Below are 144,179 nucleotides of genomic sequence, written 5' to 3'. Positions count from 1 at the left end.
GGAGATAACTGCTAAAAACCGCTCGCAGCGCCTTGCACACGCACGCTTCTCGCTTCCTGTGCGAGAGTCCCGCTCGCTCTCAGAGCGACGATCTGTAGGCTCCAACAGGATGCCGAAAACCACAGGCCCCTCCCTGCTTCTGAGCATCTGTTTCTTTTTTTCACACTTCCAGACAGCTCTGCGATCTGATTGGGTGTTACGTCCATTGAAACCTGAATTCTCGATAATCCCCCACCATTTCTCTCTTCCTATCTCTCTCTCTCTCTCTCTCGTTCTCTCACTACAAGAACAGAGGTAAACCACCACTTTCAAAATGACAGCTTAGTAACTGGTTACTTATTTTGAATTCCAACTAAAATGGCCCTTTCTGTCAACAGAGACAATTTTCCACGTTTTTTTATATGGCTTATTTAGACTGAACCATCTGTTTGATTAAAACAAAATGTCAAATTTTTAAATAAAAATCTTTGTTGAACTTTAACTGTAAGTTTGAATAAAAACAGTCGGCATAACTTTACTTAGCAGCAGAAAGCAGAAAAAAACACGTTTGTGATTAGCAGAGGCTAGAATGAGCTGTGGGTGTTAAAATGCTGGATGAAGGTAAGGATAAGGGCAGATTAGGGGCGACATAGCTCAGGCGGTAAGACCGATTGTCTGGCAGTCGGAGGGTTGCCGGTTCAAACCCCACCCTGGGCATGTCAAAGTGTCCTTGAGCAAGACACCTAATCCCTAATCCCTAACTGCTCTGGCGAATGAGAGGCATCAATTGTAAAGCGCTTTGGATAAAAGCGCTATATAAATGCAGTCCATTTACCATTTCAGTGGTTAAACATTAGTGGTAAATGTACATCACATTATGTTGGTCTTCACTGTAACTGGCGAGTGAATCTTGTTATCAGCTTTATATGTCTGAGGTTTCCTGTAACCAAATATCCCCTGTGGTATACAGTTCTGTTTTAGTTACATAATATTAAGTTAGTTGAGCAAGTATGTTATGTACAGGAAAATATTTCAGATTTGATTAAACAGGGGTTTGGTGTCCAGGCGGACTATGAAAGATGTGAGACGATTGTTTCATGTCAATGGTAAAAGATGTAATTAATATCTTTCTTTCTCTCTCACACGCACACACACACACACACACACACACACATACGCATTCTCACCACACTGAGAGAATACAGCTCAGACTGCTGTTCACTGCTCTATAGCTCAGACTGCTGTTCACTGCTGTTCACTGCTCTACAGCTCAGGCTGCTGTTCACTGCTGTTCACTGCTCTACAGCTCAGACTGCTGCTCATTGCTGTTCACTGCTGTTCACTGCTCTACAGCTCAGGCTGCTGTTCACTGCTGTTCACTGCTCTACAGCTCAGGCTGCTGTTCACTGCTGTTCACTGCTCTACAGCTCAGACTGCTGCTCATTGCTCTACAGCTCAGACTGCTGCTCACTGCTCTACAACTCAGACTGCTGTTCACTGCTCTACAGCTCAGACTTCTGCTCATTGCTGTTCACTGCTCTACAGCTCAGACTGCTGCTCACTGCTCTACAGCTCAGACTGCTGTTCACTGCTGTTCACTGCTCTACAGCTCAGACTGCTGCTCACTGCTCTACAGCTCAGACTGCTGTTCACTGCTGTTCACTGCTCTACAGCTCAGACTGCTGCTCACTGCTCTACAGCTCAGGGTGCTGTTCACTGCTCTACAGATCAGGGTGCTGTTCTCTGCTCTACAGCTCAGGGTGCTGTTCACTGCTGTTCACTGCTCTACAGCTCAGACTGCTGTTCACTGCTCCACAGCTCAGGGTGCTGTTCATTGCTCTACAGCTAAGACTGCTGTTCACTGCTCTACAGCTCAGACTGCTGTTCACTGCTCTACAGCTCAGGGTGCTGTTCACTGCTCCACAGCTCAGGGTGCTGTTCACTGCTCTACAGCTCAGGGTGCTGGTCACTGCTGTTCATTGCTCTACAGCTCAGACTACTGTTCACTGCTCTACAGCTCAGACTGCTGTTCATTGCTCTACAGCTCAGACTGCTGTTCACTGCTCCACAGCCCAGACTGCTGTTTACTGCTGTTCACCGCTCTACAGCTCAGGCTGCTGTTCACTGCTGTTCACTGCTCTACAGCTCAGACTGCTGTTCACTGCTGTTCACTGCTCTACAGCTCAGACTGCTGTTCACTGCTGTTCACTGCTCTACAGCTCAGACTGCTGTTCACTGCTGTTCACTGCTGTTCACTGCTCTACAGCTCAGACTGCTGTTCACTGCTCTACAGCTCAGACTGCTGTTCACTGCTCTACAGCTCAGACTGCTGCTCACTGCTCTACAGCTCAGGCTGCTGTTCACTGCTCTACAGCTCAGGGTGCTGTTCACTGCTCTACAGCTCAGACTGCTGTTCACTGCTGTTGAATGTTCTACCGCTCAGGCTGTTGTTCACTGTTCTATAGCTCAGACTGCTGTTCACTGTTCTATAGCTCAGACTGCTATGAGCTCATGAGCTGATGAGCTCAGGGAATAGCTGTCACTTTCATAACCCAGGGTCCTGTCTAACAGAGACAGAACACACCCAGTACTGCATATAAGCAGCGGTCCATGGCTGGCTGCTTCCTGCGTTAGCCTTGAGCAGCAGCCCACGCTAACGGCTGTCACTGCAGAACCGCATCTCCGTGACAGAGCGTGGGAGACCACGCTTTTACAGGTTCCATTGTTCCCGTGGCAACTGACACACTGATTATGGTACTGTGTGGCTTGCACGTAAACAGCTTCACAATGAAATTAGATATTAACACCGCTGCCCAAACTTAATTTTAAATGAACAGGACTTGTCTGCACCAAATGCAATGCATTTAGGCCCTAGGTAATGCACTTAATAATTACAGTTATAGGTATAGGTGGTTTCTGGCTATTTAATGTTGAACTGCTCACTCTACACATTGGAGGCAATTGTAGTTAGGAGACACGTGACAGTTGCTAGGCAGTACGGTGCTCATGTTAACTTTCTCAGAATTGTAGCAAGGATGCATGATGTTGTGGTCATTAACAATGTTGTAGCAGTGCTATATGCTTTTTTTTTTTTTAAACAACCGACACCACAACTTTTCAGCAATGTTAAATGAAAGTCCAGATCACATGTACATTCTTTCCCCAAAGGAAAACATTTTAAAGATGTGCTTGCAACCAAAGTCTAAAAAAAAATACTTCTAAAAGTGGATTTTGGCTGGTGGTTAGTTATCAGCTATATACCGATGAGGGAAAATGAGTCAGCAGTATTCAGCTGAGATGAACTGTGCGTACGGCATATGCTGATGGCATAACTTCCTGGATCCAGGGTGGGAGGAGCTTACCGTCCACAGCTTGTCTGAAGACTGCAGCAGTGAGGAGGCGTGGCGTTGGAGGAGAGCCAGCTTCTGTTTCAGACACTCCTCCCTACGGAGGGCCTCCTACAGGGGAGGCGCAGCACATACAGGACTCGTAAATACACCTACAAACACACCCACCCTGACCAACCTGCACCTATAACCACACCCACCCTGACCAACCTGCACCCATAACCACACCCACCCTGACCAACCTGCACCCATAACCACACCCACCCTGACCAACCTGCACCTATAACCACACCCAGCCCATACAACATGAACCAGAACACACTTGTCTGGGGTCTACACTCAGCACAGAGATCAGTGGACAGACTCCACACACTGATGAGTAATTTCATTTGTCTCAAAGGAACACATTGCAGCTCTTCTCTTTTGTTCATTCCAAAGTTCTAACCCAAATATTCTTGATTCCTTTATTAGTGATAGTTCGGACACAGTGAAATCACACTCCATGATAGCTTCACAGTACTTTAGTGATTCATCAGTCAACACAGTTATGTACACTTAGTACATAAGTGGAAATGATCACACAGTCAGATTTACAATACATTTGTGGGGAAACATGCACAAAAATCTGATTTTCTTCTCAATGGCGAAGTAATATGTTGCAGTCTCAGTAAAATTCTCCTTAGCAAATGATAATACAATTAGTACAATGACAAGTTTTTGTCAACATAGACAGTGAATGTGGAGCAAATTAACATTTGTATCCAAACTGTAAAATTCTTACCTTTGACCTCTTGGCAATTACAAATCAAAGGTGCCATCCACTATTCCTGACCTCTGACTTATGACCCTATGACTCACTGAATGACTAACTGTGCCATTACTGTCCAATATTGACAAACAATATCCTCAGCATCCATAGACAGTTTAGTCTGAGATTCAGGCTGCAAAAATTCTAATTCGATGACGCACATACCTGTAGGTAGTCAGCCAGTTTTTGAAGATCCTGAATTGAGAGAGAGACACAGCAGAGAGACAGAGAGAAAGAGAGAGAGAGCAGAGAGACAGAGAGGGGGAGAGAGTGTCATCTATGCACCGGTCTGTCCATCAGTATGTTCTCAGACCCCATCGACACACAGCAGGATGGGGTCTGGAAATTTCTCTGTCTCTTAGATCCCTGCAAGTGTGTTACAGCAAAGTGTTCTGCTTCACCACCAAGGGCACAACTCATTATTGGACATAAATCTAGCAGAAACTAATTTCAGTTTCTGCTGACGCTCCCTTAAAGTTGAATTTAAGGGCCAAGAACTGGCAACAGAGTGTGTAATACTATTCAGCTCCCTATGAGGAAGGATTCAAATACAACGGTAAAGTTTATCAATCTGTAGCAGAAAAAAAATTACCAAGGGAAACGCTCATTTACATGCAGCTTTATGTAGCACAGTACATTCCATATTTTCTCTGCTTAAGACAGATTATTATGCAAACTCAATATAAAAGAATAAATTGGACATTTTTGATAAATGAATGACTCATAATTAGACGAAAGATGTAGATAAGGGGATGCTTACCGATTCCTTAAGCGTTATAAGACCCGACCTGTAAGACAAATGTGGCACGTTTCACAGTGGGAAGAAAAATCAAGAGAACTCTTGGTAGCAGTACTAAATTAAACAATCCTTATACCCCTGAGGGAACAGTGTCTCTTATATTAGTTGCATATTTAGTTCCATAGACTACTCTTGATATACATGCTAATATGGTAAATCACAGTGTAACTTGAAATTTTTGGCACTAAACAAGAACCTGTTCATTCCAAACCAAGCTTTTTAAATATCTACTGCACAGCAAACATTGGATTTGAGCGTGCATGTTGGACTACAGCCTTAAACATAGTATAATAAGGCCTATCTAACGCAAAATAAAAGCTAATGATTTCTTCAGTTAAGATGTAGTTTGAACAGAACTCAGCTGCGCTTACTGTGGTGAAAAGCTCATTACAGTTGTCGGCAGTTTAACCCTTTGAAGAGTAGGATTTTTGGAATGTTCTTCTAGAATTCAAAGTCAATGTTCTAGAACTCCACTGCTTTCAGTTACCAGCAGTGATTGTTACATCAGCATCGGAATGTTCAGTTAAGAACATTCTAATCTCACATATGTGACCTCACACCTTGATGGGTTAATGAAGCAGACTTACTGGGTTTGTGCACTTGTATCTTGTGTGTGCCGACTGCTGGACGTCTGGACTCCTGACACAGAACAGAACAATCAAAGACCATCTTGTAAACACATGTGGACTTGCTCACAGTTTTTACTCTGAATAAGAGCAAAACCGCCTTCCATTGCATGATACCATACATTATATATCCACATTTAACTCTCCAGCGGCCCTCCACCAGGACACCAAACCCACAGCCATGAACTTACAAGCCCACCTTCCTAACCATTATGCTACACCGAAACTCATGCTCAGAAAACGTTTAATACATTTTGTAGTGCTAATTACACATGGCGTATCACGTGTTGGCACTAATTATGGGTTATTAAACATTGCAATGGCACTGAAATGGAATTTTACGCTAAAATATGAGCAGGAAAATGTGAATGCCGATTGAGATTTTTGGCTCTCTCTTATTACCTCACTCCCGTCCTTCATTTTGCTGATCTGATGGGACTGCGTATTGACTAGGTGAGGTTTCTGAAATATTGTTTTTACATATCCAATGTCCTGAAGATGAGGATGTGGTTTCACACTTCCAGAGACAGGCTCTGTGTTCCCTTATTTTAAAATTTAAGAGAATTCTTACTTTTAAATTAATTTGAGAAACTATTACAGGAGACAAATTGCATAAACATTAAAGGACGGAAAAATACACCCATCACTACTGTAACTCAGCAAGCAAAAACACCAATTCTGTACCACCCCAGAGAAATTTGACTCCTTAATGCTGTTCTTCATTTCAGTCAAGAACATAATTAATTAATTAAAGTATTTCCTCACCATTATTATTACCATTCACAGATAACTACTCACAGTGGGTGTTTTCCTACCTCTATCTCTCTTCTGTAGGTCCACGGTCTCCAGCAGCAGAGGGAAGGTGAGTGGGGTGGGGTTACTGGACAGTGGGGCGGGGTTAGGAGCTCGCTGTCTTCCAGTCCACTTCTCACTCCTTTGGGATGCAACTGGAGTCACCCACTGAGGTAGGGTCCATAAAAAAGCAAAAGCAATGAAAATTGGCCTTTTGTGTGACATGAGCGCCATGCAGGCAGATGAAATATTGGATATACAATGTAATGGGGGAAAAAAAACTTTAAAACCAATAGATGAGAAGTAAACTAGGGATTAATAAATACTGATTGACCATAATAAAACTTTAAAAGACAATTCTTTATAATACAGGTTGTAGCTTATGTTATCTCATCATTTTAGTTGGGTCATTTAAAAAATGCTGTTTGGTGTTTATTTCGTTGTGCAGATGACTGAATTTTGGGGTTATTCATATTTTTCATTGTAGACTAGCATATTGGCAGAAAATGTAGGCTACGGGTATAGCCGAAGGTTTTTGGGCCCAGTGTAGGCCTAGTATATTAATGATGAAGGTGTAGAAGTACCGTGCTGGTCTGTTCAACGGAACGGACGTCAGGCCAGAAGATTCCCAGGTCTTGTGCCGTTACAATGGAGCGTCTGTTTAACGGAGGTGGCCGGTGCAGGTGTGTCCGCAGCGATACTTTGGGCTCCGTGCTTTTCACCCCCTCGGATACTAGCGGAGTCTCCGTGTCATCAATTCTACGCCTCTTTAGAAACTCCAGGTGTCTTTTCTTCTGTAGTTCAGTCTTTTGCCTCTCTGCCTCGTTCTGTCGCCCAGGGCTACGGCAATAGGTCGAGTTGTTGCGATTTCTGAGGCACTCGTGCTTGGCCACGCGTTGATCTACCTTCTGGTCGTAATCAGCTGCTAGTAGCTGTCGCCTTCTGGTGGCACTGATGGTTGCCATTCGTGATCACAGGCGCGATCTGGAGATTTTGCTTTCATACAGAAGTGAGCTTCTTTAAAAAGTGTTCCTGAAATTGAGAATATATACATTTAAAACAATAACATGCGCACAAAAATAGGTTTTGATTATTAAAATACAGCTACCTTTAATTTCATGATAACGACATTTAGCCAAGCCATTAACAAGACACAAGTCTATCGATAGAGCAACTTGGAAGTTCAAGTAACTGAGTTTGAAGAACGTTTGCGATTCAAACATTTTACGATTTTCTCTACACGACGACAATTGGTCTGGCTTTGGTGAAAGCCCAGTACTAGCCATAGAATAGGGGAGAGCGGGGCAATCTAACGCAGGGTAAAATGTATGGTAACACGAACTTTTTAGGTAGATGCATTAAGTTTAAACGACGTATTTCAGGTTAAACTCGCAGAATTATCATCTCTTTGGCTCCAACGAACGGCGGGAGAGTTTAATAAACATTTCGGGAGGTATTGCCAAAGTCTGTTTTGGCTAGACTACGCAAGTGAATTTTTCGCTAAGTGTTTTTCGGCTATTCTACTGTGTGTGTAACGTCAAGGAATCCAAATGTAATCGTAAAGTAAACAGTTACCAACATCGCATAGTTTTTAGCATAGGCTACTAGCGTGCTGGTATTGTTAGCCCGCCAAAAACTGCAGACACGCCCACTGCGCGGTTAAACCGAACGGGGTTGTGAGCCTGTTGCCAGTGGACTACGAGGTAACCAATTGATTGGATTTGTTCAACTCAGATTTTATCTTCGTATATTTATATAACTTATATAACTTTAACTTTAGGCAACGTGGTGACGTGATATGGACTGATACAGCTGTTTAGATCGAACAGACATTGGACTGGAACCGAAGAATAATGTACAGTCTTGTGATAGATTGTCACCGATACAGGTAGGCCACGAAAAACATAAATGTCTGTTTATTAAGTCAAAAAATAAATTAAAGACTGTTTGTGTCATACAGTATGAAATTGTATTGAATTACCTTGCTTTGTGTTAACTTTTTGAGAACTTTTGCCAAATGACTGGTCAATTAAAACTTGATATGTGCAAGGTTTGGTGTAAAGAAAAAAAACTAGTCAATAAGATGAGGCCCAAATTTGACTGTAAAGGTGAAACCCAACAACAAGAAAACGTACCCTCAATTGTGAAGATTAAAACTGTACTAATCTACTTTGGTTTGACATCTGAGAAGAGGGATTTGAACACACACATCCAGAAGAAACTGGGAGCTGAACACAGCACCGTAGACCAGCCTGACAGCATGGCAAAAGCTGCGTTGATAAAGAGATCATAGACTTTTTGTCAAATTATAGCCAATTGAAAACTTGACGTGCAACTTTTGCTGTTAAATTATGCTATTTGTGCCAAATGTAGGCAACAACACATACCTTCAGTTTTAAATGGGAAAACAGTTTTGGCTGTATGTGGAAAATTTAGCCAACAATATGAATCCCTTCTTTGATGTAACAGTGAAAGCCAACAGGAAACCCACCTTTGATTATAAAGACGAAAGGCTGTATTTGGCCAACATCATGAAAACCCACCACAGATTGTTAGCAAAATTACAGGTCATTGGAAACTTGCCACTGTGCAGAATTTGGCATTAAAAAACCACTTGTAGGCTATTTTCCAAATATACCCAACAACATGAAGCCCACATTTGATTGTAAAGGTGAAAACCAACAAGCCAAGCCAAAACCTCCTGTACCTTTGACTGTAAAAGTGAAAACCGTTTTGGCTCAATGTGGTAAATGTAGCTAACAATAGAAAACCCACCATTGATTTCTATGTTGAGATAATAGCCAAGAATATGAAGCCCACTGTCGAATATGACCATGAAAGCAGAACATGAAGTGCACCTTCTTGGTTTGCCTGGGACCTGAATGCAGCACCTTAGACCGCTCGGCCATCCTGAAAATGCCTCTAAGCTAGCATACGTAGGTAGATCAGTCACCCTTATCTTAATTACAGGTCTCTGAAAACTCGATATGTGCAACATTTGGCATTACAAAACCACTTGTTGGCTATATGTTCTGAGTATTTCCAACAACATGAAGCCCGTCTTGGCTCATAAAGTTGAAAGTCAACAAGAATCCTACTGTGCCTTCAGTTGTAAAAGTGAGAACAGTTTTGGCTCTATCAAACCTGACTTCATCAAACCTTACTTCAACATAAAGGCAAAAGCTGAATTCAGTTGCGACGACAGGTGAAAACATGAAACCCACCATTGATTGCGAGATGTGGAGATTATAGCCAAGAACATTGTAGTGTGGTTTTACAGAAGTGTGTCCCTTATTAGAACCCCAAAGGAAAACAGATTGTACTGAGCTGACCGGGAGTTGGTAGGGTTTGTTAAAAAGTGGGATGGCAGTTACTAAACATTGGTATTGGTGTCTTTGATGGTGTACAGTGGGCACGGACTAAAGATCTTGGAAAACCATTCAAAAGTTAACAGGTCAACACCCAGCTGTACGGCTAATAGTACAGGCATTATACAACATGACCCCACACAAATTGCAACAGAAACTCTTTCAACTGTTCTAGTCTCATAAATATGTCATTTATAACATATCAAAAGTCCTAAGAAATCCAAGTGGTGGAAAATATTGAAAAATACTGAAATCGGTGATGCCACAATTTCCCATTGCCGCCCATGTTAAAAAATTGATTTATGCATGTCTGATGTCCACACAAAGAGTTCAGTACTGTCCACAATCAACCAGAAACTGAAATTGTACAGAAATTGTAGTTTTTGTATTATTACCCCAAGCTTCCATAAGTGGGTCAAAAATGACCCGCATGCATTTCCTATGGAATCTCATAGAAACCTTTGATTCTTATCAACTGTAACTGTCAGGTATAAATTTACTGTGGACCACACATCCAATATCAGTAGTGTCACCACTCAGGAAGATCATTTTACACAGCCAGATCTGCTCATGTAAGTATTATCTTAATTAATTTTTTACCTCAGAACACTGGCGAGCAGAACAAGGACATGACAGATGCAAGACAAGCACGTGACGTGAAGGACACACTGGATGGCTGGAAAAGAAAGGAGTAAAAGCAAGGTGTGGAGTTATTTTGATTTCACACACTTAAAGATGGTGTTAATATAAATATTTAATTTAATATCATCTTTTACATTTTTTTATCTAAAAAGTTTTATTTGTTTGCTTATAAATTAAATGTTCTTAAATATAGAAACATTAATAAAATATAATTTTTTCAAATTGATTTGAAAATGTTGCACTTTTTGACAAAATATCGGTCAAAACATCGGTAACCGGTGGGCTAGGACTCTCCAAAATCGGGATCGGCATCGGACCCAAAAATCTGGCATCGGTCGGGCTCTAATTTTAAGTGATATGTAAATAATTTTGTTTTAAATTTATGTTAATCAGTGGCAACATGTATATGGATTAGTGCCAATTTATGTTGCAAGTATACTAATATAGTGATGTTCCTTTAAAATATTATTTTAGGAAGCAAAAAAGTGGTACCAGGGTATGGTTAAGAAACACCTTTGAAAAATACTTTCCACTACTTGGATCTCTTAGGACTTTTTTATGTTATAGAGGAGACTTTTATGAGTAATAAACATTTGTCAGATTTTCTGTTGCAATTTGTGCGAGGTTCACCCCTTTTTTCTCACAAAATGCCTGTACTATAAGGTTAACCTGGTTTGATGGGCTTACAGATATTGGACAAGCAGGATCAATGTTACTCGTTTGTTATGATTGTGTCTTTATTTGATGATTTTGGGTTTTCCTTTGATCCTTGGGTATAAAGGGGGAATGGTTCAGACAGACTTGTCAACACTGCCTCCTGCACGCCATTTGCATATAGCCTTTCCACTACACACAGTTTTTTTTATTATGCACCATTATTATATTGCCATTATTAATCACACTGTACAATAAACTGCATTCACTTTAACCTGGCATTCCTCTTTGACTCTTACCGCTGCACACCTAGCAGTTTTAAGGTCCTAACATACACATAGAACTCAGGATATCTGCAACCCGTAGTCACTCGCCTATACACTAGTGTATCCAAGCAAGATAGATCGCGGTCTGTATAGAGCCACACTACTAGTGCATAATTTGCAGTCTCCCTCTATGTATAACTGCAAGCACAGAGGAAAGGTTTGAACATTATTTTGGAGTCAGATAACCGAGAGATCAGTAAGTGAATCCTGTTCCAGTGGCAGGGGGTAATTCTACCCGTGTTCCTTCACCAGTTAGATACTTCCACTGTTTAGTGTGTTACAACATGAAGCCCACTGTGAAAATTGTCAGAAGTGGGATTCGAACCCACGCCTCCAGAGGAGACTGCGACCTGAACGCAGCGCCTTAGACCGCTCGGCCATCCTGACAGCACAACAAATTTTTTCTATGTAGCTCGGAAAATTTTAGGCAGTCAGTCAAGTTTAGCAGAATTACAAGTCACTGGAAACTCTACAAGTGCAAAGCTGGCATTAAAACACCACTCGAAGGCTATATATTTTCAGAATATTGCCAACAACATGAAGCCCACATTGAATTGTAAAGGAGAAAGCCAACAAGAAAACCTACTGTATCTTCGATTGTAAAAATGTACCACAGAGTTTTGGCTCTATGTGGTAAATATAGCAAATAACAAGCAAGTCCATATGATTGTCATATGTTCCGATTATAACTAAGAAATCCCAAATCTGTGACCGTGAAAGTAGAACAACAGGAAGTAGATATTCAGAGTTCGAAAACTGTCAGAAGTGGGATTCGAACCCACGCCTCCAGAGGAGACTGCGACCTGAACGCAGCGCCTTAGACCGCTCGGCCATCCTGACAACATGTAAAATTCTGTGTACGTAGGGAGATTAGAGAATTTTGACATGGCATGTACTCAAAATGAAAAGCCAAAACATGGCAAAATGAGTAGTGGCAATAAGTGTCAATAATCATGTGAAAAATGTAGCATTTTAGTGAGTCAAGATGAAATTAAAAGCATATTGAACATGCAAATATAAAAGCTGAATCGACTACTTTTTATTGGCCCACTCTAGGAATCCTCAACAGCCCACCATCCATTACCCGCGGGGTAAGCCTGGTTTAAATAGAATTGTGGATCCGTTTTTTCCATGTTAGTTACAGCTTTCCAATTACAAAATTTGGAAAGAAAGTAAAATATTTACAATTGTCTGTCCTACGTCAAGTAAAATCATATTATCTGTCTGATAGAGAAATAAATATCTTATTTTTGCTATATTTCTAAAATCACCTTAGAAATATATCACAAATAAGATATTTTTTTGTAAAATGAGCTTGGTTCAGTTTGACTCCAGATTCATTTCAGAGTCAAGAACTGACCCTAGATTTGTACACCTCAGGTTTCAGGCTTGGGCATGGCATCATGGGTCGTCATAGACTTTAATAAGATCCCAATTCATTCACCCGTTCCCCCAACCCAGGATTCTAGGAATTGCATTTGACACCCCTGTTGTAAATTTACCACACATCTACGAGGTATATGTCTTCGTATCGGCGCTACTCATATCCTGTTAAACACAGCAGACAAGCAGGCTCTTACGCCGCTACAGGCAACTCCCCTTACCGTAGAAGGGAATGGAGACTCGTCCCCCAAAAATGGGGGATGCCTTGTCCTGCACTCAGTGAAAAAGGTGACCCTGCCATCAGGACATCTTATAGCCAGTTCAAGAATTAGTTACTATAAATTTTAGGATTCAAGAATTGGTTGTTTTTTGTTGTGTGTTTAATACTTATATTCTGCACAGAGCAGTCTTAAGATAATGTGTGTGTTTGTAATGTTTAGAAGTATAAAATGCTAAGTAGGCACACAAGTGTTCAAACTCAAATGGCACAACACTAGCAGTTTAAATTGTTTAAATAAGCAACTCTTATCTGAAAAAACTAGAAAAATTCAAACTAATCATTCAAACATCCTACCGTCTGACTTAGTAGCAAAAAGCCAAACATCTTGTATCTTTTTTGCAAAATGAAAGTTACCTTCTCTCAGACTGGGTTCACTGCTGTCTTCGGCCTTTGTGGGTAAACAGGCTGTGAAAATTAGACGGTGAAAAAATATCCATAGAGCATGCCCGGCTTTGTCGTTAATTGGCGGGTTCTGTTGAAACTGTAGCTTCAACGGCAGCCTCTACACTCCTTGCTGCGTCTACAGGAAATGGAAGAAACCACACTATTTATGTGTGTGTGTGTATGTTCCTCTATCTCAGCTACCACCCTGCTTGCAAACTGTGTCACACACAGATGGACACTCAGATTAGAAGCAGCCTCTTCCCTGGCACTACTACGCTAGTCTTTGGAGATGTGCAGTGAAGGAATGTGGGCATTTGTTTTTGTGTCTTCAACAAGGTGGTGATTCAAACGAAAAAGAGGCAGCTGACGGCAGTCATACATGAGCCTGATTCCTCTGTAGGCTACTCTAACAGACACAAGACGTTTACATATTGAGCTCCCTTAAAGCTGTGTGACAAGCAGACATGTATAAAGTATTTTAACCGATCCGTACATTTCTTACTCCGTTTTTATCAGTAGTGTAGTTATGACTTATAGGAGCATAATAGTGGTTTCCTAATTTCTTACATGGCAATTAACCCTTTCCCGGCAGCAAAGATAGAACAGATCTTCAAGTTGTGTCTGATATTCCTAAATTATGCCTAGGTGGTGTTTCCAGATTATGCCAATACGCAGTGTTAGGGGTTCAGCAGAACGATGACGCTTATTCAATTATAGATTTGTTTATAAACTTACTCCAGTTATTAAAACGATATACTTTTCTCCATATTTGCAAGTGTGACATCCAGAAATATCACCCAAACATACATCCTTCCATCATCTATCTCAATGCTGGCACCCAGTCTATAAAATTAGAACTATTATAAAAACATAATTGAAATATTTCTATATGTACAGCATCTGAATCCATACGAGTGTAGTATCAGCAGGTTGGTTACTACACAAGGTACGCAAAGGCCTTGCAGTCTCTACTATGATTCAATGATCTGTGAACTTTACACTACCTTCGTCCAAAAACGTTAAAAATCTACGGATGTGGGAACCATCCGAGTTGAACTGAGAGTCATGAATAAACATGAGCGACAATGACGCAGGTTTAACGAAATCTCGCGATATTTCTTCGCCATACTTGTCTCTCTTTGGAGAAGGGCACGGAGAGGCCGAAAACTGGTGCACAGACAGTGGCCATTCATTGCATTGGATGCACATTTTAAGACATGCTGTCTAGGTTGGTGCTCGTTTCAGGTAATCAGAATTGAAGGTTTTTGTAGTCGGTTGATTTTTGTTAATTATGAGTCAAGTAGCTTGCTGGCTTTCAAACAACAAAGGTGGATAAGCACTAAGTTAGCTAGCACTAACCTTACCTACCTCTCTATTCTGGAGCTAAAGCTAGCGTTTCTGGAGCAATGTGAAGTTGAAGGGTAAAGGCCTTGTATAGGAGCTTAGTTGCTAGCTAGCATCAGCTTGCAGAACGACTTTGGAAATACACTGCCGTTCGATACCTGGATATAATATATATTAATTTGATTTAACATCAGTTAACTTGGCCTGCTGACCAAGAGTCATTGATATGTCACTGCTGATGTTAACTGCCTAGCTAGCTAGCTGCCCCAGTCAGATTAGCGCAAGGTGAGATAGACTACGTTTTCAATGATTTAAAGTAGTTAGTCAGTCGTGGCAGAATAGAATAAAAATCTAGACGTAAAATGCATGCTACGATCAAGATTAATTCGCAACTAATTTAGTAATTCGTTAATTATTCTCAATCATTTGTAAACCGCTAACTAGCCATATAGCGAGCTAACAGTGCTAGTAGCTAGCTTATGTAATAACACGTTAACTAGACGGCTAACAACTTTGCAAGCACTGTAATGACATGGGCGAAGTATGAGTTTCCGACCTAAATGGCAATTTGTCTTTGGCTTTGGTTAGACAGCTGGCAAATGGTGTGTTTTGTGGACTGGTGCATGTATCAGCACAGTGTCTACATTCTGAGCCGTATTTATCACCCATAACAAATCATTGAACTCTCAGAATGAGCTATGCTTTAAGGTCCAGAACCACATCCCTCCACCACGTTCAGGGCTGTTCTGTTTTACACCTGGCCTTGTCTGCTCATTTTAGTAATATTGATATGAATCATCATAAGGACAAGGAGATCATTTCGTTAATTTTGTCTCTACCATTACTTCCAGGGTCTGCCCTGAAAAGCAGTGGGCCACTCGGGGCAGGGTATGTAAGCATTTCAATGTTTACCTGAATACGCTGCATTGGGCCAGGGTACTACATTACTTATGCCATATGGAGTAACGGGCCCTAAGATCTACATATTCTACATTATTTTGGCCTTGTGGTACTTCCTCTGCATTGTTGGTTATAATTTTTATATGTGTTTGTGTTTAACCCCCCCCCCCCCCCCCCGTGCATTCCCAGCCTGGTGCAGGCGTCTCGCACCCTCCACACGTCCCCACAGAGTCTGGCCCCTGTGCCCCCACTACCTGAAAAAGGCGGCAAAACTCGCCATGGCATCATCCCAGAGGAGTTTTTCCAGCTTCTGTACCCCAAGACTGGAGTCACAGGTCAGTGGCAGAAGTATTACCTCTCACGTGCTCGGCATTTCTGTCTTGGCTCCGCCCCTGCATCACACTTCACTTTTCTTAGCCCCGCCCCCCCCACCCTACTTCTGTCATACTATCTTTACCATTTTTTTTACCCATCTCTCTCCTCCTCTTTTTTCTCCTCTCATTTCTTCTTTCTATCCCTCCTCTCCATTCCCTTGCTCACTCCTCTCTTCCTGTGTCTCACCCAGCGTCCCTTCCTTCCTATTAGCAGTAAGTTGATCAAACCACAGGTTTTACTAATTAAGTCTGCTGAGTTAGCCACTGTTTTAGGTTAGCGTTTGTGTTAGATTTTTATTTTTGCTTTTTTGAGATTCGTCAATGATTGATGGTCTGTAATGGTGGTGAAAACCACGACTACAGATTTTGTGAAGACTAAAATCTCATTTTGAGTCTGGAACATATATATCAAAATCCTCGTAATAAAATCAATTTTGTTTGAAGTTACTGTACTTGGCAGTTTAAAAGAAAGCTCAAAGGTTTTGGATCAGAAGGCGCTTTAACCGTTGACCGTGTGTCTCGGCGTCGCCAGCACGTTCTGATGGTGTTTGGCGTGTTCTGATGGCGTTTGGCGTGTTCTGATGGTGTTTGGTCTGTTCTGATGGCGTTTGGCGTGTACTGATGGCGTTTGGCGTGTTCTGATGGTGTTTGGTGTGTTCTGATGGCGTTTGGCGTGTTCTGATGGTGTTTGGTGTGTTCTGATGGTGTTTGGTGTGTTCTGATGGCGTTTGGCGTGTACTGATGGCGTTTGGTGTGTTCTGATGGTGTTTGGTGTGTTCTGATGGTGTTTGGTGTGTTCTGATGGTGTTTGGTGTGTTCTGATGGTGTTTGGCGTGCTCTGATGGTGTTTGGTGTGTTCTGATGGCGTTTGGCGTGCTCTGATGGTGTTTGGTGTGCTCTGATGGTGTTTGGTGTTTCTGATGGGTTTGGCGTGCTCTGATGGTGTTTGGTGTGCTCTGATGGTGTTTGGTGTTTGGCGTGTTCTGATGGCGTTTGACGTGTTCTGATGGTGTTTGGTGTGCTCTGATGTGTTTGTGTTATGGTGTTTGGCGTGTTCTGATGGTGTTTGGCGTGGTTGTTGTGTTTCTGATGGTGTTTGGCGTGCTCTGATGGTGTTTGGTGTGTTCTGATGGTGTTTGGTGTTTGGCGTGCTCTGATGGTGTTTGGTGTGCTCTGATGGTGTTTGGTGTTTGGCGTGTCTCTTCCAGGCCCCTACATGCTGGGCACGGGCCTGCTCCTCTACATGCTCTCCAAGGAGATCTACGTCATCAACCACGAGACTTTCGCTGCCGCGTCCATCGGAATCGTGCTTGTCTACGGCGTCAAGAAGTTCGGACCCTCCGTGGCGGCCTTCGCCGACAAACTGAACGAGGTGAGCCGGTCTGCTTCCCAAAGTGCTAACGGGAAGCGTGAGAGCAAAGCGGGGCCCCCTGCTGGTTTGGAGGTACACAGCATTGATCAGTGAAATTATGACTAAAGCAACATGCTGTAGCCTCCTCATGTCTAATTACCTGCAGGAGGTGTGTGTACATGGTACATGCATATACATTCGTGTGTGTATGACCTGCAGGAGATGTGTGTACGTGGTACATGCATATACATGCGTATGTGTATGACCTGCATGAGGTGTGTGTGCGCATGGTTCATGCATATACATGCGTATGTGTGTGACCTGCGGGAGGCGTGTGTACATGGTACATGCATATACATGCGTGTGTGTGACCTGCAGGAGGTGTGTGTGCGCATGGTACATGCATATACATGCGTATGTGTCTGTGTGTGCCTGTGATATTGTGTATTGAATGAGTGTTTGTCCTTCTACTGGAGGTATGTGTGCGTGTTGTACATGTGTATTGAGGAGTGTGTGTGTGGTATGTGCACTGAGGTGTTTTTGTGTGGTATGAGTATTGAGTGTGTGTGTGGTATGTGTATTGAGGAGCGTTTGTGTGGTGTGTGTGTGAGGTGTGTATTAAGGAGTGTGTGTGTGGTGTGTGTATTGAGGAGTGTGTGTGTTGTGGAGTGTGTGTGTGGTGTGTGTATTAAGGAGTGTGTGTGTGGTGTGTGTATTAAGGAATGTGTGTGTGGTGTGTGTATTAAGGAATGTGTGTGTGGTGTGTGTATTGTGGAGTGTGTGTGTGGTGTGTGTATTGAGGAGTGTGTGTGTGGTGTGTGTATTGAGGAGTGTGTGTGTGGTGTGTGTTGTGGAGTGTGTGTGTGGTGTGTGTATTAAGGAATGTGTGTGTGGTGTGTGTATTAAGGAATGTGTGTGTGGTGTGTGTATTGAGGAGCGTGTGTGTGGTGTGTGTATTGAGGAGTGTGTGTGTGGTGTGTGTATTGAGGAGTGTGTGTGTGGTGTGTGTATTGAGGAGTGTGTGTGTGTGTGTGTATTAGGTGTGTGTGTGGTGTGTTTGGATGTGTGTGTGTGGTGTTGTGTGTATTAAGGATGTGTGTGTGGTGTGTGTATTGAGGAGTGTGTGTGTGGTGTGTGTATTGAGGAGTGTGTGTGTGGTGTGTGTATTGAGGAGCGTGTGTGTGGTGTGTGTATTGAGGAGTGTGTGTGTGGTGTGTGTATTGAGGAGTGTGTGTGTGGTGTGTGTTGTGGAGTGTGTGTGTGGTGTGTGTATTAAGGAATGTGTGTGTGGTGTGTGTATTGAGGAGGGTGTGTTTTCTGACTGGCATGTTTGTCGCCTCCTGCAGGAGAAAGTGGCCAAGGCTCAGGAGGTGAAGGATCTGGCGATGTCCAGCCTGGCTGAGGCCATCGAGGACGAGAAGAAGGAGCAGTGGAGAGTGGAAGGGCGTGGCATGCTGTTCGATGCCAAGAGGGTGAGAGTCGGCCGTACGGCTTCTTGGGGAGTGGTCTGCGGTGATCCTTCCGTAGGCTGCACCGTGCTCCGCCCTAATCCCATATGGTAGAAATGGGGCCAGAGTTCCTCTCTACCAGAACGCTCAACTGCCTCGTTCTTTCATAACGCTTTTTCCCTTTAGCTCTCCCAGTTTGTAATTCCCATTTATGTGCGGCGCTTGCGTTAATGTATGATTCTGTGTTTTTTTAATGCAGATAAAACGCTGCATTCTGCTGCGTTCTTTTAGGGATTGTAACAGGCAGTGACCTGGACTTGAACCACAACAACCTAATTAGTCATTTCTTTGAGCCAATCGGCTTTCGGAGTCTGACATTTGTGAGCTTCAGTCACGAAGACTGCTCAATTGGCTAGTGTTTCGGTAGGAACAGTGACTAAAGTGACATCTGCATTTAGATCTATGGGAAAGACATCAGTAAATAGGGTTGGAAACGTTCGATGACCATGATGCTTGTGCATTACTGCGATATGTAAGGAAACGGAAGAGCAACTCTTCCTCAGGTGACTGAGAATGTCCATGCGGGACATGATCAGACTGTCGGGAAGAACCGTCCATTGACAACTACATAGAGAGGCATATTATAGTAGGGTTGCAGTGTATTAACCCCTCATTACAAAGACAGATGCACATTTGAGAGTTAAGTGGTGCAAAAACTATAGGCACTGGACTACAGAGATGTGGAAAAAAGTGATATATTCAGATAAGTCATCCTACACCATATTATTGACAAGTGGGTAAGTGCATGTGTGGCCCATACCAAGAGAACGGTACTGGTCTGAATGCTTGACCCCTGCAGTGAGGGGGTCCGATAGCTGTGTTATGCTGTGGGGGGCATTTTCCTGGCATGGTTTGGGTCCACTTATCCTAAGAGGGAAGGGTCACTGCAGTTCAATACAAAGTTATCCTGAGTTATAGCCTTTATGCTATGATGAAACATTTCAATCCTGATGGGGGTGGTCTCTTCCAGGATGACAATGCCCCCATCCACAGGGCACGAGGGGCCACTGAATGGTTTGATGAGTATGAAAATGATGTGAATCACATGCTATGGCCTTTTGCAATCACCAGATTGCAACCCAGTGGAACACCAGTGGGAGATTTTAGACAGCGCTCGTCACCACCATCATAAAAACACCAAATGAGGGAATGTACTGTGGAAGAATGGTGTTCCATCCCTCTAGCAGAGTTCCAGAGACTTGTAGAATCGATGCCAAGGTGCATTGAAGCTGTTCTGGCAGCTCATGGCGCCCCAACACCTTACTAAGACACTTTATGTTGGTCTTTCCTTTAATTTGTCACCCGTCTGTACATTTGTTGTGTTATTATTGTGAGTTGGCATATTATAGCAAAAATAGTTATCAGAACGCGAGAGATTTGGTTTAAAACGCAGATTTTGAAATGTCCTGCGTTCCACAGACGCGGCATTTCATGGGCCAGCACGACCCCTGGCGTTCTGTCGATTTGGGAGAGCGCATACAAGCACATGCTCATCTGCAGTTAGCGATTATCAGCCCTGCTTAATTACACACCGGCAGTCCACTCCTCAGGCTGTCACTGCCCTGAGTCAGAGGAAGACGCTTCGCGTGCAGCTGAACTGGCAGACTGCAAGTGCCTGACCTGACCAGCAGAGGCCGCTGTTGCACGATGAGTCGCTGGCATCCCAGCTGAGTGAAACCCTCCCTTCCCTGGATGACCTGCCAGTTGTGCATTGCCTGCAGGGCCGCTGGCCACAGTTGGCTCTAGAAGGGTCCAGATTGGGAACCCAACCCTGGGCCCTGTCCAGATGCTTTAACAGTACCTTAAAAGGAAGAGTCACCCATCAACCTCCATTTTGTGTCTTTACTAAACCAGCTTCAACACTTCCCTAATTTCTTTGAATGTTATTGCACATCTGCTGTAAGGTTAACCTGGTCAGGCTCATTGTTCCCCAGCGTTGCTCTGGCTGACCCTGACCCTGACCCCTCCCGCAGAACAATGTGCAGATGCTGCTGGAGACCAATCACAGGGAGCGGCAGCACATGGTGACCAATGAAGTGAAGAAGAGGCTGGACTACCAGATCGCCCTGCAGAATCTGCACCGCCGCCTGCAGCAGGAGCACCTGGTCAACTGGGTGGAGAAGAGTGTCATCGGCAGCATCACTCCTCAGCAGGTGAGCACAGTATGGGGGCGGAGCTAGGTCCAGTAGACCCCGCCCAGCCCAGGCTAGACCCCGCCTCGCAGGACTGTACCAAGCTCATATAACAGGCCTGTGAATGGTATTGCGGGACACCAATTAAGGTTAATTAAAGGCATGTTTATCTGCAGACAGTCACAGAGAATTGTTACAGTTGTTGAAACTGGACAATCTTTTATTGAAATCAAATTTGCTACTTATCCACTGTAAGAGAGCGCCTATTTTACGGAAGTTATGAGCAGAGTAAATTCTATAGCAATCTCTTGGTTTTAGTCATATTACTATTCACTGAATTAAAATATATATTTTAAATGATCTGTAACTGCTGTAGTGGGTTTACAACCTGGGCATGATCCAGAGTTTCCAGCAGGAATTCATGCAAAAATGACCACAGTTGCAAAATGGCTGTTGTTTGGCAGCTAAACAGTCAGTACCACCAAGCTTTCCCCCTTCTTTCCAACTTTCATTTCAACAATGATGGAACCGTTGTACTAAAGCTGTTTGTTCTTGCCAATCTTTTTTTAGAAAAACAGCGTAACTGTTTGTAGCTGAGCCGCAGTTGCAAGGTCTTCTGTAAATTCTCACATTGAAATCTCTGTTGACTGAGTGACAGCATGTATCGTTAGCAGGCAAGCTAAGGTTTACCTCTATTAAAAGGGAAATGGTATAAATTCTAATTAAAACAATTAAATTGTGAAATTTCTTTGCCTTAAAATAAGAAGGACGTTTTTAATGTCGTTTTTTTGCTCTTTATTTTAAAGAAGGCATCGGTCCAGGCACCATTTTAGGCCCAGGTACTGTTTTGGAAGTATCGTTTTAGCATCGGTATTGGCCAAATCTAAAGGATACACATCTCTGGACTCGCACTGTTAATACAGGACTGAGGCTGCACTGCTCCCAGATGAGTGTGAGAACACTTTTAGCCTGACCCTCCTGCTACTTCCTGTCTCTTCTCCCCTTTCCCTCTCGAAACTGCCACGTTTTTCTCATTCTGAACCTGTACAGTGGTGCTGTGGCCACTAGAGGGGGCTAGCGTAATTTAATGGGCAAGCTGGTGAGTATTCATATCAAGATGGAACCATTTAAGATTAATCACCTTTGCCAAAATTTAATTTGGAAAAAACCCAAACATTTTATCTTCTTTGAAGCCTCAGACTCCCATTAGTTATACTGCATAGTAAAGTCATGTGCAGTTGTTTATGTTGTAGGGCTACGGGATATATACCTTGAAATAGATTACTGGGTGAATGTGTTTCTAATGTTTGATGAGAATATGAATCATTCAGAAGTATTGTTATTATTGCTGTGATTCATTGTCCACAGTACACCGTGAGTTCTGAATGAAACTCCCTCCTTTGAATATGTGGTTGAGATTGCTTTTGATAACCGTTTGCCCCATGAGGCTACAGGGATTACTGTGTGTTGAAGGGCGATTTTAAATTCGGCTCTTGTGATTCCCTTAATTTTCACTGCTATGTGTTTGTCCCGTTACTTTGCCAGTCTAAAGTCCAGTTCATATTTCATAACATTACACACCCTTATCCACAGCATCCAACATTAGTGAAATATCAGGGGTGATTCTCTCAAGCCTGGCACTGCATATAGTGCAATTTAAGATGATGGAGACAATAACGATCTTTCCCATTATACCAGATATGATCTAAATGTATTGTAAATGTTTAATTGTTTTAGTATGCAAAATGTATTGTGTGGTTCGCCTTTATTGATTTATTGACTTCTGCAAAAAATTTTAAAATCCTACAATTAATAATTTGAATCCTGAATCTAAATTCAGATGCCTAGCTAACAAATATTTGAATAGTTCGGGCCAGCCCTAGACCAGACTGCTGAGTTTTTCAAGAAAATCAGAGAACTCTACAGGGTATTGGCTACACGGTCCACTGGAAAACAACACGTCTGATTGGCTGATGCTTGTTTGGTCTTGACTGGCCTTAAAGAGCCCAGTGACTGAGGCCTGTCTGCCTGCTTGTGTCTTCCAGGAGAAGGAGAGCATTGCCAAGTGCATCACGGACCTGAAGCTGCTGGCCAAATCCACCCAGGCCAAGGCCACTGTCTGACAGACCACAGTCTTCTGCGAAGACCCTCCCAAACCACACCCCCTTTCATTAGAAATAAACCCTTTTCTCTTAAACATGGGCTGACTTTGTCTCGTGATGTGAATGTTTTTGCCTGAAATCAAATAAAGTTTTGGTTTTGACTCCGTTTTAGGACTTTTCACAGGTATCAGTGAAATTTCTTTGGTTTCTGTGAGCCTGATGCTGTTTGAAGTGATTAATCTGGTAAAATTATTTCACTTAATTAGTCAGATTTTCAGGGTTTTAAAAAGTTTTTAAAAAATGAAAATTGAACTGTAAACTAGCAAATAAACGAGAGAATAACGGAATGCAACTGTTATTCCAGAGCAGCAGATCACAAAAATAAATGTTAAAGGTTGCTCACGAAACTAAAAAGCATGTTTAGGAGTGTTTGTATTTGGGGGGTCATTCCAGTTCAAAAAATCCAGAACCGTGTGTTCCCATGGTTACACCCATTTACTGGCATGACTGTAACATGACGATAAATACTGATGTGCAATCAGGTTTATTACTGTCGTAAATGGCTTGACTTGGCACTGGGAGTGGTAGGTGGCGTACAGTCATGATAAAAATATTAACTCCTTTGCACTTAAAATAACTTGAGTTAACTAAGTTACTCTAAAATGACTAGTTTGTATTTGGTCTCCTCTATTTATTTCACTATTAATATGACAGAACATTAGTATATTTTCAATTCAGAACTTATAACCTTTACTATCCCCCCAAAAATGGCATGACAAAATTATTGACTCCCTAGACTTCATATTTGGTGGCACAGCCTTTGGAAAAAAATAACTGCCAACTTCCTATAGCCATGAACGAGCTTCCTACACCTCTACTGGCAGTTTGGACCGCTTTTATTGTGCAAGCTGCTCCAGTTCTCCTAGATTTAAAGGGTGCCTTCCTTCTCCTAACTGCTGCTTTCAAATCACTTCACACATGTTCAATGGGATTTCGCCTTGAACTCATTGCTGGCCACTTCAGAACAGTCCACCATCTTCTGTGGCCCATTCCCAGGTGCTGTTGTGGTAAGTGTGTTTCAGGCCATTGTGTCTCTCTGACACTGCGCTCAACACTGCGCTCCCACAGGCCTTGGCAGTCTCCTGATTTCATGATGCCATGCGCAGATTCAAGGCTCCCGTTGCCGGAGGCAGCAAATCGACCCCAAAACATCACCGAACCTCCTCCATGTTTGAATTTAGAGATGGTGTTCTTTTCTTTGAAGGCTTCATTTTGTTTGGGCTCATCTGTCCACAGGACGTTCTCTCGGAGGATTTTGGGCTTTGGGCAGTTGGGCTTTCACATGTCTCTCTCTCAGCAGTGGGGTCCTCCTGGGTCCCCGACCATAGAGCCCCCTTTCATTGATCTGAAACTTGTGCCTTGTCTCTGAAGGCCACCTTGAATCTGTCAGTTGATCAAGGTTCTTTCTGCACCATTCAAACAACTTTTCTCTTGTAGCTACGCACAGGGAGGTTGGCCACAGTGCCGTGAGCCTCAGACTTTTCGATAGCATGGCGTGCGGTGGACACAGGTCTCTGGAGATGGACTTGTAGCCTTGAGATTGTAGCAAAGCAAGGACAATCCTGTGTCTGACAAATCTCTGCTTTTCCTTCTATTCTCCATGTTCAGTATGGTACACACAAGGACAGAAAACAGCAGAATGAGAATCAACTTTTCTCTATTTAAACCAGTTGAATGAGTTACCTTTATATTGCAGGCACCTGCAACTCACCACTGGTTAATTACAAACTAAAGGAGAATATACTTGGATTCAACACTCAACTTCTGAAAGGTGCCAATAATACTGCTCAAGTCCATTTTAGGATTTCTGTGTGGAATAAGATAACTTTTTTGATTTGTTCCACTGCAAATCAAAGAAATACATTTGTGAATACCAAAGCATTATTATAATTTCAACAATTTTCTGTATGAAATGGTGCATTATTTGGAAAAAAAAAGTGCCACAATGACTGTGGCTGTGCTGATCATAAACACTGGCCGTGAAATGTAATTTGGGAGCTTGACATGACACCTGCAATTCACAGACCTTTGGCCAACAGCCACGCCCACAGCCCAAAGACAGGCCTGCCCATTCGATTCGTCCAGGGAAAATCCTTCCATTTGATTGGTCTCCCTGCGATAAGGAAAGGCCTGCAGTGCGCAGCATCTCTCCAGGGGCTGGCACTTTCACCTATTTTATGCCACTTCAGGAAGTGGACTTTGACTCTGGGATATACTGGCAGAAAGTCTTGGATATCGGCCCTTTTTTCACCAAGAGTCGCCCTGGAATATGAAAGCCATCGAGGCGAAGACGATCTGAAGACAGGAGTGAGAAACGATTAACAGGTAAGGATGAGGCTGGAGTTACACATCTATCATTTACAATAGCTTATTTATCTTTGTGTTTGCGTTACATCTACATTTTCATTAAGGGGCTTGGTAATCTCAGCTATGTGATTGGAGTAAATCAGTCTTAAACTGTCTTCATCCTGCTGTATAGCTTTCGTTTTTACACCTTTTAAGGTTATTTCTAAAAGTGTAATGATCCTGAAGGTAATTCTGAACTTCTAATTTGTTACTTATTTGATTCATCAACACTTCAGATCTTGTGTCCATACTCTGCGAAGTCACAAGTTTGATGTTTTATCAGTCTCAGTAATGACAATTAAAAATTAAACCACACTGATTGGCCATACGTAACCACAATAAGCACAAATGACTGGTTTTCGTTATACAAGGTGTGCCCAACAGGGATGGAAATGTGTTTTGCTGCCAGATAAATACTGTACCTCCTGAGCAAATTTGTCTATAAACTGCAGTCAAATTGCTGGAGGTATTGGTATAAACCACACAGAAAAGAGGCTAGCAACTGGTATTGTATTTAACTTCTACATGCAAATACAGACATGTACCATAGTTTGCATACCGCTCGTGCCTGGCGGTAATCACAGTGGTATTTTCCTAAATCTGTTGAATGTTGTTCTTGATCTTTCTGGACGGGGGCCCAGCCCGTTTGTTCGTCCAGGTGGTGTGAACAGATTTCCGGGCCCACCCTCCGTGTACACATGGTCAGCTTTTTGAGGCGTTATCCCTTTCGAATTTGTATTTGTATGAAAGCAGACAAGAGCTGGAAGCCTGTTAACCAGACAGCTGCATCCGTGTTTAGACACAGGCGACTGTATCTAAACAAAGGCGCTGATTAAAATGACGTACATCTAGCAGACCGGAGAACCAACTCAAAATGTCTTCCCCGTTCACAATTTATAAACGTGACCACTTACAAATAACCATTTATACTGCTTTCAATGCTAATTTATCTGCAGTTAAGACCGCCAGCTTGGAGAAGAATGCTGGTGAGATATATTTTAGTTTATGTAGCTCTGCTTTCATATTACACTTTGAAACTGATAATCATCAGAAGCTACTGAGTTATCAGTGAAAGGTCAGTGTTTTGAGTGGCAGGTCAGGAGGGGTCTCAGAGCCTGTTACTGAGGGCAAGGACAAAGCGAGGTCATCACTGATGGGATGGATACGGAATAACTATTTAAATGATCACCCTGAGGTCGCATGAGTCATTTATGAGGACTCATAAGCGATCGGTGATCAGAATTATGGTTTTGTTCTTACTGTTCCCTTTTAAACGAATAGAGCATAACTATTTTAGACAATTTACTGTCATCTTTTACGCTTTAGTTAGGTTAACATTAAGTCACCGTTAACATGAGGCTTCCTGATGACAGTAGCACATTACAGTTGACCTTTGTAAATATTTGAACAGAACGTGGTCTTTAACCAGGGACTCTCCACTTCAAAGAAATGAATGTTAAGGAAAGCTGCACATTGTAGCCCTGAACAAAACACAGCTCTACATCTAATAAAAATACATCTTTCAGGTAATATCAAAAACAACATTAAGTCACAAACTAAATTGCACGTCTAATTACAGCACTTTTCCTGCTGTACATGTTGACCATAACTAGTGCGAGTTTGAAAAAACTGACTGTTCATTTCAGGCATTCCAGGTGATGATAGATACATTAGTGAGGTAACTGGTGAATGGGCATGCTTTTAATAGAATGGAAGGAACATTATAATTTCTGAAAAGTGAGGAAATTGCCTTTTGCCGCAATTAATTGAACTGGATGAGCTTTTTTTAATATGCATGAATGTAAATTTCCCTGACACGGTTTGAATTGCAGGACACAGTTTTCATACACAGTTTTTATTTTGTCGTTGCGGTTAGTTGCTTTACCCAATTTTGTCACAACAGTCGCATGAATATTTATTCAGTTTCTCATTTTGAATCATTAGTGCATGTTTAATTTCAAGGGAAGCCTTGATTTTTCTATCAAATATGTCTGGGGAGATATGGAAAGACACCGTTAAGGCAGTTGTGTTTGCCTGCACAATATCAAATTCATACGCCACAGTATCTAATTTAAATATTAATATTTGCTCAGGCCATTTTTAATTTAAAGAACGTGTCAGAGACTTTTGTGGTCTACACATTGTAAATATTAATCAGACTTTCTTAGCTAAATAGTAATTGTGTTAATTTCCACACACGTACATGCACAAACACCCACTCTCTCTCTCTCTCTCTCTCTCTCGCTCTCGCCCTCACAAAAGCACTCAGATAAACCCATTTCTGTGTAGCATTTCGTAATATTCCATGGTTTACATTGGCCTTTTATGAGAACATTAATAATCCAAGATAAGAGGGTCAAGTGAGTGCACGACTGATAGCCTAAGCAAAGGAGGGCATGGCCGATTCCCAGAGGACCGCCCTTCTGTGATATGACACGGTGACTGAGGGTGTTGTGTAAAATATTGGCTCCTGATTGGCTGTGCGTACTGTTACAGATCTGTGACTCCGCCCCCGCAGGATGTACGGGATCAGCAGGCCATTCAGCTATGACACCCCCGACTATGGAGGCTCTCTGCAGTCATAGTAAGCCCGGCCGTAGCCACCACTGAGGTCACCGAGGTCAGGTCCTCGGCCTTTTATCTCACACGTCCATTTCCTAAGCCCGTGTTTAATTTCATTCTTTGTGTGCGTGCGTGTGGTGTGTGTTTGTGTGTGTGCGTGCGTGTGGTGTGTGTTTGTGTGTGTGCGTGCGTGTGGTGTGTGCGTTTTAGCGGCCTCTCACGTGAGCTGCCCTCCTCACAGAGATCCAGCATGTCCAGACCCAGCGGCAAGTCCATATACAGTAAGAAAAGCGCTGCTCTCAAACACAACACACACAGTCAGAGAACCTGTTTCTCAAATGGCGCTGTATAACAACAAATAACACAAACGATGATTGATTGGTGGGCTGGTAGGCTGTCTGAGTGCTTCATTCATTCATGGTTACTGAAGTATCATTTCTCCATTAAGTTCAGATGAAGGAGATCAGGCAACCAATTTAATCCATTGATTGTTTGGTGGTTGGTTAGTTGAGTTGACCGTTGGATTTTTTGGTTGATTGAAATACTGATTGCTCAACCGTTTGATTGATTGTGATGCCATTACTCCATTAAGTGCAGAGGAAGGAGTACTCCGAGTCCATAAACCGGCAACCAGATAACTTTCAGTACAGAGTTGAGGTGAGTGACTATGTGTCCCTGCACCCACCATAACCCCTTCCTGTAATGTTGCCATTTCCTGGTTAATAGAAACCGACAGCACACCAGTGTTCCTCTATTCATTCCATCTTTGACTTTGAGCATTCTGTAACAATAGCTACACAGTTTGACTAACTGAAGTCTATACTGTTTTACTGAATTTATGTACAGTACCCCCTACTTCAGAAATATGATTTACATGCCACTTTCAGCATAATAGTGCCTGTTTAAAATTATTTATTTTATCAATTGTCCTTTTTGCACATCAGTAATATTGCGGCTGCCTTGTTGTCAGTGCCTGTATGTCAGTAATGCAGATATTGTGCTGCTGTCAATGCTGTATGTCAGCGATGCAGAGGCTGTGCTGCTGTCAGTGCTGTATGTCAGTGATGCAGAGGCTGTGCTGCTGTACGTGCTGCCGTCAGTAATGCAAATGTTGTACTGCTGTCACTGCTGTATGTCAGCAAATCAGAGGCTGTGCTGCCGTCAGTGCTGTATGTCAGTCATGCAGAGGTTGTGCTGCTGTCAGTGCTGTATGTCAGTGATGCAGAGGCTGTGCTGCTGTCAGTGCTATATATCAGTGATGCAGAGGCTGTGCTGCTGGCAGTGCTGCTGTCAGTGCTGTATGTCAGTAATGCAGGTGTTGTGCTGCTGTCAGTGTTGTATGTCAGCAAATCAGTGGCTGTGCTGCTGTCAGTGCTGTATGGCAGTGATGCAGAGGTTGTGCTGCTGTTAGTGCTGTATGTCAGTGATGCAGAGGCTGTGCTGCTGTCAGTGCCTGTATGTCAGTGCTGTATGTCAATAATGCAAAGGCTGTACTGCTGTCAGTGCTGCTGTCAGTGATGCAGAGGTTGTGCTGTTGTCAGTGCTGTATGTCAGCAAATCAGACACTGTAATGCTGTCAGTGCTGCTGTCAGTGATGCAGAGGTTGTGCTGTTGTCAGTGCTGTGTGTCAGCAAATCAGACGCTGTAATGCTGTCAGTGCTGTATGTCAGTGATGCAGAGGTTGTGCTAATGTCAGTGCTGCTGTCAGTGATACAGAGGTTGTGCTGCTGTCAGTGCTGTATGTCAGTGGTACAGAGGCTGTGCTGCTGTCAGTACTGTATGTCAGTAATGCAAAGGCTGTGCTGCTGTCAGTGCTGTATGTTAGTGATGCAGAGGCTGTGCTGCTGTCAGTGCTGTATGTCAGTGATGCAGAGGCTGTGCTGTTGTCAGTGCTGTATGTCAGTGATGCAGAGGCTGTGCTGCTGTCAGTGCTGTATGTCAGTGATTCAAAGGTTGTGCTGTTGTCAGTTCCTGTATGTCAGTGATACAAAGGTTGTGCTGTTGTCAGTGCTGTATGTCAGTAATGCAAAGGCTGTGCTGCTGTCAGTGCTGTATGTCAATAATGCAGCTGCTGTGCTGCTGTCAGTGCTGTATGTCAGCAAATCAGAGGCTGTGCTGCTGTCAGTGCTGTATGTCAGTAATTCAGATGCTGTGCTGCTGTCAGTGCTGTATGTCAGTGATGCAGGGGCTGTGCTGTTGTCAGTGCCTGTATGTCAGTGATACAGAGACTGTGCTGCTGTCAGTGCTGTATGTCAGTGATGCAGAGATTGTGCTGCTGTCAGTGCTGTATGTCAGTGATGCAGAGGTTGTGCTGCTGTCAGTGCTGTATATCAGTGATGCAGAGGCTGTGCTGTTGTCCGTGATGCAGAGTCTAGGCTGCTGTCAGTACTGTATGTCAGTGATGCAGAGGCTGGGATGCTGTCAGTGCTGCTGTCAGTGATACAGAGTCTGTGATGCAGTTAGTGTTGTATGTCAGTGATGCAGAGGTTGTTCAGCTGTCAGTGCTGTATGTCAGTAATAGAGGCTGTGCTGCTGTCAGTTTTGTATGTCAGTGATGGAGACTGTGCTGCTACAAGTGCTGTATGTCAGTGACCATGATGTTTTGCTGTTATGTCTGTATGTCTGATTTCCTGGCTCCCCCCAGCACCTGTTCACCTGTGAGATGGACGGGCAGGAGGTGCGGTCTCTGGATGACTGCATCGCCAGGCTCAAGGTGCTAGACTCAAAGGGACGAGTGTGGGGGCAGGAGATGATCCTGGAGGTGCGGGGGGGCAACCTGCAGCTGACCGACATCGAGACGAAGGTGGGCACGTGCTCAGGGGGTCAGGGGGTCATGGGTCATGGCCTCAGGGGTCATGGCCTCATTCTGGGAGAGAGGCAGATCTGCTACAGTTTCACTCTGGGGAATCCTGCGGTCTGATTGGTTATGTTCATAGGGTTGTTTTGAGACAGTTATGGGATAGTGGCAGTTATGTGTACAGGAAAAGTGAACATGATGTCTTTGGATATAAGTAGGCTACCTGACTGGGCTGAAAATGTAGACAAGAGCCTCTTTTTGAACTATAAACACATTTTTAGAACAAGCAATGGCTACGCAATGTTGTGGTTTTGACTTGTGAGTGTCAATCTTTTTCTTTTCCCCTAAGAATTTCCCATATATTTCAGCACAGACTCAAGTATCATTAATTTGTATCAAACTAAAAGTAAACTAGCCATCTGAGCAAGTAGAGCTGGTTAGTTACGGTTTGACACTAATGCATGGATTTGCCACTTACCTGCACCTCTCTCTTGCTATCTCTCATTCGTTTTCTTTCTTTCTTTTATCACTTTCTGTATCTTCATTCCTTCCTCCTATCTCTCTGCTCCGCTCCACCCTTTCTCCCTTCGCCTCATTTGCTCCCTTCATTCCTCCATCCTCCCTCGTTTTTCCCTCCTACGCCCCCCCACCTGCTCCCCCATATTTTTGGGGTACAGGGAGAACTGGAGTCTCTGGCTCTGGGCAACATCACACAGATCAAGGCCATCCTGGACAGCTGTGCGTACAACTCCCTCCTGACGATCACCGTGAAGCAGTGGAGAGGGCCGGAGAGCAAAGTCTACATGTTCCAGTGTGAGGAAGTCGGGGTGAGGAAGCTTTTAACTGACTCAAAGTCCATCTGAGCACCGCCGTCAGCATCGTCAGCACTAAAGAGCGACCTTTCACCCTGATTCCCTCTCAAGGAAGACTCGGGAATCAGTGGCAGAAATGATTCATGGGTGAACCCATAGGCAGAGCTGTTAGAAATTTATGGGCGTGATCAGACCTGGATTAAATATGCATATGAAATGCTTTTCTCTCTTTAGATAATAAAGAGATGAAATAGGGTAGTTATCAATTTTTTTTTTAATTGTGGCTATTTATTTACTATTAAAAACCCACAATCAAATGAAAAATGTCCCATTTATTTACAGGACTTTTTCCTGTAAATTGTTTTTATCCGGAACGCACTGTGAATACTTGGAAGTTCTAATAATAACGAATACAATTTCAAGAGGAGCATACACAATATTAAAATACATTTTTGCAGCCATCATCTTGAAGAATGGCCGGGCTTGTTGAACTTGTGATGGACTTCGGCGTTCTGTGTAATTCACAGGCAGAGAACATCAAAAACGACCTGGAGAAAGCAGCGCAGTATCCAAGAGAAGATGTGGGTGATCCTTACTGGAAAGACCATAACATCAGGTAGGGTCCCCATAGGGGAAACCAGTACAACATCAGGTAGGGTCCCCATATGGGAAACCAGTACAACATCAGGTAGGGTCCCCATAGAAGAAACCAGAACATCATCAGGTAGAGTCCCCATAGGGGAAACCAGCACAACATCAGGTAGGGTCCCCATAGAAGAAACCAGAACAGCATCAGGTAGAGTTCAATACAGGAGACCAGTATATAATGCAGAGTTTTACATAGACCAGTAGAACACCAGGTACAGGCTCATAAAGAACATACCTGTAATACTTCCTAGACTGTAGTGAAATGAAAAAGCAATAAGACTCCCTCACACGGGAGACAGGTACTTACACCTGTACCATCATATACCATATTTTTTCCTAAAAAAATAATTTCCACAAAAAGCACTGAAAAAGTACTCTCGGAGGACATACAAAAAGAAAGTTTTTTTTATCATTGTTACTATTATTAAATATGCAGTTATTCTGAAGTATTCCCTTAAAATATACTGGTTTTGTCCGAAAAAATAATTAAACATCAATGCAAATTAAGTGTGCCTTTTGAATAAAATACAGATTGTGATAGACTGTGATCCTACATACTCATAAATAGATAGAAGGATCCTTATATTGCACAGAGGAGATTGCAATAATCACACAGAGCTGGGGACTGAGCATGTCACATATGGACTTTCTATTGGGTAATCAAACTGCAGCTGATCTTGTGACTCAGGAGGGTGTGGGTTGAAACCACAGCCAAAAATGCTCACTCCCAAGTGATCATAGCAACCTTCGATTACCACTAAGGTCAACATATGAAAATGCAAGTGGCTGATTAGGCAATAAATTTTGTCTGTGTTACGCCAAAGTCACATGACATTTTTCCATCTAAGTCTACTTTGGCAATCTAGTTGAACTATTAATGCCGCAATATGATGAATTGTGGCCGGCAGTGTAGTATAATGGGTAAGGAGCTGGTCTTGAAACCTAAAGCTCATCCTGGGTAGGACACTGCCATTGTACCCTTGAGCAAGGTACTTAACCTGCATTGCTTCAGTATATATCCAGCTGTATAAATGGATGTATTTATTTTTAGTTGTGCATTAGTTCCGTTTAGCTCCAATTGCCCACATGCTCTAAAAATCATTCCCAGTATTTCTACCCCACAGAGACAATCTGGAAAACATCATCGGTCAGCATGTTCCCGGAGGTTTCCAGAAACCCAGGCCTCCTGACATGCAGCCTGACCAATTTGGACCCCCTCCCAATTATCCCCCGCCACAGTGGAACAACCCAGAATATGGTGGGTCAATGGACGTGACTCCAGGACAATCAAGAAAGAGTGGAGAAGAGTCCAGCCTAGTAGAGTCCCTGTTCATATTAAACATGTTACAAATGGCTCTTAAAGTATTGGTTCTATCTAATGGAATTGTCCATAAGGCCTTATCTAGTAGAAGTGTCTAGTGGAATTTGTGCATTTGTTCCTGGAATAGAAAATGGGACACTTGGAATGACCACAAGTGGTAGTATGTTCAGGCTTTTGGACTTGTTTGTTGTGTTGGTTTGAACCCCAGGTGAGATGATAATGGGTGAAAATATCTTTGGAAACAAATGTGATTTACTGGGATAATCACACAGAAAGTACACTTAGTGGAACTAAAAATGTTAACAGAGAGTTGCTGTTGTACCTTAAAAACCATAACTGCTTCAGTAAAATATGTTTATAGAAAATGCCTAAAAATGTAGACCAGTGGTGGCCAACCCTGTTCCTGGAGATCTATCATCCTGTAGGTTTTTTTTTGCCACACCTGACTCTACTAATTAACAGCTCAATGAATGAGGTGTGCTTTGTTAGGGTTGTAGTGAAAACCTACAGGACGGTAGATCTCCAGGAACAGGGTTGGTTGCAGCTGATGCAGGCTAATGGATAGGCCATCTCGTGGATGTGGATTTATGATAATCATTGAAGGACATCTAATTTGTCTCTCTGTGTGTACCCTAGATCAGCGGGGTAGCCCCCCTCCCCTGTACATCCCCAGAGAGGAGCCAAGCTACCTCGCAGTGATGCCCTCGTCCTGGCAAGATGACCCCCCCAGGCAGGAAGGCCCCCCTAAACCCCAGTACACCAACACCCAGAGGAACGTGGTCAGTGTCTTGGCCAGAGCAGGCCAAAGTTCCTTACACCCCACCCACTAAAATGCACTAAACCCTCAAACCCCACCCAAAGAACACCTCATCCCAACACACTGTCAGCAACACACCCTCAAACCCCACCCAAAGAACACCTCACCCCCACACACTGCCAGCAACACACCCTCAAACCTCACCCCAAGAACACCTCACTACAACTCTGGAGGATGAGGCTCCTGGTTTCTTTGTATGTTTATGGTACAGAGAATCAGAGTGTAATGTAATCAGGGCACCAGCCCAACAAAAGGAGAAAACTGACATTGCATAAGGAGGACAGAACTTCCCCAACCTTGCACATCCTTCTGCAATAGGCCATATGGTCACATTGATCATCATCTTAATCATCTGTCATCATAATATGCAACACGGAAGGTCTGAGATGGGTGCCTTAACTATAATCAACAATGTTTAACTCACTGAGATGAAAGAGTTAAAGAGAGAAAGTGCAAGGACTACAGATTTCATTTCTCACAAAGCAATTACATCTGCAGAAATTTGGTTAAATGCTTTAATAAAATGGCTATTTCTATACTCATGTGCTCAATACACATGACTGTACCAGCTATTTACACTCTCTCTGGCGTGCAACCCCGCAGGAGATCCTGAACCACATTCTGAGCGACACAGAGCTCTTTGTGGAGAAAGTCACAGCAGCAATGCCCAAAGAAAATTCAAAGAAGAAGAGCAAAAAGAAAAACAAGGACCAAGGTCGTATTTTAGAGGTTCTAATAGTTTTTTTAAAACACGGAACACCAGAGCAGTCTGGTGTGTTAATTGGCAAGAAAAAGGCTGTGTTCTTGCCTCTCACTAATTAATTATTTGATTATCTGCTGGCTAATTGCCTGTAAGTATACCATGTGGCCAACCTTGGTTGCAACGCATAAGCCTAAATATTGTCTTTCCCTTTTTGTTCTGGTTTTTACAGTATTTTTTTAATTATTTTTTTTATACATGTATACTTCTACCAATTACAGTTAAAGCTTGGATGTATAATCTAAATGTGAATTATCTATATACCTATCTAATTTCATATATATGAAAATAATATATATAAATAATTCACATAGCTCGAATATATATATATATATATATATATATATATATATATATATATATATATTATATATGTAATATGTGTGTGTATATATGAAATTAGATAGGTATATAGATAATTTACATTTAGATTAATATGATGAGCAGCCACTCATTTCACATGCTTCGGCACAAGCTTGTCTGTGAAGAACTTTACCATGCAAGCATGATTGGGCATTCCAAATTGGGGAGGAAAAGTGGTTAAAATGTGAAGAAGAGTAAAGTGTGAAAACTAATTTAGCGCATCGGCTTCCTCTTTACAGGTAATGCAAGTATGCTGCCTCCAGAAGAATTTGTCGATTGCCTGAAGAAGATTAAGTATGGATTCAATCTTCTGGTATGTTCCACTGCCATCATGGAGCTCTGGCATAGGTTCATGGGGACAGCAGTCGTTACACTGTCATGCATCCAACCCCCCTAATTCTGTCAAAACCACTCCTTCCATCTAACAAAGATGATCTCTGCCAGCTTGTTGGGTGTTCTCATAATCCCAATCCCAATCCCAAACCCAATTCCAATCCCAAATGAGAAGTTGAGGGTGGTGACTCTTTAGAACCTGTCCTTTTTTTAGCATATTACATTAGCTATTTTCAAACATGCTTGCAAAGTGGTCCTAAAAAAGGTTAAACAACGCAGAACAGCGTTTCCCAACATGCACCCCCCTCCCTGTGCGTAGCATCACTCACTGCCCTGACTCGCTTGAAAATATAGGCCTAAAATGTATCCATTTAGGTGCATGTATATCAGTCCAATGTCAGACATAAAGCAGACAGACAGCAGTTATGTTACTGTTAGTGGTTTTCCAGAACATTCCCTGTGTAGAGAATATGCACAGTGGCCTCTGTGACTCAGGATTCTCACTAATCTCCCTCCCTTGCTCCTGCCAGGCCAAACTGAACGGTATCCTCAACAACCCCAGTGCCCCAGACTTTGTACATATCCTCTTCTCCGTCCTGGAATTTGTAAGTTTGCGGCCATTTTGCAAGGCCTGTACGACCAATCACATCCGCTCTACTGCACTTCATTTTGTGTCATCCTTAAATTTTCCACAATTTCCTCATAAAATGAAATGAGTTACACTCGGAGTCCTGATAGCATCGTAAACACGATTCAGATATCGGAGCGAGCCTACCGTACATCAAAAAAACGTAGTGAATCTTTGCAGGAAGGCGTGTTCTGAAAGAAACAAAGACAGAGAATACGTTTCCAGACATCAAGCACAGCACACGTCGTTCTAAATGCACAGATCGGTAGCTGAATGGTTAAACAACGCCAAGGGTAGCTCTCCTTAAGCTCTGTACACAAGGCCTGCATTCAAAGATGAAGTGGACGTGGTGTTCCACAACACAATAGGCCCTTTCAAAAATGAAGTAAAAGCAAGTACACACCGCGATCCACCGTAACAAAACAGACAAAGCACAAGCGACAGACACAGGCACACATAGGCAGGCAGACACACGATGACCAAGAGGTTAATGTGCAATACTGTCTTATCCAAATGGGAAGGAAATAACGACCCATTATGGACGTTTCACTCACCAAGCTTTCCGTTCAGTTAGCATAGCTCAGTCCATGCTATAGACTGATGTTGTCCATGTGTTAATTCCATTACCGTCCATAGAACAACTTAATGACTCAAACATATGAACACACTAAAACAAATGAACAAATTAACTAAATAAATCATCTTTTTAAAGACACTGGTCACACCCCCATCCCCACCAGCAGCCAGCAAGGGGGTACTGTGACAGATGCAGCAGTTTTATAAAACAAGAACAACTCAGAGAATAATTCCAGGATTAAATTACGTCATACTCTACATTAATTTAGTAGTTTATAAGAATTTTTAAATACAGTTGAAGAACGTTTCTTCATTGGTCCGTGGTACAAAAGAAAAAAGAGAAATGAACAGAAACACAGAAACATCCTTATGGATGAAGCCCTTAGTGGGGGTCTGGAGAAATCGCACATTTGCACCACCTCCCCTCACCCCCACTACCTGTAAAGCAACCGTTTTTGGAGCTGGGAAATTGGCAGCATGCTTTAGTCTTGTTTTTGTGTCTGTCCCAAGCTTGTGCCCGTGTTGTCTTTCTGTGAAAAGGGCGTGTCTCTTTCCCCCGGTACGTTTCGGTGTCCTTTGATGTGAAATGTGAAGCTGCACGTTCTCGCCCCTCCAGCTGGTGTCGCAGTGCCCCCGGGACGTGCCCCCCTCGGTCGTCGTGCCCCTGCTGGTGGAGCAGTCCCTGCAGTTCCTCAGCAAGGAGGTCACCCCGGAGGAGGACAAGCTCTGGATCTCCCTGGGAGACGCGTGGAACATCCCCAGGTAGGACGTCCCGCCCCAAACCTCCCTCCTGGGATTGCTTTGTGAAAAGAAAGGATTAAGGTCTTTCTTTAACTCTGCTGTCACTGCCTGGCTTTCACTCATGGGAGTTTCTGTCAGGGCCACTGTCATCAAGTAGAACTTTATTGACAATAAAGGCAATACAGTTATGTTTGGCGGTATGGCTCTGTTCTGGAGCTCTCCCGCCAACCACGCAGCCCGCGTGGATAAGGCCGGGAGGCCAGCAGCCAAACCCCCCCTAGAGGGGTACACACAGAACAGATCCAGCAGCAAAGCAGTTTTTAACACATATGAATGGAGCAAATGCAATTTCTTAACACATAAGGATGGAGCAATACAACTTCTTAACACATAGGAATGGAACAAATGCAATTTCTTAACACATAAGGATGGAGAATGCAAATTCTTGACGCATGGGGAAGGAGCTGGGGTGGTGGAGGGGATTTACGAAGCAACGTGCAGCGCTTGCATGCAGGAGGAGCAGCCGAATGAGTAGAGGGAGGCTGTTTAAGTAGACCGCCCTGTTAGTGAATGTACTGTGATAGGCTAACATCACTCAGCTGAGCCATCAGCTGATTCGGCCGGAGCGCTTGACTCTCGTGACCTGCCAGAACTACGCGATGCTCCATTTTTGGAAAGGTGCAGTAGGCTCAGGTAGTCGCGATAGTCCATGTCGTACATCATACACGTGTGTTCCAGACTGCACTTGCATCCCAAGTTTCAGTTTTCCGGGGAATGTGGCCAATATTTGTTTTCCAAAAACAAAATGCAGTGATGCATGCTATAATGGTGGCCTTATTCAATATTGAGGTGGGCTGTGGAGCAGGGTGGTTGTATGTTTATGAACTTGATACAATTTAACACTGGTTCTTTGCCAAATAAATTATATTTGTGACACATGGTAGAAATACTGATTTTGTGTAATTATTCACAAGAGTACTGTGGGCAGGATGGAGTAACCCATTTGACATTTTTGGCTGACATACAGGACTGTTTGTGGCCTTACCCGTTGCATGTAATGGAAAGGCTCACTATGCCTGCGCTTTTTCCAGATCAAAATGGCCGCAAGGAGACCAGCTCCCGGCCTACATCCCAACCTTCTCCGACGGCTGGCAGCCTCCGCCCCCGAGGATGGCCCCGCCCGAAACCCGGCAGGCTCCTGGAAGGAGCAGCCAGCGCTCCGCCTTGGAGAGACCGGCCCAGAACGCACCTGAGCAGGTAAACATTTGGAGACCCGTGGCCTCAGCTTCGCCACACGGGCGCGCCCAAACCTGAAATACAGGGACATTCATACAGGATGTGTTGTGTTAAAGGGAACTCCGCCTGTTAAGACTTGTAGGGCTTAATGCGTTCTAAATCCCCTCAATTATGGAAATATGTTGTAAAAACCACACAAAATTCCAGTTATTTACAAAAACTGAAGCCTTTAATAGAAAATTTGACCAATGGAGATGGAAGGTAACCCAGTTGTTTTGTCCAGCAGTTGCGGTTATTAATAGTGAAAAATATTAATACAATGGCACAGAATTTGTGTGTGATGTGATACACGGGATAGCTGTGATTAGGATGGAATTAGAATGGTTAAACACCTTAGTGTTTCAGCACGTATTGTCATTAGGGATTATGCACATGAAGGAGGTACTATCATCGGCTTAAGCTCATACGTCGTGGATAAGTGATAACGTTACGTTTAAATTAACGGGGATGACGTACCCGTTTCAGTTACGCTAAAAACGAGTTTGATCCATATGGTCGAGTGACTTTGAATGGCTGCTGCTAGAAAGCGGAACTCTTTACAACAGGGAACTTCTCCACCTCTGTTGGCATAGACGAGCAGTTGCCATACAGTCACCATCTCTTATGCCCTACCCTCGTCTCCTCTGGCCTCCGATATTCATCGTTTTGATTTATTTGATGAGGGCTGTCCTCGGTGCTTTCCTGCTGAGTAATGTCCCACTCTGGCTCGAATCTAAAAGGCTGAACAGAAGGCATTTTCAATGCCGATCAATGGACAAGAGCAATAGCCCGGGAGTAGTCACTACCCAGAGTGCATTGCGGCGATAACAACTATGGCGACCTACGAGTCGAAAGATTTAAAAAAAAAAAATTTAAATAAGAAAAATCTTTCATGTGTTTTTATGACATATTTATATAATTGAAGGAATTTACACCATATTAAGGCCTACAAGTCTTAACGTGTGGGGTACCCATTAGAGCTTGTGTTTCAGGTATAAAAGGTGAAACACAAATAGGATTCTACAAACTTAAATCTGACATCGAAATCACATTAGTTAGGAGCTGGGCCTTCCCCTTTAATATATGGTCCTTACATCAGTCATTTCTGCTGTTAACCATTTGTATTGAAATGTACGCAGTTTTTGCTTACAAAATGCTTCTTAAATAAAATATACCACCAGCCGTATGGGAAAATATTACATTTTTATTATTTTTAAAAATGTATCTGTCTTCTTCACTGATTATAATACACTCTAATTCTGTCGAGAAGAAAAACTTCAAATTTGCAGAAGGATTAAACAGATGCGAAAGTTTTTTGCATATACAAACCAATATCTTGATCAGTGAAATCAGCAGAAATACTGGTTTGTCTGAAGCAAAAATATTTAGTAGCTCAAATTTTAGTTGCTACACACTAAAACGTTTAGTTAAATTGGCCTTTTGTTGGTGGAAGGATGGAATCTTTAGGTGTTATCATTTTGAGCTGAATCTATTCATTTGACCTTTTCTTTATAGAATTCCAGTCCATGGAGTTCTCCCCCAGCACGGTAAGAGAATATGACACTGAGAACATTGCTTCCCAACTGAGGGGCATGAATGGGCTCAGAGTCAGACTGGATCCTAAAGCAGCTAATTCAGCGTAGCATAACTCCGGTCCTGGAGGCCCGGTCTGCATGCTGGGTTTTGTACCATCCAGTTACCTTAGTTTTAGTTTCCTGACAACTGTGAACTACAATCGTTAGGATACACGCAGTCTGCGGCTGTAGCTGGTGCTTATACAAACGTCAGATCAGGATATGATTGAGCCAGTTAAATAATTTAGAGCAGAAGTTGGCACAGAATCCCAACACTGGCCCTTGTTGCGCACCCCTAAGTTAATTATACACAAGGTTTACAGCAAGGGTGGGCCTGTATGACTATATTCGTTTCTGGATTGCATGCCAGCTTCTGGCCTTTAATGATTTAATTACCACCGTCATTTGTTCCTTCAATTTTGGCCAAGTTTTTTTGATATGCTTTGTCAATAACAGCTGAAGACTTTTGTCCCTGTATGACACACTTCACTCTGGTCTAATCTACAGTTCAATTAGACCAGAGTGAATCTAGATTTTGAAAATGTTCCTAAGAAAAACCAATATGGGATTCATGACACATGTGCAGACCTTTCTTTTTGTTGCATATCCCAGGTGCATGAGATGATGAATGCTGACTGTTTGTAAATTTTATGCACAATTCTGTTCATGTGATTAGCAAAAGGAAACAGCCAAGTACAAATAACAAATACAAATAAATTTAAAAAAGGATGAATGCTGAAACGTCCTGGAAAGTTCTTACACACAGCTTACGATCAAATGTGATCGTACACACATTTCGTGAATGAGGCCCAATGTGTGGACAATATATTTCATAATACATTACATTACATTACATTACAGGCATTTGGCAGACGCTCTTATCCAGAGCGACGTACAACAAAGTGTATAACCATAACCAGGAACAAGTATGACAAACCCTAGAGAGAAGTACGGTCCAAGTACGGAACAACCGCATAGTTCAACTTGGACCCTGATGGTTAAACTGATTAACACTACACGAACTGCAACAACGCAATCTATGGAAAATAAAATAAATAAGTACAAGTAGTCGTTAGACAGGCGCATCAACTAACTAACCTATGAACAGCTGCCTAGTTACACCCTAAGTTTAGTATTTACAGTAATAATAATACTATTATTACACTCATGTCTTAGTAGTTTTTATATACCTGTACATTTAGTATTTCATCATCAAGCTCCATGGAGCCATGGATCCTGTACAGACTTGAGTAGTGTCATCTTTGTTTCTTTATGAATGAACTGAGGGTGTGTGCGTGTGTGCCTGTGTGCACATGTGCGTTTGTGTGCACGTGTGTGTGTGTCTGCGCTTGGGTTGGGTTTTTGTGTTGCAGCTCCAGTCAGATGCTGCAGATGTGTGTAATTTATGACTTCATGGCGAGGAACCACCAGGAGCTGAGTGTCATGAAGGGGGATGTAGTGCAGGTGAGCAGCGATGCAGCCAGACAAGATCCTCACTGAATCCAACAGAGCCATGATTACAGTGCACATGATCAGGAGAGTCTCACTGAATCCAACAGAGCCATGATTACAGTGGTGATATGTGGGATGAAAATGTGTGTGTTGTAGGTCCTGGATCAGTCGAGGCAGTGGTGGAAGGTCCAAAACCGTCGGGGCGAGAAGGGGCACGTGCCCCAGAACGTGCTGGAGCCCCTGGATGGGGGAGGGGCCCCAGGGGGACCCCAGGTGAGGCTCGGCACAGATGGGACTACAGGGGGCCCGAAGACCCCACCCAGTCTAACATCAGATCCAACACTTTGCGTGTACATGAGGGTTACAGCACAGTGTGTGATCGAACCCTGGAGTGCACCAACCTGGCGCCATGTTATGCATGCAACCTCTAGCAGTCCGGGATGCATAAGCTCAGCCCTTGTTTATAAGATGCTGAATTCATACAGAGATCTGAGATGTTGTTTAGAAACAGTGACTGATCCTGTGATGATCTTGGCTGGCTGAGGTCCATCTTGGAATAATAACAATGATAATAATAATAATAGTAATGCTAACAATAATAATAATCGCAACAGCATTAACAATAGAGTATGTAGTGATTTGTTTTTACTTAGCCTATGCTTGCTGTGTGAAATAGACTTGATGCTCGTGGTTATGCATAACTGATACTTAATGAAAAGTGTAGTTTGTAGTTTTTGTAGTTGTTCCGATGATCTTCGGTATGTACTTATTGTATGTCGCTTTGGATAAAAGCACCTGCCAAATAAATGCAATGTGACTTTCTTATGATTTCAAAAGTCCTTTGCAATTCAGGGAGAAAATTCACCTTAACCGCCACCAGTGAGTAGCTTGTGCCCACCGCCCCCTTAAAGAGGCGTAAAGAAGAGTGCAGTGTGCAGGGGTGTTGCCTTGTCCTGTGGTGGCCCACCACTCACCCCTCCGTCTCTCCCGCAGGGCCGGAACTCCCCCCCGCTGCTCAACAAAATGTCCCGACCCGAGGAGGTCACGGCCTGGCTGGAGTACAAGGGCTTCTCCAAAATGTGAGGCGCGGGGCCAGAGATCTGTGTCCGTTTCCCCTCAGTAGCACTTCTGTGTCTTCCTGGTTGTCTGTCTATCCTCCTTTTCTCTTTCATGATTTTAACTCCATTTCATATGTCTCTCTTTATTGTTAACAACGTGTAGTTCCTTGAATCAAAGGTTTTTTTTTTTTTTACAAAGCTGTGTTACTTTCCCAGGTATTGAGTTTCCACTTTTTAGAAAACGGTGCAGTTTCAAGACCCCATAACCTTTCTACAGATTTCCCCCAGGGTTCAGTTTTTGGCCCTCTCCTTTTCTCTCCATACAGAATCTCCTCCCATGGCTTGTACTGTAATAGTCTCGAGCTGGATGGCAAACCATTGCCTAAAGCTACGCCAAGCATCAACTTGGCTAAAAGAGATTCTATACTTCCCAGCCAAATCTAGGCATAAGCAATATAAGCGGTTACCTAGAGCACCATCCATATTGGGTGCCAACCATCCGGGGGAGTGGGGCGAAGGAAGGGAAAAGAAATTGGGGAAATGGAACACCTTGAATTCATGACTGGTAAATGGACTGCATTTATATAGCGCTTTTATCCAATTGATGCCTCTCATTCACCCATTCACACACACACACTCACACAACGATGAAAGGCTGCCATGCAAGGTACCAATCAGCTCGTTGGGAGCAATTAGGGGTTAGGTGTCTTGCTCAGGGACACACTTTGACACGCCCAGGGCGGGGGATCAAACCGGCAACCCTCCGACTGCCAGACAACCGCTCTTACCTCCGGGGCTGTGTCGCCCCTCCAGTCAGTCAGAGAATTGCCTAAACCTGTACACTTACGCAAGTCCCTCTGGATGAGAAGGCCTCCCTGATGCCTGACTGTGTCTGCAAACTGCCCCTCTCTCTGCAGGACGGTCCGGACCATCGGTGCGCTGAACGGAGCGCTGCTCCTGGGCATGTCGCGGGACGAGCTACGGGCCGTGTGTCCCGAGGAGGGGGGCAGGGTGTTTTTCCAACTCCAAGCCGTCAAATCCGCCCTGGCGGTGAGTCCTCAACATGCCCCAGCACCTACCCCAGAACATACCCCAGCACACACCCCAGCACAGACCCCAGAACATACCCCAGCACAGACCCCAGCACATACCCCAGAACATACCCCAGCACCTACCCCAGAACATACCAGCACACACCCCAGACACACCCAGAACATACCCAGAACATACCCAGCACACACCCCAGCACAGACCCCAGAACACACCCCAGAACATACCCCAGCACAGACCCCAGCACATACCCCAGAACATACCCCAGCACACACCCCAGCACAGACCCCAGAACATACCCCAGCACAGACCCCAGCACATACCCCAGAACATACCCCAGCACCTACCCCAGAACATACCCCAGCACACACCCCAGAACACACCCCAGAACATACCCCAGCACATACCCCAGCACACACCCCAGCACAGACCCCAGCACATACCCCAGCACATACCCCAGCACATACCCCAGCACATACCCCAGCACATACCCCAGCACACACCCCAGCACAACCCAGCACATACCCCAGCACATACCCCAGAACATACCCCAGAACATAACCCAGCACATACCCCAGCACACACCCCAGCACATACCCCAGAACATACCCCAGCACCTACCCCAGCACACATCACTAACGCACAAATAACTACTGAACTAATTATAAACACGTCAACGACTGCTCAACCAATCCCTAACACACTAACCACTGACTCTCCAATAACTGACACGGCAATATCCACCCATCTTTATTCCTGGCAGCGATTGGTGTGCACAACACCTCCACAGCACGCCAATCAACATCACTGCTTAGCCAATCACTGAGAGGCACATCACCGATACAATCAATCGCCGTTCCGCCAATACGTATCAATACCTTTCCTCTGCAGCTGGCCAGCGAGAGTGGACACAACCAGTATAATGGGCGTTAGATATGATCTGTGTGAGAGAGAGAGCGAGCAGCGGGGACAGGAGGCCGCGTCTCCACAAGACCAGAAGACCAGTGACCAAATGAAGGAAGAGAATGCTCCACATAACCCAACTGCACACTCCTCACCAATCACAGACCATCCCTGCTGCATGTACACAAGCAAACTGCACACTCCTCACCAATCACAGACCATCCCTGCTGCATGTCATAGCTTACCCATGCGCAACCGTGTAATTACCTGTATCTTATTTATGTAGACAGATCATTATTAACCATAAACTAAGTTAAAGAAGCTGAATAATGCTGTGGAAAATATGTTGAGTTTGAAGAGCTAAGAAGATAAATCTGTCAAGATAAATCATCCTCTTCACTGCCATCTGCACTATAGCCCAAATGTGATCAGTACGCTTGTAGATTAACAAATTCATTTTCAGGTCTTGAAAGTGGAATAAATTTGCTTTTACTATTAAATATAACTGATTATTTCCAGAAGAGCGCTTTCTTTGTCTGATTCCAACTTTTCAATGGTATTTGCTATACACCATTGGTAATGGGACAATAATGTCACCAATTAAATTTATGCAATTTGGTACTGGCACGCAGTCAGCAACACTTTTAAACTTAGAAGACTTAAAAACGGCACAGGTTGAATGTTGCGTGTTACCAGGGGAGAGTTTTCATGAAGGAGGATTAAGTAGTTCAGCTATTGACCAGACTTCATCCAATTGAAAATATTTAGAAATGTATCCAACTAGGTTATTCATCCCACCTCCAGAAATAACCTCCAGGTCTGCCTAAAGTCTAATTTATGTGCAGATCTGAACTGTTAAAGTCCTTTCCAGCCAAGAACATATTCTCATTCAAAGAGGACTAAAATGCACATTCTTCAGTTGTAAATAATCACACATAGATATTTTAATTCAACAATCATTTTGTTATTGCCTGATATTATGGAAAAAAGTACTGGGTATTGACAGAACCATTTACTTACCATTAACAATGCTGTCATCTAAGCAAAATACAGCCTGTAAACTTTTTTGATGGACAGATTTACTGTATTCTAAAATTATCATTGAAGATTTATTCAGCTAATGGTGGTAACATAACTTCCATAAAATGACAAATTAGAGAACATGCATCCTAGTTCAGGGGAAATGACCAATCAGAGAACATGCATCCTAGTTCAGGGGAAATGACCAATCAGAGAACAAGCATCCTAGTTCAGGGGAAATGACCAATCAGAGAACATGCATCCTAGTTCAGGGGAAATGACCAATCAGAGAACATGCATCCTAGTTCAGGGGAAATTACCAATCAGAGAACATGCATCCTAGTTCAGGGGAAATGACCAATCAGAGAACAAGCACTTCAGTCCAGTGTGCTTGTTTTAGAACCACAAAACCATATTTAACAGGCTTCTGCAGTCCTAGAAATTAGCTCTATGGCTGCTTTACCATGTTCACAAATTAGTAACATTAGGACAGACATTTGCAGACCAAACATACAAAGAAACATCTTTTTTTTAATCTTGCAAAACCACAATTTTAAGTGCAATCTCAAAATGCAAGCAAAATTGAATTAAGCATTTTGAGATTGCACTTGTGGTTTTGCAAAATGTTAAAAAAATGTTTTCATTTTTAATCAAATTTAAAAAGACGAGAGCCAATTTGGCTAGTCAGTAATGGTTTGGCTGAAAAGCATTGAAAGGCCAGCCAGCATGGTCCCACAAACACCGTTGAGACTGGTGTGATAACCCGCTTCCTGTTTTGCTTTGACAAGTTGTACTTTTTTTATGTTGCAATTTCCTGTTTAACCCAATATTACTGCCTGGCAGTTATATAGGATGCAAACATCACGTTAAAAAAATGTAATGCCAAGCATAAGACAGCTTTGTGAGCCTTCAACATTTTATCAATCAATCAATCAATCAAACTTTATTTATATAGCACAAGTCATACATCAAATGCAACTCCAAGTGCTGAACATAAAAAGTGAAAAAAAGAGTAAGTTAAAAGGACATGAGTTTAAATAAAAAAACATGAAAATGAATAAATAAAATATAGTATAATAAAACTAATTTAAAAAAATATATTAAATAAATAAATAAAAATAAGAAATAACAGCAAAAGTGCAAGTCAAAATCAACACACACTAGATAAAAGCCAGGCTAAAAAGGTGTGTTTTAAGTTTTCTTTTAAAGATATCCACACTCTCTGCCACCCTGAGGTCCTCCAGCAAGCCGTTCCACAGGCTGGGAGCATAATGGCTAAAAGCAGCCTTGCCATGGGTCTTAGACCGGACCCTTGGAACAACCAAGAGACAACCACCAGAGGACCTGAGGGATCTAGTGGGTACATATCTTAAAACCATGTCAGAAATGTAGTCGGGACCGAGACCATTTAGTGATTTGTAGACCAATAAAAGAATCTTAAAATCAATTCTAAAACTAACAGGTAGCCAGTGCAGAGATTTTAAAACAGGTGTAATGCGTGCTCTCCTTCTGGTCCTTGTCAACACACAAGGTTTTTGGTATAAGTTGGAGTTGATCTATGGCTTTTTTCGGTAGACCAGAAAGGAGAGCATTACAATAGTCCAGCCTACTAGTGATAAAAGCGTGCACTAGTCTCTCAGTATTGGCCTGGGAGAGAAACAGACTCACTCTGGCAATATTTTTTGAGTGATAAAATGCAGATTTGGTCACATTCCTGATGTGGGCATCGAACATTAAATTAGAATCTATGATGACACCTAGGTTTTTAGCCTGGTGCCTGGGACTGAGTGCCAATTACTTCAATTTAGAGGTCGGTTTCTCTCTCTGTGCCTCTGCTCCAATGAGAGGACCTCTGTTTTATACTGGTTGAACTGAAGGAAGTTCTGAGCCATCCAAGCATTAATGTCTAAAATACACATATGGAGGGCATCAATCGGGCTTGTGTCATTAGGAGACACCGCAATATAGAGTTGAGTGTCATCAGTGGAACTGTGAAAATTGACGCCATGTCTCCTGATGATACTGCCAAGGGGCAGCATATACAGACTGAAAAGGACTGGACCTAGGAACGAGCCTTGTGGTATGCCACAGTTGATGTCATGATTCTTAGAGTGTTCGTCAAGGGCACTCCTGTGAGGTAAGATGTAAACCAGTTAAGAACAGTGCCAGAGAGGCCAACACATTTATGAAGTCTGTCTAAGAGAATATTGTGGTCGACCGTATCAAACGCTGCACTCAGGTCAAGGAGAACAAGGACTGAGAGTTTTTGGTGTCCAAGTTGATTCTAAGGTCGTTCACAACCTTTACCAAGGCCGTTTCTTTTTGCTTAAAAAAGGAAGATTAGAAATTTGTCTAAAATTGCTGAGGACTGATGAGTCAAGGTTGTTTTTCTTCAGGAGGGGTTTCACCACAGCAGTCTTAAGTGTGGTTGGAAAAACACCTTTCTGTAAAGAATAGTTCATGATAGCTTGGATCTCATCTGATAAACAGTTAAAAATTGTTTTAAAAAAGGGTGGTGGGGATAGGATCAAGAGGGCAAGTGGAGGGCTTAAGCTGTGATACTACCTTCATAAGCATTTCAGCATCAACCAAGGCAAAAGACTCCAGGGTTACCTCACATAGTGAGGTAGGGGATTCTAAGGCATCACTCCTTAGCTGAGCAATACCAGACGTGATGGTGGTTATCTTACCCCTGAAGTATGCTGCAGACCCTTCACATCTGGATGTGGAAAAAAGATCACCGGAGTCTAAGGGGACAGGGTTAATCAGACGGTCAATTGTTGAGAAAAGGATTTTTGGATTGTTCTGATTATCAATGATCAGTTTGGAGAAATGAGCTTGTCTAGCATTTCTGATTGCCTTATTGTACACGCCAAGATGCTCATGGAAAATGTCATAGTAGACATGTAATTTAGACTTTCTCCATTTTCGTTCTGCTACACGACAATTTCTCTGTAATTTAGTACTTTCGTAATTTTTCCAGGGGGCTCTCTGTTTGGGGTTGTCCTTTTTTTGTTTGACAGGGGCAACAGTGTCAATAGTTGTCCTAAGTTTGGTAATTAGGTGATTTACCAGATCATCACATAAGGAGGGTAGAATAACTGCTGGTATACTTTCTAAACAGGTCATGAAATTTGCAGCAACCTCAGGGGTGAGAACACCGTTTAACAAGGCGTTCTGTATTTCTCTGTGCTGTGCAGGCTATAACCGAGAAGAATATACAATAATGATCAGACATAGCCATATAAACTATAGAGGATACATCAACAGTCCATGTGTTATCACCAGATCTAAGGTGTGGCCATTTTATCTGTGATAAACCAAAAGCAGAAATTAACTTTAAACTTAAAATTAATTATTTCTTTAATTTGCTGATCTTTTTCTCAGCAGTTACCCATAGGCCATCTGATGCAAGACTAAACACAACACTATTTGTAGCACTGGCCAGTGAGAGGGAGTACTTCCTAAAAATAAACGCATGACCTCTGATGCACCTCCGACTTATGGTCACAACTTGGAATAAACTTTATTGGAGCCAGGAGCAGTCCTGACTCAGCTGCCCAAAACAGCACTCACCACAACTTCTGGCCTTTGTTTCGTGAAAAGAATACAGACGCAAAAATGGCAAACACATATTTTTATTAACCAAAAATGAACTTTTTACTAAAAACCCATTTTGCCTCACTTTAGTCATAAAACAAAATTAATTTTAAAAAAGTAACAAATTAAGTGCTTGATTGTTTGGGGATCGTTAACTCAGCCCAAATGATCCTTTGCGCCTAAACCAGGAAACAGTGAATCTCTATTTCACAGTATAGACAACTTCTGAACTGGGGCTCTTGAATGTACTACAGATTTGGAAATAAAGTGCCAGTACTGTCAATGCTACATGATATTCGTTACTTTGGGCTGATTTACCTACAACTTTCTTATTAACTACTTGTGGCTTGAATCTATTCATTTAAAAGGAACTACATTACTGCCCACTAAGTCTTAGACTGATTGCCAAACTGGTTTGTAGGGTTGCATAACGCATTCTACCTCACATCTGCGGCTCTTACTCTTTTTTGTTACCCCACTTTGCCATTTTGTTGTTCACGGGAGTCTTGATGAATTTCTTGGACTTCATATAAGCTGCAATCTTCTCCAGGCCCTGATATTCCAACACAGTACAAAGAAAGGGTCAGTCCAAGTAAGACAGCTTGAAGCTACAATAAAATGTTTTCAGTTCTGAAGAAAGTCAATTTCATGGAATCAAACAATAACTCCAGGCATGAAAGCAGCATTTCTTAAACATAGTCCTCAGTACCAAGTTTAAGGGGAAGGAAGAGGAGGGACTTGCCTCAAAGCGGTCCAGGAACTCTTTCAGGTTCTTGAAGTCGTCCAGGCACTTGGGCTCGAACATGCGGTGCTGGTCCAGCAGTTCGTACATGATGAAGTCCACAAAGGTGATCTGCACAAGCGCAGGTTGTGACACGTTAAAAACGAGACTCGCAAAAACTGTCACTGTCAATAGCAGGGGTCTCCAACCCTGGTCCTACAGGGCCACACGGTGTGCAGGTTTCATCATTAATTTCCCCCCATATCAAACACTAGCTTTCCTTTCCCACATGTCAAACACTAGCTTTCCTTTCGCACATATCAAACACTAGCTTTCCCCCATATCATACACCAGCTTTCCCCCATATCATACACCAGCTTTCCCCCATATCAAACACTAGCTTTCCCCCCATATCAAACACTGGCTTTCCCCCATATCAAACACTAGCTTTCCCCCATATCAAACACTGGCTTTCCCCCATATCAAACACCGGCTTTCCACCATATCAAACACTGGCTTTCCACCATATCAAACACTTGCTTTCCCCCTTATCAAACACTGGCTTTCCACCATATCAAACACTAGCATTCCCCCCATATCAAACACTGGCTTTCCCCCATATCAAACACTAGCTTTCCCCCATATCAAACACTAGCTATCCCCCATATCAAACACTAGCTTTCCTCCCCCATATCAAACACTAGCTATCCCCCATATCAAACACTAGCTTTCCTCCCCCATATCGAACGCTAGCTTTCCCCATGTCAAACCCATAGTTCTGGAACCACTGTAGGAGCTCATACACACACGCCCTTTAACGCTGAAATCAGTCTTATGGTACCTTATTGCCTGCAAACCACTTCCTGTCTCCCAGGAAGCCAGAGAACTGTTTCAGCGTGCCAGGAAGCGTCTCCAGGTAGCCAGGCTTCATTTTGTCCTGAAACACAGAAACAGGAGAGTAGCAGATTACACATTAACTGCATGAGCAATTCTGAATGGAATGCCAATGGTACAATACCATTACATCACATTTACTGCTATATATACACAATATGTTACATAAGTCAACTTCCAAAGTCCCCAGACACAGTGAAAGTAGGCGTATCCTACGGTTTCCATTTTGTGAGAACAGAACCATTTTCAATGTGAACTTTACATTTGAACATGCAGGCAAAGAGTTTAAAAATAGAGTGATATTGAGAACTGTTCATCGTTTAAATAAGAAATCATATTCAGTTGGGATTTGGAGCAAAAAATGTATAAAAGTAGCAAAGCCTCCCCCAACTCTATTGAAAGGCCACAAAACTACTGGCCAGCTGTATTGCATGTAAGCTAACAACCTGGCAGTCACAGGGCCTGAGGCCTACTGGTCACCTGTAATGCATGTGGGCTAATAACCTGGCAGCCACAGGGCCTGAGGCCTACTGGTCACCTGTAATGCATGTGGGCTAATAACCTGGCAGCCATAGGGCCTGAGGCCTACTGGTCACCTGTAATGCATGTGGGCTAATAACCTGGCAGCCACAGGGCCTGAGGCCTACTGGTCACCTGTAATGCATGTGGGCTAATAACCTGGCAGCCATAGGGCCTGAGGCCTACTGGTCACCTGTAACGCATGTGGGCTAATAACCTGGCAGCCACAGGGCCTGAGGCCTACTGGTCACCTGTAACGCATGTGGGCTAATAACCTGGCAGCCACAGGGCCTGAGGCCTACTGGTCACCTGTAATGCATGTGGGCTAATAACCTGGCAGCCACAGGGCCTGAGGCCTACTGGTCACCTGTAATGCATGTGGGCTAATAACCTGGCAGCCACAGGGCCTGAGGCCTACTGGTCACCTGTAATGCATGTGGGCTAATAACCTGGCAGCCATAGGGCCTGAGGCCTACTGGTCACCTGTAATGCATGTGGGCTAATAACCTGGCAGCCACAGGGCCTGAGGCCTACTGGTCACCTGTAACGCATGTGGGCTAATAACCTGGCAGCCACAAGGCCTGAGGCCTACTGGTCACCTGTAATGCATGTGGGCTAATAACCTGGCAGCCACAGGGCCTGAGGCCTACTGGTCACCTGTAATGCATGTGGGCTAATAACCTGGCAGCCACAGGGCCTGAGGCCTACTGGTCACCTGTAATGCATGTGGGCTAATAACCTGGCAGCCACAAGGCCTGAGGCCTACTGGTCACCTGTAATGCATGTGGGCTAATAACCTGGCAGCCACAGGGCCTGAGGCCTACTGGTCACCTGTAATGCATGTGGGCTAATAACCTGGCAGCCACAGGGCCTGAGGCCTACTGGTCACCTGTAATGCATGTGGGCTAATAACCTGGCAGCCACAGGGCCTGAGGCCTACTGGTCACCTGTAACGCATGTGGGCTAATAACCTGGCAGCCACAGGCCTGAGGCCTACTGGTCACCTGTAACGCATGTGGGCTAATAACCTGGCAGCCACAGGGCCTGAGGCCTACTGGTCACCTGTAATGCATGTGGGCTAATAACCTGGCAGCCACAAGGCCTGAGGCCTACTGGTCACCTGTAATGCATGTGGGCTAATAACCTGGCAGCCACAGGGCCTGAGGCCTACTGGTCACCTGTAATGCATGTGGGCTAATAACCTGGCAGCCACAGGGCCTGAGGCCTACTGGTCACCTGTAATGCATGTGGGCTAATAACCTGGCAGCCACAGGGCCTGAGGCCTACTGGTCACCTGTAACGCATGTGGGCTAATAACCTGGCAGCCACAGGGCCTGAGGCCTACTGGTCACCTGTAATGCATGTGGGCTAATAACCTGGCAGCCACAGGGCCTGAGGCCTACTGGTCACCTGTAATGCATGTGGGCTGATAACCTGGCACAGGGCCTGAGGCCTACTGGTCACCTGTAATGCATGTAGGCTGATAACCTGGCAGTCACAGGGCCTGAGGCCTACTGGTCACCTGTAATGCATGTAGGCTAATACTCAGAAGCCATTCATGATACTGCAGCTCTGCAGTCGCGCAGTGCTCTGCCGTTATCTATGTAACAGCACTCAGTCAACTGAGCTTATCGCCCAACCATGCACATGTACGATATATAACAGACCTGAGTCAAACATGCTTTTGTTTTGGATGCAGATACTTTTCTGTGCTCTATTTATCTTGCTTGGTGCAACTGAGCCTGCCAATAGGAGCAGAAGACGGGGTTTGCACTTTTATTTCATGGGTTCCAATACACCAGATAAGCTCAGTAGAGCATAGAAAAGTACTTTCATCCAAAACAAATATGTATTTGATCCAGGTCTGGTATATAACAAAACCTGACTCATCCCAAAAGTATAGGAAACACTTGACTTACGCAGCAATTCATTCAAATTTGATACAATTGATAAAACAGAATTTATGTGAAGTAAAAACTGTGCACATCACATGCAACAAACTAGTTTGTGAAACCATGCTGATTTGTTGGAATGTGATTATTTTCTAAGCCATTTGTAAATGATAAACCTGTAGATCTACTGCCTGGTCTGGACTTACTAAGTCCCTGTAGCAGAGCATGACGAAGCCGTTGCGGAAGTCCATGGCCTGGTTCTCCATGATGTCAACTCGGACCTTCTCGTCCTCGGTCTCGCCACCTGCAGGATGAACACGGTCACTGCAGTCAGGCTGCAATGCCCTCCTCTCCCCCCAACAGGAACCCAGTGCCACAGGCCCGGCTAAACTTTTTACGCAGAAACGATCAAGAACATGTGTGTGAAAACAGGTTAAGAAAGAGGGCGGGCCAAACCCAGTTATAATGGGAGAAACTCCAGATCTGCAAACTTCTCAGGACAGTGAAAGTACAATTATTGGAACAACTCTTTTTTTACCCTATATTCTTAATGTTCATGTGCAGCTGTTCGTAATTACTATGCTGAATGCACTTCTGTTCTCTTGCAATGTAAGTCACTCTTTGAACAATCTCTGAACAATCAGACCTGATTGAGAGGCACACATTACTCGTACAGAAGTGAAGGCCATAGTCTCATCACACTCTAAGCTGCGGGGCCGTGGCGAAATACTAACACAAGTTGTGCTTGCGGGCGATGTAGCGCATGATGGCGTTGCTCTGGACGATCTTCCTGTCTCCGTCTTCCAGGTAGGGAAGCTGGGGATCAGATGTGTACAGAGTTACGCACTGCAGCGCATCACAATATCTCTGCTCTTAGAATGATGTCCGACTTACATTGGGAAAGTCCATTCCAAGTTTGAACTTTTCATCAAACCAGCAGCTCTTGTCATAATTGGGAGCTGTAAGACACAAAGCATGAAGAAGTGTGGACCCCTCTTTTCAAAGTGCAATTAGGGTTGGTAGTATGCTGCGGTTACCATTGGAATTAATCGCCCATTATAATATGCAATTACATTATAATCGTGTTGACCGATTGTACTGATTTATAGTACGCCTACTGATTCATTCAGTTCATGAGTAGGGGCGACATAGCTCAGGAGGTAAGACCGATTGTCTGGCAGTCGGAAGGTTGCCCGGTTCAAACCCCGCCCTGGGCGTGTCGAAGTGTCCTTGAGCAAGACACCTAACCCCTAACTGCTCTGGTGAATGAGAGGCATCAATTGTAAAGCGCTTTGGATAAAAGCGCTATATAAATGCAGTCCATTTACCATTTACGAGTAGGACAGACCTGGGCACCTTCTCCCAGACATCATGAAAATGTTAAGTGAAATTTAAGTAGGGGGAAACTCCTACAATACAAAAGGCATTTTTAGATTTCACTCGATAAGACCACCAAAGGGCTGCCGAAGGATTCTGCCCGCGGATACAAAAGTAAATCTTGATAGCAAATGAATCCATACATTTTTTTTAACCACAATGACATGAGAAATATAATCGTTCTTTTCAAAGTCGCTAGGTTCCGTTTTTTTAAGCGCGTGAGCGGCACATCACCACCTCGTTCTATTCTGGGTGATTGTCTACCACTGGCAATTTCACTTGGAACGGAAAGTGTTTTGTACTTTTTGGTTTCGAACACTTACCTTCACCGCAAGAGTAGAATTTATCTTCATACTTCGTACCAGTGTACTCTAACAGCAGACGAATGGGCTGGGCTAGCTGTTAAAATTAATACACAATTTATGCAATCTCTGAGGGCAACAAAACTGTTTATTACAACCAAACCATTTAGCAAAACAAGTTCAGTGAAAACAATTTCCGATTACGTGCAAAATTCAGATTTACTCATCGCTAATGCCGTTTGCTAAGTCAGTGTTTAGACACGCGATGTTGTGCATTAATTTACGAAACTCTTGATATCCGAGTTTAGGCGACGCTGAATTTAATCTACGAAGTTCTTTGTTCTCGCTTACATAAGCAGCACATTACAGCTAGAACTGGGTGGTGAAAAGGAGCAATTCCACGTCTGATCCATTTATGAATGGAAAAGAACGCATCATTCAAAGATGCTACCAGAATTTTCCCTAATTCTGTTTCTCGTAGTCTGCTTCTCGTTGCATTTCATTTTGCCACAGTACCAATGCAGCAGTATCCAATCTAGTAGACTACTTTACATTAAATTTAAAATATACCATGCATTAGCAAACACCACATTTCAATGTTTCGCAAGCCTAGGTGTGGTTTCACAGTATTGGAATTACAACATTTCTGCATATTCCCTATTTCACGATTAAAAAAAAAAAAGGAGAACATGTTTCACTGAGATAACGTGCACAGTTGGTGGAAGGTGGAGTAATTTGTGTTAAGCTCCGGCATTAACTTTGCAACCGTTTACGACCGAACCTCACCTCCTATTTACAACTCTGCAAAACTCTGATCCAAGGTCTCCACAGCTAGCTAGTAGTTGCACAGAACCTTACTATAACAAGTATCGTCAACGAGTATAAGCTAAACGCCATTGATTATCTGACTGACAAAACCATAATCAAAGCTTGCGCATAAAACAAAGACATATAAATGCATGCGTTCAGTTACCCCTCTAATATCCCAGTATGCCAGTTTCATAGTCATATTGGAATTTATTCGACCTTTTCAACCTGGATAATACAAGACAGCCTAGCACACGTCCAGCTCAAATTGATCCGCAGCACAACTGACTGAAACCTTACAGACTGAAGTCGCCATAAGCGTTTCAAGCGGTATCGGCCAATCATAAGTAAGATACGAGGGAGCGTGCGTCCATTGATTGCTCTCATTGGTGAACTGAAAAAAATACTGCTCTTCAGTTGGTCCCGTTCTCTTACTGTGGAAGTACTGGGTTGGCCGTGTTGTATGATTTACAGCTGGTAGGATCTTTTAGAAATGCAACCCTAATATGTAGGCCTATTTTTTTAAATGCAAAGATGTCAAACTGGACAGGCATATGGGCCTATATCATAATGGTTTAACTTGTAATTTAGCACACTTAAAATAACTGGGTACGCTGATTGCTGATTTTAATGTGGAGTCCAGCTACTGAACTCCATGACTCCAGCAAACCCCCTTATTAAGCCTGTGTTAGGTAGCGCAATGTTACCCATTGTACATATAAAATAACTTTGCTCAAAAATGACATCCTATATTCCAAATGGTTTAGTCTTTATCACTGCCTTGCATGCATTTCCAACGACGTTATTTCTCCTTCCACTGATCTAAATGGTTAATTTCCTGTACAGACACGTAAAGACACGCAGCCAGTCATGTATTGCTTTAGTCTGAGCGAGTTTGTTTCTTCGCTTTCTGCAGTAAACGTAGCATTTTCAATAAGAGTTGGCCTTTTCATGTACGGTGCCGTGAAAACGCGTTTGCCCCCTTATATTTCATTTGGTCTAAAGATCTGAAACCATTCAGTGTGTCAGATGTAGGCTACAATAATAGACATAATCAGGAAGGGGGGAAATACTTTTTCACGGCACTGTAATTAGTCCACACTTACTAATTTTGTGTGACAACTATTTTTCCCACCGTGGGCTATGCATGGAAAATTGTGGTCACTCACTCATTCACGGAGGAGCTAGTGGGACACATGCGCAGGTGGTGCTTCGTTTAGTTGGACATATGCGCAGGTGCATCTCCCAAAATCATTACTTCGAACGGCACATTTTTAAGCACGGCTTTATCGCCTAACGTTACTTTAGCTAACCCTAACATTTGCGCGTACCACCGATACAGATGTATGGACACATGGAGGGCAACAAATAACGTTACAGAGATGAGGACATGCCATAGTTAGCTAGCTATATAGTTAGCCAAGTTTTACTCATGACACTTTGTACAGGTGCGCCATGGGTCTGGATCTAGTGGGGTCGCTTAGAATACTAAGTGAGGAACGTGAAGATGGCCTTTTCTTATTTTGAATGATCTGTACTGTACTGTTGCGTGTCGTGCTCATCAATGAATAGGCTACCATCAAAATAAGGCAAACCAGAGCTGAAAGCAGCTGATACCAGAGCTTCCTGAATGCAGGACATTCAACTTTTGAGTTACAGTAAATGGATGATCATGCTTTATTTATCATGTTTTCCAAACATCCCAATTACCAGAACAAGCATAAAACCAGGAGTGTCCGGTCTTATCCGAAATGGGCCAATGTGGGTTCCGTTTTTTATTTTTTATTTATTTTTAGCCCAGCACTTTGACACCTGATTCAACTAATTAACTAATCGTGTTCTTTAGTCAAGACCTCGACTGATAGGATCAGGTGGCTTAGTAGTGCTGGGCTAAAACAAAACCCTGCGCCCACATTGGCTCTTTTTGGATAAGACTGGACATTCGTAGCTGCATCATTTAAAAGAGCGATGGTGACACATGCAATAAAATACAGATTCACGTACACAAGAGAGAAAGAAGGCTGATGCTACATTTAAAAGATCTCACCTACCAAATAAAAAGCAGTAATTATATCAGATAAATGCATTTCCATGGAAAGGTGTTCAGAAAATGAACAACCTACATTAAAACTGCAACAGCAAAGAAAATTCCAGATACAGTATGTAGTACAATGCATACAAGGCATTGGCAAACCTGGTTCTGGAGAGCCACAGGGTCTGCTGATTTTTATTTTCGCTACGTCAGTTCAAACCCAAGAAACTTGACAGTGTAATCAACTGTTTTAATTGGGTGGCAGTGGCAGTATAACATTTAAGTGACTAAATCACAAGCTGTAGGTTTGATTCCTAGGTGGCACTGATATTTCATACTTGAGAAAAGTTATTTAAGAACTAAATATCAACTCACTATATAAGTGTGAAAAAATGTAAACTATGGAAGTCTCTCAGGATTAAAAGCTTTGTTCAGGCTGCATCGAAAAGTGGCCCAATTCCTGATTTGTGCCACGTCGGAATGTGGAAATCACACACGTAGACGTGCAACTTGCATGCGACTCGTGTGCGGACACTTATACACGATACAGGACGGAGTGTAGCACAGTGGGTAAGGAACTGGGCTTGTAACCGAAAGGTCGCAGGTTCGATTCCCGGGTAGGGCACTGCCGTTGTACCTTGACAAGGTACTAACGAAAGCTTCAGTATATATCCAGCTGTATAAATGGATACAATGTAAAAATGCTATGTAAAAAGTTGTGTAAGTCGCTCTGGATAAGAGTGTCTGCTAAATGCCTGTAATGTAATGACTGGTTCAGAAGGGCATACCCCATCCAACTGGAGGTACACCAGGAAAGTGGTTTACATCACTCTTTGTGTGACAGGTTACTGATGTCATAACTGTGCATTAGCTGTGGGGCCTAATGTTGGGTCACTTTCAAAAATGAATATAAACAAACAAAAAAATGGGATCTGATCAACAAATCAGAATCGACCATGAAGGCCTGTATTCTGGAAGCCAGGGCCGCTGCCTGAGGGGGACAGCCAGGTGCGCTGTCCTGAGCCCTGGAGGAGAGGCAGGGGGGGAGTGGGGAGGGCCTGATATTCTGTGAACATCTGGTAAATATCATTGTCTGGGAATTTCACCAGGCAGCCCTGTTGAATGCATCCAAAGTGTCTGCTAAATCTCTGAATTCAACTCATGGATTTAAATACTCAGTAGCATCAGGAACCGCAGATTCTCCTGGACCAGGGATGGGCACCCTGCTGTATTTTTTTCTTTTATCAAACCTAATCTCCCTTGCAGCAGAAGCAGAAGTTCTGGCTCATGTGCTTTGCAGTCCCGTGGTCACAGTGGTATCAGTTGGTCGAACGAATGTTTGTCTTGTGATCAGCGAGACGGAAGCATAAAATCGTAGCCCACTGGCTGTTATGCAGCTGCTATGAAATTATGCATCATTCAGCCTAGTTTTCAAGGTCTCAACTGTGATTGCCACCGTGCGTACACACCACACATTTACAGCGCGAACACAGTATAATTTAAAATAAATTATACCAAGGTAAATGTGCAAAATTACAACTTCCTTTACCCAAATTTATTGCCCCGATTTTCCTTTAATATTATTTAATATGCATGTTAATTGTACAGCAATGCTACTTGATATTTCAATATACTCCTAAAACTAAGATTCTGTCTAAAAATACATTGTAAAATATACTATGAGATGATTGACATTTTTATGCATATCATGATATATGGTAAATATATATTTTCTTCTTTCAAGGTATCATTTTCATCTGAGTCTATATACAAATAAATGTCAGGAATTGCTGGTGGAAGTTTGGACCACTACGTGTAACTCTCAGAATCACAGTTTACTCTCTCTTTCAGCAGTGTGGCTGGTGTTTTATGGTGATACATTCGGAATGGGGGGGGGTGTTGGCACATGGCTCCGGGCCAATCAGAGACCAGTGTTTGTGTTTGGTCACATACTTGTGTTCATTTGGCAAGTGGTAGTTGGGACTCAGGGGGAGAGAGGAGCGATCATAGGACTAACTACCAAAAAATGGCCATTTTACTTCAAGGGAGACAGCTGCAGTTCATTAGATTAGGAGACAAGCAGGCGTCCATGTTTGTCATTTTTCCCAGAGAATGTCAGGACGTTTCTCCCCACATTCCGGTGATTTCTGAGGTTCAAACAGCGCAGAGATGTCCCCAGCCTTGTGTGGTTGCCCGGTCTCATTAACAAATCCTGTTCTCCACTGTTCTGTGCCAGGTTGGTATCATTAGCCCAAATACTGTGCGTCTCAGCCAACTCAGATTACGGCGACCTCTCTGAACTCCCGTTCTCTCTTTGTTAAAAAAACAAAAAAAAACGATCGGTTAATGTTCACCTCAGCTAAGATTACACGAGGACCCACAAGTGCACAGTGATACAAAGGCAAAAATTCACTTGGAAAAAATAAACTTAAATGAAAATCTTTAATGATCAGAGCAAAGAACACATTGTTATCATCATATCATCTTGACAGCAAGGACTGGACTGGAGTGGAGATGAAGTTAAAATGTTTGGAAAGAACCCTTTGTACTTTGTGACAACAAAACCTTTCTGTCAACAATACGTGAATGGACAAGATTTGCAAAAAAACAAAAGCAGGAAGCAATTGGTCAGCACTGTGAAACTGGTCACGGAAAAAAGGTAGCCTTAGCTTGCATTCTGATAATGCAATTTCTAATAATGCATTTCCTGCAGGGACAAAATTATATAATTCAGGGTTCAAAGCTCTACAAATGCAAAGATATGGGATTAAGTATTTTCAACAGAATCCTTCTAAATGCAAAATAATATCCAAATCCAGAAGCTACAAAGTACCGATTATAGTAAAAGTAATGACATATTGCATAGTGCAATGCAGGTATTCTCCCAGAGAGAAAAGGTGCTTTATTTTACTGGACAAGCGTTTCACCAGATTCCGTCTGAGCCAATGAGGCTTCAAAACCAGGGGCCTAGCCAATAAGAAGAACGGATGGGGTGTGTGTTAAGCTAAAATCCCACTGATAGAGTCAGGCTGAAGACATGTGGAGTTGAAGAGCAAACAGACATGTTTTTGGCAGTGTTCAACACTGTGAGACCAGGGGCCTGTATCCCAAAGCAGGATGACTGAATTAGCTGGATAACTGCACTGAGTAAAACCCGGAGCCCTCCCAAATCTGGAACATGGACTGAAGTAGAAAGAAATGTTCCGGGTTTTACTCAGCGCAGTTATCCAGCTACCTCAGCTAATCCTGCTTCATGAAATACCTCCCCTGGACTTGTATTTATAAAGCCTCTGATAAAAGAAGGAGTGCTGATCAAGGATCAGTTTGGCCCTCAAGCTCACAATGGATAAGGTCAGGAGACAGACAGGGGAAAACTGACCCTGGATCAGTCTGACCCTCAAGATCATAATGGATCTGCAGTACTGCTCTGAGATGCTTTTTGAATACAGGCCCAGGGCTGCAGGTCTTCTAAATGACTAATGTGGGTCTTGAGCTCAGAGAGAGGGCAAGTCATGTGATGAGTGGAGCCCTTATCTGAGAGCAAAGACTGATGGGAAGGTTTTGAATGCAGGAAGCCTGGCAAGTAGAAACCTTTCAGCTGTATAAATCAACGCTAAGAGAAGACCTCACAATACAGGTCAGAGACTTTTATACAGGGAAGTCACCCCACACAAAATACTATTAAAATAACACAATAAAAAGAACCCTTCAAAAATGTGATACAAAGTGAAACTTACGTTAAAAAATAAAAATTTAAAAATTTAAAAACAAAGCAAGCTTCTATATCAGACAAAAATACAGAAAAATTCAAGTATAAGCCAATAATTATAATAATTGCAGAATAATAATAATAATAATGTTAATAATAATAATAACAATTATTATTATTATTATAATTATAAACAATAACAACAATTCTTCTTATTATTCTTCTTCTTCTTCTTCTTCTTCTTCTTCTTATTATTATTATTAAAAAACAACTTTGACCACCAGAAATTGTAAAAAAATTTACAACTGAGTATATACCATATAATTTTCTAAATAAATTATAGATGCTATGCTAGATATATATTTTGATAGTATATATTTCTGTACTGTTAGAAAATAAACTTTGTGTTTTTTTCAAGCTAAGGTGTCTGTCTCAATTAGCTAAGGAGTGAACTATGAAAGACCCTCTGATACAGTACCGACAGCTTCCTTCTGTAATCACTTGTAACTGTTAATCTGTTTTAATATTACCTGAATTAAATGGTTTGAAACAACAAAACGGGTTGGCAGATCGGTAATTATATGGAAAATCCTTGTTATGCTGGAAACAGGAAATTAAATGAGAAATCATAACGTGACACATACTGTCTTTCAACAATTAGAAATGGTTAGAATGATTCTACTACAGAATGGCACAATGCCTTTTAGAAAGCTAAGCATGGAATGGAAACTAGCGTCCACAGCTATCCTGAGGGTAATATTTTAAATGTGGTGGGGAGTGCCCAGTGAGTTAGGGGTTTTAACTCACTGTTGTCCTACTACATTGTCTCTCCTTTTTAATGATTTGCAATCTTTAGCTTCTTTTACAAACCGTTTGCTGATATTCTGGAGGCTTTTTTATTCATTAAAAAAAAAAAAAGTGTGACACTTCCATTTAACGCTTGCCTCTTTGCATCAGTAAAGATAACAAGCTTGATTTTGAGGTCTATGTCTTGAAGGATCTACTGTACCCATGACTTTGGAGCCTCACGCCAGTGTTTATTTTGAGAAACTATTCCACATTATCGGGATGAAGCCGCTCAAGACAGCGATAATCAACATGACTCTGAGGAGCTGGTACAGTATTTTAAAGCTGTTGTTTCAAAATGAAACCGCTTGTTACTCATCTCCGAAAGACTACTGAAAGATACAGTATTTAACATATTATGCATGTGTTCATATCATATTTATGTGTTTGTGCATTAAACTGTATGTGTCGCCTATTTGTGGAAGTTAATAAAGCTAAAAAAACAAACCTTTAACAAACTGTAGAAACATTAGCATTTTAAAGGTAAGCTTTTAACACAGCCATTAGCCTCTGCTAATACACACTGTGTGTGAGAAACAGACCCTCCCTCAGAATCTCGCCCTTCTATTTCTGCAACCCTTTGATCCCACATTCCGTGTGCATACAATCCAATGGCCGCACTTCACAATACATAGATGCGGCACTAGTGCGCCCCCTATTGGGTGAACTGTGGCTCTACGGCAGCAGTCGAATGGCATTCTCACAGCATGCAAGTCATTTTTGGTACCGAGCAGCATTCTCTCATATCTCTGCTTCCTGTGGCCACAGCCAGTTCGGTGGGAAAAAAGTGCCCTCATGCTGGGGAGGGGGAAGGCAAACGGAGAGTACTGGCAGAAACCAATCACATGCAGGGCTCACTTCACTTTATAGGAGTCTAGGTGAAGAGGAGGAGTTTTATGTAAGGGGGAGGGGTTTGTGCAAGTGTAGGGGTTTTTTGAGTTAGAGAGGGATAGGTTACTAGCCCAATGAAAAAAAAAAAGGTTAGGGTTACAGGTAAACAGAGTAGGAGGCTTCCGCAAGAAGAATGTGGAGAGAAGGACAGCAATAGAAATAAGGAATAGAGAAGGACAAAGAAGGAAGATGCCTGTGCAAAAATGCTCTCACAATGTTGCTGCTATAACATTGATGAAACATTGTGGTAACATTGTGAGAACATTTTGTGTCAGCTGGGATGCAGCAGCACAGCTCTGTCTTTAGTGTAAAAAAATAACACCGAGCATGCCACGTACTGCGCGGCATCTGAGCATGCTCATAGCATGCCACGTACTGCGCGTCTGAGCATCTAGAGCATCGCATCTAGCATGCAAGCACCCAGTACTGTGCGGCATCTGAGCATGCTCATAGCATGCCACGTACTGTGCGGCATCTGAGCATGCTCATAGCATGCCACGTACTGTGCGGCATCTGAGCATGCTCATAGCATGCCACGTACTGCGCGGCATCTGAGCATGCTCATAGCATGCCACGTACTGTGCGGCATCTGAGCATGCTCATAGCATGCCACGTACTGTGCGGCATCTGAGCATGCTCATAGCATGCCACGTACTGTGCGGCATCTGAGCATGCTCATAGCATGCCACGTACTGTGCGGCATCTGAGCATGCTCATAGCATGCCACGTACTGCGGCATCTGAGCATGCTCATAGCATGCCACGTACTGTGCGGCATCTGAGCATGCTCATAGCATGCCACGTACTGTGCGGCATCTGAGCATGCTCATAGCATGCCACGTACTGTGCGGCATCTGAGCATGCTCATAGCATGCCACGTACTGTGCGGCATCTGAGCATGCTCATAAAAAACAAGGAAATCACAGTGAGAGAGGACGAGACAAAGAAAGAAGGATTTTTTAAAAAATCACAGGAAGATAATAGTTTAAAAAAAAGTACTGTTACACAAAATCTTAGTAACAAAAACTAAATCACAGTGTGTGTGTGAGGAAGAAAGAATTTAAACAAATGTAAAGAGGTCTCAAAAAGAAGAAAGAGTGAAACACGACAAAGGAGGCGCAGAGCACACAGTGATGCTATCGCTGACCTCCCGATGACCTTGGGGGAATGGTTAATTTAAAATACGCCCCGAGCCACTCCTGACAGGGAAACAGCTGGTCCGTGATGTCACAGGGGGGAAGGGGGGTGCCCGGGCTCTCTGACTGGGCGAAAGGTGTGCAGTAACGCCCCCCTCTTGGGACAGGAAGCGTACGGCGCCCGGCGGCTGCAGCAGGGCATGCTGGGGCAGAAGGCGGCGGGGTGGCGGTTGGTGGCAGGGGGGGCGGGGGGTGGCGGCTCCTCATCGCCCTCCCGGGACGGGGGCCATGGAGAGGGAGTCCTCCTCCTCGGGGTTCTCCAGCTCCTCAGACCGCACGGCCTGGGTGATGAGGTTGAGCTCCTCGGACCGCACGGCCTGGGTGATGAGGCTGAGCTCCTCGCACATGGTCTCGTAGCGGTACCCCACGCGGATGTCCGGCACGTTGGTGCGGCGGATGTCGTTGCTCCGCGGCCCCTCGGCCAGGTAGGCGGGCCCCAGCCAGTGGCTCTTCGTCTGCGGGGGGGACACGGGGGGGGGGTACTGCACCTGAGCACTCATGAACCACTGAATGGAAAAAGTTCAGCCGCTCTTGAAGAGCGACGGAAGTTAAAAATGTTTTATTTTATAGCAATGGCAATGCATTTCCGCTGGGAGCCTTCTTCAGGGCAATATCGCAAGAGACAAAAGCAGTGGTTCACAAACACAAACCTGGGCAGCACTCACTTACAAAGTCGACCAATAGGGTAGCAAGTGTGAATTAGGCTCAGTAACCACTTTCAGCTGTAAAGTAGCTCAACGTAACTGATGTAATTAAGTAACATTCAAATGGACTATGACTTAATAACAGAAATACCATTCATATCTTGTGGATGGACATATTTAAACTGGAAGATGTAGAAAGCTTCTCTGTGTTTTCTAAGATAATGTCTCCTCCTTGGGTAACTTGCTCTATTCCAGTAAAAGAGAACATAGATGTGGAAATTTTGGCCTCTTTAAAATGTCTGGCTGCAGGGTTTTTATTCATCCTTCTGTGTTCTGTAAACCACTGCACCTACTGAGGAACACTAGAAAGCACGGCTGTCTAACCGCTCCTCCTCACGATGCTGAAGAATTATGTGCACAAGTCAGTGTTTTTCCAAATGCTGTGAATAAAGGGCATCAGAATGAGGTGTGTGTGCGTGCGGACTACCTTGTGCAGAATGAGGTGTGTGTGTGTGGGGACTACCTTGTGCAGAATGAGCTGTGTGTGTGTGGGGACTACCTTGTGCAGAATGAGGTGTGTGTGTGTGTGGGGACTACCTTGTGGGAGAAGCCGCTCATCAGCACGCTGTTCCTGGCCAGCTCACACATGTCACAGGAGCTGAGCTTCCACACCTGAGCAGCGATACTGTACTCCTCCATCAGGGCTCTAAAGAACACAAAACACACACCACCTGAGCAGCAATATTGTACTCCTCCATCAGGGGCTCCTAAACACAAACACACACACACACCTGAGCAGCAATACTGTACTGCTCCATCAGGGGCTCCTAAAGACACACACACACACACACCTGAGCAGCAATATTGTACTCCTCCATCAGGGGCTCCTAAACACAAACACACACACACACACACACAACCTGAGCAGCGTACTGCTCCATCAGGGGCTCCTAAACAACACACACACACACACACACAGCGTACTGTCCTCATCGGCTCCAAAGACACACACACACACCTATGGCATATGTACTCCTCCATCAGGGGCTCCTAAACACAAACACACACACACACACACACACACACACCTAAGCAGCGATACTGTACTCCTCCATCCGGGGCTCCTAAAGATACACACACACACACACACACGCACACGCACGCATGTGAATCTCCAAGCCTGCACCCTGACCTTGGTGAAGTGGAACTGCAGCGGGTCGTCTGTGGACAGGGAGATCATCAGCCCGCGGGACAGGTACTCTGGGAGGGGGTTGCGGTGGTAGCTGAGGAACAGGCTGTTGTTGCTGAGGGGCGACATGGCGATGCCGATCTGAGCCAGGTAGTACAGGTACTGCAGAACTGGAGCCTTGGAGAGAAACATCGAGAAAGTGGACTGACGAAACAGCCACTTGCTGGTGGCACAGAGAGTTCGACAGAAATAGGAAAAGGTTTTCTCATGAAAGGACCACGGCTGTACCCAGCCTAGCTGCTGTCGATGCCCCAAAGACTCAAACACTGTCGCTCAGCCAAAAGCATAAAGCACAGTGCTGTATGTGAATAGCTAACTCTGTCTAAAATAAACATTTTCAAAACACTTTTCCCCTTTTGCAGTAGATGCAGCAAAATACAACTGCAGCCCATGAAATCAAAATAAAAAGGGATTTAGTTACCTTGGCATCCATTTTCTTTCATGGAAAAATATATCGATGGCTAAGTAGCCAGCCATTTATCGAAGGCATGGGTACCACAGTGTTGTTTTTAAACTAAGCCTACTGTTCTGCATAATTCCCAAGTGCTCAGCTATTGTGGGACACAGTGTATACCAGTGGTAACCAACGCTGTTCCGGGAGATCTACCATCCTGTAGGTTTTCATTTCAACCCTAATTTGGCACACCTGACTCTACTATTTAGCAGCGCAACAAGATCTCTAGCTGTTGAATGAGGTGTGCTTTGCTAGGGTTGGAGTGAAAACCTACAGGCCGGTAGATTTCCAGAAACAGGGTTGGGCAGCCCTGCTCTAGCTGTTGAATGATGTGTGCTTTGTTAGGGTTGGAGTGAAAACCTCCTGGACGGTAGATCTCCAGGAACAGGTTTGGTTACCACTGGTGTATACTGTACATCTCTAAGATAAATGTATTTGTTTAGCTGTTTCTTAACCCCTCCAGCCTTTTATTTGCAACCTGGTGTTCCAACAAGCTGTTTGCAGTGTGTTAATAATTCTTGTTCTGCAATATGTGGAGAGATTAGTTCAGTTCTCACCTTGCGCTTTAGGCTTGCAAAAATTTACAGGGAAAGCCTTGGAAATAAGGCCTATGGGCTTCTCACTGACTGAGCTAAGACAAGCACTTACAGTAAGTGTTGAAATACACCAGTAAATGAGCAGAGTCTGTGGCACTCCAGGACTACAGTTTGGTGTCCCAGGTGTCAAGATATACTGTAGATTTTAAGTTAAAAATGAGTGCCTGTTTTGAAACAGTGTTATAGCTAAAAAAAAAAAGAAAATTTCAGGGAAATTACGTTTGGCCAAAAAACTAATTGCCATGCGCAGTCTTTATGATTGCAGTCCCGTTTGGTTGTAAATAAAGTGCAGTGAAGCTGTTCCTGTTCTGGCACATCCTGTTCTGGTGAGTTTGGTGATGGAGGGTGACCTCACCTTCCTCAGAAGCAGCCCGTGGGATATGTTCTCTGACAGCATGAAGCCCGACACCAGGTGGTGGATAGGCCCCGCCTCTCCACAGTGAGGGCGGAGCACAAATGTGTGGAAACCCCGCCTCCTGCATCATGACATCACAAAGGAATTGAAACACACACAGCCGTTTGGTGTCAGGGAGTAACCAAATGCCATTTTGAAATACGAAATCATGCATTGTCCAAACCAGTCAGTGTTGGTAACACCATGTTCCACATTCTGACTCTCAGGTGTCACCACTGTGCAGGTGGCTGGAAGGTTTCTGGCTCTGAGGTAACTTACCTGCGCAGGTGGTTGAGAACAGTCATGTTGGCATACATGTAATAGAGGTAGTAGGAATAGGGGGGGTTGTCCTCCAGGGTCCAGTTGACCGGAAGCGGACTGTCCAAGTTGAAGATGCGATGTTCCGGTTTGGACTCATCATCCACACTGTCAAAGCCCACCACCTAACCACACACGGTACAGCACACACAGTTGGAGAAGGTTCTGGCAACCCTGAGACTTGGCTCAAATAGCCCAATACTACATCTGTAATACACAGATGGGCAACAGAAGAGCTTTTTTTTAGTTCCTGTTGAAATGCTATTTTATTATGTAAGATTATGTTTCATTATTTCTTATGATAACTGTACTATATCTTAGCAGAGCCTGACAAGCATTTCTCTTCAGTACAACTGATAGGTACTGTATTACTTTGCTCATTACCACATTAACTCTGGAGGCCACTGGTGTTAATATCTGGCTTAATTGCTAGGCATTATGAGCAAAACCTGTTGTTGCTACTTCTGCTAAAGCCCTCTGCCTCAAGTTGAGATGTTCAAGGTGTGAGACTTAGGATAAATGAAAGAGGTCAAATGTTTTACCCCGTGAAGAGTTGGTTTTTTGGAATGTTTTCTCTAAATTCTAAGTCGGTGTTCTAGAACATCACTGCTTTTTCACCAGTAGTGATTGTTACATCAGAATTAGAATTGGAACATTCTAGTCACATATTTGTGATCTTACGCCTTAAAAGGTTAAACATAGCAGCAATGTTACTGACATGCTGGAGGAAGAGGTGGAGCTCTGGGTGGCTTTGTGGGTTGATGGTGACCTCAAAAAGCGGCATGAAAATGTTTTCCAGCATTTCCTGGAAGTTGGCCAGCTGTTTCTTGGTGTGGTAAACATCACTGAGGAGAAAATAAATCCAAACTAATGTAACCCACTTCTGCGACAGAGCTGCATTTTGCCATAGTTTTCATAGACTGTACTGCATTTCACTAAAGCATATGGATGGATAGCCCATATTACATCACTGACACTAGTTTTGGCACAGTACTGTACTTGGTCACTTGGGTCCATAGTTTATTTTAAGAAAGTGCATCAAATTGAAATACTTCAGTTTCAACAACAGGGAATATGGAGCTGAATATCTGGCAAGCCTATAGAATCAGTGGTGTATTTATCTGGTGTTTGGTGGTCTAAGGTGTAGCCCCCTGGTGATTGGTGGTCTATGGTGTAGCTCCCGGGTGATTGGTGGTCTATGGTGTAGCCCCCTGGTGATTGGTGGTCTATGGTGTAGCTCCCTGGTGATTGGTGGTCTATGGTGTAGCCCCCTGGTGATTGGTGGTCTATGGTGTAGCTCCCTGGTGATTGGTGGTCTATGGTGTAGCCCCCTGGTGAAGGTGGTCTGTGGTGTAGCTCCCTGATAATTGGTGGTCCGTGGTGTAGCTCTTTGGTGATTGGTGGTCTATACTGTAGCTCCCTGGTTCGGTGGCACTCACAAGAGGCGGGGCACCTGTATGAGCCAGCACACGTTTTCGGAGTAGACGTTGTGGCGGACAGCCCACTGCGCAAGCCTGTCCCACTCGTCCCGAGCTCGGCCGTAGATGGACAGCCGCAGCTCCACGTTCTGGTACTTGCTCTCCTCCAGGTCTGACATCACTTCCTTCCAAGCAGAGAGACAGGAAACAGTTACAGTCCCAGGTCAATGCAGGAGGACAGCTTGGCTTGTGTTAAATTTTAGAAAGAGGGAATTGACTTACAAATCAAGACGAAGCAGGTATTATTTTATATATGAGCCATGCACCTTATTCCATGGGCTAATTTGGCCTTTTATCCAAAAAGAGCATACAAATAAGCATACACTTATATTCCCTACTAGTCAGAAATAATACATTGGCTGCGCTTTTATTGTTCCACAGCCCACACAGAAATTTTCTGTATATGTACTGCAGTGCCTACAGATGTGGTAAAACTCGATTGGACGGTTGTGCTAGCAGAGAATCAGCGCTCCGCGCACAGGTGAGCGTAAGGAGCAGCGGCTCTGTCGTCCAGGCAACGGACCTTTACGATGTGTCCGAAATACTTTCCCTCGATGTGGTTGTCAGTCTTGATGAAGATCTCCCGGAGTATGGACTCTCCGATGGGGTTGTATTTGGCGTTGAACTTGTCGAAGCGGTGGAAAGTGTTGCGATCCTGAGGACAGAGAGAGAGAAATGGAGGGGGCGGGGTAAGGTTCACCGTGGTTACCTGCTATGATGCGCTCATTGAGGCTTCCTGGTGAGAAAACTTGGGTACATTGCAGGGTAGGTACAGAATCCCACAAAAATAAACCCGGAACATTCAGATCAGTTGGGCCTAAAACGATTAGCCCCGTGGACCCAGAGAGAAAGCCCCTAGCTGTCAGCCATTGGTGCCAGTTCTTGCTCTACTACTTCTGTCTGGCAGATCGCCACTACAGCAGACCTCCAGTACAGGGCTCCCAAACTTTTTCGGTCAGGCCCTTCTTTGGTAATAAGACATTTTTTGAAGCCCCCCGACAAATTTAATTTTCCTTGGATGCCAATTTATTTTTGGTTTGTAACAGACATTTTTCCCCTTCAACCCTCACCATACCAACCCCCCAAGGGGCACACCCCCCCCCCCCACTTTGAGAACCACTGCTCTAGTGGCAGGAGCTTTTACCAACTATTTTTGGCTGTTGAAAATTTTAACAACTCATTTTCACCTCAACAGTCTTGCTTCAACTGTCCACAAGTCCACTTACATAGTACTGGTGGACAGACAACTGTGCAGATGAGAATCTGCTTGTGGGCTACTCTACACTATTAGGGAAATATATTCTTCAGGGAGAAGACTGCAGGCTTCCATGGTAACAGGTGACATGGCAATCAGAACAATACCCTCTAGCCATTATTATCCATTCCACATGGATTAAGGGGAAGAGAATTAGAGTAATGGGTAAAACCAGGGGTTTACAAACAGTAAACCACTCTTTACCCTCTCCGTATTTCCTTTCCTCCACTAACTTCACTTCTTTCCTCTTCTCTTTTTCTTCTCCTCTCTCCTCCTTTCCTCCTCTGCTCCAGCAGTCTTTCTCCTCTCCTCTCACTTCTCCTCACTCCCCTTTCCCCCTCCCTCCTATCCCCCTTCCCTCTCTCCTCTCCCCTGTCCCACTCTTCTCTCACCCCTCCCCATCCCTCTCCTCTCCCTCCTTCCCTCTTTCTCCTCTGCCCTCTCCTCCACCCCTTCCCTCTCTCCTCTCCCTCATCCCTCTCCTCTCCCCCTCTCATCCACCCCGACCCTCTCTCCTCTTCCCCCTTCCCTCTCTCTCCTCTCCCCCTTCCCTGTTTCTCCTCCCCCCTCTCTCCTCCCCTCCCCTCTCCTCCCTCCTCCCCCCTCTCCCTCTCTCTCCTCTCCCCCCCCAGCCCTGGTTCTCACAGCGTGCATGTCCAGCGTGTCCACGCTCAGGTCGAAGGCGTTCAGGTTCATGTTCTGGAACACCTCTGTGAGCGTCTGGCCCTTGCCCTGCTCCACGTGCACGATCTCGCCGGGGTACTTCTTAATGGCCCGCTTGATGAAGCGCAGCAGGTGCTTCTGGTTCATGCAGGAGGAGGCGTGGATGTGCGTGTCCACCTGCAGAGGGCGCCAGAGATACAGGTCTCTCAGAGGAACTGTGGGCGAGGAATGCTGTGATCATTCAGCTTCTGTATGAACCCTGGCATCGTGGATTGATATTTTCATTCATTCATCAGGGACAATGTACAATTAGTCCCATAGCGGATGATAAATGTGAGAAGTGGAACACTCTGGAGTACATGTTTTATGAATTTGACCACCAAAAGAAAGGTCTCTCTGCTTGGAAATGAAAATCATATTTAAAATATGCATTCAGGTTTTGTTGCATCTTACATTTGCAGCTTGTGGGCAAATATGAAAATTCAAAACACACAAAAAAGGTTACACCCTGAATACTAAATATGGGACCCGATGAATACAGACACCCAAAACAAGATCAGTAAACCACTCTATTCTCTATATACTGACTTTATGTTCTGTAATTTATTCTATTATTAATTACATTTATATAGCACTTTTCCAAATGCTCAAAGTGCTTTACATTGAAGGGGAACTCACCTCACCCACCACCAATGTGTAGCACCCACCTGGGTGATGCACGGCAGCCAATTTGCGCCAAAACGCTCACCACACATTAGCGAAGGTGGAGAGGGAGAGAACATTTATTTAGCCAATTAAGTGTGCGGATGATTTTTAGTGGCAAGTTTGCGAGAGCCAGACCTGGGATTTGGCCATGACACCGGAGAACCCCCTACTCTTAGCGATAAGTGTCATGGGATCTTTAATGACCACAGAGAGTCAGGACCTCGGTTTAACGTCTCATCCGAAAGACGGCATCTCCTGCAGCACAGTGTCCCCGTCACTGCACTGGGGCATTGGGGTTTATTTGTACCAGAGGGAAGATTGCCCCCTGCTGGCCCACCCAACACCACTTCCAGCAGCAACTCAGTATTCCCTGGTGGTCTCCCATCCAAGTACTAACCAAGCCCACACCTGCTTAGCTTCAGCCATTTGGCAGGAGCAGAGTGCATGGAGGTATGGCTGCTGCTCTATTTCTTTTACAAATATATCGAAACAAACTGATGCTCTTTTCACATAAGAGGACATACATTTGAAAACAATATTAAACAAGAAATTGAAACACTGAGAGCATTTGCTAATCAGTACCTTAAAGGCATACTATTCAGGATTTTTACCTTGAAAGTGTAAAATAACCATGCTAAGGCATATCTAAGATGCACTGGCAATCTCTGTCTTTATTGACTTTAGCCGAATGTGTGCCTTTACCTCTATTTGTTAGTCTAAAATGTTTTTGGTACGTTTCTGGGCGTGGCGCTCTTTTCCGTGTGGGGAGGGGTGGGTGTGGCTACAGAGCCTGTGGTTTGGGATCAGATTTAGCAAAGAAGCCCAGACACAGCGAAGCAAAAAGACAAGCCGACAGGGCTCATTCTAGAGTTAACCTTGGAATTGCTTTTCCTCGGTGGCACCACCTGAAGTTCGTCATGGGGATGAACCAATAGCACCAATAAGGAAATTTCATGAGGGCCTTAAATTTTCAAAATAAAAGTCTCTATGATAAAAGCATACTATATTCAACATAATGCAATTAAGTAAGCTATATTTTTAATATGATGAAATTAAGCTATAATAGAATCTGCCTTCTTACTGTCACTCACAGTCGCTTATTTCACGGTACTAACATTATCTCTAGCTATCCAGCTACCTACGTTAGGTGGGGTACTCAGGGTGAGGGGGCGGGGTTTAAAATGGAGGAGATTTCTTTGATTGGAAACACAGGGCCATTTCCCTGTAACTGAACACTGGCAAAAATACTGTACATGGTAAAGTAGATCAGATAACAGAGAAACTAAACTCACAAACTTTAAAATCCCTTTTTCAGATGCTCTGGAGGGAAGGAGAGAGTCTGGGAGCAAAACAAATAAAATCAGTTAAGCATTTTCACAAATGAGCTGAAATCATAAATTAACTTCACCACTGGGTGGCGCCACTGCACCATTTCTGCTCTGCTTGTCAGGTAGCAGAGACAGAGCTGAGGGCAGAAGCAGGTAGGAGGGGGGAGGGTGCGTACTTTGCGGATGTTGTAGAAGTCGCGGTGCGGGACCTTCTTCTGGGCAGCCAGCTCCTTCATCTCATTCAGCAGGATGTGCATCTGAAACTTGGAGCTCAGGTACTGGAGCCGCCTGTAACAAAACGACTTCCTGCAGGGCCCGCACACAGACAGGAAGTCAGCACAGACAGCGTCGCATCAAACAGAGAGATACAGAAACGCAGCATGTCAAACCTCACTTATATCAACATAGCTTCCAGGGGACACTCCCATAATTTGTAAGGAAAAAAATTCTGTAGATAATAATAATAATAATAATAATATTAATAATAATCGTGATAATAATAATAATGATCCTGCTCCACTCACACAGGGCCGTTGATGATCAGGGCCATCATGACGCTCATGTCAGCAATGTACTCCTGCAGGTTAGGGTACGGCAGGTCCAGCTCTGTACTCCTGCAGAACACAGCGCAGATTTTAGCATGTGACCCCCCACCTCCACCCCCATCCCCACTGCTCCAACCCGGGCTCCTCATGCCAGAGTTCCCAACATTTCCCCCTTCTGCTCTTTGCAGCAACACCATTTCAACAGTTTCAAATTAGTGTTCACAGCTCCCAGCACTGATACACAATCCTGGTACAATAGACTCACCAATTACTCTCCTTCTGTACTGCTTCTGTACTCTCTGTTTCTTAACTACAGCAGCTAACAGCAGTTTCCAATGCTGTGTTAGAGCGCACAGTTTCCATGAGTTATATTTTATTGAACCCCGTGGGATAATTTATCCTCTGTATTTTACCCATACTAATTACCTAGGAGCAGTGGGCAGCCACAGTGCAGCGCCCGGGGACCAACTCCAGTTCTGAGGCCAGTGCCTTGGTCAGGGGCAACGGCAGGAGTATACCTAACCTGACATGCATGTCTTTCGTAGTGGGAGGAAACCGGAGTACCCGGAGGAAACCCACACAAACCACAGTGTGACCACAGTACTATACATGTTCACACCCCTTTTCAGAAATGATATCCAATCAAATGGTAGAGAGGCAGGGCTTAGGAATAAGGAGTGAAGTATCTGCGAAGTCTGATCAATGCACGATATAGGCCCCTGCTGCACCACTTGAGAGCAAATGTAAGAGGATGTGAGCTGTGTGTTCTATGACATCATCGAGGGGGCGGTCCCTCACTTGTCCAAGCAGCTCCTCTTGCCGTAGACGTGCATCACCCCGTCCACCATCTTGCAGCCGAAGCCAGTGTCGCCGGGCATGTTTTTGGGGTCCTGATCTGCGTAGGGGTGCGTTTCGGAAACGGGAGGGTGCACAGGGGCATCTAGGGAGGGGGGGGGGGCAGAGAGAAGAGAACAGGGTCAATCACTGTCAAAATTCAAATGGCTGATCCATTTTTCACTAATTAAGTGCACATTAATAGCTATATATTGCCTCATAGTAGAGATTTGAGTTGGGGGAGGGGTCAATAAACACGATTGACAGCTCTGTGTGGGTGGGGTATAACAGTAGTGGCCGTATTGCTGCTCGAGGAGAGGAGATGGGTAATGATCAGCAGGTTTTTGGGTTGGCACCGTGCCGGGTTCCGGCAGGGGCGGTCCTCGCACCTGCAGCCACAGGGGTTTCTGGGATATCGTCGTAGACGCGGAGCTCCAGTGGCTTGTTCCCGAGCTGCTGCAGGTAGCGGGACGTGGTTGTGCAGAAGCTCTGCATGGACAGGGCCATGTACTTCTCCCGGATGAACAGCGCACGGACCACACACTTAGCAGCGTCCAGCAGGTCCACGAAGGGTACCTGGAGGAGAGGGGAGGGGGTAATGATCAATTTAACTGTGTACTTTACATTACATTACATTTCTGTTAATGTTAGCTAGGAACGCTTATTTTCATCTGTAGTCCCTGGGCGACATGTTTTGGATGAGGAAAGTGAAGCACTCAGAGGAAATGCACACAAACACGGGAAGAACATGCAAACTCCACACAGAACTTCCCTCTTACAAAGCAACAGAACCTCATTCTTACAAAGCAACAGAACCTCATTCTTACAAAGCAACAGAACCTCATTCTTACAAAGCAACAAAACCTAATTCTTGCAAAGCAACAGAACCTTGCAGTTAGCCACTGTGCCTTCATGCCACCCAATTCCATACCCAAATCAATTCAGGAAATTAAATTATGATCACATTAATGAAATAAATATGAAGTTCATTAGTCATTGAACAGAATGTTTTTCCTGTTATAATGTGGTTATGACGATACTGAGCCCTTCTCCCCATGAACACCATTCTATCTTAGCCCCGCCCCACCTCACTCTGGTCCCCATAAGCCCCGCCCTGCCTCACTCTGGTCCCCATAAGCCCCGCCCCACCTCACTCTGGTCCCCATAAGCCCCACCCTGCCTCACTCTGGTCCCCATAAGCCCTGCCCCATAAGCCCCACCCTGCCTCACTCTGGTCCCCATAAGCCCCGCCCCACCTCACTCTGGTCCCCATAAGCCCCGCCCTGCCTCACTCTGGTCCCCATAAGCCCCACCCCACCTCACTCTGGTCCCATAAGCCCCACCCTGCCTCATACTGGTCCCCATAAGCCCCGCCCCGCCTCACACTGGTCCCCATAAGCCCTGCCCTGCCTCACACTGGTCCCCATAAGCCCCACCCTGCCTCATTCTGGTCCCCATAAGCCCCGCCCTGCCTCACTCTGGTCCCCATAAGCCCGCCCTGCCCTGCCTCACTCTGGTCCCCATAAGCCCCGCCCTGCCTCACACTGGTCCCCATAAGCCCTGCCCTGCCCTGCCTCACTCTGGTCCCCATAAGCTCCGCCCTGCCCTGCCTCACTCTGGTCCACATAAGCCCTGCCCTGCCTCACTCTGGTCCCCATAAGCCCCACCCTGCCTCACACTGGTCCCCATAAGCCCCGCCCTGCCTTACTCTGGTCCCCATAAGCCCCGCCCTGCCTCACTCTGGTCCCCATAAGCCCGCCCTGCCCTGCCTCACTCTGGTCCCCATAAGCCCCGCCCTGCCCTGCCTCACTCTGGTCCCCATAAGCCCCACGCCCTGCCTCACTCTGGTCCCCATAAGCCCCGCCCTGCCTCACCCCACACTCCTCCTCTCCTGAGATGGCGACACGCTGGTACTCCTGGACCTGCTCCCTCACTTTAGGGAAGTGCTCTGCCGAGACGTCATTCTGCTCCTTCAGAAATCTGAGAGACAGAGAGAGAGAGAGATGGAAATGAGAGCCCACAGTCGATACGATACATCCCACAGATATGTACAGCTGCTGGTAATTGACACCACCAGCTCTCTCCCTGGGCGTTTAGAGCAAACGGATCTGAGAGAGCTCAGAAGCTTTTACCACTTTACCTGTCAATTTCATTTACTGTGAAAGTATCAGTAAAGAACTCGCTGTTACCGGGATCAAATACACTGTGGTTTTGGAGACAGGGAAAGCATGGTGTTGAAAGCTTCCAAATGGGAATCAATTTATATTCAAGGCCCGTCAGTTTTCATTGTTACTTAATTGGCCAATTAAAGTAATTGATTATGCGGTTAACTCAGCTGGCCTGATTTTCTGGATCAGAATTGCCTGCCAATTTCAAGCTGAAAACAAAAACCGGAAGATCCCTTGGATCTCCAGTATCAGGGCTAGGGAATCCTTATCCTACTGCGGTTCATTAGTACCCCCTGCCAGAATGGCACTCACCAGCAGGGGGAGAAAAAAGGAACCATTTCCCTGGAATCAAGTGTTACTGGTTTATGAGGGCAAAATTGAAACAGTCTTTAAAAAGAATTAGGCAAGAACACAGAACAGAGAGCCCAGGTCTGGGGAGCTAGCCGTTAGCTGAGATTCCCATGTCAGGCAGGGATAACTGGAACTGGCAACACATATGCCTGAGCAAAATTATTACTAGAAAAACTTCCATTTAGATGCCAGAACATTTTTGAAAATTACCGTTAAACTGTTAACTGTTCTGTTAATGTTGCAATTTTAAAAGTAAAAAAAAAATTCAGAAAATGGTTCTTTCAAATGACTGCTACATTTTGCTTTATAACATGATTTGTTGAACATTTTCAGGGACCTGGTGTAGCATATTAAAATTTTTCAGGCATCTAAAGAGTAAAAAATTTTCAAAAGTGTACTTTCCCAAGGTCTGTTACAAGTCCTGATGCAGTGCTGGTGCAGCCGTGTGATGCAGTGCTGGTGCAGCAGTGTGGTGCAGTGTGATGCGTAGCACAGTGGGTAAGTGTGGTGTGGGGATGGCTGGTTTAAGCAGCCACACCTGCCCTGGGTCAAGCTAATTAGACCTGGCCAATTGGATAATTGGTTAATAATTAGATAATTGGCCAGGCTAATTGGACCCAGGAACAGGAGTGGCTGCACCTGTGCGTAGTGAGGTAATCACTGCGCACAGGTTAAATCTGCCATCCCCACCCACATCAGGAGCTTCTCTGTCATGACAGTGTTTGAGATCTGCTCACTTGGCTGTAACATCTTGCCAAACCCTCGTGGAATAAATGTGGACTGTTTTAACATCTTCTCCCTGTGTCTCTGTGCTGGAGGGCCCCAAAGAAAGCCACTTCGGTGGCCTGTGGCAGGCGTGTTTGTCACAGTGGGCGCCAACGTGGGGCTCCTCCGGCACAGCAAAGAGGCACAGGAGGGCCAGCCAGGAAGCACACTGGACGAGGGGCGGCTGAGGTGTTCCGACAGGGCTTCGGGCGGATCCTCCGGGCCAAGAATGGGGAGCGGAAGATGACCAGGGAGGGGAAGGAGGCAATCCTCAGCTGGGACGCTGAGGAGCTGCACCTGGCCGAGGAGGCAGGTCAGCGACGGGCGGTGCACGAGAGGTGGTCGCGCCGTGAGCTGGACTTGGCCGGGAAGGCGGGTCAGCCACGGGCGGCGCACGAGCGGTGGCCGCGCCGTTTTGCTTCCTTTCTCGTCCGTTTGGTTGTTTTTCGTTCTTTGTTTTGGCCTGGTTGGTTTGCCCGGAGCCCATGAGGGGATAAGCCTGCAGCCGCCTGCCAGCAGAGCCGACTGGCGGCCACCACAGCCACGAGGGTTCCTGGGCCCCAGCACCACAAGGCCAGTCCACCAGCCCACCAGCCCAGCCACCCCACCACAGCCCCTGGAACAGCCCAAGCCGGTGACGCCCCCACCAGCCAGCAGAGCAGCCCAGGACTTCCCGTGCTCCAGGAGGGAGGAGGAAGAAGGGCTGCCTTGTCGTACGAAGGAGGGTCACTGCATGTACTGGACTGTTCCGGGGCCACCCACCCTGACCTTTTTAAATTTTTTAGCGTGTTTGGAGTGTTTTTTGTTTGGTGTCTTTGGCTTTGTTGGGAGTGTGGGGGTGGGGGGGGGGGGGAGTAGGCTTCGGCCAGGGATTCTCCCTGGCCTCAGTTTGGCGTTGGGGGTATGTGGTGTGGGGATGGCTGGTTTAAGCAGCCACACCTGCCCTGGGTCACGCTAATTAGACCTGGCCAATTGGATAATTGGTTAATAATTAGATAATTGGCCAGGCTAATTGGACCCAGGAACAGGAGTGGCTGCACCTGTGCGTAGTGAGGTAATCACTGCGCACAGGTTAAATCTGCCATCCCCACCCACATCAGGAGCTTCTCTGTCATGACAGTGTTTGAGATCTGCTCACTTGGCTGTAACATCTTGCCAAACCCTCGTGGAATAAATGTGGACTGTTTTAACATCTTCTCCCTGTGTCTCTGTGCTGGAGGGCCCCAAAGAAAAGCCACTTCGGTGGCCTGTGGCAGGCGTGTCTGTCACAGTAAGGAACTGGCCTTGTAAAAGGTTGCAGGTTCGATTCCCGGGTAGGACACTTCTGTTGTACCCTTGAGCAAGGTACTTAACCGGAATTGCTTCAGTATATATCCAGCTGTATAAATGGATACAACTATGTAAAATGCTATGTGAAAGTTGTGTAAGTCGCTCTGGATAAGAGCGTCTGCTAAATGCCTGTAATGTAATGTAATGTAATGATGCAGTGCTGGTGCAGCAGTGTGGTGCAGTGCCGGTGCAGCAGTGTCATGCAGTGTGGTGCAGTGCTGGTGCAGCAGTGTGGTGCAGTGCTGGTGCAGCAGTGTGATGCAGTGCCGGTGCAGCCCTGTGATGCAGTGTGATGCAGTGCCGGTGGAGCAGTGTGATGCAGTGCAGGTACAGCAGTGTGGTGCAGTGCTGGTGGAGCAGTGTGATGCAGTGCAGGTACAGAGCACCGGCTCGGCAGAGAAAGGCCAGAGGAAGACACTCACTCCAGGTCTGCGCTGCTGTCAGTCTTCAGGAAGTCCTGCTTGGCCCGGAGCAGGATGTCTGGCTCCACCCTGTGGCCGAGGCAGCGAGCGGCAGGGGAGGCAGGAAGAGAGAGACACACAGAGAGGAAAGTGACCCGAATGCGTCATACTGCACTTACGTACGTCACTCCAGATGACAGGGTCTGATAAACGCTGAACTGTACGGCAAAATTTCTTCTTGTTGGAGCTGAAATGGGGACCAGCATCTTGACGCAGAGGCAATTTTCCAGCTGAGTTTTTCCAGCTAATGCAAAAACCCACTGGACCAAATCTCTCCGCTTGGAAAGGAACAGCTTGTGTTTTTTGTTATGTTTTGTTTTATTTTGTTTTTGGTCACCAGTAATTTGCAAGGGCTGGTTTTTAGTTAGTGTCCTGAGGTGAGCGGCAAGCCTGTTTGTACTCAACAAATTACTGAAATATTGTATTTCCAAAAGTGTTTTTTATTTGGTGGGACAATGCAAGCAGGAGGTCTGTGTCTTCCCGAAAGACAACATATGGGGACCTGCGTTGGCTGCATTGCAAACCTCTGTCCTCACGCCACTATTTACCAAAAAAGGGTGAAGGTTCTAAACTAACCAATAGCAATGCTACCTCCACTCAAATGAAGATATGATTACTGTCTTACTATCATCTGTGTATTAGGAAGTATAATCCTGATCTTCAGTGCAGTATTGAGCACTCTGGTGGGAGTGTGGGGTACTCTCTCTGCAGAAATAAACCTATCAGTTCTATCTCATGGTGTCCCCCTGGTCGCTGGATAAGGGGAATACTTCTCAGCCTAATAAACTGGATCCTCAAGCTGCTAAACACCTTTGCTCAGAGCAGTAAAAACATCCATCAGAAAGGTAGGTTTGTTTTTTACTACCTCCATAGTTATGCTGTGATTACTACCTTGTGAATTGGTGTTAATGCGATACTAAGGATTGTTAAAAGAACTGATAAACTGTAAGACTGGACCACACCTGCGATATGAGACAGAGGACTGGTAACGTCCTCCGGCAGACGGCCTTTACATTTGTGTTGTTTGTCATGTTGTCGTTTTTGTGTTGAATTGTACAGTCGTAGATATTCAGAACCGCTCCTCCAGGTAAAAAAAAAAAAAAAAAAAAAAAAAAAAAGAATGGCGGAGATTTGACTGGCATAATGCATGAATGGAGAAGGATGAGATTGAAGTTACGGCAAATGTTGAAGAGGCAGTAGTATGGTGTAAGGAACAGAAAAGAATAATATTCCATTTCCAAAAACTAGGAATTGTGAGGGTCAATCAAAATGGAGGCAAACATTAGATAAAAGTTGTAAAAGCAAAGCAGCACTGGGGGGTGTGAATTTCTGGCCGTTATGGGTGGAATCCGAGCAGGCTGGTGGGCCGGTTTAAAAAAATTTGGGATTCTTAGAAGTCACTAATTAAATAAAAGGAGAACTGGACTAAAGAGAGAACAGAAATGCAACAAAGAACTGATGAAGGTTTTCAGGACTGTGAAGCATTAAAAATATACAGACACTGCAGAACAATGATGTGAAGAACAAACCATACAATTTATGCAGGTGGATAAACTGACAGAAAAATTAAAGTATCAGCCACAACATGTGATTATGTCCAATATGTACCCTGCTAAAACATCTTTAGGTACGCCAGTATCAATATGCACTAGCAGACATAACTACACTACCTCCTCAATGCCGTTATATCCTGTCAGTTACATGGGACCACTGTCTCATTTAAACCAGGAGTCTCTATGGCAACCCCTGGCTGTTACACATGGAGCTACAGTGCATGACCCCGTGACAACACCATGTTGCCAAGCGACACAAGAAGGATGCAGAAAGAGCTGGGAAAGAAATAATTCAAAGTTCTGGACACAGTTAGCCACATTCAATGCCCTTTGTCCTCTCCATGCACAAGACAAAATCTTGTAGTGTGAGCACCGACAGTACAGTGGTTGAAAATGAATATGTCTTAACTACAATATCAAAACGGGGTGTAGGTTGCCATTATGTTTTCTTGATTTAGCAGTACATCAAGCAGCTAAAAACCCATTGGTAGACGCAGTACAAATTACCTGAGGGAACGATCCATTCGGGTATCAGCGCCTGTCTGTCTCCAAATGAAAAGCAAGGGATGGCCTGTAGTTCTTTTATCAAGATGCTGCAGATGTTGCTAAGAGTGTTGGTCACTGGCCTTATGCCAGGTGAAACAGGGAGAGGGTGGCTAACGTGGGGACTGAGGGTGCACACAGGACAGAGAGACCCTGATAAGATGGGCGGGGTGGAATAGAGGTTCTCATGACCCTGATAAAACACTGGCATAGCACGTATAATAATCCAGCACACAGTGCTGAACTAATACAATAACACCATCACACTTGGCTAAACTAATACAGTAACACCAACACAAACCGCTAAACTCATACAGTAACACCAACACAAACTGCTGAACTCACACAGGAACACCAACACAAACTGCTGAACTCACACAGGAACACCAACACAAACTGCTGAACTCATACAGTAACATCAACACAAACTGCTGAACTCACACAGTAACACCAACACAAACTGCTGAACTCATACAGTAACACCAACACAAACTGCTGAACTCATACAGTAACACCAACACAAACTGCTGAACTCACACAGTAACACCAACACAAACTGCTGAACTCATACAGTAACACCAACACAAACTGCTGAACTCATACAGTAACACCAACACAAACTGCGGAACTAATACAGTAACAGAGAGTTTGAACTTTGCAAAGGGTCAAGATGTGGGCTATATATTTATGCTAGTAGTTGATACCCATGTGAAACAATAGTATGCCAAAGTATATGATTTTGTACTTAAGAATACTTGAAGTATAATTAAAGTTTATTTTAAGTATGCTTAGCATACTATTTTTCACTTGGGTATGTACTGTATTTGGGGTTTTGGTGCTGTTTCAGATAAGTGTGGCCTCCAGCATAGTTGTACACAGTAATAGCATCACAATTAGCGAGGAAAGCAGCGATCATTAAGGTAGAAGCGCATGAGAATGACAAAAGTGAGGAGAGTCAAACAAACAACCCAGCTGAATCTGCAGCTAACAGGCGGCTGCTATGCTAACACTCCGAGCAGCAGCGCTAGCATCATCGCTGCTATCAGACAGAGCAGGAAAACGTGCACGCAGCACCTCTAACACAAGTCTGAGAAACCAACCAGATTTTTCCCTCCAAAGCCGTCACACAAAAGAACTGTGGACGGTTTTTGAATACAGGGGGTTTCGTAGATAACAATGGCAGGTCAGTTTACTAAGTTGGCGCAAGTATGGCCCCTCGTGTAAGAACTCCGCTCGTGCGGGGGTGCAAAAAATAGCCACTGAAACAACACCCCAGGAGGGATTTCCCTGTGTGAACGCAGGAGGACTCTCCATACGAACCGCTACACGCGTGTAAAAACGGCAAACACAGACTGTGTTTCTGCTTTACGCAACTGTTCTGGAGCCCTGCATTGAGGAGCTGCCGATGGCCAGACAGAGCTTCCCCCTGCTGAACCATTATCCGATGGAAACCGAGGATCCCTGAGGAGCTGAGGGCAGCTGAATGCACTGATATTTTTAAACGTAAGCTCAAAGCTTACTTTTTTAGCTTGACTTTTATCTGATTTTCTATTTTTTATCTGTGAAGTTTTTATTTATTTATATTTATTTTATTTTTTAATTTATTTTTGCATTTTTATCTTAAATTTTATCTTAAATTTTTATCTTAAATTTGATTTGATGTGCACGAGACCCCATTGTTTGATTGTTTTACTTTTTTATTCTTGTTTTACATTGTTTCTTGTCAATTTAATTTGCATTTGTATAGAAAGCATGTTCAATGGCATTTGCTTGCATGAAAGGTGTTATATAAATAAAGTTTGATTGGTTGAATGATCCTAATGTGTAGGGCAGACATTTTCTTGCCTGGCTGGTGGTGTGATTTTGTGCTCCCAGCCTGGTGGTTTGGGCACATGGGACATGCTTGTTATGTTCAAACAGTTGTTCGCCGGTTAATGTAAAGCTGATGGATTTTGGGGCGTAATAACAATATAATCATTTACTTATTTAGCATGCGTCTTTGACAAATAAGAGAGCTTCATAGCTGTGTTTGTGACCTTGTGTCAGATTGACACAGCAGGAGTCTCTCCCTGGGGGGACTCAGAGCTGATTGGCTGTTGGTAAGGAGGCCCCTTACTTGATGTCCTGGCTGATCTGCCTCTCCAGACGATGGCGGCGCTCCTCCAGCTGCTCGATGGGGCTGTCCTCCGGGAACTCATAGGGAGCGCTGCGCATCTCACTGTCCGCCAGGCTGCGCGTGAACAGCTCCTGCACAGAGTTACACACACACACAGTTACACATACACACACACACACACACTGTTACACACACACACACACACACAGAGTACTACAACATACCACACACACACAATTACACACACACACACACACACACACACAGAGTTACACACACACGCACACACACAGAGTTACACATACACACACACACACACAAGTTACATACACACTCAATCACACCCAGGGTTACAAACACACACACACACACACAACACACAGTTACCACGCACACACATACACAGTTCCACCACCACACGAGTTACACACAACACACAGTTACACACACACACACACACACACATACACACACACACACTGTTACACACACACACAGAGACACACACTCAGTGCACACGCCAGGTCTGCACATGAACAAGATTTTACAAACACACACACTCTACACACACACGCACACCAGACACACCACCTATGCACACGCAGTTACACACACACACACACACACAGTTACACACATAGTTACACATAGAGTTACACACACACACATGCACACACACAGTACACACTGTCCGCCAGGCTGCATGTGAACAGCTCCTGCATAGAGTTACACATACACACACACAGTTACACACACACACATGCACACACTCAAGCACACCCAGGTCCTACGCACACACAGTTACACACACACAGCTACACATACACTCACACATAGTTACACACAGCTCCTATACACACACATAGTGACACACAGCTCCTACATACACACACATAGTTCCACACAGCTCCTATACGCATGCACACAGACAGACACACATACAATTCAGATAACCTTTTAAAAATGCAATTGCATGTAGCCTCCAGGGCACTCAAAGCTGAAGTGGTAGGGTGCATGTGGATTAGTCACAAACAGGTTCATAACACACCCTTCCCTTTGGTCTGGGGAGGTATTGTAATACTTCAAACACACTGTGTTTTGGGGTATTCTGAGATCAAAAGAACTGCACACACACCAGGTCCTCTAAATTACAACACTACAAGAACACACCACACACACCCAGGTCCTCTGATTACATACAGTACAAGAACACACACTCACACACACACACCAGGTCCTCTAATTGCACACAGCACAAGAACACACACTCACACACACACACCAGGTCCTCTAATTGCACACAGTACAATAACACACACTCACACACACACACCAGGTCCTCTGATTACATACAGTACAAGAACACACACTCACACACACACACCAGGTCCTCTAATTGCACACAGTACAAGAACGAACAAACACACACACACACACACACACGGACACATCAACACATCAGGTCCTGTAATTAGACCCAGCACAAGCACACTGGGGAACACCTGGTCCTCTAATTACATAAAGCTCACACACACACACACACACACACCAGGTCCTCTAATTACATGCAGCACAAGCACATATACAAACACACACACACACACACACACACACCAGGTCCTCTAATTACATGCAGCACAAGCACATACACAAACACACACACACACACACACACATCAGATCCTCTAATTACACACAGCACAAGAACGAACACACATACACACACACACTGTCATCTATTTACACACAGTACAAGCACATTGAGACAACGGGCAGAAATTCGCGCCAGTGGTTATCTTTACAAACAAGGGACACGTACAGCAACTACAGTACGAAATTCAGAAATACACCACCTGTCTCTACGTGTAATCTACTGAAAATGCCCGAAAAAGAGATTTCCAAAGTGACATCAGAAATAATTGTAAAATGGTAGAACGAAAAATGTAAAGAAACCAAAATATTTCATAAACATTTCGCAGGGATCTTCGAAAGGATCGAAATGCCCTTGACTGAAATGTCATTTTTAGAGGCTCCTGCTCATTTCATCTGTGGAGTCGAAACATTGGGCTGGACGTGCTGAAGTGATGGCTGGGGCTCCTGGTAGGGACCCCTACAGTACCACACAGTACATTACATTACAGCCATTCAGCAGACGCTCTTATCCAGAGCGACTTATACAGCATTTTACATAGCATATATATATATATATAAATGCAGTCCATTATAAGTAATTGCATCATTTGCAGCCATTGCATTGCAGCTCTACAGAGCCTTACACACATTCCCAGGCCCCGAGTTACACCACACACACACCACACACACACCACACACACACACACACACACACACACACACACACACACACACACACACGCACACGCACACACACACACACACACACACACACACACACACTCTCTCCAGGCCTCACCTCGGCGATCTCCTTGTACATGCCGTCCATGGAGGTGCGCAGGTCGATGGGGAGGGGCTTGTACGAAACGGGCGTCCCGGGAAGAGAACGCTGGGAGGTGAGGAGGTGTCGGGCCCCGTGGATATCTGAAACAAAATGGGACGGGGGCGGGGGGTTATTTATGGTAATGAATAAACAAAAGAGGAGGTTCAGTCTTATGCTATTGACATTTCAGTCTTAATGCTATTGTCTGCTATATGTTAGCAATGGGGGGGGGGGGGTATTTTAGAATTTGATTAGGCTATTTCACTCATGAATTGCATTTGCAGGGGACAGTAACCATACTGTATATCTACCTGAAATCTGAACCAGGTCAGACACAAAAGCAGAGTACACTTGAAGAAGGGTCAGATGTTATGCATGTAGGGAAAATGGCCAGAACCTGTTTGCCCTTTGACCCTTTGAAATGAACTAACCTCGGGGAGACTGGAGATGGGATAGACAGTGTGAACCCCCAAAAAACGAGGAAACATTCCAGTTGGATCTCCACTAAGTGAGATAATGGGCTATGATGAGCACATTGCCCAAACAATCCAAGAGCATATTTAGTGATCCAAATAAGTTAATGTAAATCATCTAAAAAAAACCATTCGGGGAGGTTACAATTGAGTTTACTGGCATCATTATTGCTGTCAATCATGAACAATTCAAATTCACTTCCAAAACAACTTCCCAAACGAAAATGAATAACACGTTAAGGCTGCTTCTGGAATGTTCCTTGCGATCCAAAGGTAATATTAGATGGACATCCAGGAGGCAGGGAAACATCTAACACACACTGAACACAGTCCCAAGTGAGTCTGAAAAATGGTCACATGACACACTCTCCTCTGTTCAGAGGGCCAGGACACTTTAACTTTATAGGTTTTATACATGCATTATACACACAAATATGCCCAGTTCCATATTCACAAACAGAAAGTTGTGCATGCAGTTTAATGCTCCCAATTTATCACCAGAAGAAATTATATGAATAATGCCTTGTAGCAAAGGAGTGGATACTATTATCCATAATTTACAACCTTCCAAATGTGTGATCTGGCTGCATAATCCTGGATATTACAGTTATCAGCTGTTAGCCTCTGTAGAGCATGCATGCACCTGTGTTCTGTAATCCCTAACAGGATTACTTCTGATCTCAGCTGTTCCATCCCACTGCAACAGAGACTGCTTCACATGAGAGCCCTCTCCATAAAAGTCCACACACGTCTAACCGTGCACACGCTACACATACGGCCCCACACACACTGCACCCCACATCATCACTGATATCCATCACCTCATATTCATCACTCCATCACCTCATATGCAGAGAAAGGAGAGAAAGGTAGAGAGAACAGAGAGGAGTCACGGCAGACAAGGTGGAAAGCGTAATGAAAACTCCAGATTGAGCTGAAACCCTGACTCACTCACTCACTCATTCTCTCTCTCTCTCTCTGTGTCAGATGAGCCAGAGTCTTAGGACTTAGGTCACTGTGCACACCCACACACAAACACACACACACTCACGCAGGCGCACACACACACACACACACACACACACTCACGCAGGCGCACACACACACACACACACACACACGTTAGCATGCGTAAGCATTCCCTGTAGTCTCCTCCCTCCGCCCCGGCCTACCCTTCCCCCGACCCCTCGCTCCAGCCCAGACGCTGTCAGCCCGTCTCCGTGGAAACGGCCGCGGCGGCGGAACATGGAAATGACCCGTCTGAACCGCGCGGTGATGCCCTCTGGGGACGGGCGGGTAACACAACCCTCTCTGCAAATCGCCATGGGAACGGGGGATGTTTACTCCCCGCATTTGCTAACCAAATAAGAGGGGTGTGCACAGCACTACTGAAATTCCACTTACAGGTGCTTTATTGCCATGAAAAGGGCAGGTGCCTTCATAGACATTATGCAAATTCATAACAAGAGAATAGAGAACAACAGCAATTATGTAATGATTCAGTACAATAACAGTGACTAATGACACTGTGGGAAAAAGCAGTGAAGAATAAATGACTCATGCAGATGCAGTGCCAGTTTGTGGCGGTAAGTTGCATATTGTCTCCCACACTGCTCTCATCTGTTGTGTATTCGCTGGAGCAACACCCTCCTGTTCTACTGCACAGCCCATCTGCTCAGCCGCACCTGGGCTGTGTCAGAAACTAGCTCTGTCTGAGTAATAATATACACAGCCACAGCAAGGTTTATTGTTATGAATCCAGGGCTGGTATTCATAAAGCATCTCAAACTAGGAGTGCAGATCTAGGATCAGTTTGGGCTATTATCTGATACTGGAAAAGGTTAGGATATGTACAGGGGTCCTAGGTCAGCACTCTGAGACGGAGATGCTTTATGAATATCACGAGAGGAACACAGGCCCTGGTCCCAGATGTCTTCAGGGTATTTGTGATCTTTGAATTAACTCTGGACCAATAAGATGAACTGCATAACTTAGCCCACGTTAAAGCATTAACTGTAAACTGTGGAAGAATTTCACTTGATATGGCACCCTACATCTCCCAGGTCTCTAGTAAAGTTGTGCTGCTGTTGTGCCTCGTTCTTCTCCAGGATACATTAGGCTGGGAGGCATTGTGTTTTGCCTGTCATTTGCAAACATGCATATCACATCTAGGCATTTTCTTCAGACGCATTTGAGCTGCCAAAATCTCTCTCTTGAAGAGCGATGGAAGATAAATATTCATTTATAATAAAACATTTAAAGTGTTTAATAATTAACTTTTATAATAAATACATTTTCTTTACCTTGCATCGCTCTCCAAGAGTGGCTGAAGTTCTAGCATTCAGTTTTTGCCTTTTTTCATGCACCTTGGCTACGCCAGAACATCATTTAACTGTATGAGGAAGAGAGAGAACACACAGCTGAAAGCAGGGCATGGTGACCCCCCCCCCCCATGCTTGGGGGTGTGCTCTGTCCTGCATGGCTGTGTGAGGGGACATTAATGCTCCCCTCCTGTCCGCTCTCTCCTCTGAAATATTCATCACCCCCCCCTCAATGTTTAATGACCTGCTGGAGGCTGACTGGCATTCAGTCTTACACTGCTGTGCTCACTTTAGATACACGTGTGCTCACTCTTAAACTCACATGTATGAGCGCACACAGGCATTAGCCCCTTTTCCTCTACAGGGCCGAACGGTTCTGTGCACGGAGAGGAACGGTTCCACTGGTGTTTCCACCTGGAAACGGTTTGAAACGATTACATACGATACAAACGATAACGATTACAAACCGTGCCCAGCACGATATTTTCGGCACGGTTAGACAACCATGCTCAGTGAACAGTTCGGGTGGGCAGGCTTAATGACGTATTCTCTGATTGGTTTCACGTTACGTCAGTTGTGTGACTCTGCATACAGTCTCTTCACGTCCTCTTCCGTATGCTAGGTCAGTGGAGAAGCTAATATAAATAAAAATGCCAATCAACAATCGTATTCAGTCATAGCAACAAGATAAACCCGACAATAGCCATAAGATATACAGCAGTGAAAACGCTGCTCACTGAATAACGAAATAAACGGGACAAAGTTTTAAAAAATGATAGGTTACCATGTCATTCTACAGTCAATATCTGGGACTAAATATTGAATAAATAGGCTGCATAACCTTACCATTGGTTTTACGCGTAGAGATGTCCCTTTTGAGACCGAGTGGTCATATATTGTCTTGGACAATCCGTTTATTAAATATATTTTGCGCATTTTTGATGCCTGGGTACATTCAAAATAGCTGTGCATAATACCACACGTATCGTTTATGGCATTGTTGCCGTTTTTAGTACAGTCTGGCTTGATTGACAATTCATTTATTCAGTAGGTGAGAGTATAAGCTTTCTAATGATGTATAACATGTCTAATTTTGCTTTTGGAATAGCGTTTCATAGGTCAGCGTAACCGAAAATTTTCTTATCATCGCATTCACTTACCCATTAAGACGCTGCACCTAAGGAAACGTTGTCAACGATTTTTCGTAATTTCTTGGAAAATAGGCTACTATTATTATTGAGGACTTCTGGGCATAGCTAAGCCGTATATTTGCTGATAGACCTATATATGACATCATTTTTTATGGAGCAAAACAGAAGCGGATTGAACTTGTTGATTTACTGTCTCTGTCTAAACACAGATGAAATGTCATCATTGCTATGTAAGTATTACTGCTCAAAATATTTCGGTTATACACGTTATTTTTGGATTGAGTTAGTGGTATTTTATAATGTGGATATTTCACGCTGTAATTTAAGCGTTAGTTAGTAGTTTTTTGAATGCATGCAACAGTGATGGTCAGTGGAGGATACGCTAAAAAGAAAAACCTTTCGTCAGCCGACGAAACATAACATAACAAAAACAAAACAGTATGGGGAGCCACGACAACAACTGGGGCATGTTACATTCACAACGGAACGCCGTCGCTGATCCACCGCGTCACTTGCTGTCCTCACAGATATTTCCTAGTCCTGGTTTTAGCAGCCCGACGGTGGAAACAGAAACCGTAACCGTTCCCACGAGTACTGAGCAGCGCGGAACGGCACGGAGTGGCCCTGGTAACGGTTCGGCCCGACAGTGGAAAAGCGACTTTACACTCACACACGCACACACTCACACACACACACACACACACACACACACACGCACACACACACACACACGCACACACCTACACATAAACATACACTCACATGCACACACATGCGCGCGCACACACACAAACATACACTCACATGCACACCCATGAACAAAACAAGCATACGTTCACACAAGCACACACACACACACACACACACACACACACACTTAAACAAACATATGGAACTGATGATAAATATGATTCTGCCCCTGAAAAGACTACTGACTCAGTAAAACCCCACCATCCCATATTGTACAAATATAAATACGTGGTAACACTATGAATATTTCTTTACCCCAAACTCCAGCGAGGAAGATCATTTATGCAACAATTTTGTAAAATGATGTGACAAAATAATCATAGACGAGACACATCCGTTACACTCAGCAGTGGTTCTTAGTAAATCAGGACGGATTATCCCACCCAAGACACGCACAATCCACTCCAGATTTTCTTTTCTCCCCAGTGCAGCACCACACCTTTTTAATCAAAAATTTAAAGATGAGATCCCAGTGTTTTGGGCAGCAGTAGTATTTTTATTTCTATGTTCTACATGTCAGTGATATGACTATGTTTCAATGTTATATATGACGCTGTTGCTGATGTATGATGTTGTATGATGTTGTTTCTGTCTTTTTCCCTGTCTGCGCACCAAGAAGACAAATTTCATGTTTTTAAACATGACTAATAAAGTTAGCTCTAACTCTAAAATGATAACCATACTAATTTCAATATCGAGGGAGAGATAATAACTTCAACGTGCGAGGAAAGACTGGCAGACGGACCGAGCGTTTGCCTCAACTTTCAGACAGGTCAGAACCCCCGCTGGGGATCTCTTCAGCAGGGAACAGCCCGTGTGTGATGCAGGTCAAAGCACAATGAGCACAGGTATCAGCGTTCTATTACTTTACAGAACAGCTTCATCATTCCAGCTCCTGAGAGACTGCCATGGTGATAGCACAGGAGCAGTACCACACACGAGAGGTTTTCCTGCCAATAGCACAGGAGCAGTACTGCACACGAGAGGTTGACCTGGCGATAGCACGCTGGCTGATGGGGGTCAAGCACCACTTCTGATTGCACTGCAGTTTGCTAATCAGGCTCCCACACAGATGAGACTGAGGAAGACTCTTCACGCATGACTTTATGAGTGAACTTACAGGCACCGGGGTCACCGGAGAGCGACGAGACAGGGATACTTGCAGACGGAACCCTCCCCATCCCTCGGCAACGCTACGCCAATTTATACCTGACCCTCCGGGCCGACCGGCCACAGGCGGCACTGACCCGGGCCGAGAGTCCATCTCACACTGCGGGGCCCATCCACGCGCTCGACCAGGGCTGTCAAACTAAACTCCCAGGGGGCCGCAGCATCCGCCGGGCTTCCTTTTAATCAGCTGACAGAAAGGTGGGTGGATTGTTTAGCCAATAAATGACTTGCCGAGCCACCGTGGAAATCTTTTATCATCCATTAGCACTGGCACATTTTCAGCATTGATCCACCAGCAGAGCAGACAGGTGTGGCCTGATGTGTCACAGTTTGTGATTGCATTGGACAACGTGACATTCCATCACTCCCATCAGGTCGCTAATACCTACACAGTAATATCTACACAAATCTACACTATCTACAGCTAATATCTACACTAATATCTAACTAATACCTACACCTAATATCTACACGTAATATCTACACATATCACACATAATATCTACATACTAATACCTACACACTAATATCTACACACTAATATCTACACACTAATACCTACACAGTAATATCTACACGCTAATATCTACACACTAATACTTACATGCTAATATCTACATACTAATACCTACACACTAATATCTACATGTTAATATCTACACACTTATACCTACACACTAATATCTACATGTTAATATCTACACACTTATACCTACACACTAATATCTACATGTTAATATCTACACACTTATACCTACACACTAATATCTACACGCTAATATCTACACGCTAATACCTACACGCTAATATCTACACGCTAATATCTACATACTAATACCTACACGCTAATATCTACACACTAATATCTACACGTTAATATCTACACACTAATATCTACATACTAATACCTACACGCTAATATCTACACACTAATACCTACACACTAATACCTACACACTAATATCTACACACTAATATCTACACACTAATATCGACACGCTAATATCTACACACTAATACCTACACGTTAATATCTACACACTAATATCTACACGCTAATATCTACACGCTAATATCTACATACTAATACCTAGACGCTAATACCTACACGCTAATATCTACATACTAATACCTAGACGCTAATACCTACACGCTAATATCTACATGTAGCAACTGCCACTCAATGCCCTACGGGGGCATCATTAGGTCAGGAGACAGAACGGTCATCTGCCAATCAGAGAGCTACCCTGTTTGGTCCCGGGCCTTCTGGGTAAAAAGTGTCAAAGTGTCCTTGAGCCAGCCACCCAAGCCCTAATCGCTCCTGGCCAGCTGATTGGTCGCTTGCATGGCTGCCTTTTCCATTGGTGTGTGTGTGCGAGTGTGAATGAGAGGCTCTGTGTAGATGTAGTTGCTGGAAAAAGCAATATGTAAATGCAGTCCATTAAAAAACTGCCTGCTTAATAAAGAGTCAGCCACCCATATAACACTGTTCATATTTGAACCACACAGTGAAATATGAAGGGAGCACACACAGTGAGCTTGATCGTTTCACACGTTGGAATGACTGTTTCACACTCCTGTCGCATTCCTGGGGTAAAATGCTGACAAGACGGTGTTCCAATTAGCACCAGGAAATAAACTGGAACAGCTGGACGCTTAAATATAGCCCATTCCACACAGAAGGCCTCACGCCAAACAATGCTCAGGGCAATTCAGAGGAAAATAAATCCCTTTAAAAAACGTCAAGTTCAATGCTGACATTGGGCCGCCCAGCACCCTGATATTGGATGGATCTTTACCATAACCAGCAAAGGAGTCATCAAATGCCTAGATATAAATGCCGAGATATACATCTCCATGACACAATCTTACATGTGACTCCTGTGCTGATACCGTGGATGGCTGGCAGAGGTCAAGGGTCAGCGTTTCCTGTGGGCGAGACTTCCTCCCCAGAGCAGGGTAACAATGACACTGTTTCAGGGCCCCGGGGTGGAGCTGGGATGCCCCCTCTGCACTTCACAGGGGGTCAGGGGGGTTTCATTCCGATCGCTTACTCTCACTCCTTACATCACTTCCTCACTCCATAGCTCCACCCAACAGAGGACACAGCAACGAGATATGAGGATGCATTAGGCCAACGGAACATCCTTGCTCTTTCAAGCGTCAGTTTGAAGCCACGTGAATCACAGATGTGGCAGATGTGGAGAGGTGGAACCTCAGGTGGATCATTTGTACGTCCACGTGTTTCCGAAAAATAGACTTCCGCTAAGGATGCACTCGTGTATCCTCACTGAAGCATCCTCCGGGAGCCTCCTCACTCCTCGCTCTACCGAGGAGCCTTTAACGGGTTAGACTGCCCTTCAAGATGGCGGACATCAATCGATTTCCGAGTCCCATGAGGACCGAAGAGATGAGGACGGATAGAACAAGCGACGGGAACAAACCCAGGGACAGACTGGCTCCCATGACCCCCCTCCACCCACAAGCCCATCCCCCCATGTGCCCTTCCTTTCCAAGGCAGTGGGAAGCAGACACTGTCCCTTCTTCATTGGTTTAATGGACAATGCATCCATTGATAATCACATTTAATTAACATTTATTGACAGTGTCTCACGTGATTCATTTTTGTTTATAGTACCCCTCTGTCTTTTCAATTCCAATTTGCTTGACATAATTTAAATAAATAATACTGTTAATAACAGTTAACAGAAAACAATGACAATACTGATCATAAATGACAGCAATAATCAAACAAATAAAATTAGTAATAGTTACTAAAACAAAGAATGTACGAAATAACATTCACAACCCTTTCTCTTCTCCCTCTCCCTCTCCCCCTCTCTCCCTCTTAGATAGGCAAGCAGTCTTCCTTCCATGATAGATTGGCAGAAGGGGAAAACACCGGCCCATCTGTCCCATCAGCAAACTCAGCCACACAAAAAAATCAATTCTTCATATTGCCACAATATTACAACAAATATCACTGAACGTTCGCCTAATAAACACAAAATACGCATAACGCACTTTTCGAGACCAATTTGTGTTAATAATAGAGGCAGACCACATCTTCCAGCTGAACCTTTTATCACCCTCTCTATTTCAGGACCTGCTGATGCCTCTAGTCACCGATGAAGGACACCAAATGTCACTATTGTCTTACACCAGCCTTTCGGTGACCTTCTGCAGAACATACCACATGCATCCCAAATGTCGTTGCACACAAAGCGATAATCAATTCAAACTAAAAAAAAGGGCTCTGAAGGACAACCTTTACTTGGCTTGCCTCAGTCTATTCATGAAAGCTTAAAATTGTAAGGAGGGACTGCTGGGTGGCTCAATCGGTTAAAGCCCCATGCTGGTGCACGCGTCCCCAGATTGAATCAGGAACATGCCAGAGCCGACTGTGGGCGGTACCACCATAGGGTGATGTGCAATTGGCCCCTGTGTCGCCCAGGAAACGGGAGGGTTCAGTCGGATAGGGTTTTGTGTGCATCGCTATTTAGCGCTGGTCGATTGTGCGCTCCTAGGTCGCAGTCAAAGCCGCATATAAAAGGTCTTCCTTTGACTCTACTCTGCCTGAGCTTAGCTGTTGTCTGTGAAAGATGCAGCTGTGGACACCACATATTTTGGAGGAGAACCGTGGGTGTCTACACTCTCCCCAATCAGCAGTGGGGTTTGCAGCATGAATGTGGCTGCGGTTGCAGATGATTGGCCAGTCCAAATTGGGGTGGGAATTGGATTTGCTGAGTCCCAAGTTGGGCACCAAATTTAATATATATTTTCTTGAATTGTAGGGAGAAAGAAGAAACAGTAAAATTCCTGCAAGTAAAAATTCCTTTCAAGTTTATGTAGAATTCTAGGCGGCAAGCTTGTGAACATATTTGGCCTAGCTAGGCAAAATAAGCCATTTATAAATGAAGATTGTATACTGTACCCCAATTGTTTTTAGGCCATTTTTTAACATATAAATGATACAACAAACCTGACAAGCATCCCATGGTTCTGTACAACGCAAAGATATTATACCTGCACTACACTACAGTATACTTGTACTATACAACACTGCTAATACAGTATTGAATAGAATAATAAAGATCAAAGAGCACAGCAGTTGGCTCCTCATGAAGCCAAATAATGATTGAGAACCACAAGTAAATGAGAGGCCCCTGTCATGGAAATACTTATCACAAGGAAAAACGAGCAGGCTCCAAAGAGAAGAACACTAAAACCAAAAAACAGACGTCTGTCATAACTGATATGGAAATTTCACATCATAGTTTGGACAGGCTTTCTTCAATCAAGTTGCATCACTGTAATAATGATACAGGATAAAAAATGGACACTGTTAACAAATGGCAACTTTGATGTTTTCTACAGATTTGCATACTAGGAACAGCATGTTGAGCTGTTTAAACAGGATCAGGACAGCATCCAAACTACAGCCTACAGTCAGTCAGTCTTACACACACATACACACACACACTCGATTCCACAAGCTTGTCCTTTGTGATGTCCCTACAGGGCGTGTGATCTCCAAACCACACCTGTACACCTCAACACCCATAGACCGTAGACCAACACAAACCTGAACACCTACAATACTCTTCGTCCTTCTAGAGAACGCGTCTCGAAACTGACCTTCCAGAAAGGAAAGAGCTTTTTTTTTACAACCGACTCAAAAAGTAAACCTTTCCCTGGCATGCACAGTAAGGAAGCACAGAAGGGGACAGAGATAGTCTAAAAGACCGAGATGGCTCGCCTTTGCACTGTGATCTACGGGTACCTCTCTCTCAGGACCGGGTCAGATGAGGAACTCTGCCGAAGCTCCGGAACGTTCCCGATGCCCTGCGGCTCGGGACGGCTGCAGCTCGCGCTCCTCTCAGCCGCTTCCCCCAGGAACACAGACACACACACAGGGGCGACCGTGTGTGACGCGCCGGCCCTCTGAGTCTCACCTCTACACTCGACTCTGCTGATCCATCGCTCTCCTCCCTCTCTCCCCTCCGCTTCTCCTTCTGGCCCGGCTGCCTGTGCGATAGCAGGGAGTCACAGCTCCCAGATTTAAATGTCGCTGACGCTGGTTCAGACCGTACCACTTCATTCAGAGGCCCGGGGGTGGGATGGACCGCATCACTTTCTGTTTTCTTATTCCCCTTTGAGTTCAGAGTGGGATCAAACTCGCTTTCACTGTGAACGCGTGTATGTGTGCATCTGTGTGAATGTGTTAGTATATATATATGTGCGTCTGTCTCTGCGTGTGTGTCAGTATACGTGAGTGTATGTATCGGACTGTATGCGTGTGTGTTCAGGGGGATGAGTCCTCATTACGAACAGGTTTAATGGTGCGTGTTCACTCCAACTGCTGCCTCGGCCCACAGAACCCCAGAAACGGACACGTCCTGGCAGCTCACTGACTATCAGAAATGGAGGGGCTAACGACAACGGTTTCATCACTTTCATCAAGCAGGGTACTGTCTTTGGACCCCTGACCAAGTTACTTACTGTAAACAAGTTAACATAAATACGCAGATTAAACTGACGTAAATAATATAAGCTATGTATTCAGAATCCCCTGATCTCCTTGTGTCTTATTTGTTTTTTATTATTTATTTATTGTCTAGTGTGTATTATTATTTCATTCTGTTCTGTTAGTGTTGTGTTCGGTGCTGGTGGCGTTTGTATGTTTTCCCTAGTCCGTCCTGCACGCCAGCCACCTGTCACGTTCGATCCAATCAGCTCATCCTTCCTCACCTGCACCATCTTCACTCATTGCTGCATTAGTTGTGACTTTTCTTCCAGACGTGCTCTGATTTCGAGACCTTTCCACCTGTAGTGTTTTGCCTCTGGTTTCGACTTGTTGTTGTTCGACCCATTACTCCGTGATAATTTGCCTTGTATTTTGACCTGCCTGTTTAATCGACCTGCCCGGTCCTTCTGCCTCCTGTACCATTATTTGACCCCAGCTGTATTGATTAAGACTGTTCTGATTCTGTGCCAATAATCATCTTCTACTAATCTGTCCTAGTCCTCCAGACCTGACAATGTAATTCCCTCAGGAGAAAATTGCACACGTGTCACATTAAATAATGATGGAGCATTCTGTATGGTTTTCACTGAGAAAACAATTACATAAAGACTACCACCAAGACTTAACCTTCACAAAAAAACCCCACACTGGGAATTTCCTTAAGGGCATACGCACACCGTGGCTTGAGAATAAAGTAGACCTCTGCATCTGAGGTTTTAAAACAGGCCGAAAACGATCTACTTCTACAGAAGAGAGATTGGCGTTGACTCCGTACATTAGCATGTGAATTCAGCCCTCTGAACTCAACCGTGACGTAACCAACTATGTGATATTTGGACCAATAGCTGAGAGGGGGAGGTCGGAGAACAAGAAAGAACTTTTCGAAAAGTTCTCCTTGGAGGCCGTCGCACACTGCACCGTACGAACACACAACACCACGTCTTTTTGTTTGTCAGTTGTTCTGATTGCTTCGTTTTATATACGAAGTATACTGCCTACTTTACCCGGTGCTACTGGAACGGTATTTATTTAATGTTACCTTGATTATCTGACTCAAAATTGTGTTTTAACCTTTCCTCTGTGCTAAGTTATACATAGATGGAGGAGACTGCTGTCCGCCAGTAGTGTTTCTCTAAACAGGTTGCTATCGAACTTGAAGGGAACTGACATGTTTTTGGCTGGTGTAGCCAATTGCATAAATACAATTGTGTATCTTGCTCGCTTGCCTATACACTAGTGAAAAGTCATCTAATAAAGACACAATAATGACAAAACAGTACAACAATGAGTCCTGCTTGTGCTATCTCAGTAAGTATATCGCACTGGGTTAGCCTTTGTAGCTGAGAGACCAACTTGTTCCCCATGACATCGGCTTTCCATTACATTACATTACATTACAGGCATTTAGCAGATGCTCTTATCCAGAGCGACTTATACAACTTACTTTCCAACAATACAAAACATGATTACACCGTATTATGGAGTTTTACATTATACTGACCCAATTGGATGTTTTGCAACCAAGCACTGTCTCTTTATCCCACTTGCTGACTCCCTGTCAGCACAGTAAACAGACTGTTTTCTTTTGGAAATCTGATAAGGGGCAGACTTCTGTAAACCACCTTGGTAAATGGTAAATGGACTGCATTTATATAGCGCTTTTATCCAAAGCGCTTTACAATTGATGCCTCTCATTCGCCAGAGCAGTTAGGAGTTAGGTGTCTTGCTCAAGGACACTTCGACATGCCCAGGGCGGGGTTTGAACCGGCAACCCTCCGACTGCCAGACAATCGGTCTTACCTCCTGAGCTATGTCACCTTACACCTTCAACGTGGCTGGTTGCATTTGTGCCACTTTTGGCCCACAATACACTTGCCATTGCCATAACCGACATGAGTGTCTAGACATAGCCATAATTGGACCTGAGTTGTCTGCTACATGTGGGTTTGTACTGCCCTTGACCTGTTACTCAACCCCCCATCCAGTGTGGAGGAAAACCACGGTAAAGTTTGTGCCAAAATACGATACCAGTCCAACCTGACATCTCACTTTAACAGAATGAGAAATAACAGGAAATGGAAGGCTATTTTGCAAAGGCAGACTTGGCTTGCAAGCCTGGTAAACTGGTTTAGTACAGAGTCAAAGGAAAACAGAAAATGCCATGTGACGAGTAGGTGTGTAAAGATTCACTGGTAAGAACCGATGCACCGACCCAAGTGTCTTGCAATGATTCCAAAATTACAAACCGGTCCAAATTAAAAGGGAAACCGGTCAAAAAACTATACATTTGTCAAATACCCTGAACCCCATTTTCTTTAGTATGCCACTATGTGCGACCTTTCTTTTTGCGCATTTCCCTAGTGTATGAGATGATGAATGCTGGCTGTTTGTAAATTTTGTGGGCAATCCTGTTCATGTGATTAGCGTAAGGAAACAGCCATGAACAAATACAGATAAGAAAAAAATGATGAACGCCAAAATGTTCTGGAAAACGTTCTTACGCGCAGTTTACAATCGAATGTGATCGTACACGTTTCGTGAAACGTGGAAAGGTTTCCACGGTGGTAAAGAATGCAAGATCTACAGGGAGCTCCCTGGGAGGCACTGTAGTGTAATGGCTAAGGAGTTGGTCTTGTAACCTAAAGGTCGCAGGTTCGACCCCGGTAGTTCGCTGCTGTTGTACCCCTGAGCAAGATACTTAACCTGCATTGCTCCAGTATATATCCAGCTGTGTAATTGGATACAACGTAAGTCGCTTTGGATAAGAGCGTCTGCTAAATGTCTGTAATGTAATGTAATGTAATTTAATGTAATGCAGCTAATGCTCTCCTCATGAAGCCATTACAGGTGTACGGTAGGAACAGCCTGGCGTACTCCCGCGGCTGCTGTTCCAGGGCAGACCGCCATTACACCAGCCTAATCTGTCCGCCAAATCTCCGGGAAGACCCTTTAAAAAGCAATGACGTATTTCACTGAGGCGAGCTCACGATATCGCTCTGAGATGCAGTTATTCCGACGATAAAGAACAGGAGGAAGAACTGAGACGATGGGCCTTTCGGAGAACTGTCAGTTCCACAGGCCCCGGGGGAAATAAAATTCAGCAGTGGAGAGAGAAAAGAGGAAAAGGGGAAAGTGTCAGCTCGGCAGGACTAGCCCAGAATACCATCCCAAAAATGAATGAAACCTATAATCCTAAAAACCGAAAAAAAATTCTGACTGAAGAACGCGAGTCAAACGATGATCACAAAAGGAACAGCAGTGATGCAGAACTCACTCCTGGAACTGAGTCCGAGGAATCAGAGAGGGGGTTGAACACATCGCGTCTGTTTACTGTCTCTCCGCTGAGTGAGAGCTTTAAACAGCGAGGCATCCCACTATACAGAGGAGCCACATATTCTAGAACTCCACATACTCTAAAACTCTGCATGCTCTAAAACTCTGCATGCTCTAAAACTCCACATGCTCTAAAACTCTGCATACTCTAGAACTCCACATACTCTCAAACTCTGCATACTTTCAAACTCTGTATACTCTAAAACTCTGCATACTCTCAAACTCTGCATACTCTAGAACTCCACATACTCTCAAACTCTGCATACTCTCAAACTCTGCATGCTCTAGAACTCCACATACTCTAAAACTCTGTATACTCTCAAACTCCACATACTCTTAAACTCTGTATACTCTCAAACTCCACATACTCTAAAACTCAACATGCTCTAAAGCTCCACATACTCTAAAACTCCACATACTCTCAAACTCCACATACTCTAAAACTTCACATACTCTAAAACTCTGCATACTCTCAAACTCCACGTACTCTAAAACTCCACTTACTCTCAAACTCCACAATCCACATACTCTCAAAATTCACATCCACATACTCTCAAACTCCACATGCTCTAAAACTCCACATACTCTCAAACTCCACATACTCTAAAACTCCACATACTCTAAAACTCTGCATACTCTCAAACTCCACGTACTCTAAAACTCCACTTACTCTCAAACTCCACAATCCACATACTCTCAAAATTCACATCCACATACTCTCAAACACCACAATCCACATACTCTCAAACTCCACATACTCTCAAACTCTACAATCCACATACTTTCAAACTCCACAATCCACATACTCTCAAACTCCACATCCACATACTTTCAAACTCCACAATCCACATACTCTCAAACTCCACATCCACATACTCTCAAACTCCACAATCCACATACTCTCAAACTCCACATCCACATACTCTCAAACTCCACATACCCTCAAACTCCACATCCACATAATCTCAAATCCACATACCCTCAAACTCCATATCCACATATTATCAAACTCCACATACTCTAAAAATCCACATACTCTCAAACTCCATATACTCTAAAACTCCACATACTCTAAAAATCCACATACTCTCAAACTTCACAATCCACATACTCTCAAACTTCACAAGCCACATACTCTCACACTACACAAGCCACATACTCTAAAACTTCACAGTCTACATACTCTAAAACTCCACAAGCCACAGATTCTAAAACTTCACAAACAACCACTACGTTACCTATACCAGAAAGGTGCTGAACAAACAATCAGGCAGCTCAGTCTGGGCACATCAGGGTAACCACCTGGTCCTGCAGCTTCTCCCTTCCCAACATCAGGAGCGTCTGCCCCTTCCTCACCCACAGAGGGAACACAGTTACTCACCCAGGCCCTCATAATCTGGCGTCTGGACTACGGCAACACCGCGCTGGCCGGCCTACCAGCCCTCTGCCACCGCAGCCGGCCTAGAAAGCCTCTGCCCACCTGGTGTGCATCCAGGCCACGTTTCAACACCCTTCACTGAGTCCAGCTGCTGACCTAGTTCCACTCCAGTCACTCACTCACATGCCGAGCTGTGATTGGCTCTGCCCCTCCCAGCCTACAGACAGTGATCACTCTGCACACTCCAACCAGACCTCTCCCCGCTCAGCCTCCTCTCTCCAGCCTGCTGACCCGGCTCTTCCAGCGCCTGTGCAACCCGCTCCTCACACGCCCCTCCTGGGCTGTTCGCTGCCCTGGTCCCCTGATTGGTGGAATGACCTCCCCAATCATTCAGGATGACAGATTCATTTCCTGCTTTCTGCGAATACCTAAAAGACTACACCTCCGTGTTTCTATCAAAAATCAAAAATCCAACCCGCCTTTCCCTTATCTCGCACACAGACCTTGATGCATGTACCATGATGGTGCTTGATTGATCGTAGACTTACCATATATATACAGAGTGTATACGTGCACACACACACACACACACACGCACACGCGCACACACACACACACACACACACACACACACACACACAGAGCCCTCCTAGCTGTGCTGTGGTACAGTCCCATACCAGATTTTACCCAGATAATGTTGTCTTTCATTATCTGTTTTGCACAGTCCATTGGGAGGCAGTCATCTATGACACACCAGCCTGGTTCTGGGCTGGGAGGCAGTCATCTATGACACACCAGCCTGGTCCTGGGCTGGGAGGCAGTCATCTATGACACACGAGGCCTGGTCCTGGGCATACAGTGGCCTCCTGCAGCTCTAACCCTAGTCATCCTCTTAGGACAGAGCATTCAATATTCCTGGGAAGAGGCCTTATTCTACTGAACACCCTGTACATTCAGTGATCCTGGGAACACACCCAGGTCTTCACAGCTGGTGACGGTGCTGTCATATCAGTGTTAACTGCTCTCCACTGGAGCCACGGCTGACCTGGGCATTCCTGGGGACTGGGGTATTTACCGTATGTAAGGGGTATTCCTGGGGTCTGGGGTATTTCCGTGTGTAAGGGGCATTCCTGGGGACTGGGGTATTTACCGTGTGTAAGGGGCATTCCTGGGGAGGGTGCTCCTGTGCACTGGGGTATTACAGTGTGTGAGGGGCATTCCTGGGGAGGGTGCTCCTGTGCACTGGGGTATTACAGTGTGTAAGGGGCATTTCTGGGGAGGGTGCTCCTGTGCACTGGGGTATTACAGTGTGTAAGGGGCATTCCTGGGGAGGGTGCTCCTGTGCACTGGGGTATTACAGTGTGTGAGGGGCATTCCTGGGGAGGGTGCTCCTGTGCATTGGGGTATTACAGTGTGTGAGGGGCATTTCTGGGGAGGGTGCTCCTGTGCACTGGGGTATTACAGTGTGTAAGGGGCATTCCTGGGGACTGGGGTATTACAGTGTGTGAGGGGCATTCCTGGGGAGGGTGCTCCTGTGCACTGGGGTATTACAGTGTGTAAGGGGCATTCCTGGGGAGGGTGCTCCTGTGCACTGGGGTATTACAGTGTGTGAGGGGCATTCCTGGGGAGGGTGCTCCTGTGCACTGGGGTATTACAGTGTGTAAGGGGCATTCCTGGGGAGGGTGCATCTATGACACACCAGCCTGGTCCTGGGCTGGGAGGCAGTCATCTATGACACACGAGGCCTGGTCCTGGGCATACAGTGGCCTCCTGCAGCTCTAACCCTAACCATCCTCTTAGGACAGAGCATTCAATATTCCTGGGAAGAGGCCTTATTCTACTGAACACCCTGAACATTCAGTGATCCTGGGAACACACCCAGGTCTTCACAACTGGTGACGGTGCTGTCATATCAGTGTTAACTGCTCTCCACTGGAGCCGTGGCTGACCTGGGCATTCCTGGGGACTGGGGTATTTACCGTATGTAAGGGGTATTCCTGGGGACTGGGGTATTTCCGTGTGTAAGGGGCATTCCTGGGGACTGGGGTATTTACAGTGTGTAAGGGGCATTCATGGGGACTGGGGTATTACAGTGTGTAAGGGGCATTTCTGGGGAGGGTGCTCCTGTGCACTGGGGTATTACAGTGTGTGAGGGGCATTCCTGGGGAGGGTGCTCCTGGGGACTGGGGTATTTACCGTGTGTAAGGGGTATTCCTGGGGAGGGTGCTCCTGTGCACTGGGGTATTACAGTGTGTAAGGGGCATTCCTGGGGAGGGTGCTCCTGTGCACTGGGGTATTACAGTGTGTGAGGTGGGGGGGGGGGGGCTAACAGGCTGTTTGTGACCTCGCTGTTTCTGAGTGTTTTACTGCTCACTCACACACGCAGTATCAATGCAGTCTCTCTCATGTGATGTGTGTGCATTTGAGCGCATGTCCAAGTGTGCGTTCATGTGTGCGTGTGTGTTATTACAGTTAACAGTAATATTTCTGTTTTATCATTTTTTGCTATTGTCTTTTTAACTGGCATTGCAGTATAATATGAGCTATACATACGGCTCAAAACGCAGCTAATGCTGACATACAAACGGCTATACAGTACTATACGAGCTCTTAAAAAATGCAAGGGAAGATAAGGCAATATCATGCCAAAGTACAATGTACGAGAGAGTATTTCTGCACTTAAACTGAATTTATTGTGCATCTGTTGTTCCATTAAGAGAACACAAAAATATCTAATTATTTATCTAAATTCACAGCATCTCAGATGGGTATACAGTCAAATCTATTATGGCATCTTCCTCTTAAGAAGTGAAAAACAGATTTGACACTATTTTGGCCACAGAAATGAATGATCACCAGCTCAAGGTGGCACTCAACACTGCCAAAGAGGAGGAAGAACACATGGAAATGACTGCTTTGCAAGCAGGCACGGGACGGTCCGATCGTACCCTCCAGCCTCGCCCCACACACAGAGTGATGGCGGGCGCTCTCGCTCCTGGTGAAATGCAATGAAAAGCAAAGAGCCGTAAATACACGCTGTCAATCTGAGGTGGGGATACTGACATGTAAGGCAGCCAATCAGCTGCCCTGACGAGAGAGCAGGCGTCTGGGGCCACATGTGCCTGAGCGTGAGGCCCAGCTGAAGCTCCCAGCACCTGATGAGCTGATTGATGAGCTGTTTATTATTCTGCATACCAGAGGCCTCTCTGGAGCACTTATTACATTAAACACTCATTCTAATGAGCACTGCACACTCAGTGCTGCTGTGAAGGGCCCTTATTCCAGTAAACATACTTAGAAGGGCCCTTATTCCAGTAAACATCCTTAGAAGGGCCCTTATTCCAGTAAACATCCTTAGAAGGGCCCTTATTCCAGTAAACATCCTTAGAAGGGCCCTTATTACATTAAACACTCTGGGTAGGGCCCTTATTCTACTGAACACCATGTACATTCAGTGTTCCTGGGAAGAGGCCTTATTCTACTGAACACCCTGTACATTCAATATTCCTGGGAAGAGGCCTTATTCTACTGAACACCCTGTACATTCAGTGTTCCTGGGAAGAGGCCTTATTCTACTGAACACCCTGTACATTCAATATTCCTGGGAAAAGGCATTATTCTACTGAACACTCAGTACATTCAATATTCCTGGGAAGAGGCCTTATTCTACTGAACACCCTGTACATTCAGTGTTCCTGGGAAGAGCTCTTATTCTACTGAACACCCTGTACATTCAGTGATCCTGGGAACACACCCAGGTCTTCACAGCTGGTGACGGTGCTGTCATATCAGTGTTAACTGCTCTCCACTGGAGCCATGGCTGACCTGGGCATTCCTGGGGACTGGGGTATTTACCGTATGTAAGGGGTATTCCTGGGGACTGGGGTATTCAGTCCCCAGGGGCATTCCTGGGGAGGGTGCTCCTGTGCACTGGGGTATTACAGTGTGTAAGGGGCATTCCTGGGGAGGGTGCTCCTGTGCACTGGGGTATTACAGTGTGTGAGGGGCATTCCTGGGGAGGGTGCTCCTGTGCACTGGGGTATTACAGTGTGTAAGGGGCATTCCTGGGGAGGGTTCTCCTGTGCACTGGGGTATTACAGTGTGTAAGGGGCATTTCTGGGGAAGGTGCTCCTGTGCACTGGGGTATTACAGTGTGTGAGGGGCATTTCTGGGGAGGGTGCTCCTGTGCACTGGGGTATTACAGTGTGTGAGGGGCATTCCTGGGGAGGGTGCTCCTGTGCACTGGGGTATTACAGTGTGTAAGGGGCATTCCTGGGGAGGGTGCTCCTGTGCACTGGGGTATTACAGTGTGTAAGGGGCATTCCTGGGGAGGGTGCTCCTGTGCACTGGGGTATTACAGTGTGTAAGGGGCATTCCTGGGGAGGGTGCTCCTGTGCACTGGGGTATTACAGTGTGTAATGGGCATTCCTGGGGAGGGTGCTCCTGTGCACTGGGGTATTACAGTGTGTGAGGGGCATTCCTGGGGAGGGTGCTCCTGTGCACTGGGGTATTACAGTGTGTGAGGGGCATTCCTGGGGAGGGTGCTCCTGTGCACTGGGGTATTACAGTGTGTGAGGTGGGCGAGGGCTTACGGTGTGACTGTTTTCTGAGTGTTTTACTGCTCACTCAACAGCAGTATCATGCGCACTCTCTCTGTGATGTGTGATTTGGCGCATGTTACAGTGTAGCTTCATGTGTGCGTGTGTGTTATTACATTTACAGTAATATTTGCTGTTTCTGATGTTTTTGCTATTCTTTAACTGCATTGCAGTATAATATGAGCCTATCTTATGGTAAGATGCTGCATAATGGCTATACGTCCAATGGCTTATAGGAATAGGCATGTTGCATTTACATTTAACGAAGTATTTCTGTTTACATTTTTGCTATTGTCTTTTAAGACAAAATATCTATTATTAGCTCAAGATCTCAGATGGGTATACAGTCAAATCTATAATGGCATCTTCCTCTTAAGAAGTGAAAAACAGATTTGACACTATTTTGGCCACAGAAATGAATGAATTTTCACCAGCTCAAGGTGGCACTCAACACTGCCAAAGAGGAGCAAGAACACATGGAAATGACTGCTTTGCAAGCAGGCACGGGACGGTCCGATCGTACCCTCCAGCCTCGCCCCACACACAGAGTGATGGCGGGCGCTCTCGCTCCTGGTGAAATGCAATGAAAAGCAAAGAGCCATAAATACACGCTGTCAATCTGAGGTGAGGATACTGACATGTAAGGCAGCCAATCAGCTGCCCTGACGAGAGAGCAGGGGGAGGGGCACAGACCACAGATGGAAAAATTACAATGATTTCACGTAGTTTACAGCAGGGGGCGCTGATAGCTAACAGGTCACTAGAGACAAACCCATCTGGAGACCAGAGGGCTACTTTAACCTGCACAGACAGTCCCACAAGAGACCTCCAAAATCCCCTTCGCCAATTTCATCTGTCCTTTCCACAATACCACACATCTGTACTTAAAATGAAAGCCCAGAATTTTCCACCTACGAAACGCTCTGAGAAGCTTTCCCATCACTCTCCTTCTTCACAAACAGGGCATCCCAGCACAAACCTCCCGGCTCAAGTCGACAGGAAGCTCCCTCCAGTTTGTTAAAAGGGAACTACGACTTCCGAACGGAACAACGCCCCCTGAACAGATTCAAAAATGAAAGGGCGGCGTGTACGCTTGGACATTCAAATCTCTCAGTAACAGTCACACGTCACACAGGACACAGAGGACCTAAAACCCACATTTCTGTGAAACCTATGGAAGCACACACACACACACGGCAGGTACACACCCTGTGGTGTTAGATGTGAAGAGCAGACTGCAGTAAACTCTTATTTTTTGTCCTAACGCTGAAAGATGAGGTGCCTACCGCCTGGCTGTTGGAAGCAGTCTTTCCTCAGGTCTTGGTCACGGGAGGCTCAGCGGCACACTGAGGGGGAAAAGAGCGCCGCTGCTGACATAGCGTCGGGGTGGGGTCGAAGGTCACAGGGGACCCTCCTTCAGAATCTCACACCGCAGCGCAGCCAACGGGGAGGCGAAGGGCACGCCCAGGCGCGCAGTCACGGAGACGCGGGGGTTAAAGGTCGAGCGTAAATGGCTTATTGGCCGAGGTTGTGAAGGTGGAGGTGGGGGAGGATAATCAATATCCTGGACAGAGGTGCTATTAAGCTGTAATCAGGGAAAAACACCCCATTTGGACACATGGAGCATACAGGGAACGGCCGCAATTAATGAGTAACTTTTATTTTACACACAGGGCCCTTACTGCCACAGAGGAGACCACAAAAAGCAGGAAGCAAGAGTTAAATCCTGAAGATTTCAATACTTTTATTGTGTAATCACTGCAATAAATTATATATCAACTGTATTTCCAGTCTTAAACCTTCATATAATGACCCTCAGGCGTGTCAGAGTCCTGGAGGGTTGCAGTGTCTGCTGGTACAACTCCAGTCCTGGAGGGTTGCAGTGTCTGCAGGTTTAACTCCAGTCCTGGAGGGCCGCAGTGCCTGCAGGTTCAGCAGAATGGTCTGGGCCACAGCTGTTGGTCACAGTGTTCAGGAAGAAATATCTGAGAAAAGTACATTACTTAACACTGACACAGACATTAAAATGACCGTAACCCTAAACAGGCATTAACCTTTCAGCGGTGAGTTTTGGTGGAAACTGCAGTTGTGACAGCCATTTCTCCTCCATCATACTTACAGAAAGTTCTAGAGTTCAGCCAATGTCTGGTGGATATTAGGGCAGCGTGTATTCAGGGTAGCAACCAACTCTTCAATGGTTGTTATGCACCTACCCAGGGGTCTACTGTATTAGCATATGTTATCATTTGTAGCATATTATTTGGCAGTAAATCACAATCAGACCTGGGTAATCTTAAGAGTAAAGACAATACAATTAAATACTCTGGGCACTGCTGATTTACTACTACATGAATCCAACGTATGTAAGCAGGGTCTGATAACAACACTGTGCAAACAGGAGAACAGCATTATGGGTAAACAGGAGTGACATCCTAATCTCCTTTGTCACCCCGGCTGCTGTCCAATCGCACACCTGTCAGTCAATTTCCAAGCCCCACCCCCCCTCCATCCAGTAGCCAATCAGCACAGTGCAGAGGCTAAAATAGAGGCACCAAACTACTCGATGATTGGCCGGCGTCTAACTGAAGCCTTCTACACATCAACAAAAATGGTCCCATGGCTAGCCAGGAACGAAGGTTCTTGGACAGTATACATCATGTTTCCGTGCTGTGGACACAAGTCAAATGCTTCCCTGGTGGCAAAGCAACTTTTAGGATCTAATTTTCACAATCGCGGGTAAACAAAAAATGATCCCGTCCACACTTAGCAGATGTGATGTTCATAGCAGTGAACGCATACTGTGGGTTACAGTTCTTTTCAAGCTCAATCTGTAGAAAAGTTATGAATGAAAATGTGAACCAACCAAGGGCTCAGGACCGCATATCTTTTCAGCGCAGTATGTAGGCTCTGAAAATGAGCTCTGATTGGTCACATTTGGCCTTTGTATTTGGTGGGGAACGTTAGTGGTGCTGCCTGTGTGCTAAAGCTCCAGTGATAACTCCACACAGAAGCACAAAATGCTTATTCAGCTTCACCCTTCTGCTCTCTGAATGCTTCACTGATTAAAGCCTTCCTGCCAAAAGTCAATCAAGGCCCTTTGTGTGTGACACAGCTTATGACTGGATCTCAGCAGGCCCAGCTTTTTTATTTAAACACACACACACACACACACGCTCATGCACACACACGCATAAACACACACGCATGTACACACACACACACACACACACACACACACACACTCATGCACACACAAGCATGTACACACGCATGCACACACACACACACAATCCATTTGCACAGCTGTATATTTACTGAAGCAGTTCAGTTTGAGTGCCCTGCTCAAAGGACCAATTACAGCACACCATCTGGGATTTGAACCTGCAGCCTCAGAAATGCAGACCCAGGTTAGACTGCTAAAAACATACGCTATGAGAGAGAGAGAGAGCGAGAGAGAGAGAGAGAGGGAGAGAGAGAGGTGGAAATGAGAGCCCACACAGTCCATACAATTCATCTCACAATATGGACAACTGCTGGTAATTGATGTCCAGGAAAGACTGCGGGCCCACCATGGCTCACTCACTCGCTGGAAGAGAGAGAGAGAGAGAGAGAGAGAGAGAGAGGGGGGGGGGAGAGTAGAGGGAGAGAGAGAGAGAGAGAGAGAGAGGGAGAGAGAGAGAAAGAGAAAGAGAAAGAGAGAGAGAGACATGCAGGCATGCACAGATCTGCACTGCAGTTCTCTGCGCAGCGCCCGGGCCTGCGTGGGTGTGATATATTACGCAATCTGACGCGCGTTTCCTGAGCCAGTTCAGGTGACCAAGCGGCGGAGGGGACGGGAGTGACTAACGGCTCCTCCCGCGAAACGCGCCGATGCCGAGGGAGCCGCGGTAACGCGCGGGTTCGACGCGGGTTTGGCGGTACACCCCCCCAGGCACGGTCAAACGGGAAAGGGGAGAAGGAGGAGGGGAGCGTGCTCTGGGGTGATTCATTATTCTCGCAGCGCAACCTGCGTCTGAGCTGGTGTCTAACAGGCAGCTGTGGCTCTCGCACAGTGGCCGAGGTCCCAGAATACGAGGAGAAGACCCAGGAAGTTCAATACACTGCGTGGCCAGAAGTATGTGCACACCTGACATCCAAAATCTCATCCAAAATTATGGGCATTGTAATATAGAGTTGGTCCACCCTTTGCTGCTATAACAACCTCCACTCTTCTGGGAAGGCTTTATGCTGAATGTTGGAGCATTGCTGCAGGGATTTGCTTCCATTCAGCCTGAAGAGCATTAGTGAAGAACTTTCTAGAAACAGGAGTACGGATGGTCCTCTGCCGTTGTGGGCGGCTGCATCCGAGCTGCAAGCCCCTGAGTTCTTCAGTTATTTTTAAAACATCAAGTAGTGAGTGACATCACCATGCCAGGCAAAAGAGCTGAAACAGCCAGGCTCCAAACAACTTCACAATCACAACATGTCACATTCTTCCCTTGCCATTTGGACAAGAAATTACTATACACACAAGAAATATTACACATATTTTAAAAGAGAGCATTGTTGTTGATACTGTCATTGATCATAACATGGGACGCATGCCCAGTGGATATATCAAATGTGTCCTGCATTCTTTAATACCATGAAATCACTTTAGTTCAGGAATTTATTGGGGGAAGGGGGGCGGATGACTGAAATGTCTCTCTAGTGGTATCTCTCACAGCCAGCTAATTTCCTCCCTTATCTCTAAGCCATAATCCAGCAGTAAGTCCTACGTTATGACAGCTCATCTCCAGAGAACAGGATCAGTTTCACAATCAAGGGCTGCTCTGAGCAATATCTGCAACCTTTAGGCTGTTTTTTTCCATCTTTGGCATCGTGGCATAAATCGTACATTATTGAAAATCGATTAATTATTTCAATATCAGATACATCCATAGAGTATGGAACTGCATTAAGTGTGTGTGGCAAGATAGATTTCTGGATTTAATTACAGGAGTTTTTCACAATTACAATTTATTTCAGTCTGCCGGAAACTAAATGTTTTTTTTCTTTTCTAGGACATGCTTCAATTATTCATCTAAATGTGCTTGAATGCCATATACGGACTTTAACAAGAGGAAAAAGACGGATACGCATGAATCTTTCAGCAGTGTTCCTGGCTTAATGAATCCACCCAACCAAAGCCGTGCTCTTTCATGTAGCCAGGTCCTAAATCTCTGTTTGTGTCAAAACAGACAGACGTTTAATTCAACACCAAGCAAAATTCCACAAGACAATTACTCACAAGGCTTCAGAGCATCTTTAGAGGAAACAAGTTATTAAAATATAAGTTAAATAAGTTATTTAAATAAAGGAAATGAACAAATGCATGTATACAGTCAACTATCCACCCCATTCATGTTTTTGCCTTTGAAAATCACGAAGCTGTTCAGAGCTTTACTTGCTTTGACCCACTGCTATCCATTGCCACTAAAAACACAAAGCCACACATGCTCCCCCACGCACATCACAAAGGCGTGCAGATCAATATGAAGGCCAAGAAAGCTTGAGGAGCCTTTGAGATGGAATATGGCTCTGGTTATGTGTACGGCAGTGGTAACCAACCCTGTTGCTGGAGATCTACCATCCTGTAGGTTTTCACTCCAACCCTAACTAAGCACTCCTCATTCAACAGCGAAAGGTCTCACTGAGCTGCTAATTAGTAGAATCAGCCATGCCAAATTAGGGTTGAAATTAAAACCTTCAGGGCAGTAGATCTCCAGGAACAGGGTTGGTTACCACTAGTGTATGGGAAGCAGAAATGTATCACTGTGGTGGGCGTGGTGGGTAGATAGATCCTGTGGCCCGCAGAAAACGCGTTCACTTGCGTAGGTGGTGTGGGAAGGTTTGGGAGGCTGCTGGTCGACCCAGCCCCCATCTTAGACTGAAGCCAGAGGTGAAAGGCCTGTGCTTCGATAAGATGAACTGTAATCACACCGCTCAGAGCATCTCTGTGCAACAGTAATCTCCAATCACCCACACTCCTGTATCACACTAACCACTGTACACCACTAATCCCCTCCTGTATTACACTAACCCCTGCACACCATTAATCCCCTCCTGTACTACACTAACTGCTGTACACCACTAATCCCCTCCTGTACTACACTAACCCCTGCACACCACTAATCCCCTCCTGTATTACACTAACCCCTGCACACCACTAATCCCCTCCTGTACCACACTAACCGCTGTACACCACTAATCCCCTCCTGTACTACACTAACCCCTGTACACCACTAATCCCCTCCAGTACCACACTAACCGCTGTACACCACTAATCCCCTCCTGTACCTTTAATATTCACATGTACCTGACAGACTAGACCAGATTTATCAGTAATACTATGTTAATTTTGTTTGATTTCATATTTATGCTGCTTAAAGTATGTGTGGATTCAGCCACATGTACAAAGAATAAAAGTGAGGAAGGTGATCAAAACCAAAAAACAAGAGGAAGCCCCACTGAAACACATTCACAAATACATTCAAAAACACATTCCCAAGCACATTCCCAAACACATTCCCAAGCACATTCCCAAATACATTCCCAAACACATCCCCAAACACATTCCCAAGCACATTCCCAAACACATCCCCAAACATATTTCCAAATACATTCCCAAACACATTCCAAAACACATTCACAAATACATTTCCAAATACATCCCCAAACACATTCCCAAATACATTCCAAAACACATTCCCAAATACATTCCCGAACACATTTGCAAATACATTCCCAAATTCACGAACACATTCACAAACACATTCCAAAGCAAATTCCCAAATACATTCCCAAACAAATTCACAAATACATTCCCAAACAAATTCACAAACACATTCCCAAGCAAATTCCCAAATAAATTCACAAACACATTCACAAATAAATTCTCAAATACATTCACAAACATATTCCAAAATACATTAATAAACACATTCACAAACACATTCACTGATGCTGAGTAACTTCTGTGCAGCAGCTGCTTCACTCTGCATCTCTGCTGAATGGATTCTGAGCTTTCCTCTTTTCCCCAGCCTCTTACCCACAGTACTGCACCAGTATGTGCACCCTCCACCCCCCTCCCCCCGTCTCTCTACGCAGTGTGCACTGCCTTGCCCCCCCCCCCCCCAGCCCGCCACCCCAACTCACCAGGGCTGGCATTAATCTGCAGGCTGCCCCTCTTCCGGAACGGCGATTTAGCCTGGGGCTTGCCGGAACCCGGGTTTGTGGACATTTTCCTGTCTGCGTTCCTGTGCCATCCACAGGAGCGGGAGAGAGAGGGAGAACAGCTGATGGCTCTGCAGGAGGAGGAGGAGGGGATGTGTAGAGGAGGAGAGGCGCTTCTGATGATGCTGAAGATGCTGGGTGCGGGGGGGCTTTTATTGCGGAAGGGGGAGGGCCGGTTCTGGCCAGCAGGAAATCCTCCGGCAAAGCCCCTGCCCTCCTGGCTCCGCCTTCCCGCTAGCCCCGGATCCAGCAGCGGCGGCGACGTTGGTGAGGAGGGGGAGCGGCGGAACAAAACTCGGCTTTTCCAGATCTTGCTTGGCCCCAGTTGGCTCGGTGGAACCAGAAAACGCATGGTCAGTCGCGCGTGGCCAATCCGGGCGAGCGCGGTCACGGAGGCGACGGGCATGACCGCGTGGTCGGAGGAGTAATGGGAAGATGAGCGAGTTAAAAGCAGCTGGACCCCGGATAGACAAACACCAAACTACGAAAAGAGGGAAGAAGTGAAAGAAAAGTAAAATAAAATGTGAAAACATGGAAGAAAATCCCCCACGTGACCACAGCGGACGACTGGAAGGATAACATATAGAAAAAAAAGAATTATCAAAAAAAGAAAACGAAATTATTTTAAGGGAAACGAGAGAGTACTAGGCTGCGCGCACGGAGCGGTTGTTAGAACTGGAATTGTATGTCCCTCGACAGGGAAGGTGGATGGACAAGCGAGACTTGATTTCATTCCCCATGCCTGGCATTCCAGAATTATAAATAACGTGCCATGGCGTGTGAACCTGGGGCAAACGGACCTGCCAGCCGACCTACTTAACCCTCAACAGATGCCAAAAGTCACCCTGACAATTGTCGCTCTCCCTCTGTACCGCTCACACACCTGCCTTTGTGTCATCCCATATCGTGCGTTCTGACGCCGCGACCGGTATGACTAGGTAATTGAAACGAGTATAAAAACTGCAAATCCCTCTGAAACTCCAAATGACACTTTTGCGAAGCCAAAAGCATTAGCGCCCACTAGCCTGCTGCCGAAAAGAAACAGCGGCATGATTAGGGGGCTGTCCCGAGACGGGATTTGGAGGCACAATGCAAAACAAGAAAACATTCGGGGGTTACGTAATAATTGTATGTGGTCCGGGCTGGCTGCGTTTCTTCCATTACGATCTTTTCTTACACGCTCAGCGGTGCGTACGACCCCCCGAGCAAGTCGCCAAAAATCCGCTGCGAAATTGGGTTACGTAACCCCAGCGGTGTGCTTACTGTGCGGAGCAGAGCTACTGACCTCAGCCTGTCTGCTTTAAGGGGAGGGGCTGTGCCCGTGGAAAAATATGCGTCCCATTATGTTGGGTGAAAGGAGACAGAGCATCAAACCAACAGTGCGTATGAACCCGAGGGCTAGGAGGGGGTGATGTTTACAGTTAGACTGTATTTGAGAGAGCTGAGTTACCGCTTTACTTCGTGTTTTCCTAAGTTCATTATACTTTGCGTCGTCTGTTTAAGGCAAACTGAGTTTATGGAGAACAACATAACTTTCTGAAAAAAATGTTTAAAAAACATCCGACGTGGGAATACCATTTGTTTGCATGAGAACTTTCAATGAAATAACTGACGCGTTTTTCATAATTATGGCATCCTGGAATGCAGGCTAAAATTAATTTTGCATAACAATCATTCCTTTTAGGTTATTGTAGACAGGTGAAGGTTATTCTGGTGATATTTTTTCTAACCCCAGTACGAGGAAGCACTGTTCATGACAGTGTAACCCGGATTATTTCAAAACGGCTCAGACGTGGATAGACCAGTTCTGTGGGACATAGTAACGTCATACTACCGTCACAACTATCAAGTAAGTGGTCAGCCCCTCCCCATTCCTACAGTGCTTTTTGATTGGACGTTACAGCGCTGTCCAGTGAATAACTATAGGCTTTCAAAGACTGTTTGAATCGGAGTCCCAGTAGCGCCCTGGCCTTGTACACTGACAGAGAAAAGCACAGCAAAGTGCGCCCTCTCGTGCTTATTTATGGACATCACAATGCGCACATTCTGGGGTTCGTATGCAGGGATATCTGAATATTACATTCACTTAAAATCATACAAAAGTCACATGCAGCCCAGATTTCAGGGCAAATTTTCAAAATAAATAAATGAATGAACACTTGTTTTGGACCAAAGACAGATGTATTTCATTTTGAACACCTGGCATTGGTTTCCAGCTGGGGCTGGTTTGTGGGGTTGAAAACACATGTCTCTGTTTCTCTGAATTCCAGGGGAATTTTTAGAAAGCCTTTGAGCCCAAAAGAGCCTTAAAATCTGGAAACAGTGGTGGTCCCTCGACTCTTTCTCTCAGCCTGCATTTCCCCGATCTGTCAACCTCTGTGCATTTACCCCACTGTGCATTTACCCCACTGTGCATTTACCCACTGTGGATTTACCCCACCGTGGATTTACTCCTCTGTGCATTTACCCCACTGTGCATTTACCCCACTGTGCATTTACCCACTGTGGATTTACCCCACTGTGGATTTACTCCTCTGTGCATTTATCCCACTGTGCATTTACCCCACTGTGCATTTACCCACTGTGGATTTACCCCACTGTGGATTTATCCCACTGTGCATTTACCCCTCTGTGCATTTACCCCACTGTGGATTTATCCCACTGTGCATTTACCCCTCTGTGCATTTACTCCTCTGTGCATTTACCCCACTGTGCATTTACCCACTGTGGATTTACCCCACTGTGGATTTACTCCTCTGTGGATTTACCCCACTGTGCATTTACCCACTGTGGATTTACCCCACTGTGCATTTACCCACTGTGGATTTACCCCACTGTGGATTTACTCCTCTGTGCATTTACCCCACTGTGGATTTACCCCACTGTGCATTTACTCCTCTGTGCATTTACCCCACTGTGCATTTACCCACTGTGGATTTACCCCACTGTGGATTTACTCCTCTGTGGATTTCTAAGCCCAACCCACCACTGTCTTCAATTATATGGAAATCCCCACACATGCACACACACACACACATACACACACACACACACACACACACACACACGCGCACACATACACACACATGCGCGCGCACACACGCACGCATGCACACACGAAAGCATACATATTAAAGAGACATGGAGAGATAGTGAGAAAACTTTGTTATATATTAAAGAGACATGGAGAGATAGTGAGAAAACTTTGTTGGCTCATGTATGCTGACACTTTAGTTTTAGTACTCCCATTAAAATTTTAGATTGAACAGCCATCAAAGAGCATATGCCATTTTGAGTGTACAAGATATGAAAAATAAAACAAAATTGTAATAAAAACACAGGAAAAGTGCACCGCAAAAAGAAAGCAAAATAGAGACAGAAAGAGAGAAAGAAAGAAAGACAAAAAAGGACCATGATTTTTAGCGTTGCATTTACATCACATGATTTATGTACATTGCACAAGACTTCAACACCCTCACCAACTGGCTGCAAGCGCAGCTACTGTACAACTGCAGATCTGCAGTAGGCGCCCTCTAGTGTGCGCACGATGGCACTGCATGCCAGTGCCACCAGAAATACTATAGGCTCAAGTGTGTCCTTAAAATCAGCAACCAGTTCAGACTCATGAAAGCAGGAGAGTTTGCTGTGCAGCAGCAAAAAGGAGCAAATCCTGCAGTTCTTCAGGATCAAGAATGGGCTGCCCCAGCATAGGCAGTGTCATTTTTTGGGCCACACAGTAGCACCCTCCGACCCATCCAGGGAGGAAGTTGTCACTCACTGGGACCCATGCAGGCCCTCTTGGGGTGTATTTCAGGTCTAGCAGTTAATCTCCTCAGCAGATAAATGGCGCAGGACGGATTCCAGTGTTAAACGGGCCAAGAGGGAGACCAGAGAAGCTGTAAATGAGATTGGCACCGATACAAAAAACAAGATGGCCCAGGAGAGCTTGCTTGGCCCCTCTTGGAAATATGTAAGTGTTTTATTCCCCTGTGAGCCTGCCACTCGCAATTATACCCATCTGCCCGAGAGAGAGAGAGAGAGGCCTGTCCTTAACTCTTTAAAGTGTGAGGTCACAAACATGTGATTAGAATGTTCTTAACAGAACATTCTAATACTGATGTAACAATCGCTACTAGTAATCAAAAGCAATGGAGATGTAGAACACTGACTTTGAATAAATAAAAAAAATGCATTCCAAAAAACCTACTCTTCAAACGGTTGGAGTGTCTGTGCTGGGGTGAGTTTGGGCAGTGCCAGACAGAGCTGGCACTGCTTCAGCTGAAAGGACAAAATGCAGAATCCATTTTAACCACGGAAAACAGGACAGGCTGCCGCGTGTTTCCTCAGCACGTCCAGTGCAGTTCAGAAGTATTTGGACAGCGACACAATTTCTGTTGTTTCGGTACTGTACTCCAGTACACTGGACTTGATACAAAACGATGAATTTGAGGTGAATATGAAGCTCAGACTGTCAACTTCACCTTTAATTTGAGTGTATTTACCTCCATATTGGGTCATCAGGGTAGGAACTGCAGCCTTTTTATATATAGTCCCCCCACTTTAGGGGAGCAAAAGTAATTGGGCAATTGTCCAATAATTGCATCATTAGTTCATGCACAAAAAAAGCTAACAAAAAGTTTCGAGTTGATTTTAGGAGTGGAGTTTGCATTTTGTTGTGGAATTATTTGCAGTTGAGTTGCTGTTGTCTCACAACACGGGGACCAAATCAGTGTCAATGCCAGTCAAGCAGGCCATTATGAGGCTGAAGTAAATGAATCAGAGACATAGTCAAAACATTGGGTGTGTCAAAAACAACAGTTTGGATCATTGTTACGAAGCAAGAATACACTGGTGAGCTGAGAAAGTAACCTAGTAGACCATGGAAGTCCACTGTAGTGGATGACTGAAGAATACTTTCAGTTGTGAAGAAAAACCCTTTTCAATCATCAAATAGATCAAGCACACCCTCCGGGATGTGGACAGATGTTTCAAAGGCTACCACAAAGAGAAGAGTGGGCATTCCAAAGTGCAAAACAACGGGAGAAGGCGTTTAAAAACATGTTTTCGATGACCCAAAATTAATCGAGACCAACTGGACCAAAGGTCAGCAGCCCCAATGAGAACCCCAGGACTGGGTTTGGTGAGCTTGACCTACACCAGGGAAGTATAGTAATCTCTGTCGAAGAACAGCGTAGTATAATCAGGCGTGGCACAGTACACGTGGCACAGAATTAGGCCCAGAGACTGCACATCTGCAGGAGGAGTTTGCTTTCCAAGCAAACATGCCCCAGTTCTGGACCTTACTGCACAGGTGCTCGGAGAAAACAGCCAGTCAGCTGAAGGACAAAGCCACCGTACACAGCAAGAAGCTGGACGGCGAAATGTTTTTTCACACATTTAACACAACTCCTGTATCAAAGGTAGAGGAGGTAGGTGTTCAGCAGCTGCAAATGGAGGTAATCTACACTAATCCGACTGTGATTATCTGAGAAACGATCTCCTTTCATGCGTCACCAGCTCACTGGCAGCCTCCGATTAGCGCGCTAAATGATTAGCATGCCCTTTAAATTAAATGGGACGCTCGTTCTTCAGTAGAGCATCTACTCTTTCACAGCTGCCTATGAAACCCCAGCATGCCAGGATTCAGAGGCTGGCATTAATAAAGAGATGCCACAAGTCTGATATTATTTTTGGTTAACAGCCACATTCTGAAGAGGGAATCCTACGCTTAAAATTTGTACCTTTAGACACAGGCAGCTGCTTCGGTTTGAACCCCTGGCATATCCACCAAACGGGAGCAGACATCTCAAAGATCGCCATGTATGAAGTAGCAGACTGTTTAGAGCGTTTAAAGCAAACTGAGTTTCACCAGATAAAGTGTCACTAAATGTTTACCAGAGACCACAAAGGGATGTGCCATCAACCCACAAGCAAAATGCCCAGCAGAATAAATCATAATTCATGTTCACTGAAGACCCTGTGCAATTCCTTTTAAGAACCCAAATGAATTAAATAAATGTTGAAGAATGAAATGAGTATTCTATTGTTATTTTTCTGTAATTAAAATATTAAAATGGTTCATTTGATTTGGCGGGGTCTTTTTACCACAGCCTGTGTATCAAGGCCTGCTTGGCACACATGTACAGTAGGCTACTCAGGCCATTAGTGTTACCTTTGTCCCCTTTGAGAACTTGAGGCAATGTGCTAAAATCACAAAGACAAAATCTACTTCTAATCCATCATGAGATACTGATCATGCACCTCTCTTTAATTCGCCTTAAATGAATGGGTTATTAGAATTTCACTCCATCCCTGGTTCTTTCACATGTAACTCTAATCTGCTAATCTGGATGGGAATAGTAGGATTGTAACCCAGCATGTATGTAGTATTGAGAAAGAAAACCAAACTCAACAAACAAATGAAAGGAAAACTGGTATCTGTACTGTCCTCAACAAGGATGGAGCCTAGCTACTGAAGAAAGACGTTCTCAGAGTCGATGTGGCCATCCTAGCATTGCCCTCATCAGTGGCCAGCTCCACAGCCTTTCTGGCATTCAACATTATTATTATTATTATTATTATTATCATCAATTTTATTATTAGTGGTATCTGTAGTTTTCTCCACACTGCAGAATGGGGGGAATGATGTCACCCATCTTGGCATGGTTAATGGTTGATGTACTCCCAATCTTTGATAAATGTCTGTATATCCATTGTTTCAGTAGTTTATTACTAAATTAACTTTAAGTGAACTCAAACCCACAAGCTGATCACACTTGCATGTCCCCTCTTGGGACCAACTGAACGCCAAACCTTCCACACAAAATATGCAGCCATTAGCACACCATACACTGTTTTATCCCACGGACCTCCATTTTGGCTATTAAAGGAGAAGCCCCACTCTCCTAAAGGCAGTCAGCTGTTTGATTACATCAGCAGAAGGTGCCAGAACAAAATTTAACAAACTACAAGGAGTGTGTGTGTGTGTGTGTGTGTGTGTGTGCGCGCGCATGTGTGTGTTTGTGTGCGTGTGTGTGCATGCATGTGTGTGTGTGTGTGCGAGAGTGCGTGCGTGGATGTTATGTAATGTGCCCTGTGTGGATGTAATGCAATGTTCTCTGTGTGGATGTAATGTAATATTCCCTGTGTGGATGTAATGCAATGTTCTCTGTGTGGATGTAATGTAATATTCCCTGTGTGGATGTAATGCAATGTTCTCTGTGTGGATGTAATGTAATGTGCCCAGTGTGGATGTAATGCCATGTGCCCTGTGTGGATGTAATGTAATATGGTCTGTGTGGATGTAATGTAATCTAATGTGAGAACACTGAATACAGATTATGTTATTTTTCACATTTGTACCCCTGCCCCAGTTCCGCCTCTCCCCCCACCTCTGACATTAAGAGGAAGTCCCAAAATCCCCAAATGCAGGGATCCAGAGGAACTCCATATCCACCTCCCAAGTCTCACCTAATCAGCATGCCAATCCTTTACACCTGGCAACACATCTTGTTTTTGTTCCAGGCTTCCCTTTCGTCCTTGGTGCTGCGGCTAATTGGATTAGCTAGTTCCGATGGGCTGATTAAAAAAAAAAAAGTTCTCCAATCCCAACAGACACATCAGGTTGATCAGATAGGAATTAAGCTGGAGAGAGAGCTAAGAGAGGGAGAACAGGTCCCCTCAGTCTCCTGCTGGTGTCCATCGTTGTGTGCTCGTCTGTGGGGAGCGACCTCACTTCACCGATTCCTCCCTTCCTCTGTCCCTCTCTGGCTCTGATCTGATCCCCTCGCTCCTCGAGCCTCCGACTCCGGGCTCAGCGCTTCCCTCGATCCGCTGGACTCGCTCCCCACGTCCGTTTCTCTTCGCGAGGAAACCGGAAGGATTCCTCCACTCGAGGACCGCGGGGGTTTTGAAAGGGAGGAAGAGGACGGGCGAGACATGGGCAGCGGAGGAAGTGCCGAGGACAAGAAGTCCAAGGAGCTGGAGAAACAGCTGCAGGAGGACGCGGCCAAGGACTCCAAAACGGTCAAACTGCTGCTGCTGGGTAAGGCTCCAATCAGAGAGACTGCCTGTGTAGGTAACCTTTACAACATACTGTATACAATCTTTAATCCTACATAACCTATATAACCTATACAATGCTTTACACAGTTCTGGAGCAGAAGCACATTGTTTAAGAAACTTTGTAGCTTGACAAGCTTTCCCGAAACCCACCTTTCACAATCATATAGTATTCACAGTTGTCTAATTCACGTTTCATTGTAAACTATTGACATTTTTCATTTGCTAGATCAATTGTAACACATCTCATGGCTCTTGGATTTCTTGGTTTGATTTTATCAGAATGTGGAAATGATTTTGTAGGCTTAACACCTGCAGAAGATAGTTATTTTAGACATGATAATGGTCGTAGCCAAATCCTGAGTGGCATTTGATTAGAAACAGCTGCCAAAAAAAACATTATAGGTTAACGTATGAAAGTGACTAGAAACCTATCCTGACCAATCAGCATAGCCTATTGTGATCAGCGAAGCATTTCGGGTTGCCAGATGTTTTCGAGATGTCCAATTGTGGTCCTGACTGAACAATGTAAAGTCTGGTCCGAGTAATTGATGGAAGTAGTTTAATGAACCCCCAAACCCCCCTCCCCCCCCATTTTGCCACTTTGTTCATGGTAATGCTTCACCCATGTTGTCCAGTTTGGACAAATACTAAATCTGGCAACCCTAGTAGCTTTTCTTCACAGTTCAGAAGCACATCCTTTTGCATCCAGTCACCGAGACTCCTACTTTTGAGACCCAACAAGATAGTGAGTGCACATGTATCATTTTAAAAAGAAATAGTATCATAATCTTGAAATGAAATGAAATGAAAGTCCATGTTTCACGCACAGAGATGAACTACGTACTCTGTTCTGGAAAGCTGTTGACTCTGTTAGACTGATAAAGTGCGTGAAGGACACCTGGTAGCTGAACTTCGGCTGATCTTCGGTTGAGTTGTGAGCAGCAGGGCCGATCCCCTCCAGCCTGGGCCTCTGCTGAAGGGCGTGCCAGCAATCCGCTCTTCACCTCCGACGAACGCAGGGAGCTATCAGAGGATTATGAGAGATGTGGAGGAGGGCACCGGGGAGGGAAGTCAGATCTAAGTTCAGATAATTAAAGATCACGGGTTTGGGAGCTGAGGGAACGGCAAGCCGGCTTGGCACGCTTGCCAAATCAGGGATTTTGTCTTTACCTAAGACACACCTGTTGACAGCATAGGCATCTTTTTTGGTTATAGCCTGCACAAAGTAGCCTCTGAAGCAGGCATATGACCTTGGCCTGCTTGGTTTGCTTGACTCAAACGGGAGAATAGAACAGTCAAATCCATGAAGATCTGGCTTCTGCCTTGCGTGATCTTCATTGGTGATGTCATTGAAATAGCCGTGCTATTGTGTCTTCTCACGTTACATGTCAAGGTGTCACTGCTTTTCAATTTAATTAATTACGAAAACATGAGCAACGGATCTAGTTTATTATAATCTACCGTTTGGTTTTGAGCAAATGTTGAAGAAGATTTCAACATAGAAAATATCAACATGGATTCACTTGGAGTGCATATTTTAAAGGAGGTGCTTCTCTCTGTCATCATAAGTGACAGACAAACATTTTGTCTGTCTCCTTGACTACCCTCTCACGCTTAAGGCGATAGCAGTTTAAGAGATAATGACCTTGGGGTCTGAATAAATTATGGAGCTCAGACAATGTGATGCCAATCCCATTACCCCCGATGCAGAAGCTCAGAGCCGGCACTGAAGGACTTGTTTGACTCCTTTCTCTAAAGAAACTCACAGCTTATAAAACCCTGCCCCTGTAATCCAGCGTTTGGCATCAGATGGACTAATGGCCGACGACAGGTTGGCGGGAATTCCCTGTGAGGAACGGCGTGCCGAAGGAAGAGATGTGAGACAGACAGCGCTGTCCCCCCTGAGGGACATCCTGAAGAGATGTGAGACAGACAGCGCTGTCCCCCCTGAGGGACATCCAGAAGAGATGTGAGACAGACAACGCTGTCCCCCCTGAGGGACATCCAGAAGAGATGTGAGACAGACAGCGCTGTCCCCCCTGAGGGACATCCTGAAGAGAAGAGTGAGGGAGGGGCAGGCGTGTGGCCAAAAAGCGACTTTCCCAGGAGTGCGTGGTGACCCCGCCGCCCGCTGCTCCCCGCCAGTTCACCAGCTCGTATTCGCCTTCATTCGGCTCTACATTCTGCATTACCACACGCTGTGATTCCCCACAGAGCAAGACCCCCAAACAAAGCAGTAAGGAAAAGCCAATGTTCACAATTAGCAGAACATTTCTTTCTTTCATTCTTTCCTTCGTTGATTCTCATACGCTCCTAATGGAATATATATATGCATTGTCTAAGAGTAGGTGACTCAGCAAGAGTGCATGAAAATAAAAATAAATACAAATAATGAAATCATTAAAAAGCAAGCAAGTCATAACTCACTGTGTGAGTTGGCTTTCTTTATTGTCACACTGAACTGTTTAGCTTCAACACCAAAGAAGTTACGTTTGCGTCTAAATTTAATGCTAGTTGAGCTCGACTCAGAGGTTTTGCCGAGTGTTAATATGCCCCTTACATTGGGCTAGAATGTAAGCACAGTCAATGTGGTGGGAGGGGAAAGAAACATTTCTAGTCGCAACTTCAAAGAATGTCACAGTGGCCTGTTTCGAATATGTATGCGCACGTTGTAGTTCACAGGAGAAATAAAGGTACAGGTACAAGGAACAAATTTCCCAAACATACCCTGAAGAGCACAATAATGTTCTTTGGGTAATAATAAGTGCCTTTTGCATTAAAAAAAGTACAAATGACTTTGTACTGATTAAACCGCAGCTAGAGGTACAGTTTTATGCACCTCTAGGCCTGGGTAGGGTACCAGTCCTATGACAGGCATTTGTGCCTTTTGGCAGAGGCGTCACTAGGGGGGTGTGGACCGCACCAGGTGTCACCAACCCTAGTGACGCCCCTGCCTTTTGGGCACTTTTCTGTGTCTTTTTTTCAGAGAGTGAAAAATAAATAAACCCTTGAAACAGACAGGAACAAAAAAAAAAAAAAAAGTAATAATGAAAAATAAGAAGAACTGAGAAAAATGCAGAGTAAACTGAATAGAGAGAAGCAAGCCTCCTAAGGAAGGTTTGCTCTTCTGGTTCAGTGTTATGATAACAATGACCAGCTACAAAAAAACCATGGTAACCGAGGTAAAACCATGGTAACTTCAGTGGCTGTGGAGGAGGGGTAGGGGGGCAGGGCCACCCACATATTCTCACCAATGTCAAAGATGCTGAAGTAAAGAGTGGGTGTGGAACCCATGTCCATATGGTTCAGAACCCTCGCCAAGAGGTCAGCGGGGCACCGCGATTAAGGAACACATCCAATCAAGTACTATCTGATTCATCTTATTAGTACTTCCTGCGTCACAGTGACATTCCTCCCCAGCTGGACTCCGCAAAGACAGCTCGGCACCAACGAAGGAAATGCATGCTATACATTCACAGCAAAGTGGACTCAATATTCACTGGTACTTTATGTGGAGAGACAAAAGACAAAAGAATAATATAATCACTACCAACAAACGGATAACTAAATTGCATTGCTAAAACTGCATTTCTGCTGAGATGTTATACATTTTATTTCAGCATGAACTGGAATTTCAAGATGTTCGCGTGATCACAGACCCAATTTGGATCAAAGCTGCCTACAAATATTCAAATCTACATATATTCAAATAATACAAAGAACTAGATTGTTCCCGTAAAATAAATCATTGTAACTCCTTGTAGGAATCAAAACACCATTTAAAATATGTTATTTTGTTATTTTGTTGCCAATTTGCTGACCACAGAAATGAACAAATATCACAATATGTTTGTATTTTAATATTATCTGACTTTTGCAGCAGAATATTATATGAATATCAATGTAATGCATTTATATCTGCCAATTCAACAGGCTGTTCACTATTACAACTTTAACTGTTGAAAGCAATATTCAATGTAGCCATTTGGAGCTTCAAGCTTTAAGAGCAGAACTGAGCTCAACTAAGCAGTTTTTTTCATTTACCTGCAAATATATGAAGAGGATTCTGGAAAAATTTATAGCAAACAACTAGATTTTGGCAAAATAACTGGTTCCTGGTTTGAGGCATCTTGACCTCGTGCCAAAAAACAACTTCTTATGTATTTAAGAGTGAATGTATTTAATATTATAAAAGCATAATACAAACATCACATTTACATCACATCAAATTAACTCCAGAATCTTTTGTTTTCAATAAGACTGTTAGCTTATATAGGCCTTATGTGAGTGATCCTTTCAACTATGAATAGTCTGACATTGACATGGTAGTGTAGGTACAGTATGGAGGATCATTTACACCCCATTGCAAGTTTTCATAGGTCTTGAGCAGAATTTTTAGCATTTACACTGCATGGAAAACCAACAACAAGCTCATGAACTACAACAAAAATCATGTGGAGCAGAGTGAGACTGGAATTCTGGGTAACGTAGTCCCAAAAATAAGGACGGAAGCTGCCGGAAATAATCTGCGCTCAAAGCACACAAGTGTGTACCTGTTAGGGAGGGTGTGTGACATATTGTGATTATCAGCCCCTGGGAATGACAGGCTCGCGTTCTGTAAGCGAAGGGGCTTTCAGGTTGATCCATGCCCCCCCCCCCCCGCTGAGAGGCACTGCAGGAAATCAGGTCTTATCATTGATCGGCTGAGGAGCTTTCCCGCGGCCTTCTTACGTAAGGCTCCCGCTAATCTCGCTGGGTCGCACGGCGCTAATCCCGTTAACGAATCCCCACCCATCGCCCGCTCTGCGCCGGAGATCTTCTTACCCGGGTCAGAACAGCGCCATAAAAACGCTCACAAAGACAAAAGACGAGCAGGGAAATCGGTGCATCTGTCTGATGCAGGCCAACCTGTCGCAGATGCAAAGATAAACGTGTTCATTCCAATGTGGTCGTCAGGACCGGAGATTTCCTTTTTGTGGGGTTGTTTCGTAGTGTTCTTATTGTTTGGCAAAGGTGGGTTTCAGATACGTTGCCCATGTAGCCTATACACAGCAGAACATCAAGGAGCCCTTCGGCAGAACCTGTTATCTGTGCTGTTTCTGGTCTTCGTCACACCCTCGCTGTCTATAAACAAATAAAAATAAGACGTCATAGTCACAATAGAGGCAGTACTATACCTTCACACATGAATTAAAGCATTGACCGTAGGACTGGAAGGTTCAAATTCGACAGATGTTGCTCCCACAAACCAGCCCTGTAAAATGTCCAGACAGGAGCTATATATAGGAGCAGACAGGGTAATGTATAAACTGCACCATTTGGCCAGGATCAGCGTGTCTATGCCTTGCCATTATCCATTTCAAAATATTGTGTGAAAATGACTGTGTGCAGTAATGTTTTTTTTTTTTTTCACCCGGAATAGTAGTGACTACAGCTGTCCGTTTATGCATTGTTTTTGTTCTGTTTAAGTCGGTGATTGTGGTGTGTGAGAGCGCGCTGGAGTTGCGTTCTTGCTCTGCGCTGAGGCCACAGACAGAGAACTGATTCTGACATTTGTGTGGTTTTGCAGGTGCTGGCGAGTCGGGGAAGAGCACCATTGTAAAGCAGATGAAGTAAGTGCTGCACACTCTTCATCCACAGCAGCATAACCTGGTGTTGCACCGCACACCAGTACAGACAGACACGGACATGCGCATGTGTCTGATAATAACTGCCCGAAGGACAAACAAATGTGAACAGACTCCCGTCCCTCTTCTTTAACATCAACAGCTAACACGCCACTAGGTGGCGCTTCGAACAGGGTTCTGAGCCACTGCCAAATGCATTTTTTTTTAATGTGGCAGAGAGATGCTTCACACAGCAGTCAGGCTTGATCTGGAGCCTTTTTAATGAGCATCTCTTTTTGCAGTCTGGACTTTTTCCCAGCTCATTTCAAAGACAACTCGCGAGATGCAGAGTAATGACATCCCGGATAGCAAGCGACTCCGGGCCAGATCTGCGCCCGTTTTGGCTCAAACTCAGCCGGAATCGGCACAGATCTGACCCAGGGCAGACCTGGGTCAAATGCAACCATACATAATACATACAAATCTTTGTTCTGGATGCAAATACGTTTCTGTGCTCTACTGAGCTTGTCTGGTGTATTGGAGCTTTTCTATGCTCTACTGAGCTTGTCTGATGCATTGGAACATATGAAATGCTCTTAGAAAGTGCTAACCCCTCCTTCTAGTCCCACCGGCAGGTTCAGATAATAACAAGGCCCAAAGTACTGACCGGGGATGTGACTCTTCCTCTTCCTCTGTCCGTGCGTCCGACAGAATTCTTCATCAGGGAGGTTATACGAAAGAAGAGCAACTGGGGTTCAAGTCGATTATTTACGGCAACATCCTGCAGTCTGCGCTGGCCATCGTGAGAGGCATGGAGATGCTGGGCATTGACTTTGGGTCGCCGTCCGCAGTGGTCAGTGGCAAGCCTGGGTCATGCACACTTTGACCCCTGACCTCCCACAGATGTTGCCACTCAGGCCCCTAAACTTTCACACACACACAAAATGAAAACTGCCACAGTTAAAAACAATGATTTCTTTGAATGAACTGCCCTCTAATGTCACAATAGCACATGCTGCGGACTGAAAAAAATTAACAGGAATACACTTACTTAATTGGGATAATTATGATTCAAAAGTTCCATAATTCCATTTGTGAATTGAGCTTCAATTAATTTCCTGAATAGACTGAATTTAAATGGAACTGACCCCAGCTCTAGTATTGACAGGCTGACAGAAGGACCCGCCTTTCCCTCTCCCCTGCCCAGGAGGATGGGCAGAAGCTGCAGAACCTGGCAGACTCCATCGAGGAGGGCACCATGCCCAGCGAGCTGGCAGAGGTCATCAAGCAGCTGTGGAGTGACTCCGGGGTCCAGGCTGCCTTCGAGAGGGCCGCAGAATACCAGCTCAACGACTCCGCCTCCTAGTGAGAAAACCCCGCCCCCCCCGCTGCCATGGAGACGGGCACCAGCGGTAGACCCGCCCCTAGTGTGTTCCTCGGTAGTCTGTGGGTTACAAGGCTCTTTGGAACGCAAACACAATGTCATTTTTGCGTTTCACATCGTAAATTCGCCTAATAGAATAATAAAGAGCCAGAGCGGGCATGAAAGGACGAAACAGATCCTTTCATATTCTGGTTCAAGTATATTATTATATTTAATCTGTCATATAATGTATGATCCTCCCACACCCCTGAATATGAAAAGAGTGTGGGTTTGGGTCTGAGTGAGGACAATGAATGGAAAGAAATCAATGTTGTGTGTGCATGTGGGTAAATATATTGTCTATATTACACCAACACACACACACATAACATTTATAGATATATAACTCACTCTACATAAGGGATGATTATCACAGTTGTAACCACTCCAGCTCCCCTTTCATAAATACTGTGTTATTTTCACTGCTGTAGAACATGCTCTTGCTCGTTGGAGAAAAGGGATGATGTTGCTAGAAAATGTTGTATTGTTTTTAAAAGTGGGTCGTGACTCCGCGTGTCTCTCTCCCAGCTATCTCAGTGAGCTGGATCGCATCACGAAACCGGATTACCTGCCCACTGAACAGGACGTGCTGCGCTCTCGAGTCAAGACCACGGGAATCATCGAGGAGCAGTTCTCCTGCAAAGAGCTGCACTTCAGGTGAGCCCACGCCCCACTGGGGAACCCTGCTGCCTCAGGTGTGTACGAAAGAGTTCACCCTGCTCCTCTGTACGGAGGGTCTAACCTACATCTCAGTACAATGAGTCTAACCTGCCTCTCTATACAAAGAGTTTAAACTGCATCTCTGTACAAAGAATCTAACCTGCTTCTCTATACAATCAGTCTAACCTGCATCTCTATACATAGAGTCTAACCTGTCTCTCTATACAATCAGTCTAACCTGCATCTCTATACAATCAGTCTAACCTGCATCTCTATACAATCAGTCTAACCTGCATCTCCGTACAAAGAGTTTAAACTGCATCTCCGTACAAAGAATCTAACCTGCTTCTCAGTACAGAGTCTAACCTGCATCTCTATACAATCAGTCTAACCTGCATCTCTATACATTCAGTCTAACCTGCATCTCTGTACAAAGAGTTTAAACTGCATCTCCGTGCAGTGAGTTTAAACTGCATCTCTGTACAATCAGTCTAACCTGCATCTCTGTACAATCAGTCTAACCTGCATCTCTATACATTGAGTCTAACCTGCATCTCTATACATTGAGTCTAACCTGCATCTCTATACATCGAGTCTAACCTGCATCTCTGTACAGTGAGTTTAAACTGCATCTCTGCTCTTTACTAAATAATGCAAAATTAAAAATAAAATACCAAAAATTAAACATAGCAATATGATATGCTCAAGGCAAACAAAAAACTATGATTGTACATATTTAAAAAGAAAATTTCTGAAAAGCCTCTTTGAAAATGACTGTTTTTAGCAGTGATTTAAATGTATCCCCAGATGGTTACATTTAGTCTTAATCAATGGGGTAACATATCTGTGATCAAATCAGCATGTGAAGTGTGTGCTATAAATAATAATCCAAATGACACCTCTGAGAGACTGCACTGAGCTTCAGAAACAACCTGGAATCTAACTGGCTAGCAGGCCCCAGAATCTATCACCAGAGAAATTAATCAATCAGTTTTTTTAAAGACTAATACATTGCCTGCATTACACTGTTTCTTTGTACTGATTTTGGCATTTTTATAAATAATACTTTATATCGTAATTTCTGAATTGATACAAAAAATACAGCTTCTTCACAGTAAATTACATTTCAAACATCTATTTCCAATAGATTCCATTTTTGCAAAATGATAATTGTATAATATGTGGAGAAATCAGTGAGATAGAAATTGTCGGTCAATATTGAGGCTGTAATTTGCCATTGAAAATGAATTATCTTCAGCAAATTCAAGGACGCAGCACCATTTTTCCCTGTTGACACACATCTCAACATGGAAGTGCGTCTTTCTTTGCTCTGAATCTCCCAAACGGAACGGGTGCCCCGTGCTTGTATACGGGCTCTTTCCAATGCCTCCGCCGCGCCTGTCTCGAGCAGGATGTTCGATGTGGGTGGCCAGAGGTCCGAGCGTAAGAAGTGGATCCACTGTTTCGAGGGCGTGACCTGCATCATCTTCTGCGGAGCACTGAGCGCATATGACATGGTGCTGGTGGAGGACGACGAAGTCGTGAGTTTCTCCTCGGGAATTAAACCCCTGTACAGAACTTATCCTGGCACCCAGTCTCTCAGCATTACATCAAACGTCAGGCATTTTGTAGACATTACCTACCTCATCTTACACTGAGTTTTTAAAACATACAATCCATTTAAACAGCTGGAGATGCACTAAAGCAATTCAAGTATCTTGCGTAACAGTGCAAACCTGCAACCTCTGAGATCCATGCTCAGTTCCTGACTCATTATGCTACACTGCATCACATTTAGTATTTCTTTAACCTTTCTGAGATGGCTGCTGGGTCTGGAAAGGGTCTTGTGAACTTGTTGGCTTATTGTGACAATAATAGCTTTTTGTATTGAACTTGTATTGTACTGATAAAACTAACTTTTTCTTTTAAGACCAAGGACTGTCCAATTATATTTCTTATTCCAAGAGGCCCTGTTCTCTTCCTCCAAAAAAATAAAAACAGTTATGGCCATTTGGCAAGTCTGTTCCTCAAATACTGCAGCTTGCCATATGTTTTAATGAGCAAAAAAGAGCATTACCACACCCCAGTAGGTACTTAGCGAAGCTCTCTCGTCTTTCTTCTTTACAGAACCGCATGCATGAGAGTCTGCATCTATTCAACAGTATCTGCAACCACAGGTTCTTCGCCACAACCTCAATCGTGCTCTTCCTCAACAAGAAGGACCTCTTTCAGGAGAAGATCAAGAAGGTCCACCTCAGCATCTGCTTCCCCGATTATGATGGTCAGTGGTGACAGGCTTGGTCAGTACCCTTCACAGTGACAGCCTTGGTCAGTGCCCAGTACCGTGACAGCCTTGGTCTGTGCCCTTCACTTTGACAATCTTGGTCAGTGTTCATAATAGTTAGAGTGTGGGTCCACTGCAACAACATCAGGGGTAACAGTGAAAAAGAAAGATGACAGCTTGCCACTGGCCCCCGGGCATTTACAGTTCAGGGGGGTTACATTTCTTCAGACCAAAACCTCAATAAAAGCATTAATAACATAAAAATATCAATGGGCATGAAATATGGCAGATCCTTTAAGGCACAGAGATAACGTGTATGATAATTTAATAATTAATCAATGTGCTGCAAAATAATTATTAGAATGTGACCTTGTAATGTGTCTTTCTTCATACCAGTCCATCATTTTTTTATTTCTTCTCTCTCCCTCTCTCAGGTCCCAACACATATGAAGATGCCAGTAACTACATCAAGAGCCAGTTTGAGGAGCTGAACATGAAGAAGGGGGTGAAGGAGATCTACTCCCATTTGACCTGCGCCACAGACACAGAGAACGTCCAGATAGTGTTCAACGCAGTCACAGATATCATTATCAAAGAAAACCTGAAGGACTGCGGTCTGTTCTAATAAGCTTGAGCAAAAAAAGGTAGTTCTGTAAGTCACATCTAGGCCACTGTCCGATATATATATGAGAGTAACGGTGTAGCTAATAATAATGATATCAGTATCGTACAGCTGTCCAAGTAAGTTAACAACAGGTAACATAATCATATACAGGAGTGTGGGGTCCTTAAGTAGAAAGGGTTTTGTAATTTTTATTAGTAAAAGTAGTAGTTCAAATCTATGAAATAAAACAAAACTTTTCCTGGCAATATTTCAGTGTAGGAAAAGGAGCCTCTCTGAACTATTTTGCTGGTGGATCAAACAAGAGTGATCCTTAGATGAATGTTACTCAGATCTAAAAACCTTGGCTGGATCGTCCGGGTGAGAATGTGCGATGTCCAAAAACCCAAAACACCCAATGGCCTGAGGTTACATCACTGATGATGTGTCTGAGAGCAACAAAGATGTATTATTCATTCATTCAATCTGGCCAGGCCAGCGACTTCCAAGAATAGACTGGATGCCTGCCATAGAGTGGTGACAGTTGGAGAGTCAGCAGACAGCTGGGTACCAGAGGCAGCAAGGGCCAGGCAGCGACCCAAGCTGCTTCCTCTGAAAAGAGGAACCAAAATCGGATACGGAATTGCGTAATGAAGTATACCCCCAGGGGAGCTTGTGGGGAGGAGGGGGGGGTGGGTGTTGAGAACCCCAGCAGGACTGACCTTTGGATAATCACCCATGCAAAAAGTCAACCGACAACAGGCATGGAATGTGTTTGTGACCAGGTTTGTAAGAACCTGCGTGGTCTGAAGAGCCACCAGGCCAAGATGAAATGCTCGGGCAGGGAGCAGCCAGTACAATGCACAGGAGATGGAGAAGGACCCAGGCTCGGAGTCACCCCACAGTGCCCAGAACCCCCACCCACCTCAAGCTCCAAGTCCGAGCACAGTGTCAGGTTATTGGCTTCCAGCCAGCAAGGAAGATCAATTGTGTGCCATCAGATTGAAGATATGGGCAGGATTCGTCAGGCAGCAGCAAAGGAGGATGGTGACAGAAGACTTCAGGTATACATCAACGATCATCCTTGCAGTTGAGAGGTTTGGCAGAGAGGAGAAGCATAGTGCTGGAACCCCCCTGTGTGATGAACCCAAGGGTGGTCACGTTCAGCCAGCTGAGGCAGGAACTGAGGTCGCTAATGCGCTAGCTCAAAGAGGAACAGAAGGGTGCACTGGCAGAGCCCCGAAATATCCTGAGGAAGAAGCTCCTCACGCTCTGCCGAGCAGAATGGCACAGGTGCCGTGGGAGAGAGAGAAACAGGAAGTGGACAGCCTTCAATAAAACAGAGCAGCCACCCGTCTCGTCTGAAAGGGGAGATCGACTAACATCTCAAGAACAATGAGAGATGCAGCTGGGGAACAGGGCTTGGGCCGTCGCAGGGCTTTGATAAACCCACCAGCACCAATTTCAATGGCAAGGATCCCAGCAGGAAGGAGGCCCAGGACAGGTAAGAGCAGCAAGAGCAAGCTTGGGCTGAGTGGTGTACCCTACAAGGTACACAGGTGGTGTCCAAAACTTCTGAAAAGACTGTGTCGGATCTTGAATGATCTGGAGGAGGGGTAGAGCTCATCAGTGGAGATTCACAGAGGGTGTCTGGATTCCAAAGGCAGAGCACTCCAGGAACACCAAGCAGTTTAGGACTCTCTCACTGCTCAGAGTGGAGGGAAAGATACTTTTCAGTGTCATTGCACAACACTTGAAGGAATACCTCCTGAAGAATCGGTACACTGACACCTCAGTGGAGAAGGGCAGGATTCCTCAGGATCCAGGGTGTCTTGAGCACACAGGAGTGGTCACTCAGTTGAACAGGGAAACACGCGAGAGGTGGCTGGACCTCACCAGCGTTTATAAATCCATACCCCACTAGCCTGTAGAAAATGCTTCGACCACCACCACACCCCATGCAAGATCAGAGACCTCATTCTGGATTACTACAGCAATTTCAGTCTGAGAGTTACGTTTGGGGCAATTACATCTGAGTGGCATCGGTTGGAGAAGGGGATCAGATCAATCAAACTGGCAGTACAAGTGTTAATCTAGGTGGCGATAAAAGCAATATGGTCTGAACGCCTCCCTGTGCCACATCTTGTGGTAACTGCCTCTCCTCTCCCTTCCCCTTCTAAAGCACATTAACGCCATAATTCACCTGTGACAGGACCCCATGAGACACAGCAGTGGAATTAAATCAAGTCTGCCCCGTCTATCCCAGGACACGCTCAAATACCGACGTGTTTCTTTGCGTCTTCAGGCACCATCTCTCCTACACTCGATTCACAGCTGAACAATCACCACCTAACTTGCATATCTGCGCCTGTTTTCATTAAGATTCTCAGAGTGGAAGCGCTGGCCGAGGCTCGTGTTCATCCTTAGAGCTCTAAACGGACGATGTTAGAATGCGGAATGTGCTGGGCTTCTGCGGGCGAGGCGAAGAACGCAGGTCTTGTGTTTTACAGCCGCGGCTCTCTGATCTCCACTGACCGGCCCACATCTGGCCTGCATCGGGTTCACCCGAAGCACAGCTGCACCTGGCTAGCATGTGTGCGCTGTGATTCGTCCTCCCTCACAAAACAGGTCTGAAAAGGTTGCCCAGTGTGCACCTACAGAATTCAGAGCTGTGGTGAGCATCAAAATAAATTTAATTTCCATCTCCTGATCGCCAATCTAGATCTTCTTACTCGCTCTCTCGTTTCTAATTTCACAGTTAATATTTATTCAGTTATTTTTTTTTATTATTGCTTTTAAAATGAGACCTTTTTGTTTAATACTGTATATACAGCCCATTTTGGGATTCCAACCTCTTAAGCACAGTTGATTGCGCAAACTATTTTGTGTACTTGCTTTTGTTCTTTTTTTGTGCAAATAATAAATACATAAATAAATAAAGCAAGCATACAAATGTGAGGGCATGCTCCAGTAGTCATTTTCCATTGCTCATTATATTTGTTTTACTATATTTATATTTGAATCTTCCAGTTTTTTTTTTTTGTTTTTTTTTTGTTATGTTGCACTTATTACATCTCCCTCTACCTTTCTGTGCATGTGTACAGAGTGTACACATGGAGTGTAGCACAGTGGGTAGGGAACTAGACTTGTAACCGAAAGGTCGCAGGTTCGATTCCCGGGTAGGACACTGCCGTTGTACCCTTGAGCAAGGTACTTAACCGAAATTGCTTCAGTATATATCCAGCTGTATAAATGGATACAATGTAAAATGCTATGTAAAAGTTGTGTAAGTCGCTCTGGATAAGAGCGTCTGCTAAATGCCTGTAATGTAATGTAATGTAATGTTGATGCTCACTGAATAACTGAGGGAACAGTATAATAACCATACAGAATAGCATCCTCTTCCATGTTCAATAAATCAGGGTTTAACATATGGTAGGACACATGAACAGTTGTTACATTCATGAACAATGCAGGGTGGCAGTTTATATTGAATGTGGGAGTCAGAAGCTGTCTGTTTGCCAGCAGACTGCTGCCAGCCTTTCAATGTTCCCTCACCGATGCCAAGTCTTTTCTGACACTGCGAGTATCACCCTTAGGCTGCTTTTAACTCAGTCTGATCCGTTTATCTTTCTAACTCTTTTAGCAATCTCTGAGCATACTTTTCCTTGTTTTCTTTTTCTCCCTTTCTCTCTTGTTCTCCCTTTCCTTCTTCACCTTAGAAATCGGCTGTGTTTTGGAACGTTGCTGTCGGTTGACACAAAGGAGGATCCCCCCCCCCCTTCTCTGCACTATGACATCACTGCTTCTGAAGAAAAGCCATCGGTCCTTAGTCACCCTTCACCCCGAAGAACAGATGACCTCACCACGTCCTCACACACCGCCACAGGGAAGGGTTCGGCAGGCCGCACTGGGAAACGCATCACTCACTCCGAGGTCCGCACAGCTTCTCTAAACTATCCAGAGAAAAGTGGACAAAGAGTTAATCTCCGTAAGTCAGTGATGAAAAGATTGGGCAACCTCTTGGTCTGGTTTCAGGAAAATGGCTTGCAATAACTACTCCCAGAGACTGCAGTGGGAATTCCCTCTGGACAGGAAAAAACAAACTAATGCAGAATAACCGCTAAATCAAAAGAACATGTTTTATGATGGCACCGTGAAATACTGTGGTATTTTCTCTGAATTATATTTTTTATCTTCGCTAGTCTAGTAAATTTCTCTAATTATACCTTAACTGTAAAACAGCTCTGCAGATATTACCCCATACACGACTGCAACCTAAAGCAGTCATTTATTCACACTGAAAACTTTATTTCATTTGATGTAATCAGGGTGACACAAGCTAACATTTAAATATATAAACACTGCTTTTCCCAGAGGCAAATGCTATAGAGTAATTTATTTTGTAAATAAGAGTAGACATATTCTCTATATGTTAAAGAGAGAAAATGTATCTTCAGATATTTTAAGCATGTAAAACGCTAGACAAATATTTTGATTGATTACTGAGTCTGTAACTGCCCTGGCTTGTAATGTGTAGTGGCTCAGAAATAAAGATATGCATGCAGTCCATGCGTTGTCTGTGTCTGTTCACTATCTGCTTTACAACACTAAAAAATATCATTCACAGCAACAGCATATGATACCCATACTGAGCAAAATGAGAATATACCAAGACACTATTACGTTTCCTCATGATTTACTTAAATTTACCAGTGAGCAGCGACGCAGTGTCGGCTGCTTGGTCTTCACCACCTGACAAAGATAGAATGGTGGAAACGTCAGTACTCACAGGCTAAATAAAATGCTAGGTAACCTAACTATGCTAGTATTCCTTTCTGATTTTGAGTTATTTAATTTGCGAAGTGCGTACGCCTCTCTGACACCACATCGTTAATAAAAGGAGAAATCTGACAAAGCTCCTCGTGTATCTGACTCAAACACATGCTTCTCAACTAACGCAGTTCTCAAAATTACACAGAAATGACGCAGCGGTGTTAAGACAACATTTGGAGAATGCGCATGCGGTAAATGTGGGACAATGAAATTGCAATTGACAGAAAACAAGGAGAGCAACATTAGGAAACATCACTCTGCGGTACAGTGTGCAACTTTCGGTTCATACGTTGAAGCTCGATTCTCAACCAGCCTCATCACTGCCCCTCTCAGCTCCCAAGCCAAACTCACAATCTCAAACTCAAGTCCCCGATGGCTGTGGTGCCTGCTGGTTTTTGTTGCATTTCAGCACTTAATTGGTAATTTCAGTGACCGATTGTCGAAACAAATAGTTTCCAGGGCCTCTCTCAGCAGATGCCTGTGGCTCTCCACGACAGGAGTTTGTCCTGAAGCCCTGCCCTGATTGAGCATAATGGCTACCCTCTGCTCGGAGTCTGACAGCAGGCTAAGCAGCGGCGAGGGGTAGCCGCTTGAGTGTGGAAGGTTCCGGGCCCAGTGTTAAAGAGCTGCGATTTCTGTCCGTATGAATAAAGCACGTTTTAGCATTCTTCATTACCGCTACACCGACGGTTTATGTACAGGGACCTCTCCTTTGAGGAACAGCTCACTGATTACCACAGGCTCTCAGAAAAAGGCCGGATTTTCTCCTCCGTTTCGACTGGCCTCCGTTTCAAAGGTTCCCCTTCCCCCAGAGCTAAATTTGAAGTTGCAAACACAATGAGAAATCTGTTTCTAAGACAACTGCTCAGGATCCCACTACGCACGGAGAATGACTAAGCACATCCATTGTGTATTTAAACCTGACGCTTTCACATTATCATATTCAGGCGGTATGCAAAATCAATTCCTGCAATGTTTTTTGAATGCTTTTTTTTATTTTTTTTTAACAAATATTACTGGAATAACCAGACCTAATCAGTGCTTCTCTCTCAGATATAGGTTCTGGTCAGCCCTTCAAAAGACTGTTTCATGTCCATTTGTTAGAAGTCACAGTTTTCTGTTTGTTATCAGCAAAGTAGCACACACTATTTTCCACAGTGGAAATAAGGATTCTATCTCTCGCTTCGATGCACATTTTACAACCAGCAACATCACTTCACCCTAACGTCATTTCTATGGCAACAGTAGTCAAATCCACCTACACATCTGAACTATAACCAAGTGAACAACATGTTTGTATCATTTTTAAAAGTTACAGGCTTACAAATACAAATATTATGTCCTCCCTGAGATTAAAAATAATTGAAAAAATGCATTTGAAATGATAGCACATTTCCATGGAATAGACAGCATCACACATAGGAACTATTGTATCACATATTATTTTCATTACAGGCTGTATGTAAATATTGATAATAATATGGACCAGGTCTCTCTTTTAAAACATATTTTTGCTGTTTGAACGTACAGCAGTTTTGAATGCTGCAGCGAGGATTGAGCTCGGGCTTCTGATTGTCACCTTCATGAATTCAACCACTGGTGTGGGCTGAGGCCATCCCTGTGTCTAGGCTACGACACGGTCACCTTTCCAACAGCAATGAGAATGTTCTGGAAACATGGGAAACCGGAAGCGCGTGGCACACGAGAGAAGTAACTTTTTTGCTTTTTTCACGATTAAAGGCACAGGAGTTCACAGAAGATCTGAGGTTTCCGCATCCAAACGCGTTTGTTTAAGCGGTTACAACTCATGACCTTGAATCTGGTCACAATTTACTTGCCATTCAAAATTTGAGAATCAATGTTCTGGCAAAGCTTCGAAAATTCATGGAAGTCACAGGTAATCGTTGTTGATGGTAAACAGCTTTAGCACTAGCACTAGAACTCTGGTGCGAGTACCAAGCCATCGTATTGCCTCTCACACTATGTGAGAAAGGGCATATCAAACCCCCAAGCCTACATTCTTAAAATTTCATTCTGATGGTGAAAACGTCCAGGGTGGCATAACTGTGGCCACATCTGCAAAATCATTTAGTGCATTGGTCCTATGGAAGAGCAACGTTGTCATTTTAAACTGGAGGGTTGTCACGGCAACCTGTTACGAGGCCTTCACTTCACTAGCGAACTAGTCTAGCTTCACCCACTACACACATTTGGGATTATCCGTGTGTATCGACTTGTGTGTAACAGTATTAAGAAGACTTCTGACAATATCTCACAGCTGGAAATGGAAGGAGTCCAGTCCCCACGACCACGTGCTTCTGCGCAAGGGATTGGCCATCAAGAGTGAGGCGTTAAAGAAAAGCCAGGGAGAAGAATTTGTCACCACCATTTAATAGTGTAAAGATTAACAATACATCTGTACAAAGTCAAACTGACAGAGAGATCACCAGATCTTTCACAGGAATGTACGGCACTTGGAAGTCGCTGTAGTCGATCACAAAATGGTATTTGGCTATTTGGCAACACTTTTAAAGTTTTACAGGGTGAAGGCATGCGGTTGGGACAGGGGCCAAGGAGAACATAACTGCCCTTCCCAAAAAAAAAACGGTCATTTGGACAAACTAGATCTGTGACTGCCAAGTACATTTTGAACTGAGCCCCACTCAATTAAAACCCATCACTTTCAATTAAAAACAAATTTCTTTCTTTGAAAATTATGCTTAAAATACCAAGCAGTGAATGCCAACCCTGTTTCTGTTCCATGCATACAATTCAGGGTTTTTATTTGAACAGCTTCTCCATAGAAAGTGTTAAACAATCTGACTCAAAGCCACGGCCAAAACGTTAGCGGTTCTTGCTTAACAGTAACAGTGACTCCCACTCCGTGGACAAGCTCCACACATATAAAAATATCGGTTAGTATAAAGTGGTCCCTCAAAGACTCCCTCTCTAGTTTCGGTTAAAAAAAAGGAGGAAAAAAAAAAAGGTGTTCTTTTTTTTTTTTTTTCCAGCCCCAAAACAGGTATCAACACTGGTGGATATGAAAATAATTTTCCGCAGTTTAAAGGGATTGTTCACTCTCTGAAGATTGGATATTATTTCAGTTTTCCTTACATGGTTTCAGCTGGACAGAACGGTTCTCGCGTGTGTCGAAGGTATTATGGATTCAGAGCTTTCCCACGACCTGAATGTTTTACAGTGGCTTGCGAAGGGTCATCGACGGATTTGTGCTTTAAAGCAAACGAAATATGTTTCATGTAACTCCAAACCGGCCTCATCATGCCTCCAGAGGTTTCCACTCTACAGCATACAATTATTTATTTGCTATTTTAATGTTTAAAAATGACATTTAATGTCATCTTCGTTTGGAACCATTTCCTGTGAGGAACTTGTCAGTATCTAAAATATCCTTTTACACATAAACGTAAAAAAAGGCTCGGTCTATTAAAAACATACATGGAAGCTGAAATATTATCCTAAAAAACTCCAGAAAGTGAACCGTCTCTTTAAGACTAAACTACAAACTGCACACTGGTTTCAAAGGTCAAACTATTTCACACTTTCAGCAAACAAGAGCATCAGTAGCAGTGGTTAGAATAAACAAAACCACCCGGGACCATTTCACAATGCATGACCCACAGGTAAATTAGTGTACCGGAAAAACTGCCATTTTTAGACAGAGGGGGGAAAAACGAAATCACTAAAATACTGATGAAAAATCAAAGTAAGCTCCTGTGAACAGCTAAATTAAATTCCTGAAATAAATCTATTCAATATTTACAATGGGCTGAAGATGATGTGATTTTGACAGCAAAAAAAAACAAAAAATGCAAGACTATTCAGAATAAGACTGAAAAACTGGTAAATACTGGTGTGTGGAGTATATAAAATGGCGACTATAGACCAAAAGCGGGTTTTCCCCACTTAGCCCACAGATGCAAAACCAAACATCAGAAACTAAAATCAGCGTTGTAGGTTTTGGTCATTGTGCATAGTAAAGTGGCAATCTCAGGACTGGCTGAACAGCAAACTGGTACGTGGAGGAAAACAGGTTGTATGTTTCTGTTCAGATGTGCTTCTACAATGCTGATGAAAGAGTATTTTCATTTTCTCTCTTTTATCCCCTTTCCAGGTCATATTACCGAACTGCCGAATGCGGCACCGTCCTCCGAGAAATCCAGAAAATACGCTCGAGTGAAATGCCAAAACTTCGCCGAATTTCAGGCAGAGCGCCCCCTGCTGTATGTACAAGGCTCTGCCCGGGTGCGCTTTAGCGTGGGTCGTAACGCGACGTCGTCTTCGTCGGGGAAAATAAAAGATCCGATATTTGGGAATTTGGCGCTGGAGCGCGGGGGGAATCTGCATGCAGTACGGTCACCGTCTCCGCCTCGTCCGAACCCCTCCAAACCCCTCCAAACCCCCCGAGCGATCTCCCACAAACAGCCCCAGTGATGATCATCCAATTAGTCATGCTTCACAGGCACTGCGAGGACACGAGAGAGAGAAAGAGAGAGAGAGAGAGGAGAGGGGGAGGGAGAGAGAGGAGAGAGAGGGGAGAGAGAGAGAGGAGAGAGAGAGAGAGAGGAGAGGGGAGAGGGGAGAGAGAGAGAGAGAGAGAGAGAGGGAGAGAGAGAGAGAGAGAGGAGAGAAAGAGAAAATTGAGCATGAGCCTTCTGTAGGTGCCCCACATGACCATGATTGAGCTCCTAAACTGACCCAGGGCAAACAAGCTCCCCTAGGGGAGTCACTGAACCCAGGCTGAGAGCCTGGCTGTGAGCCCAGAGTCCAGCACTGGACCCTGAGCACATGGGCCTGGAGATCCAGTGCACCAACTGGCTTTCCATATTACACTTACAATATCATCAGCAATAAGGTGTTCATGATGCAAGGTGAGTAATGTGTCCTAACTGTGTGAGGTGCAGCACCTGTGTGAGGTGCAGTCAGTACCTGTGTTAGGTACAGTACCTGTGTGAGGTGCAGTACCTGTGTGAGGTGCAGTACCTGTGTGAGGTGCAGTACCTGTGTTATGAGCAGTACCTGTGTGAGGTGCAGTACCTGTGTTAGGTACAGCACCTGTGTGAGGTGCAGTACCTGTGTGAGGTACAGTACCTGTGTTAGGTACAGTACCTGTGTGAGGTGCAGTACCTGTGTTAGGTGCAGTACCTGTGTGAGGTACAGCACCTGTGTGAGGTGCAGTACCTGTGTGAGGTACAGTACCTGTGTGAAATACAGTACCTGTGTGAGGTGCAGTACCTGTGTTAGGTGCAGTACCTGTGTGAGGTGCAGTACCTGTGTTAGGTGCAGTACCTGTGTGAGGTGCAGTACCTGTGTTAGGTACAGTACCTGTGTGAGGTGCAGTACCTGTGTGAGGTGCAGTACCTGTGTTAGGTACAGTACCTGTGTGAGGTGCAGTACCTGTGTTAGGTGCAGTACCTGTGTGAGGTACAGCACCTGTGTGAGGTGCAGTACCTGTGTGAGGTACAGTACCTGTGTGAAATACAGTACCTGTGTGAGGTGCAGTACCTGTGTTAGGTGCAGTACCTGTGTGAGGTGCAGTACCTGTGTT

At 44.6% G+C, this 144,179-nt stretch overlaps 6 protein-coding genes and 2 non-coding genes across 13 annotated transcripts in view; 3 read left to right on the top strand and 5 right to left on the bottom strand.

The window, feature by feature from the left end:
- Positions 1 to 13,543, bottom strand: part of LOC135234914 (TRAF3-interacting JNK-activating modulator) — a 21,780-nt gene extending 8,237 nt beyond the window's left edge. The window contains exons 1-8 of one of the 3 annotated variants that reach the window (XM_064300020.1): positions 13,359 to 13,543; positions 10,320 to 10,395; positions 6,936 to 7,383; positions 6,375 to 6,519; positions 5,521 to 5,572; positions 4,895 to 4,922; positions 4,300 to 4,329; positions 3,342 to 3,437 (exon numbers count right to left, since the gene is read on the bottom strand). In XM_064300020.1, the coding sequence (XP_064156090.1) occupies positions 3,342 to 3,437; positions 4,300 to 4,329; positions 4,895 to 4,922; positions 5,521 to 5,572; positions 6,375 to 6,519; positions 6,936 to 7,316 (732 nt within the window). In that variant the 5' untranslated portion in view covers positions 7,317 to 7,383; positions 10,320 to 10,395; positions 13,359 to 13,543. The remainder of the gene's footprint in view (positions 1 to 3,341; positions 3,438 to 4,299; positions 4,330 to 4,894; positions 4,923 to 5,520; positions 5,573 to 6,374; positions 6,520 to 6,935; positions 7,384 to 10,319; positions 10,396 to 13,358) is intronic. The other 2 variants (XM_064300018.1, XM_064300019.1) reach the window with 2 other exon arrangements.
- On the bottom strand, positions 11,646 to 11,728 carry trnal-cag (transfer RNA leucine (anticodon CAG)). Its single transcript has one exon. It is a non-coding gene; the product is annotated as a tRNA-Leu (tRNA).
- trnal-cag (transfer RNA leucine (anticodon CAG)) lies at positions 12,099 to 12,181 on the bottom strand. The gene has a single exon. It is a non-coding gene; the product is annotated as a tRNA-Leu (tRNA).
- Positions 13,544 to 14,480: 937 nt separating the features above from the next.
- Positions 14,481 to 23,194, top strand: atp5pb (ATP synthase peripheral stalk-membrane subunit b). The gene is made up of 7 exons (XM_064300022.1): positions 14,481 to 14,633; positions 15,584 to 15,620; positions 15,822 to 15,967; positions 17,215 to 17,378; positions 18,704 to 18,829; positions 20,839 to 21,018; positions 23,043 to 23,194. Exons 1-7 carry the CDS (start codon positions 14,606 to 14,608, stop codon positions 23,118 to 23,120), a joined length of 759 nt encoding a protein of 252 aa, XP_064156092.1. The 5' UTR covers positions 14,481 to 14,605; the 3' UTR covers positions 23,121 to 23,194.
- A 2,127-nt stretch (positions 23,195 to 25,321) lies between these two features.
- On the top strand, positions 25,322 to 45,696 carry eps8l3b (EPS8 signaling adaptor L3b). 2 transcript variants are annotated; one of them, XM_064300015.1, is made up of 20 exons: positions 25,322 to 25,484; positions 28,024 to 28,089; positions 28,278 to 28,348; positions 28,660 to 28,724; positions 30,712 to 30,870; positions 31,542 to 31,691; positions 32,204 to 32,292; positions 33,449 to 33,582; positions 34,282 to 34,424; positions 35,066 to 35,177; positions 35,825 to 35,898; positions 36,449 to 36,523; positions 37,739 to 37,884; positions 38,955 to 39,120; positions 40,654 to 40,685; positions 42,086 to 42,176; positions 42,321 to 42,437; positions 43,158 to 43,243; positions 44,140 to 44,272; positions 45,164 to 45,696. In XM_064300015.1, the coding sequence occupies exons 2-20, from the start codon at positions 28,025 to 28,027 to the stop codon at positions 45,203 to 45,205; spliced, it is 1,950 nt and encodes a 649-aa protein (XP_064156085.1). In that variant the 5' UTR covers positions 25,322 to 25,484; position 28,024; the 3' UTR covers positions 45,206 to 45,696. The 2 variants fall into 2 exon arrangements, with proteins under 2 accessions (XP_064156085.1, XP_064156084.1); XM_064300014.1 differs by having other exon boundaries at positions 28,002 to 28,089.
- Positions 45,697 to 49,817: 4,121 nt separating this feature from the next.
- LOC135234913 (glutathione S-transferase Mu 3-like) lies at positions 49,818 to 56,632 on the bottom strand. The gene is made up of 8 exons (XM_064300017.1): positions 56,474 to 56,632; positions 55,522 to 55,597; positions 54,716 to 54,780; positions 54,556 to 54,637; positions 54,028 to 54,125; positions 51,358 to 51,453; positions 50,538 to 50,648; positions 49,818 to 50,348 (listed from the first exon to the last, which is right to left on the bottom strand). The coding sequence occupies exons 1-8, from the start codon at positions 56,507 to 56,509 to the stop codon at positions 50,253 to 50,255; spliced, it is 660 nt and encodes a 219-aa protein (XP_064156087.1). The 5' UTR covers positions 56,510 to 56,632; the 3' UTR covers positions 49,818 to 50,252.
- Positions 56,633 to 64,620: 7,988 nt separating this feature from the next.
- On the bottom strand, positions 64,621 to 116,376 carry ampd2b (adenosine monophosphate deaminase 2b). Of its 3 annotated transcripts, XM_064300012.1 has the most exons (20): positions 109,172 to 109,218; positions 89,961 to 90,049; positions 87,161 to 87,285; positions 84,730 to 84,860; positions 80,479 to 80,547; positions 77,318 to 77,423; positions 75,833 to 76,019; positions 75,408 to 75,549; positions 74,589 to 74,678; positions 74,241 to 74,370; positions 72,014 to 72,208; positions 70,637 to 70,768; positions 70,075 to 70,238; positions 69,354 to 69,480; positions 68,597 to 68,760; positions 68,279 to 68,399; positions 66,817 to 66,990; positions 66,476 to 66,511; positions 66,222 to 66,296; positions 64,621 to 65,435 (listed from the first exon to the last, which is right to left on the bottom strand). In XM_064300012.1, the coding sequence occupies exons 2-20, from the start codon at positions 89,965 to 89,967 to the stop codon at positions 65,184 to 65,186; spliced, it is 2,427 nt and encodes an 808-aa protein (XP_064156082.1). In that variant the 5' UTR covers positions 89,968 to 90,049; positions 109,172 to 109,218; the 3' UTR covers positions 64,621 to 65,183. The 3 variants fall into 3 exon arrangements, with proteins under 3 accessions (XP_064156082.1, XP_064156081.1, XP_064156083.1); XM_064300011.1 differs by lacking the exons at positions 89,961 to 90,049; positions 109,172 to 109,218 and adding an exon at positions 115,062 to 116,376; XM_064300013.1 differs by lacking the exon at positions 89,961 to 90,049 and having other exon boundaries at positions 109,172 to 109,282.
- Positions 116,377 to 122,765: 6,389 nt separating this feature from the next.
- On the top strand, positions 122,766 to 138,341 carry gnat2 (guanine nucleotide binding protein (G protein), alpha transducing activity polypeptide 2). Its single transcript, XM_064300010.1, has 9 exons — positions 122,766 to 123,183; positions 128,773 to 128,815; positions 129,521 to 129,662; positions 130,017 to 130,174; positions 130,761 to 130,889; positions 132,304 to 132,433; positions 133,020 to 133,173; positions 133,611 to 133,820; positions 137,500 to 138,341. Exons 1-8 carry the CDS (start codon positions 123,078 to 123,080, stop codon positions 133,799 to 133,801), a joined length of 1,053 nt encoding a protein of 350 aa, XP_064156080.1. The 5' UTR covers positions 122,766 to 123,077; the 3' UTR covers positions 133,802 to 133,820; positions 137,500 to 138,341.
- The last annotated feature ends 5,838 nt before the right edge of the window (positions 138,342 to 144,179 follow it).

The sequence above is a fragment of the Anguilla rostrata genome, chromosome 11 (assembly GCF_018555375.3).
Source record: "Anguilla rostrata isolate EN2019 chromosome 11, ASM1855537v3, whole genome shotgun sequence".
NCBI classification, from domain to species: Eukaryota; Metazoa; Chordata; class Actinopteri; order Anguilliformes; family Anguillidae; genus Anguilla; species Anguilla rostrata.
Note: the sequence above shows the minus strand (reverse complement) of the source record. Positions and strands in the feature narration are given on the sequence as shown.

Bases quoted from the DNA above. Each gene is read 5' to 3' on its own strand.
- atp5pb (XM_064300022.1), top strand. From the start codon at position 14,606: ATGCTGTCTAGGTTGGTGCTCGTTTCAG. The intron at 14,634-15,583 runs GTAATCAGAATT...CATTACTTCCAG, and splicing joins TAGGTTGGTGCTCGTTTCAG to GGTCTGCCCTGAAAAGCAGT. The intron at 15,968-17,214 runs GTCAGTGGCAGA...TGTCTCTTCCAG, and splicing joins CCCCAAGACTGGAGTCACAG to GCCCCTACATGCTGGGCACG.
- eps8l3b (XM_064300015.1), top strand. From the start codon at position 28,025: ATGTACGGGATCAGCAGGCCATTCAGCTATGACACCCCCGACTATGGA. The intron at 30,871-31,541 runs GTGGGCACGTGC...TTTGGGGTACAG, and splicing joins TGACCGACATCGAGACGAAG to GGAGAACTGGAGTCTCTGGC. The intron at 39,121-40,653 runs GTAAACATTTGG...TTTTCTTTATAG, and splicing joins CCCAGAACGCACCTGAGCAG to AATTCCAGTCCATGGAGTTC.
- LOC135234913 (XM_064300017.1), bottom strand. From the start codon at position 56,509: ATGACTATGAAACTGGCATACTGGGATATTAGAGGG. The intron at 51,454-54,027 runs GTAAGTCCAGAC...TCTGTGTTTCAG, and splicing joins TGCTCTGCTACAGGGACTTA to GACAAAATGAAGCCTGGCTA. The intron at 50,349-50,537 runs GCAAGTCCCTCC...TTGGAATATCAG, and splicing joins AGTTCCTGGACCGCTTTGAG to GGCCTGGAGAAGATTGCAGC.
- ampd2b (XM_064300011.1), bottom strand. From the start codon at position 115,545: ATGCCCGTCGCCTCCGTGACCGCGCTCGCCCGGATTGGCCACGCGCGA. The intron at 87,286-115,061 runs GTGAGTTGGGGT...ATTTTGTTTCAG, and splicing joins GCAGATTAATGCCAGCCCTG to ATATCCACGGGGCCCGACAC. The intron at 66,991-68,278 runs GTGAGGTCACCC...TTTCTCTCCAAG, and splicing joins ACGGGCTGCTTCTGAGGAAG to GCTCCAGTTCTGCAGTACCT.
- gnat2 (XM_064300010.1), top strand. From the start codon at position 123,078: ATGGGCAGCGGAGGAAGTGCCGAGGACAAGAAGTCCAAGGAGCTGGAG. The intron at 130,175-130,760 runs GTGAGAAAACCC...TCTCTCTCCCAG, and splicing joins CTCAACGACTCCGCCTCCTA to CTATCTCAGTGAGCTGGATC. The intron at 133,174-133,610 runs GTCAGTGGTGAC...TCCCTCTCTCAG, and splicing joins CTGCTTCCCCGATTATGATG to GTCCCAACACATATGAAGAT.